The sequence below is a fragment of the Peromyscus leucopus genome, chromosome 2 (genome assembly GCF_004664715.2).
Source record: "Peromyscus leucopus breed LL Stock chromosome 2, UCI_PerLeu_2.1, whole genome shotgun sequence".
Taxonomy (NCBI): Eukaryota; Metazoa; Chordata; class Mammalia; order Rodentia; family Cricetidae; genus Peromyscus; species Peromyscus leucopus.
In genome coordinates this window covers 4018-148196 of record NC_051064.1, presented here as the reverse complement: position 1 = coordinate 148196, position 144179 = coordinate 4018, and the positions used below count along the sequence as shown (strand labels likewise).

Here is a 144179-nt window from a genome sequence, read left to right as displayed (position 1 = left end):
GGGTCCTGACAGAATATATCCTCAGCTTCAGCCACTAAGAGCACCTCCTGTGCACATTCCCTAAGTTTCCATATAAAAGAAGGGCCTTGCCCACCTCCCTTCTCTTTCTCTTTCTCTGTTCCCATCCCCAGGGACCAGTCTCTCCCCTGTAGTGATACTCTTTAAATTGTTCCACACAATAGAAACAGAAGGAACATTGCCAAACTCCTTCTATGAGACTACAATTACCCTGATTCCTAAACCAAACAAGGATGCAACAAAGAAAGAGAACTACAGACCGATCTCGCTCATGAACACTGATGCAAAAATAATAAAATACTGGCAAACAGACTCCAAGAACACATCAGAACAATTATCCACCATGATCAAGTAGGCTTCATCCCAGGGATGCAAGGGTGGTTCAACATATGAAAGTCTGTCAATGTAATACACCATATAAACAAACTCAAAGAAAAAAAAACACATGATCATCTCACTAGTTGCAGAAAAGGCATTTGACAAAATCCAACACCCCTTCATGATAAAGGTCTTGGAGCAAGCAGGAATACAGGGAACATACCTAAACATAATAAAGGTAATTTACAGCAAGCCAACAGCCATCATCAAATTAAATGGAGAGAAACTCAAAGAGATTCCACTAAAATCAGGAACGAGGCAAGGCTGTCCGCTCTCCCTATACTTATTCAGTATAGTACTTGAAGTTCTAGCCAAAGCAATAAGACAACATTAGGAGATTAAGGGGATACAAATTGGAAAGGAAGAAGTCAAGCTTTCCCTATTTGCAGATGACATGATAGTTTACTTGAGTTACCCCAAAGATTCAACCAAGAAACTGATACAGCTTATAAACACCTTCAGCAACATAGCAGGATACAAGATCAACTCAAAAAAATCAGTAGCCCTCCTATATACAATTGACAAACAGGCTGAGAAGGGAATCAGAGATACATCACCCTTTACAATAGCCACAAATGATAAAAATTACCTTGGGGTAACACTAAGCAAGCAAGTGAAGGACCTATATGACAAGAACTTGAAGTCCCTAAAAAAAGAAATTGAAGAAGATGTCAGAAAATGGAAAGATCTCCCATGCTCATGAATAGGCAGGATTAACATAGTAAAACTGGCAATCTTTCCAAAAGCAATCTACAGATTCAATACAATCCCCATCAAAATACCAACACAATTCTTCACAGACCTGGAAAGAATAATACTCAACTTCATATGGAAAAACAAAAATCCCAGGATAACCAAAAGAATCCTGTACAATAAATCAACCTCTGGAGGCATCACAGTCCCTAACTTCAAACTCTACTATAGAACTACAGTAATAAAAACAGCTTGGTACTGGCATAAAAACCAACATGTGAACCAATGGAATCAAACTGAAGATTCTGACATTAATCTGCACATCTATGAACAAATAATTTTTGACAGAGAAGCCAAAACTGTACAATGGAAAAAAGAAAGCATCTTCAACAAATGGTGCTGGCATAACTGGATATCAACATGTAGAAAACTGCAAATAGATCGTTATCTGTCACCGTGCACAGAACTTAAGTCCAAATGGGTCAAAGACCTCAACATAAACCCAGTTACTCTGAACCTGCTAGACAAGAAAGTAAGAAGTAGTCTTGAATGCATTGGCATAGGAGATCACTTCATAAATATAACACCAGAAGCACAGACACTGAGAGAAACAATCAATCAATGGGACCTCTTGAAACTGAGAAGCTTTTGTAGAGCAAAGGATACTGTCAACAAGGCAAAGTGACAGCCTACAGAATGGGTAAAGGTCTTCACCAACCCCACATCTGACAGAGGACTGATATCCAGAATATATAAAGAACTCAAGAAATTAGACATCAAAATGCCCAACAGTCCAATTAAGAAACGGGCTATAGAACTAAACAGAGAATTCTCAACAGAGGAAGCTCAAATGGCTGAAAGACATTTAAGGAATTGCTCAACATCCCTAATCATCAGGGAAATGCAAATCAAAATGACTCTGAGATACTACCTTACACCCATCAGAATGGCTAAGATCAAAAACACTGAAGACAGCTTATGCTGGAGAGGATGCGGAGCTAGGGGAACTCTCCTTCACTGCTGGTGGGAATGCAAGCTTGTACAACCACTTTGGAAATCAATATGGCGCTTTCTTAGAAAATTGGGAATCAATCTCCCCCAAAACCCAGCTATACCACTCTTAGGCATATACCCAAGAAATGCTCAATCATAACACAAGGGCACTTGCTCAACTATGTTCATATCAGCATTGTTTGTAATAGCCAGAACCTGGAAACAACCTAGATGCCCTTCAACTGAAGAATGGATAGATAAAATGCGGTACATATACACAATGGAATACTACTCAGCAGAGAAAAACAATGACATCATGAGGTTTGCAGGCAAATGGATGGGTCTAGAAAAATTAATCCTGAGTGAGGTAACCCCAACTCAGAAAGACAAACATGGTATGTACTCACTCATAGGAAGATACTAGATGTAAAACAAAGATGACTAGACTGTTACTCACAACTCCAGGGAGGCTACCTAGAAAACAGGACCCCAAGAAAGACACAGGGATCACCCAATGACAGAGAAATGGATGAGATCTACATGAACAATCTGGATGTGAGTGGGGGAAATGAAGGCCAAGGGTCAAGGGAAAGAGAGCTTAGGGGAGCAGGAGATCCCAGCTGGTTCAAGAACAGAGAGGGAGAACAAGGAATAAGAGACCATGACAAATGAAGACCACATGAGAATAGGAAGAAGCAAAGTGCTAGAGAGGTCCACAGAAATCCACAAAGATACCTCCACAATAGACTACTGGCAATGGTCCAGAGAAAGCCTGAACTGACCTATTCTGGTGATAGGGTGGCAAAACACCCTAATTATCATGATAGAAACCTCATCTAACAACTGAGGGAACCAGATGCAGAGATCCATAGCCAGGCCCCAAGTGGAGCTCCAGGAGTCCATTTGGCGAGAAAGAGGAAGGTTTGTATGAGCGAGAATTGTTGAGACCAAGGTTGGAAAAAGCACAGGGACAAATAGCCAAACGAATGGAAACACATGAACTATGAACCAATAGCTGAGGAGCCCCCAACTGGATCAGGCCCTCTGGATAAGTGAGACAGTTGATTAGCTTGATCTGTTTGAGAGGCATCCAGGCAGTGGGACCGGGACCCGTCCTCAGTGCATGAGCTGCCTGTTTGGAACCTGGGGCTTATACAGGGACACTTGGCTCAGCCTGGGATGAGAGGATTGGACCTGCCTGGACTGAATCTACCAGGTTGAAACGAGACTCAATCCCCAGGGGAGTCTTTGCCCTGGAGGAGATGGGAATGGGGGGTGGGCTGGAGGGAAGTGGGGGGGAGAACAAGGGAATCCATGGCTGATATGTAAAATTAAATTATAAAATAAAATTAAAAACTAAATAATAATTCCTTAAATCATCTAACAATCAGTCTATATTCCCACTTTTAATTGTCAGTATTATAAGTCACATTTATTTTTACATTATGAAACACAACAGAAAATGCCAGACTGTGGGAAAAACTACCAGACAACAAGTTTGCACCAGAATAAAACTCTAAAAATTAAAGGACAAAAAGAAATGGTGAATTAAATATGTGTTCTAAGAGACTATATTTGAACTTAGATCCTGAATACTAAAAATGATTTAAAATTATTTTTTGTGTGCCAAGAATGGATAGTAAAATTGCTTTGCCCTGAGGCCACTTGGAAGAGTTCTCTGTGTAGAGATATCTCTAGAATGGTTAGTAATAATGTCTTCTCTGTTGTTTTGTTTGGTTTGATAATTATATAAAGTATTTATGCAAGTCAAAAGCCAATGTTATAAACCATGTTCAAAAAGACTAGTTTTTCCTGTTCTGATTTTCTTTACCCTATTTTTTCCTTTAATATTTTGACTTAGGTTTTTCTGTTATAACCCACTTATTTAAGTCTGACAGAATAACTTCATCTAGCTGAATCTAGTTGTGATGTGTTAAGATTTATTTTTAGCTTAAAATTGTTTTCATATAATATGTATTTTATCATGTTTTTCCTCTTTCCACCTCCTCCCAGATCTTCCTCACCTCCCTACCTACCCAACTTTGCACATTCTCTCTCTCTCCTTCTTTATCTCCCCCTTCCTCTCTTTCTCTCTCAAAGAAGAAAAAGAAAATAATAATAAACAAAAAAGGCAAACAAAAAAACAAAACAAAAAGCCTACAGCAAACAAACAAAAAATGGAGCCAATTTTGTCATTGGCCAGCTACTCCTGGGCATGGGGAGTGTGACTGATTTGTGATCAACTGGGCATGCACAGTGTGGTCGAAATAATCAGCAACACTAGATTGGGAAAAACTGATTTTTTCTCTTCCAGCATGTATTGATTGCAAACAGCTTCTTGGTGAGGGATGAAGCTTTGTGTCCATTTCCCCTCTCAATAATGTGATATTGTCCAGTTTTAATCTGTGTAGGTCTTGTGAATGCTATCACAGTTATTGTAAGTTTGCATGAGCATCAGTCCTGTTGTGTCTGGAATAAGATTTCCTTGGAGTCTTCCACCACCTCAGGCTCTAACAGTCTTTCCATCTCCCCATCCACATAGATCCCTGAGCCTTGAGGAGTGGGGTTTGATGATGACATCTCATTTAGCATTGAGTGATTCAAATTCTCTCCCTCTCTGCACACTGTCCACTTCTGAGTCTCTTTGTTAGTTACCGTCTACTGCAAGAAGAAGCTTCTCTTGTGAGAGTTAACGTGATGCACTGAGCTGTGGTATAGCAACTGGCCATTAGGAGTGATTGTATTCCTATGCTTCTTTAGCAGAATAATAGTAGTAGGTTTTCCCCTAGGGAAAGAAAAATTGTGCTTTCTTTTTTTATGAAGTGGATTATAAGGGGGTTGGGGCCAAAGCCTGGCTAAGCAGGGAGGAAAACGATACCTCCCTTTCAATATGATGAGATAAAGGGTTCAAGTCAAACTAAGATCTTGGGAGAAACTGTTTTGGCAAAATGGTGCAAAGACTGTAGTGTAGATTTGCATGTGTTCAAATAACTTGTTTGTGTTTTTTAAAAATCAAGACAAAGAAGTAAAAGGCTAACTGTGTTTTGTTCACATACATAATTGTGTCTGTGCTGAAGCTGTGTCCCTAGCCAGATGCTCTATTTTCAGTTTGCCTACTCTTTGCCTCCCAAAGCACGTAGACTAAGACATGGTGAGATGCTGGAAGGTCACAGATTAAAAAAACAAGGTTGAGTATTAGTAGTTTAAAAACAATGTACTAATAATAAAAACAAAACTTTCTGTATATCACGAGTCCTGAGTTATCCCAAAGGACAGTGTTTAATAACAATAAAGTCATAGTGTCTAGTCTGGGAAAAGCAAGCAGCTTTCGCCAGCTAGTTGCCAAACAGAATTTCAGTTGTCACAGCTCACAGCCAGGGTGACTGACAGAGGAGGAACCAAGCACTGAGCTGTAATGTCCCAGAGGTGAGCTAAGAAACATCATTTCCCACTCACTGGATTTAACACAGCGACCTCGACAAATTGACGCACTGGAGGCTGGGGTTGAGCAGGGCAGCTGGCTCTGGGTAACATCTGTCCAATGTGGTCACCATCACTTTCACTTATCCCCAGTCATGATTCTTACTGCTTCAGGTCACAGAATTTTCTTTCTTGTAAACAAGAGAAACTATGACTTTCTGAAATGTGTGACAAATTTTCATTCTTTGTTCCATGTGCTAGTGTGGGAGCCAGTGCTAAGTTTTCCTGGTTGCTTCTTTTGATTTTGCAGCTAATTTACTTGATTTCAGTTCAGGAACATAGAAATGTGGTAATCTCCACAAGAAAAAAACAAATGAACTTAAAGAAGAAATGTTTTATTATAACTGCTGCTGAATAATCTAAGCTATAAGTTGTTTCAGATATGTTCAATCACTTACCCTGGGGAGTAAACATGTGTGTTCATCTGACATTCATACCGCTGCCTTTCCTTTACATGGACACTAGTACAAATCAGCTCGGCCACAATGTATCTCTCACTATCTGCAGTTTGAGTTACTTGTCATCAACACAATCCAGAAACATTAAATGGAAAATTCTAATATTAATGTGTAAGTTTTGAAACGTGTGCTGTTCAGGCAGCCTGATGAAATCTGGGGCCATCACATTCCACCTGAGATGCAAGTCACCCCTCATATCCAGGTTGTATATGTTACCTACCCATTACCTACTTGGAAGCCTTTTGACTTTTAGTTCACCTGTTTTGATATCACTGTATATGTGTTTACATGACTCATCTGGCAGCAGCCTAAACCTACTACACTATGACTATATAATTCTCATTACCTGGGTATTGTTACAATCTAGAGTTCCATATAAAAAGCTATTTTGAGCAAGGGAGAACAAATGTATGTATGTTCTATTTTAATGCTTGCTGTTGTTAATCTCTTGTGTGCCTAATTGATAAATGAAGCTTTTGTGTAGACATACTTGTTCAGAAGAAAATATAGAACTTAAAGGGTTGGCACTATCTACAGTTTCAGCCATCTGCTGAGCATCTTAGAGTCTGACCCTAGGGACAAAGAGGGATTCTTTAATTCTCTTATCAGGAAATGTTTCTCTCACTTACTTAAGGCCTATATAATCTTTGCTTCTCCTTGATTGAGACTTCTTGCACTTCCCAATCTAAGAGGTGTGTCACCAGCCATATCTGGGAACCCCAAGACACTCTCACTCCACATATCTCCTACATGGAGCAGGATATACAGAATGCAAGAAAGGTAAAAAGTCCGAATCAAAATGTAGATGAAGAGAAACAGGTTAAAATAAGTAATAAGAGCTAGTGGGACAAGCATAAGATAAGGCCAAGCATTCATAACTAATAATAAGCCTCCGTGTCATGATTTGGGAGCTGGTTGGTGGCCCAAAAGGAAGCCAGCTACATCCCACTCCTGCTAAGAGTCCCACAAGAACACCAAGCTACACAACCATAGCATATATGCTGCAAAGAAACTAGAACAGACCCATGCGGGCTCTGTGATTGCCACTTCAGTCTCTGTGAGCCCCTATGAGCCCTGCTTAGTTGACGCTGTTGGCCATGTTCTCCTGGCGACCTCAATGCCTCTGGCTCCTACAATCCTTCCACCCTCTGTTCTTCTGAGTTCCCCCAGCTCAGGCAAATGTCTGGCTCTGGGTCTCTGCATCTGCTCCCATTGGTTGCTGAATGAGGCTTCTCTGAAGATGATTTGTCTACATTATGAATCATTTCAGTGACTTTTCTTTCTTTTTCTCACCTCCTCCTCCTCCTCTTCCTCCTCCTCCTCCTTTCTTCTCCTCCTTCCTCTTTTTGCCAGTTATGTTTGGTTCTATCCTTGGTCTCTGAACTATTCAGTATCCAGTTCCTGGCCATCTAGGCAGTGTTGGGCCTGGACTCCCTTTCAGGCCATGGGCCTCAAGTTAGAGCAGTCATTGATTGGCCACTCCCACAAGTTCTGTGCTACAATTACCCCCAGCATATCTTGCAGACAGAACACATTGTAGGTCAAAGGTTTTGTGGCGGGGTTGGTATCCCAGTATCAACACTGGAAGCCTTGCCTGCATGTAGAAGATGGCTAGTTGAGGCTCCAGATCCCACATTTCCAGGAGTCCTGACTAGAGTCAACCTCATAGATTCCAGGAAGTTTCCACTGCACTAGGTTTCCACATTGCCCCCAAATGATCCCCAATTCCAGTTGTTATACTCTCTCTCACCATCCCTTCCCAACCCATCTGATCCCTCCTGTTTCCATCCCCACCTGCCCTAGTCCATCCTCAAAATCTATTCTATTTCTCCTTCCCAGAGAGACCATGTGTCCTCCCTTGAGCCTTAGCCTCTCCTTGTTACTTCGCCTCTCTGGGTCTATGAATTGTAGCATGATTATCCTTTACTTAACAATTAGTATCCACTTATAAGTGAGTACGTACCATGTTTGTCTTTTGGGGCTACCTCACTCGGGATTTTTCTGTTGTTGTTGATGTGATGATGATGATGATGATGATGATGATGATCTTATATTACATCCTGACCACAGTTTCCCCTCCCTCTACTCTTCCCAGTGCCGTCTTCCCCATCTCCCCTCTCTCAGGTCCACTTCTCCTCCATTTCTCTTCAGAAAAGGACAAGCTTTCTCTTCACTTACCTGGATTTTTTTTATTTCCAGAATCCCCTCAGTTTGTGCTCTTTTTATTGTCTCTAGTTCCATTTTCAGATCTTGAATGGTTTGTTCATTTCCTTCAACTGTTTGTATTTTCTTGGCTTTCTTTAAAGGATTTATTCATTTCCTCCAATTTTTTTTTGTCTTTTCCTTGCTTTCATTAAGGGATTTATTCACTTCCTCTTTAAGAACCTCTATCATCTTCATAAAGTTGGTTTTAGGGTCATTTTCTTGTGCCTCAGCTGTGTTGAAATATTTAGAGCTTGCTGAATTAGGATAACTGGGCCCTGGTGGTGGTAACATACTGCCCTGACTATTGTCAATTGTGTTCTTAAGCTAGCATCTAAGCATCTGGCTTTGGAGTGCCAATCTCTGAGTTTGTCTTTGTTTTGTTCTTTGGTTTCTGTTTCCTCTCTGGTCTTCTGGTCTGTGTGGCCTGTGGTTGAGCAGGAGGTCTCCACCTGAGTTTGGGGCTAGACTTCTGGTGGCCAATGTGGCCTCTTGTTGAGCAAAAGGACTCTGTCCAAAAAGGGGGCTAGGACATGTCAATGAGGAGGGAAGGGGCATTGGGGATGGTGTCCGGGGAAGGGTAATTCCAAGAGCATGGAGGAGGCCTGTAGGTGTGACCTCTGGTCCAGCAGGAAGTCTCTGCTGGAATTGGAGGCTGGGCCATAGCAATGGGAGTGTGGGTGGGGAGAGAAGGGATGGCAGTGGATTGGGACTGCCACATGTTTTGAAGGCCAGATGGTTATGGAGTGGGGTCATGGAAGCTTTAAGAGATGGTACCTGAGGATGGAGTGTTGGCTCAGTATAAAAGCACTTGTTACTCTTGCAAAGAACTCAGGTTTTGTTCCCACCTTCCATATGAGAACCTACACCATCTACAACTAGCATTCTAGGTAACCTGAAGCCCTCTCCTGGACTTTGGGAACACTAGGCATTCACCTAGTACACATATATAACATGTGGGAAAAGCTCTCATACATGAGAAAGAAAAATGGTACAATGCTAATTTTGTGTCAACTTTATGTCAACTAGTTTTATGTCAACAAGAAAGTTATGTCATTGAGGGTGTATCCTTGAAGAGGGTACTAGAGTGCTGCTGGCCCTTTCTGTCTCTCTCTTTGCTTCCCAGCAACCATGACATGAGACACTGTGCACTCCCACTGTGGTTTGCTGCCTTGCCACAGGCCCAAAAGCAATGAGCCAACAACTTGGACTAAAACTTCCAAATCTGTCAGCTGAAATAAACTGTTCCTTGTTTTAAATTGACTACTTCTTACATTTTTGTTGCCATGATAGAAATATATAGGTTACTACTATATATATATATATATATATATAATACACACACACACACACACACACACACACACGCTTCTCTCCCTTTTTATAGGAAATACCATGGGCCTCAAAAAATGAGATTTAAGCCTGGGAGATTTTAGTTGCTCAGAAGTAAGAAAAGATTATAAAATCTGAAGAATTGGGCATGTCTGAATGGGAGTATTATCAGTTTGAGGAAACTCTTTGATTTGGATAAGTTGAGGAAAGGATATCGTTCAAATCCATGAGAGAAATACATTTTAGGCTCACAATCAGGTCTGGTTTTAAGAAAGAAGGAAATAATGGACATATTTTCTGGTTTCCTAGGCTACTTTGCTATCATTAAAGAAGGAGGAGGAGGAAGAGGAGGAAGAAGACACAGAGAGGGGAGGATGCAGTAATGCTGGAAGTCAAACCCAGAACTGCTCTTGTGAGGTATCCACCAGAGAAGACCACTCAGATACGGGTTAATAGGAAGTCTTTTCTTAGCAAGCCAGTGACTACTTACTGGGTGTTCAAAACCTCAGTGCAGCCTTGAGCCTTTCTTAGGGTGAGCTTTTAAGCGCGCGCATACACACACACACACACACACACACACACACACACACACACACACACACACCATCCTTGGTTGGCATACCTCAGTAAACAAAAGCAGCCAGAAGCAGAACTACAGAAGCCAAATAGCAAGGCTACTACATTTAGGAACTTTCCAAGAACTATGGACTTCGATGGATTAGGGTTTTGTTCTCATTTTGGCAAGGGTTACTTCCTGTGTGCGAAGTTCCAAGGCCTGCATGGCACTTTCATCATGGAGTCAGTAGTGCTAAGGTCTGGGGCCCCACTAAGGTCAGGGTGCCTGTTACACTGCCAAGGTGTTGTTTTGGCAACGGCTCTCGAAACTATTATTTCTCTCTGAATTTCTATCTGAGAAATGTGATTTCTTGCTGATTAATGGAGTATACATATTTTATTTGGTACTTTCTATTAATAATAGCCTAAAATTCCACAAGAGTAACTAACTATTTGTTGTGACTCATCTAGAATTCATAACATTTTTCCCAGTGTGCTAACAATAATGATCATATCAGCAGACAAAATTACACCACAGTGGTTGTAAGAATAAGCACATACTGCTTGTGAGCTTGATCAACAGCCACAATCCTAAACTAATTTCTCTTGTGAGTTAATTGCACAGCACTACCAAACACATTATATGAAAGTTCTACTTTAGCTTTGGAAGATAAATCAAATCTTGGTACGCTAACATCTGGGACTACACTGAACAATTGTTGGACAAAGGACACAATTTCCACTAGGCATAGTGGTATGCTACTGCAGTCCCATCTCTTGGGAAGTATAGGTAGGAGGATCAGGAGATCAAGGTCTTCCTCAGCTATTATAGTAACATGGTTGCTAACCTATAAACTGTGGCACTCAATATCCTATCTGGGGGGAAAGGACTCATTTTACTATGGGAATTCATGGTAAAAGTCAAGGCTCCAGGATCAACTGATGTTGAATTATTCTGTAAACTTTGTCACATCCTTAAACATCATCAGTTAGGATAGAGGCAACATACAATGTCACTCACCAAACACTGATTGCAGAATTTTCTATTAAGTGGCCTTAAAATTGTAGCCAGTACCTTGAATGTCTTTTCATGTCTGCTGCTGTAAAGCAGTCTTCTGTGGCTTCTTGTATGAAGTGACGAGCTGTTCATTCAGGCAAATCTTGTGTTTCTGGGTTTTCTGGGTATCACAGCACAGTATGTGAATGCCAGCCTTGTGAGAAGGACATGTGTGTTTATAGGGCCCACTCCAAAGTAAAGTCTCAAGCACAGAAAATAAACAGTGTTCTGAGTCACTGTTTATTTATCATTGCTAACCTAGAATTCATTAAATGGCACTGACTGTCCTAAACTTTAATTTAGCCACAAATATTCTTCACATAGTGCCATGTTGCTGAAAAGACATGTGTACCACACATTTTTGCCTTGTCTGCCTTTCAGCATCTTAGAATTATAACTTAGCAGTGATTAAAAACAGCATTTGAACCAAGATAAATCAGGTGAGTGTCTGGGATGATTCAGAGCATAAGGCTCTGGCAAGTGGTTAGCTTTGTTTATGCCAAGGGCTTTATGTCCCTACATTAATATGGTTTTAAAAGCCGATGCAAGCTACTGACATTTATTGATTCCAATATATTTTTGGCTCCTTGGAAAAGCTCATGTGGAAATTTTCACAATGTGTATCGCCTCTTCAGACATCTCTTCTTCGCCAGAACATACCAATTTCTATCCCAACATCTCCCCTTAATGCTCTTGATGTCATATTAATGATGGGCCTCCAGTGCTAGAGTACTGAAATTCTACTCCTTTGGACAGACTTCACCCTCAGGACATTCAGTCATGTTTAGGTTCCTAAATTTGTTCATTGCTGAATGTTAGGATTTGCTATAATATTTCAATTCTGCTATTTCAACATGTTTAGCATCTTTGAATATAATGTGATGTCTAGTCACTGAAAAAGAATATTTATAAACGCAAAAAAAATTGAGTTCATACGCCACAATAGTAAATTTAGGGTAAATTAGATCGTAAAAACAAGTAGAGGATACTATCCTAGCATCTTGGGTAGGCCAGGGTCAGCCAAGGCAATGATAAACTTGAGTTTGGTTCAATTCAACAATCAGGATATATCCTCCAAATCCCAAGAAAACTCTCAATGGCTGAAGGAAGATGCTGGGATAGAAGGGACAGATCTGATATAGATGTAAAGGTCCTCAAGAAAAGGGAAAGCTCTCTCTAGAGATCATATGGCAATATCAGTGTGGTAGCTATTCTTGGTGTCAACTTGACAACATCTGGAATTAGCTAAAACCCAAGTGGCTGGGTACACCTGTAAGGAATTTTTTCTTAATTAACTCTTTAAAATGGGAGACCCATTTTTAATCCAGATCTTTTGAGATAAAAAGAAGTATCTTTAATTTTGGCCACACCTTCTGGTAACAGCCTATATGAAAGAAGGAACTTCAGCTGGCAGTGGTGGCAGCCTTTAATCCCAGCACTTGGGAGGTAGAGCCAGGCAGATCTCTGTGAGTTCGAGGCCAGCCTGGGCTACCAAGGGAGTTCCAGGACAGGCGCAAAGCTACACAGAGAAACCTTGTCTCGGAAAAAAAAAAGAACTTCAATCTCTCTCTCTCTCTCTCTCTCTCTCTCTCTCTCTCTCTCTCTCTCTCTCTCTCCCTCTCTCCCTCTCTCCCTCCCTCTCTGCCTCCCTCCCTCTCTGCCTTCTTGCCCTCACCCTGGATGGCAAGTCAATTCCTTCACCGACATGAGAGCCTGCTTCTTCAGGAATCCAATGTATACTGAAGACCAACTAAGACACCCAGCCTCATGAACTGAAAACCCACTGGATTCTTGGACTTTCCATTGGTAGGCAACCATTGTTAGATTATCCAGAACACAACTTGAAAGACACTCTAATAAATCCCAGATAGATAGATAGATAGATAGATAGATAGATAGATAGATAGATAGATAGATAAATAGAAAGAAAGAAAGATAGATAGATAGATAGATAGATAGATAGATAGATAGATAGATAGATAGATAGATAGTCAAGACAGACAGGTAGATATTCAGTCTATCATTTCTGTTTCTATAGGGAATCCTGACTATAACAATAAAGGAAGCATGCTCTACACTGTGAAACTTGAAAATGTTCTGAACATCCCATCATATACTTTTACTGAAATTTCTAGTGAAAAACAGTAGATGCGCTTAATTAGGAAAAGCTCAAGTGGAAGAACATACAATTTATAATATTTGACCCATTTGTTTAGAAGGATAGTTCAACCTTCTGGATTCATTTGCATTAATAGTTATAGATGAATTTCTAAACAGCCTTATTAAATAAGAAACACAGAGCCAAATATAGGGGGTGGAAGTCCTAAGAGATCAGGGAAATAGTGGGAGACACTAGCTAGCCTTAACTCACTATGCCACTGTAGCTTCCCAAGAGAGATATTTCCTGTCTACCAAGGCTTTTATTGTTTTGCTGTTGTGCCCTCTCTTTGGCTCTTAGCCCAGCTACCTTACTTCCTTTTTACTGCCTGTTTGTACAGACCTACAGATCTCTATGGTTGGTACTGGGATTAAAGGCATGTGTCACCCTGCTTGGCTGTTCCCTAGTATGTCTTTGAACACACAGAGACCCTGCCTGCCATGTGACTGGATTAAGAGCATGTGCTACCACTGCCTGACTTCTATGTTTACTTAAAAATGGCTGTCTATGTCCTCTGATCTCCAGGCAAACTTTATTTATTAACATATAAATAAAATATCACCACAACTAGTCATCTCCAGTGTGGAATGACTAGCCCAAGAAAGACATACAACAGCAACAGATACAGCACTGCTGTGTGCTTATATGGGCTACAGAAATGGTCTGTTTAGATTTCATTTTATTTTCTAGTTTTTTCTAATTTGCTTTTTGAAATAGCTGATACCAAAGATTGATACATTTCTTGTTAATATCACAAAGCATGGTATGTTAGATGGTTAGAATATTTTAAAAATCTGTAGAGTGCTTTGATCATTTAAACTTCCATGTGATCACCTGTCTCTCCTATGAAGTATTACATGGGTCCATTATATTAATGATATTATGCCAATTGGAATACTTAAGCAGGAGGTAGCAACCACCCTGGACTTGTTGGTAAAGCATATATATTAGAGGATGGGAAATAAATCTAGACAAAAATGTAAGGACCTTCTTTCTACCTTGGTGAAAAGTTTAGGCACCCAATGACATGAGGCATGAAGATATTTTCCTTCTAAAGTAACAGATAAGTTGTCATACCTGGCCCCTACAACCATCAAGAAAAGAGACTAATGCTTAGTGGCTTTATTTGGATTTTGGATGCAGCATATTTTTCAGTTGGGTAAATTTTCATCTCCAGATCAATCATACTAAAGCATTTTTAACCCTACTTCAGCTATGGTAGCTAATTTTTTTCATAAACTTGATGTGATCTGGAATCAGCTAAGATACCCAGCTTAACATGGATGTGATGGTATTTCCTAGAAAGGTTAACCTAGGGGAAAAACCATTCTTCAAAGGTCTGAAGGAAAAGTAGGGTTGCTTTTGCCTGCCTGCTGCCTGCCTTTGAACTTTACTAGTAAGGGCATGTGGTTGATATCCTTTGTGACATCAAAATTCAGCTTCTTTGGATTTCCAATATAGACTGAAAATCAATGACTCTCCAGGAATGTACTAGGCCTTCAGCACCATGTTGGGGCTGTTGAGGTATCCCACCTCATGAACTGAGAATCTACTGGGTTCTCGGTCTCTCCAATATTCAGACAGCCATTATTGAACTTCCCAGCCTAAATCAGGCAGACCAATGCAATAAATCTCCTTTGTAATAGGTATTCATTATATCAGGTCTTTTCCTCTAGAGGAACCTGAAAAATGTATGTCAATCAATCAAGTAAACTGTTGGCACCTTTTTTAGATGGAAGTCTTACATCATCCCATATACCAAATGACTGGGAGAGTTCCTCCTTTGGAGTGGGACCTGGAACAGAAGATCTAGGCTCCTGTGCTCTACTACTTGGACCATATGCTCCAGTAAACCTTAATGGTACTTTAGGTGTCAATCACAGGTACATATACTGTTTTGAGCCTTTGGCAAGTCCCCATAAGTCGATTACATAAGAGGCCTTTAGGATTTTGGAACAAGGCCCTGCCATTATATGCAGATAACAACTCTTGGTCAGCTATTGGGCTTTAGTGGGAACTGGATGCTTGACAATAGACCATCAAGTTGTCATCTGACCTGATCTACCCAAAAAGAGCTGGGTGTCATTTGACCCAACCAGCCATAAACTTGGATTTCACAGCAGCAATCCATCATCGAATGAAAGCAGCACATACGTAATTGGACCCAGGCTGGTCCTGAAGACTCAAGTAATAAGTTACATGAAGAAGTCACCAATATTTGGCACTATATAGCCAGAATTCTCTTGGTGCTGTGTGGAGGCCCACAAAGATTTCCTAGTAAGATCTGAGCTTCCTTTACCCCACAGGGCTGCATAAGGGAATGGCTTGACCATGTGCATGGTTACTAGGTGATAGGAAAAGTTTGCACTCAGCTGTGCTGGGGAGGGTGTCTTTGCTCCACCCCTTGGCATTCCTATAAATAGCCCTTTATAAGAGATAAAAGGGGCCAGTGGATAAGGATCTGGGCCCTCCCGAGGCTATCCTGTGTTTCTGTTTATCTCCCCTCTATCTTCTACCTCTGTATTTCTACTCAATCTCTTATCCCTCTCTCAAGAGTTTCCTGTCATAAAAAAGTGGGAGCTGGTCCCCCACATATGGCACCAGGAACGGGGACAGGGAGTTGGCAAAAGGAGTATTAAGTGGCATAACAGGTGTGAGGGGGCTTGCCTGATAATGAATTATAAGAGTGACCATATTTTATTCTCAGGAATGAAAGTTAGGTGATGGAATGCCAAAGCTGAGAAGTGAGGCTGCAGCATATATTTCCCTCTATTTAGGTTTCTTTCTTTTCTCTCTCTTAATTTCTATCTATAAAAATAAGGGAAAAAAATTAGGTTAAGAAGGGAAAATATAAGGTAGAATGAAAGAATATAGTATAAGAAAAAAACTTAGGATGAGATAAGCAACAAGACAGAGAAACTATGTACTTGATTTTCCAACTATGGGGATATTAATGCAAACTCCTGTGGAAGAATCAGAGAAAAGTCTATCAAAGATAAGGAAAACAGGCAGAAAAAGATTCCTGTGGGAGCTTTTGGCCTGTGGACAGCTTAGATTTAAGTCCTGAGCAGCAGAGGAAAGAAATTTCCCTGAGGTAGATGTGGTTGAAATAAAACTTTTCACCCCACTGATGCTGCCACTGTATGAAACATCATACCATCAGAATTAGTTTCCATTTGACCATGAAGCCAAAGTTTAGAGAACAGAAGTCTTGGGAAAACTTAGTAATCTCTCTCTCTGAAAAACTAAAAGCTTTTCAGACCTTTCTTTCTCAGATTTTTTTTCTCTTTCCATAAGGGCAAAAACTAAATTTACCTGGAAGAAACTTCTATCAGAATGGGAGAATCACTGGTAACTGCCCTAGCATAGAAAAAAAAAAAAAATCCCCCGAAACATTGCTAATCCTTACTGTTAGCATCATGTCTCCACTTCAAACTAGCAATCAGGAAGCAATTAGCGAAGGGCCAGGGAACAAGCACCTCTGAGTTTTGAGTGCGTTCTGGGGATACTAAGATCCCTGCAGTTGCCAGGCAGCTTCCTCCAGCGCGGAGCTGAGGCAGAGGTGACACAGCACCCGGGAAAAACTGCTACTATAAAAAATTTGGCTGTACAAACAAGGCTGGTGGGACAGTGACAGTTGCCTGACTATAAACTCCAAACCTTAGAAATTATTTGCATACTTCCTGTCTTCTTATTAGTTCGGTTAAGAAATCTCTTCTAGATGTTTGCTAACAGAGTTTGCTTTTGAATATAAGTTAGTTCTGCTAAGAAAATCTCTTGTTGATATGTGTTAAAGTTTGTAAAATAGTCCTATAGAGTTTCCTTTTGAATCTAAGGTTGACAAGTGTAAAAAGTGTAAATATGTATAGTGATATTCATGGTTTGTAAAAAAGTGCAAAAAAAAAAATATATATATATATATGTATGTATGTATAGTGATACTCATGCTAGTTGTAAATATGTATGATAATGTTTGTACCAGATAAACACTTTTTTATAATAACCCAAATTATAATTTTACAGTCTCAGTTGCCCCTGGAAAACTTAACTGATTGTGTCATAATTGGGGGAGCTTTTCTGTCTTCTTCCTAAAACTGTCCACTCTTCTTCTGTTTCTGTTTAGAAAGGGGTAGGCCTCCCACAAAGGGATAAGCCTCCAACAATGGAGTTAGTTTGTAAAATTTGTAATTTTATAATTAGCATGGGTTTCTGTTTACTTGAGTGGATACTTTGAAGTGTTTTGAAATGACTGTTTTCTCCTTTAAATCAAAGTAGTCTCTCGAAATTTTATTGAACATCTGTTAGGAGAGAGTTTTGATCTAAGAAAAGGGCTTGGTGCAGCTAAGACTGCTGTAGTCACCTTAGACACATTCCAAAAAGATTTTCCATCTTTATTATCCTCTACTCCTTTACTGGGAGGTGTGGCAACTATGGAGATCACTGTGGATTATTTGCAAACTCAGTAGGGACCTAAGTCAGATCTGAGTTAAGCTTCTGTACCTCCTCCTGCCAGAGGCTGGTAGTCAAAGAAGGGCAACTTGCTTCTTGATAGCTTCCATCCTAAGCCAGAGTATGCTTGATGGAAAGTATATCTCCATGATGGGTAAGGAAGATAATCAAGAAGGATGACCTAAGACAGGCACAGTCCATCTGAGGGGACTTTTTATATCAAGAAGGGGGAGTTGTGGAGGCCTACAAAGGTTTCCTAGTGAGATTTCCTAAAGAGCTTGCTTTACCCCATAGGGCTACATTAGAGGATTGCTCGACCATGTGCATGGTTACTAGGTGATAAGAAAAGTTTGTACTCAGCTGTACTAGGAGGAGGTCTTTGCTCCACCCCTTGGCATTCCTATAAATAGCCCTTTATAAGAGACAGAAGGGACCAGTGGATAAGGATCCAGGCCTTCCCGAGGCTATCCTGTGTTTCTGTTTCTCTCCCCTCTATTCTTCTATCTCTATATTTCTACCTCAATCTCTTATCCCTCTCCCCCCAAGAGTTCCCTGTCATAAAAATGTTGGAGATGGTCTCCTACAGTGTTGTCATGTCCTTTGATTAATGTCAGTATGAGGTTACAACAACCCAATCCAGGCAGAATAATAAATGACCTAGACCTTTCAGAAATGAAGATATGGGTCATCCCTCTATGTAAATAACCAAGACTTGGTGAGATGCTTGATGATGGTAGAGGGAACAAAGAATGGATAATAAAGGAAGGCAGTTATAAATACCAGCTAAGGCCATAGGACCAGTTACAAAAACAAGGATTGTAATTAATATGAGTGTTTCTGTGCTGTTTTGTTAAGAATGTTTTGTAAAGCCAGTGATGGTGGCACACACCTTTAACCCCGGCACTTGGGAGGCAGAGGCAGGTGGGTCTCTATAAATTCCAGGGCAGCCTGGTTTACAGAGCTCGTTCCAGAACAGCACAGAGAAACATCATCTCAAATAACCAAAAGAAAAATAGAAATTGTGTGTGTGTGTGTGTGTGTGTGTGTGTGTGTGTGTGTGTAAAGCAGATATTTGATTTCTTTCCTCTACTTCTTTAACATGTACTATAGCAACAATTGAGATACAATAAGTGTTAAGTGTTACACATCTATATTATCATTTTTAAGTTATGGGATATTGAAAGATTAAGTCTTTCTCAAGGAACTTTGCCATCTCTTCTGGATGAATACAGTGTTTTTAGTTGTACACGAGGCACTCATATCATATTAAACACAATTGCGACCTTGTTATTGTTCTCATTTCAAAATGAAGCATGGCATAAGAAAATGTGATTAGGGTCAAGATGACAAAGGATGGATTTGTGATGATTAACCTTGATTGTAACTGGCTTGGACCTAGAAGCAACTAAGAGGCATGCCTCTGAGCAAATCTCTGTGGGCATTTCCAGGAAGACTCTATTCAAGAGTGGATCTTAGCTTCCAGCAGCAGCTCATATACAAAGAAGTCCAAGTTACAAACACTGCTCCTTACCTGCCTGCCTTTGAGTTTCTTCAATTTCTAATGCAGAAGTATCAGAGTAAAAGCACTGCCCTAATATCCCCTTCAAGTTCTGTCATTCTAGGTCTGTTTGAAATTAGTAACGTTTAACTAAGTATCAACCACATCCTTTACTTTTACCCCATAGGGTGCAACTCTAAGACACTGGTAAGTACATTAAATTCTTCCTGGTGCACTTGAAGCTCCTTTCAATGCTGCACCATTCACTTGTGATTTAACAGAGATACACATCTATAGAACACTATTTCTTTGTACGCTATTCTGTGTGCTTTCAAGATGTAAAGTACTGGGTGGGAACTTTAGAGTGTGTGTGTGTGTGTGTGTATCTGAACAGGGAAAATGTGGAGGACAGAGAGCAGCCTTCAGATGTTCGTCAGGAGCCATCCACCTCATTTTTTGGAGCATCATCTCTCACTTAGCCTAGAGATTAGGCTAGTCTGGTTGCCAGGGAGCCCCAGGAGCCCACCTGTCTCTGCTTCCGTTATGCTGGAATTATGAGTGGGCACCAGCAGACCAGGAGGTATTTTTTAATATGGATTGTAGAGACCAACTCAGGTCCTTGTATATGCAAGGCAAGCACTTTACCAACTGAGCCATCTTTCCAGCTTGTGAAGTTAGGACCTTATACATTACATGTGCACAATTCTAGTGACTATAAAATATTTGAGAATTTGAGGTGCAAATTAGGGTGGCTTTACAGTGGCACACAGACATGACATTTTATTGGCAACACACCATCTTTTTCCAAGATTGCTTAGTAGTTTTTAATGAAGTTATATTGAATTTTTGTAGTGAAACTTAAGACCAAATGAAGCTTTCTTGATGTGGGGTGTATTTCTAGAGGCTTGAGGTTTCTCTATAACCTCCAAATCCATGTGTGGTTCATAGAAAATGTTGGTATGATTCAATCAGCTTTAGAAAACCTAGATAGAATTTCAAGCAATTAGGAACAAGAGAATAAACGTGCTTTGTTTACTTTAGACCAACTCTGTGGGTTTTGAATTTAGAACTGAACAATTGGGGTTTAAGTTCCATTCACAGGAAAAACATGACTTCCTGATGGAAAGAGAAAAAAAAACTTGAAGAAAACAATTTTACTTTGGAAAAATACAAAAATGGTTTATACATGGGCCCTGGAACCCAAATTCACTGGCCAAGAAGTCATCTGAGAGGAATTTGGAGAAACTGTGAACATGGTGTGTTACGGCTGGTTGTTACTCTCTATTGAAGAGAACTGCCAGAATATGGAGGAGTGTCAAAGCGGTCTCTGGGGGAAGAAAATGTTAACCTCAATCATATATTGTTGGGCTGAATTCAAGTCTTATTTTTTAAAACAAACACATGAGGTCTTACAAAAGTAAGCAATTGGTTATCAATGCATTGTCTAAACTCAGCTGAGTGCCTTCCAAGTAAGGAGTTCCTGTGAAGCAGGTAACAGAATCATTGTTTCTTCACTTCAGAAGCAGGAAATCTGCAATGTGCTGTTAAGGGCTGAACGCAAGAGCACACTCAGCAGTCTGGGACCCAGAGTCTATTTTTCACTCGGACATCTACAACTACCTCGAGGTGAGCTGATTCACATAGCTGAAGAGCACTCCAATGATTATATTTTTGAGCATATATTTTTTCTTTCTGGCATTTCATAAGTTTTGATTGGAATATTTCATGGAAGAAGTAAATCTCTAAGAAGTACAAGTTTAAAAAAAAAACAAACTGTTAACCGGCAAATTTAAGGGGGAAAACCTTGCACTCATACAAAGAGTGTGGAAAAGAGGTGGAGCATGAGTGCAAGAGGATGTAGCTGAAAGAGTGGTTGAACTTCAGACTGGGGAAGGATGAAGAGGAATTCAGAAATGAGATTGCTATCGTGCTCATGTAAAGACTTGAGTGTCCTCCCCCTCCTAGAGAATCATATTTTAAGCTTAGGATAGAAATACGTAAAACTTCAAAAACAGCTTACCAAATCTCAAACTTTTAAAATAAGTTCTACTACTTAAAATACAGCCAGATTCCTCTCTCACAAGAGACAGAGTGAAACCCACGATGTTTTGGATTAACAAGGGCTGCAGTTCCAGGGGATGCATTTGGAACCAACCCAGCTGCATTCTACAGCCAATGCATTTGGTTTTCAAATACAACTGGGCTGAGTTAAAGGTTGAGGTGGAAGCCATAAGAATCCTGAAAACAGGTGAAATTTAGCGAAGCCAGATAATTTGAGCTGATCTTTAAGATGTCCCAACCCTGTTTGGAGGGGCAGCCAAGGCCCTGAAAGGTTGTTCTCCATTTGGGATTCCTTAAGTACATTTCTGTGCAAACACCCCGGGAAACAAAATGTCATGTTTCCTGGAACTTTAGTTGACTTGAATGTTACCTTCAGAAAAGTCCCAGACTTGACCCACATCTATAAAAAGTGTTGGAAAATGTTTACAAACCTTTTCAAACTGATTGATTTGTAAGTAAATTGAGGAAGAAGTTTGCTGTGTTTTGGTTTTAGTTTAAAATGTCACTTCAGGTCCATGAATTCTCTGTTGCTAATTCAACAAACAAGGGTGAAAAGCTCATAGCACCTGTAAAGAAGATTGCAAATAGAAAGTAACTGAAATAAAAAGTGGACAGAATTGTTCAAAAGTTCTCCTCTCGAATAACGGAAACTCGTGAAAAGAGGATGGAATTCGAAAAAAGAAACTTGTGAAGTTCCCTAGACTGTAGAGGACAATGGGAGTTCTGGCCTGCCATCTACTTTTCACTCATTATTTTCCTGAGAGAATTTTTAGTTTCAATCATTTACTTACTGTAGTCATCTCAACCCAGCACAGAAACAGAGAATTCAGAAATACTGTAGCATCTGCCAGGGGGAACAAAAGGACAACAGACTTAGGGATTAATTTAATACATTTCACTCAGTACATTTTGTCTTTAAGTAAATAATAAGCTCTAATGAAAATTACAAATTTACTGAAGAATTGTGACAGTATTTTGTATTTTCTTTTTATGCCCAAAATATCCAAGTGTGTTGCCAAGAAAATAGGCTCCATCTTTCTCAAAAAAAAAAAAAGTGTGTGGCAGGGGGCCTGGGCTGGTCTTGAACTTAAAATGTGCCTGCTTCAGCCTCCAGAATGCTGGGATTATAGATGTATGTCACCATGCTCACAACTTTCTCTCCCAACCACATTCTTCCTCTCCCCCACCCCTGCTGTGGGAGAACCCTTCTATATGCTATGATAATAAAGGCTGATTTAGCCTATAGTCAGGCAGAGTAAGGCTGGGCAGGAAAGCCCAATGGAGATACAGGTAGATGGAGGGCAGAGTTGAGGAAGATGCATGCCAGCCACCCAAGGAGCAGGATGACAAAGACTGGTAAGCCATGGGTCACATGGTGATACATAGATTAATAGAAATGGGTTAATTTAAATGTAAGAGCTAGTTAGTAATAAGCCTGAGCATTTGGCCAAGCATTTATAATATAAGCCTCTGTGTGGTAATTTGGGAATCAACTGCCAGATATAATCAGGCAGATGGAACTGAAAGCTCCATCTCCATTTACATCCCTCCTTAAAAGTGTTGGAGGTTTAAGGCTAAGCATGCTAATCAAGCACTCTACCAGTGAGCTATCTCCCCAGCCTCTGTCCTTTTTTATGACTACATTCAAAGATGTGAGTCCTTGTGAAAGATATTCCTAAGACTGAAGCTCCTTAACTGGCAAAACTATGTCTGAAAAGAACAAAAGAAAAAATGTTATACTACATAAAAAGTGTAACTAACCTCAGGCCCATGGAAAATGGCAAAGCCTACTACCCTACCCCTCCACTCCCATGGTGAGCCTCAGAGGAATGGCAAAGCCTTCCTTTGGTTCCTATGTACATGTAGATAGTATATACAGAAATGTCCACTATAGCTTTCTCCTCCTGGATATTTACAACCTGAAGACTACTCCCCCTACAGAGCCTGCTCCTATAGAAATCCGCTAACCCTTCCTCCTTGATCAGCTGTATGCAATAGATATTGAGCCTCTGGGGTGCTAGTGTTTCTCCATCAGAGAGCCCAGTCCACCTGACTTCAGCTTCTTTCTGGGTCTGTGTGTCCATGTATTTGTCTTTCCTTCATTCCCTTACCACCCCAGTCACCACCCTGAAGCCAAGCAAAGACCAGGCAATACACCGTAAGTTCTCTTGTTCTATATATTTTCTAATTGTAGGCTTTGCCACTGTCCTATGGGCCTGAGGCCTTCGAGTCCTTGACACGGCTGTGCCCATTGCAAAAACAGCAGCAAGTTCCAGTTGTGCAATATTCTTGACAATAATCATTATTACTGGTATCAAAATTTAACCCTTTGTATGATAATGGATCTTGACTTAGAGTATCATATTAATAGTTACTATATTGGTATAATTTTGATATATGTGATTTCCAGTTGAATCCAATTATCTCATTTGTTTGATGAATTGAGGCCAAGCATCTTTCCATGTTTTTGCAAAATGTGTTGTTTTTTTTATTTTTGGTGGTTTTCTTTTGTTTGTTTGTTTGTTTTGTTTTTCAAGACAGGGTTTCTCTGCGTTGTTTTGGTGCCTGTCCTGGATCTCGCTCTGTAGATCAGGCTGGCCTTGAACTCAGAGATCCGTCTGGCTCTACCTCCCCGAGTGCTGGGATTAAAGGTGTGTCATTAAAGACTGTCATTCAGCATGTCTTAAGTTTTGAACCCATTTTTATTATTATGTATATTATGACTACAATTATGACTAGATTTATATGTTATAAATATTTTTTCCCATCCTGTGGAGCTTTTCTTTTTCTTAGTACTATCTAGTAGTTTCTGTTAGTCCCAAAATACAAAAAAAAAAAAAAAGTGTTCATGAGGGAATATTTAGGTTCTGATTCTTTTTCTCTTATTCACCTCTTAGACTTTGACAACAGGGTTACACTGGTCTTAGAAAATAATTTTGGAGGCATTCCATTTCATTTTCTGAAAAGTGTGTCTAGAGCTTTGATTACTTACTTCCTATATGGATAAATCATCAATGTATCAATGGCCTTGAGTCTTCTTTGAAGAAAAAACATATTACTACAAATTAAATTTCTTAATGGATGCAACTGAAAAATTGTTGTTAAATAAGTCACACATCAAAACTTAAATTTAAAATTGGGGCTGTGGACTTTATATATGCAATTGTAGGTCACAAAACTAGAAAACTGATCCTGAGAGGGGAAGAAATCATAAGGAATGTGGGAAACAGAGAGTGTAGCAGGGGCTGGAGGGTAGTCAAGTCAGTAGAGTGCCTAGCTGCTGAGCAGAAGGGCCTCAGTTTGATCCATGTGCTGGTCTAATGGAGATGTCCCCTATATTCTCAGGTATCTAAGTACTTGGTCCCCAGTTGGTGACACTGTAGGGTAAGTTTAGGAGGTGGCATTGTTGGAGAAAGTATGTCAACAATGATGGACGTTGAGGCCACTTTTACAATGCTGGAGGAAGTATGTCAAGAATAAACTTTGAGGTCATTTTTACAATGATGGGGAGGAAGCATGTCAAAGATGGACTTTGAGGCCATTTTTACAGTCAGCTTTCAGTCATCTTAATAAAAAATGCTTTACAAACTAAAATAACAAATGCAGAATGTCTGCAAATGTCATATGCTTATTAACATAGCAAGTGTTTAATGATTACATGAATTACTTTATTGACTATCAAATTCTTATATTCAAAATGTAATTTAATCTCATATTTAAAAAATCTATACAAATACACAATGCCCACCGCCCCCCCAAAATGACCTGATTGGTATTGAAGCATAATGTGGTTTTTCCCTTAGCATGGAAACCCAACAGTTTACCTTATATTTCACTTACAATTTCACATTTTCACCCATACTTCTGACTTCTTACACTGAAGTTTTTTTTAAGATTTATTTATGTATTTATTTATTTATTTATTTATTATGTATAAGTATGCCTGTGTGTTAGAAGAGGGCACCAGATCTCACTATTGATGGTTGTGAGCCACCATGTGGTTGCTGGGAATTGAACTCAGGACCTCTGGATAAGCAGCCAGTGCTCTTAACCACTGAGCTATCTCTCCAGCCCTACACTGAAGTTTAACACCACAATAATGCTGTAATTGAGGAGCCGTTGCTTTAGTGATGAGTAAAAGCTAAAGACAAAACATATATAAGCTCCCCCATGACCAGGCACCTGGGAATGAGATAACCCCTCTACTTACACAGGAGTCTATCACTGGCCATCACATGTGTATTTGGTCTCAAGGTCCACATGGCTCTGCCATCTCCTTTCAGGGAGTCTGTTCTATTTCACTCCCTTTACATTCTCAGCTGTTCTTCAGTCCTCCGTCCTCAGAATCCAGGCTTCAGCTCACATCAGTGACAAAGGAGACAGCTTTCCTGGGTGTGATGCCTATCTAACTCTCCAGTGAGTCCTTCCTTTTCAACTTGTTTCATTCTTATAATGTAACAAATAATTAAAACAAACTATTATCCTTGTACTCTATTCAATTTACTCAATTGTTTTAGAATCCACTGCCTTACCTACTAAAACTACTGTTTGGAAGCATTTGGGAAGCAAGATATTCTGACATTAGTGCAGATAAAATAAATGGCCAACATTTGATATAAATAATATGCAACTTAAGTCTAAACACTATTTCTATTGCATTAATTAGCCTTTTTTTTCTTTTTTTTTTTTTTTTTTTTTACTGTGGTGTCTTTTTCTTCCCTGAGATGAGTTACACATTCACTTGGCTTTCCATGGGTATTGACTTTTGCTTTGTTTGGGAACTCAAGGAAGATAAGGACAATGAGACTTCAGCCTAATTTGCTTGAGTCAGGGTAACAATAAAATAGCACTCAATCTCTACTTGATATTTAAAACGATAGCTAGGCTTGCTGAGGTTAGAAATGCAGGTGGCAAATTTGTACATTCACAATCCATACCAAATTAAAGGAAGAGAAGAAGTAGCTGTGTCAAAACATAAATTATCCTGAGAGCAATACACGAAACCTACTAAACACTCCATGTTCACATGGATGCGATCTAAGGGCCCAGCTGCAAAAGACCTACTTTAATAGCCAAGATCAATGTTACTCTTTAGGCTTCCACTCAGTTTAGCCATAATCTGTGTATTTAAATAAACTCAGTGACATAGAAGTGTACGTCTTGAAAACTGCACTGCCTATTTTCCTCTAATTACCTCTAACAGTTTTTGTTTTCTTCCTTTTTCAGTGCTGGGATCGAATCCAAGCCTTCCTTATGTTGACAAGTGCTCCACTCCTGAGCGACATCCCCACTCCAGATGCTTTCATTTTTTAAGTGAAAATATGTAATTTTAAATGATTTTTAATTAGTTCTTTGTGTCCCAGAAAAATTTATTTTCAAATTACTTTATTGACCTTACAGACAGAATAATATCTTGATTTTCCCATGACAGTCAACAATACCATCTACAACTTTGACATCAATAGCAATAATTACTAAAACTCGAGCAAGCAGTTCACAAGTTTTGAGAACCAAAAGGCATATAATGACAGTAACAATAAAATAGTACACATGTGTGTGAAGACGGAAATAGATAACATAACATTTTAGTGCCTCAGGCACTTTCTAAGTGTGGTATTTATACCATTTTTTTTTTTTACATGAGAAGCACATTCGTCAGTTACCAATGATCCTGAAGAAGACGCATGAACGTTCTCTCCGGCTAACAGTGGCTGTGCACCGCCTTAGTTTGACATCATACAGTGCTGTCATCACTCAGAAGGCATAAGAAATCAATACTACATTTGCCTCAAGCTCTTTCACAGATGGATAATCTTGATGAAGATGCCCTCACTCCAGAAACTAAGGTCATTAGTGTTTATCTTCACTTGAAACCTTACAGACATGCTGAACCTAATGGAACACAATCTTAGACTACTGGGTGAACAGCGACATCTAGTGGTCAGGGTGCTATCGCTAGACAAATGTTTTTAAAGCAATTAGAAGCTAGGATGCTTCACCCTGAACATTGATACACATCTGCCTCCAGATAAACTGCATAAGAAAATTAAAGATGTTTCCCAGTGATTTCCTGATCCCGTAATAACATATCCTGAAAGAAAAGTCAGTCTTTAATAATCCTTTCACTGGTAAAAATACCCTTTGTAGTTTTGTTTTGTTTTTGTTATTGTTTTTTACAAAATTCCCGTTGTTACATTTTTTTTGTGCCTCAGTTTTTATTTCTAGCAGAGTGATATAAAAAATTCTGAATTACGGCTGGGTGGTGGTGGTGCACACCTTTAATCCCAGTACTGGGGAAGCAGAGCCAGGTGGATCTCTATGAGTTCAAGGCCAGCCTGGTCTACAGAGTGAGTTCCATCCAGGACAGGCACCAAAACTACACAGAGAAACCCTGTCTTGAAAAAAAAAATTCTGAATTACTAGTCAATTAATTCTATGGCTCTTTTATAAATACAATGACATCAATGACATAGCAAATTCAGACACTCTCTATGACACACGAAGGGCAAATTAAAGCAGCATAAAGAGCTGCAAGTATATTCATTATCATTGATTTGAGTTCACACTGGAGTGTTATTAGTGCTTTTTATAAACAGGGCACACACAGTTCATCAGGGTTTTCTATTTTCTAGTACATCTTGATTATGAAATGGAATTATAGAATAAAAATGGAATTATATAATGGTTTTTAGCATCAGAAAGTCATTGTTTGCTAGTCATGACATTTTTCTATTAATGAAAAAGTCAGTACACTCTTTGGCCATGTGCATAGCCTACCTGGGCCATCCAAACAGGCTTTTATCACTTACTGCGATCGAGTTCACATCTCTAGACAAGCCTCCCATCAGACTCCCAAAGCTTCTCCTAAGGCCTTAACAGTCAGCTCCACACAAATTGCCTCCTTCTTTCAATAGGAGGTTTTTCCTGAGCACAAATCATGCATCATAGTACCATGGCTGTTCCTAGGTCATGCTAGAACTCTCCCTCCCATCCATGGACTGAGATGATCCCCAAATACTTGAACATATATGGATGAATATGGATGGACATCACTAGCTATATATTTTATCTCTCCCACATTAACTGTCAACAGCTAATCTAGACTTTCCTCTTTCTCTTTAAGGCTTTGTTGATAATCACAAAAAAAAAAAAAAAAAAAAAAACCCACAAAGCCTGGCCAAACATTTGTGAATCTCAAATAAAAATGGGCATATTTGGCTCTCATCAAAGTATCCACTACCAGTGATAAGCCATGATATTTACCTGAGACATTCTTCTACATATTACTTATATGCATAAAAAGAACTGTAGAGGCCAAGGCTCCCAGGACTGAACATAGGAGTCTACAGGACCATATCTCATAAGGATCACCTTACTATCCCTTTTTCATATACATGATAGACATAAATGTTTCAACAGGCATCCCATGGTCAAGTGCAAAATTACTTAATCTTATTAACTCAACCTGTGTGCCTCATAATTGAGGTCAAATGGGGTGTTTTGTATGTGATATGTAGGGTTCCCCCCGTATACTATCCCCAATAACTTCCCAGCCCTCTCCTCCTAAGAGTTCTCAATTAAGGAGTGGGCATGAGCACAAGACATTGTATGTGAAGTTTCCCAAGGAGACAGGCGGCCATGAGCAGCATTGGAGGCCACTGGAAGTTACAGTCTACTACCCTGTCCTAGCTGTACTTCGTTCTCTCACTTTCTTCCTTCCCTTTCCCATTCTCTCCCTAATCTACGCCTGAAGCTGCTAGCAGAAGGTGAAGAAGCAGTACTACATCCTGTTGGAGTCTGAACCCTGTCTTGTGTAATAAAGGTGACGTCTGACTTCCAAGAGAAGAGCTTGTAACTGTTCAACTCGCAGAACAGTAGGCAATCTCCGGTGAAGTGCTACGAACAGTCACTGGTTATTATTACTGTCTGTTCTTAACTATAACCACGCAAAAAATAACTGAGAACATGAACTGACAGTCCCCATTAAAGGTCGGCTCCCCACCTGTCGGCATTTACATATCTTGACCTTTCACTTGCTTGCTTTAGGGATAGATGAGTCATCTTATCTATTTAAAAAAAAAAAAAGGAAAAAAGAAAAAAGGAAAGAGAAAGAGAGAGAGAGAGAAAGGAAGAAAGGAAGGAAGGAAGGAAGGAAGGAAGGAAGGAAGGAAGGAAGGAAGGAAGGAAGAAAGGATGTCATTAGCTCCTTTCCCCACATGACTCCCCAAAGAGTAATGTAAACTATGCTTTCTACTAGTTGCCCAGGATAAGTCCTCACTGGGTCTGGAAGAGTGGATGAGGGTCTAGTGGAATGGTTGGATGAGCTGCTACCACAGAGCCCAACAAACCTAGAAATAATTTGGTCTGGGTCTAAGCGCTAATATCATACTGCCAAGTCTCCTTCTGAAAAGCATAAATGCAAAATATCCCATTCCTGCAAGCAAACCAACCACAAGGGTGGTGCCAAGAACTTTTGGGGCCCTTTTCTTGGCCACCCGGAATGCTGTTGGCAGCACAGCAGAGATTAATATATTGTTGACATGTCCTAAAACCTTGTTAAATGTTTTTCTTTTCAAGACACGCTCATAATAGGTTTCCAAGTTGGGTCTCTTTCCATTTCCCCAGTTCCTCCGTGCAAACCCCAGGAACTTCAGTCGATGCAACGTGACAGCCAGCGAGACATCTGCCAGGGTGAAGGATTCTCCACAGAGCCAAGGCTGGTGGCCCTCTTCTAATCAGAGAAAGAGAACTGAGAATTAGGGACAAATACTACACAGACAGACCTCAGCTCCCATTTGCAGTTTTAGCCCTAAGGAAAAGATGATCATGTGTTGTCTTGGGTACCAGTAATGCAAATTTATCCCAAACTAAAAGAGACTTGGTTGACATCTGTCAGCCACAAAAGTTCTTCAGTAAACTTGGAACTACTCGAGCTCAAGGACTTTCTATCATTTTGTAGAGGGCTCAGAAGGTTAAGTGCCTACAATCCAGAGGAACTGACAGGCTCGTACTTACTTCTGGTTTAGGAAATCAACCAGAGTGCTTTAGAAAGATTCATACAGTTATGTTTGGAACATCACTCAGAGGCCACTACTTCTGTCTACGTATACCTTCCATACCAATAACTGCATGTGTAGGATCAAAAGCACTTAAGAAAGAACACTACATTTTTACCGAGCAAGTACTGACTTGGTTTCTTGTTATAATCCCTTATACAACACAGTATAAAAGCTATGTGCATGCTTTTCACATTATATTGTGTATTAAAAGTAATCAAGAATAACTTCAAGTATATAGGAGGACATGCAAATACCAAATCATTTTACATTAAGGACCTGACCATCCATGGACTATGGTATCCTCAGTGACTCCTGAAACTAACCAACCCCTGTGGAGACAGAATAGTTACATTTCCTTAAAGTGGAAGGGGGTCATTCTTTGTTTTTATGTATTTCTCTGTCTGTAGAGTTTTTTTGAGACAAGGGCTTACTCTCTAGCCCTTGAAGGCCTTGAACTGATGCCAATGCCTTTGCCTCAGCCTTATAAGTACTGGGATGACAGGTGAAGAGCCATCAAACCACAGCTGTGTCCCTGTTGTGAAAGAAGTTTCTGGTTAACAGCATCTTCAACTGTCTTCAGTAAAGATGCACGAATGGCCTCATGTATGAATATGGAAAGTGGCTGACTGTTGCAGGTCACAGATGCAATCTACAGGTGTTTGGAAGCCTAGTAGATCCTCACTTGCTCACTCCTACTTAACTCTAAATTCAAACTATCTCCCTAAGTGAAGAAAAACCTGGCGTGGGCATTCAAGCAATTACTTAGGTTATTCAACCAGACTACTATATTTGCTGATTTGTGGAACTGGGTCAGTAGGCACCTTCCAATCATCATTTAAAAGGTGCAGAACCCTTTTCAGAGTCATATTTCTCATAGATACAAACTGGATTACAATTAGACGCTAGAGTTCTGCATGAAATAATGTATTTAACATGCCTGTGAAAAACAAAAACCACAGAAACAGATTACAGAACATGTTTAGTGAGATCTAAGAATGTTCCTACAAATGCCCCTAGTGTTTCAGTAAAAAGAAAGCCAATGAAAACCTACCTGGAGTTTCTTCATTTCTTCTTTGTAACTCAGTTTCCACCTGATCCAAGACCTTCTCCAACTCATCAAGAATTTTCTTCAAGTATTTGACATTGTCATGATCAAGCAGCTTTGACTAATTAACAACCCAAAAAAGAAGCTATTTATGCCTGCTAACAATAGCAACAAAATTATATAGCACAAAGGAAATTTATATGCACATATGTACACACTTTTAAAATTAAAATCTGTTTATTTTAGACAATGGTGAGATATGGAATACCTTTGTAAAGTCAGAGAAAAATGAGGAACTACTCCAGCTGTGAGATCACCTCAGCAGCAGACCCAGTACTTACTGGCAACTCCTAAGAGTCCCCAGTGAACCAGTAAGAACAAACAACGTGAGAACCATGAAGATTCTCCTCTAGCACTCAACTCAAGAATAGAAGCTGAGAAGTCTCAGGTGACTAATGAAAGAAGCAAGAAAAAAGCAGAAGGTCTCACTGGAGGAAGGTAGCTCTGCCTGTAAAACGCTTGTCTTGAAAGCATGATGACCAGAGTTTGAGTTTCAGATTCTGTTTTTAAAAAGCTAGGAGTGATGGTGCGCATCTGTAACCCCATCTTGAGGAAGCAGAGACAGGCAGACCCCTGGACCTCACTGACCAGCCTGCCTAGCCAAACCAGTGAGTCTCAAGTCAACAGGAGAACTTGTCTCAAAAATAAGGGGAAGAAGGTCCTAATGCTCCCCTCTGGCCTCAATGTGCAGAAACACATGCACACACCAAAAGGAGAAAGAAGGAATATAAGAAGTCTAAATGTGATTTTGGAAGGTAAGAAAAGTAACTATGGAAGCATGTACTCTGAGCCCATTTAGCTTAGAGAGGATAAGGAAGGTAGGAAGTTGAGGGAGAGTTGGAAGTGCCATTTGCTACGTGTGATAAGGGAAAAGCTTCCATGTGTTGCCTAGGCATGGGCAAAGAACCAATAGAAAATGAGAGGCTATTACTGATGATCCTTATGATGGGTACAGCAAGTCAGCTAATACATGGAGGCCTTAAAATGGCTTACTACCTGCTATGAGATATTCCTGTATTATATTAACTGAAACTTACATTTGTCACCTCCATGGCAACCAGCATGCTCAATATCTGCTTATCAGATAATTATCACTGGGTCCAACTATCAAATATATAATAAAGAAAGTTCTTTTTTTCATTATCTTTCTTTTTTTTTTTTTTTTTTTTTGGTTAGGAAGTTTGTTTTTGTTTGGGAGTATCTGAGACAGTATTAAACTTTGTAGCCCAGGCTTCCCTGGAAGCACATGATCCTCTAGGCTCACATGCTGCTATAATAGATTCAGAAGTCTTTCTAAAGTCAGAGCACAGGCCATAGGTATCACATGCACCAATGATCTACAACAGTAAAGGGTAGTCTAGAAACAGCATTCTTCTTTTCCAGAAAGAATACAGTGATGTGAAGTAGAGCCAGCCTGGTCACTTACCTTAAGCCGCTTCTGTTTGGCAATGTATGCCTCTTGTAAGTCAGGGTTTTCTTCAGCAAGTTTCTTCAGTTCCGACTCTGTGTTACCAATCTGACCTGAAAATAAAAATATTTTTGAAATGGAAAAATATTTCCCCCTCATGTCACAGACATAGGGAGATGTGGGGACACACCTTGATGAGACTATGAGCTTTGTGACTGGTAGCCTGCTGCTATCTTGGACATACTTTGTCTGCCTCAGTTTCCCCATTAAAATGAAGCTAGAACACACCTATCACAGTCCGAGGACTTCCTGAGCATCTTCTGTGTGCAGCTACAGCAAAGCTTGACACCTTTGAGTTCTGTGCCACTGAACTGCCTTACCTTTCCGTGGCTCTTCCACTTTCTCTGATGAAAGGAAAGGAAACCTGGTTTTGAAAATAATGTTAACTATAGGTGATAAAGCTGTAGTCAGAGGCTGTGTTTCAAATCACATTCTAAATACTTAGGAAGCAAAGAGAGAATAGTACACGGAAAGAGAGGAGGAGGAGAGGGCAGGGGAGAGAGAAGGGGAGAGAAGAGGAGAGGGAATAGGGAAGGGGAGAAGAGAGGGAAGAAGACAAAGGAAAGAAGAGATGGGTGAAGAAAAAGGTATCAAAAAGGAAGGAGAAGAAGAAATGAGACAACAAGGTGAGACTTCAGTAAGAGAAAACCATGGCTTCTGGGTTTAGAAGACTCAGGACTGAGTGTCTCCAAACACTCCCAAGTATGACCAGTGCCACTCTGTCCTCCCTAAACAGAGCCAACCATCCTGCAGAACACACTCTCTTCTGCTCACATCTCACATGTGGACCCTACAGATCCTCCTGGCTGGAAGTAGGAAGAATTTCTCAATCTCAGAAAAATCTCCAGTCACCCAGCAGAGGTGATGGCTAGACATCCTCTAGTCCAGCTTCCCCCATCATGAAACAACAATTAAGGACCGGGAATGTGAACCCAGTTGCCCATGTACCCAAGAAGGTACCAGCTATTCTGACTTCCAGTCAGTCAATCTGTTTGAGAACATGTGGAGAACATTCTCTACCTTTCCATCAGTCACTTTTCTAAGTTTTATCCAAGTCTGGCCTCAAAAGCAAATGCTAACACATTAGGCCTACTAGATACTATGTATCTAGTGAGATGGGGGAGGAACAGACTGGCCTGACAAGTTATTAAATTGATGCAGACCCATGCACAGTCATGAAACAAACTCGACAATCCTATTTCCCAATCCTCTCTCAGTGACCAGAAGATATGTCAAGTCTCAAAATGATAAGAAACTTCAGGTACAATCAATCCCCAGATTATAAGAGTTTTACATACTGCGAATCCTTGTGGTTGCATAAGCAGGGATCATGGAATCCACAGTGAGTTCAGGATGTAAAATGCAGCCATGTGTGTAAGCATCCATTGGCAAGGAGTCAAGAAGCTCTCGGTAATGCTGCACTCGTGGGTAATACATGCTTCCTTTATCAGGCATTAACCTGGGTGTTCTTTCTAAAATACACATAGAAAATATAAATACACACATTGGAGGAAAGGCTACAAATAAGACACTACATCCAAAAGCAAAACCTGTAATGACTCATCATTAACATCTCACTGTAGTTGCACATTCATAAAATGAAGTTTTTCCAGCCCAGATAGCCAACATTTGAAACAGCCTGATGCACCAGATCAGATTCCAAACCACGGCCTGCTAGCATGCTCTCATTTCTCCACCTTGTAAATCCCTGCTCGGCCCTCAAGTCCCTCACTTCCTCATGAAGCATGCCCTGCTGTCCTGACACCCGACTGGCTCAGCTGCGCCTTCCTCTGCATGCCACAAAACACAGAATGCACTCTGCTATAGCCCCTACCACTTTGTACATAGTTGTATCTTCTCACTTCATGAATATTCATGTTCCTTTGGGACAAGGCAGAGTATAGGTGAATTCCTTTTTATTACAAGAAGATAATCAAGGACCACTCGTTTCTATGCGTCAACTAACACCAAGAGTGGTTAGTGATACTAAGTGACTATGAAATAACTATATAAAGTAGGAAAGGCTTTTGCTTAAAAACCCCATTTTCACTTTCCTTAAATTGTTAGTGATCTACTCCTGGCAAACTCGTTCTGCCTAAATCTTCACTTGCTGGTGAAAATCTAGACTGTAAACCTCTTATGATCTGGGAGCATATATCATTCTCTGACAAACCCCTCAAGCCCAATAAATACTTGACACATACTCAGTACACGGTTAATTATACTAAGTTGTCACACCCCCAAATTCCTAGAACATTTGCATTGGGGAAGTTCTGTGGTACTTAATACAGATACTAGGATATGGCTATTGGAATGTTAGCCCAGGACCCCACAGCCATTAAAGGCAGAACAAGAACAATGTCACCTGATTACTAAAACAATGCTCTGCTTATTATATTGTCATATATTTTAAGAATTTATATTTCAAAGAGTATCCACAAAGATAAAAGTGAAGAATGAGACCCAAATGTCAGGGCTAAGTTCCTTCAGAATCATTTCCTAATCTGCCTCTCAAATGATTCTGAAAAATGCCAACTAACTCATTCACACTAGTGCAAGGAAAGCCTGGATATTCCTCATTCACTCGTTTCTTGGCTCAGGTTAGAGAGGGCAATTTCTGACTCTAAGAAAAAAGCATGGATAATTCCTCACACCAGTAGGCAAATGTCTGATGTCCAGCTCGACAGCACAGTGTTAAAGGCTGCCTTAGAATAATGACAAAGCATGAACCACGTTCCCCAACACAGACTCAGACAACCACACACCTCACTACAGATCCCACATGAAAACAACACAGGGATGCAGCCTATACCACACCCGCCTCTCGACACCACATGCCTTAATTAGCTCCTTACACAGACTTTTCAGGATCTCAGTAATACTACCAGTTCTCCAGCAAATCCACTTCCATGAGGACAATAAGCCAGAAGCTTTGAAATGGTGAGGCACTCACACCCCTGCATGTGCTACTGCCCTAGTCTCAAAATAATAATGTCCTTAAATGCATAAAATATAAGACAAAATAATTCTAATTTATAAAACATTAACATGTATACCTCTTTAACAGATGATTAATATCCAGCATCAGTTACGATGACTGTCCTAATTTAAAAGTATCAAGATATCTATAATAACTTAATATGCTAGGGACGTATCTGTGATTTCCTATTGGTAACAAAGTTAATGCATTCCTGACTGTTTTGGTTTATCTGTATTGGTAATAAAAAATGACAAAGTCCGCCGGGCAGTGGTGGCGCACGCCTTTAATCCCAGCACTTGGGAGGCAGAGGCAGGCGGATCTCTGTGAGTTCGAGGCCAGCCTGGGCTACCAAGTGAGTTCCAGGAAAGGCACAAAGCTACATAGAGAAAGCCTATCTTGAAAAACCAAAAAAAAAAATGAAAAAAAAAAATGAAAAATGACAAAGTCCTGTTAGAAGTAAGCAAAATTTAAGACACTTTTTACACTTATCTAAGATTTCAATTCTCCTTCTGCTCATGGATCCAGAAACTTAGTTCTTAACGTGTGAATTGAGGATCTACAGGCTTCCCAAGGACACTTTAGGGGATTCACAAGTTCCTGACTTTTTACAGCAATGGCATGGTGCTGAAGGCTTTTGACTCTTGTTACCTCTCCAGCTGCAAAAGAGCTTTCTAGAGGCCTCATAAAACACACTGGCTCTGTCACACTGACAGCTAGTGGGATGGTGATAGTCCTGACAAGTGAGTGATCTAGGACTTTAAACTTTTCTGCTTCATTTCTAAATAGTAAATATTGACCCACATAAACCAAAGCTCTCAAGTGTCCTCAATAATTTTTAAGACAAAGGGATCCAAAAACCCGAAGAAGCACTGCCTTAGCAGTCCAGGAGCCTCAGGTTAATAACCATAAACAGTACATTTTTGAATGCTTCCCAAATGACAAGTTTATGGCTCCTGGCTCCTATGTCGGGCTGCTTTCTAGTGCCAGGCCCTGCTGCTTTCTCCAAAGAACATAGCACTTCCTTCCCAGAAAGGTGAACAAGAGGAAGAACAGTAACATTGAAGTGTTTTCTGGGTATGATCCATCTGGATAAGCCTGACTTCTTCAAAGGAGAACAAATGCTTAAAGCCATGAGTATGTTTTCCTTCTATTCAGTGCCCCACTGGTATCCACTATCTGATGAAGCTCTTTGTCAGACACAGTATAAGATGCCCGCTACACCCATGTCCTCTTCCCAGCTCCCCTTCCCTAAGTACTTCACAGGTGCCCTGGCCAGTGTCACATAGGCCACCTCATTTCACACCAAAGCAAACAGCATTCACTGCCTCTGGAAACTTTTTCAAAAGACAATCAAGCCCAGCGAGTAGCACATGCCTGCATTCCCAGTGCATAGAAGGCTAATCCAGAACGATGGTGAGTTCTAGGCCAGGGTGGGCTATGTAGTGAGTACTCAGACAAGTACAAGGCAATTATTTTTCTCTTGAATCTACACATCCTCCATCTCAATCTCATCTTATTTTATTTTCTAACTCTTCCATAGAGTGTCATGATAAAGATAATTTTAAAAATGCTTTTTCTTGGAATTCTACCTCAGGCAGGAGTGTGAGTAACACAAAGCACATGGGTCAGGAAAGGCAGTCAGCGGAGTTTTTAAAAGCAGGTGATGAAAGGAGGTGCAGGCATTGGAGGGAAAGTTGCAATAATGCAGCCAGGTCTAGTGACTTGAAGCATAATAAGTAGGAGCTGGAGGTATGGTTCTGTAAGAATATACACCAGTCATGTACCAGGCCCTGGATTAAATTCCAAGTACCTAAAGCATTCAAACATATAAAATACATAAGCAAAATAAATAAGTCTATAAAATGTTTTAAATAGAATAAAATGATGACTTCAAATTGATATTCTTTTAATGTTATGATTAAATTTCAATATATAGTGGCAAAATTGTGTTTCTGAATTTATATTTCCTAATCATATTTCTATATTATTTTAATATTATACCAGGATAATTTATTTCCAAACCAAATCCTACTATTTTTAAAGATTTATTTATTATGTATACAGCATGTATGACTGCAGGCCGGAAGAGGGCACCAGATATCATTACAGATGGTTGTGAGCCACCATGTGAGTGCTGGGAATTGAACTCAGGACCTCTGGAAGAGCAGCCAGTGCTCTTAACCTCTGAGCCATCTCTCCAGCCCCCAAATCCTACTTTTTAACAATATTTTCAATGATAGACATAAGACACCAGACATGATTTTCAAGGAGTCATTATATATCAAATCATAAAAACACCATATAACATCCAGGATTCTGGGTTACCACTGAGATATTTAGCAATAAGTATCATATATTCTAGTATTTTATACTTATTTAATGATCATTTTGGTTTTTTGTTTGTTTGCTTTTTACCTAGTTAAAACCAAATTAAATTTTACTGGAAGACTTAGGGTATTACAAGAAGTAGTTTAATTTAAACATCCTCATTAGTGTGCTTATTCACCTTGTCCTATTCCTATTCCTGTATTTGCTCACTGTCATATCTCACCTACCTTAATAAATGTGTTCCTCTCATATAATTTTCTTCATTATATGCCAGATTGAAAAATGCATCATGGACACAAAACAATCTACAAAACTAAATACAACACCATATGCACATATAAGGGCAGGTTCTTGTCAAACTAATAGATAGAAAATGTCTTTGAAGACTAACGAGCTTCTAATGATTTGAGGTCTTTGAACTATCTCTGCATATCCCAAGAGTGTGCACCTAATTAAACCCTGCTAAATGGTCCTGAGGGAATGGATCTAGACAGCACTCTTAGCCAGCCCTAGGATGAGCAGCTATAAATGAGAAAGTCTGAATTTGTCCTTAACCAAAGTCTTGCCCTTGGGAATATCACTCATATCTCCATGAACCTGCTTTCAAAAGGAATAATAGTAATAATAATCAAATCTAGCTATTATCCAACTTAGATAATCACTAGTTTAGATTAAGACTTTTAAAAAGTGTCTTGACTCAAATTTCTTCTGTACAACTGCCAATTATTTAGCAGATATCCCAAAAGCACAAGATGCAAATATATGAGTATCAATATACAAAATGATTGAGCAAAATGCTATTTTTAGCATAATTCACAGTGACTGGCTAATAAAGGATAGCAACTAACAGCAAGGTCACCAGTTCACAAATTTGGCCTTTAGTTAAATAACTATACCTAAAGAGCTCTTATTATAAGCATGGAAAATGATGCACCTCATAAAACCTAGTTATTATCATCCTGCCATTCCTCTAAATTCCATTTGTAGAGAGACAAAATAGCAAATATTAAGACCAGCTTAAGATGCAGAGCACTACAGTTTTTGCAGTCTAGAGAGAACTAATACTTTTAAAAACGACCTGAGACCGCTGTAGCCTGGCAACTTACTATCAGGTCTCTTACCCATTCTAATTGCTACTAATTTTTAAAACCAAAATTTACATTACATTAATCTTATCAAACTTTATCTTAGTTTTCTGGTTTATTCTTATTCCACAAGAGACATTTCATAAGATAGCTATCATTTTAATGATCTTAGCTTTTCCATCATTCATAAATATGATACCATTTCTTTAATGTCTTTATTCATTTGTATATTAAACTCAAGTCAAGAAAGAGGCTTAAAAGAACATCACTGGGGGCTGACAGTATAGCTTAGTGATAGAGTACTTGTCTAGCATGCATGAAGCTATAGGTTGATCCTTAGAACTTCAATCAATCAATCAATAAAATACCACTAGAAAGCCCCATCCAGGCTAACATATATTTCAATAATTTTTCATTGTGGAGGCCCACAAAGGTTTCCTAGTAAGATCTGAGTTTGCTTTACCCAGCAGGGCTGCATTAAAGGATGACTTGACCACGTGTGTGGTTACCAGGTGATTGGAAGGGTCTGCACTTGGCTGTGCTAAGGGAAGGTCTTTTGCTCCACCCCTTGGCATTCCTACAAAAGGCCCTTTAGAAGAGACAGAGGGGCCGGTAGATATTGATCCAGGCCCTCCCGAGGCTATCCTGTGTTTCTATATTTTTCTCTCCCCTCTATCTTTCTATCTAAATATTTCTCACTCCTCCCTCCTCTAGAGTACCCTGGGGAAAAAGTGGGAGGAGACCTCCCACAGAGAAATGGGTAGGCCTCCTATCCATTCAAAATTATTTATCAAATATCCCACAGATGGCGCCAGGAACAGGGACCAGGGACTTGGAGAAAAGGAGTTGGGGGTCCCATAGGAAGCAGTTGGGCATGTCTGGTTTTGTAGTATAATGAAGATGGGGGTATTCTATTTTCAGGAGTATAGATAAAGTAAGGCTGCTGAAGGAAATGCCAAAGTGAAAAGTTAGGTTGCAGCGAGTATCTCCCTCGTTTCTTTCTTTTTTCTCTCCCTCTTAATTTCTATCTATAAAAACTAGGGGGAAAATGTAAGGTAGGAATGTAGTGTAAAAAGAAACTTAAGATGTGGTAGAATATAGGAATATAATGTAGAAAAAACTTAGGGTAAGATAGTAAAGCAAGAAGACAGAGGAGCTGTGTTCTTGGGACTATGAACACAAACTTCTGGGAAGAATTGGAGTCATGAAAAAATATTATGAAAGAAAACGGGCAGAAAAGATTCCTGTGAAAGCTTTAGGCCTGTGGATAGCTTAGCTTTAAGCCCTGAGTGGAGGGGGGGGGATTTCCCTGAGGCAGACAAGAGAGGAATTGAAAGACTTAAAAAACTTAGTGATCTTTCTTCTCAAAAACTGGAAGCTTTTCTGGTCTTTCCTTCTCAGAACTCTTTTCTTCCTATAAGGGCAAAATTAGATTCACCTAGAAACTATATCTATCAGAGTGGGAAAAATCATCTGCAATTGCCCTAGAAAAAGAAAAACAAAAAAACCTCTTGAAACATGGCAAATTCTCTCTGCTAGTCCTTTCTCCCCTTCAAGCTAGTATTGAAAAACCAGCAGCCAGAGCCCCTGCAGCCTGAGCCTATGTCCAAGAGAGTGCAGGCATAAAGCCAAGCAGGAGCAGCTTCTCCCTAGGGGGTTGCCTGCAGCAGCAGAGGAATACAGGACCCAAAGAGGGGCTGCTGGCACGGAGGAAGCAGTGGAGGCTTTGGGGTCCTCCCTACAATGAAAAAAGCAGGGTCTGAGTTCCTAGCAGTAGCTGCAATACGGGAAAAGCTGAGGCAAAATTTGGCCATATAGAACCAGGACACAAGTCCCTACCCGCAGAACAGAAAAGCAGGGAGCAGAGAAACTGAGCCACAGCCCAGGTATTAGAAACTATCTTGGGGAAGGGGACAAGTGGGGACAAATAGAAGATCTATCAGGGGAAAAAAAATCTCTCTGAAAAAGCTCTTAAAATCTGATTATGGAGGTACATTTGTCAAACAGTAATGCAGGTGTCCTAATATGAGCTTAGGAAAGATGAAAAACCTCCCATGGCAAAGCAGCTGCCCGCAACTGGCCACAGGTGAGTTTTCTCCCATACTGGAAAGGCAGCGTGGGAATGTATGTAACAGCATGCCGCTACAGAGAAAGGCAGCTTGGGAAATGCAGTTCATAAAAGCGAGGCAGCATAGGCAAGTAGGCCCAGAGAAAAGGCAGATAGACTGGGACAAAAACTTTCAAATGTTCCCCATAATAGAACAACAAAAAGACCAAGAGAAATACTGCCAGTACTGCACTGCCCAAAAACTCTGCTTTTTCAGCTAAAAAATACTGCTTTTTCCCAAGTGCTGCTAGAAAGCTTAGCTTTACTTCCCCCAAAAAAAACAGGTGATGCCTGTCAGGAGGCAATTAAGATGCTAATGCTTCTCAAGTCAAGGGGGAAGCTATCTGTACACTGGGAAATTGCTTTAGGTGTGAAAAAAAAAACTTATGGGCAAATAAGAAACTTGGGTTGTGTTTGAGATGCAAGAAACATTGGCGTCTTTAAAAGAGCTCATGGCAATCTTAAGATGCAGCTTTAAAAAAATTAAGAAGGAGGGGTTGGGGATTTAGCTCAGTGGCAGAGCGCTTGCCTAGCAAGTGCAAGGCCCTGAGTTCGGTCCTCAGCTCCAGAGTTCGGTCCTCAGCTCCAGAAAAGAAAGAAAGAAAGAAAGAGAGAGAGAGAGAGAGAGAGAGAGAGAGAGAGAGAGAGAGAGAGAGAGAGAGAGAGAGAAAGAAAAAGAGAGAGAGAAAGAAAGAGAGAGAGAGAGAGAAAGAAAGAGAGAGAGAGAGAGAAAGAAAGAAAGGAAGGAAGGAAGGAAGGAAGGAAGAAAGAAAGAAAGAAAGAAAGAAAGAAAGAAAGAAAGAAAGAAAGAAAGAAAGAAAGAAAGAAAGAAAGAAAGAAAGAAAGAAAGAAAGAAAGAAAGAAAGAAAGAAAGAAAAAGAAAAAGAAATAAATAAGAATGGGGAAATTGTACCCTCAGAAGCTTGATGGCAGCCTGAGTTTGGTGAGGTGTATAGAACAAAGAAATGTCAGCTCTAATAATACCATATCTGCTGACGTTTCTCCAGAAAAGCTAGGATGAAATGGAACCTGGAGTCACACCGCTTCTGTTTCAATGCAGGCCCCTTTATGAAAAATGGTTCCTAATAGTAGTGCAGAAAGTTTTTTCTAAGAACTTTAACATAGCTCAGTATGGTAATTACTCATGATTTGCATACTCTATCTTGTTGGAAGAATAATATAAACAGTACTTTTAGCCGGGCGGTGGTGGCGCACGCCTTTAATCCCAGCACTCGGGAGGCAGAGCCAGGGGGATCTCTGTGAGTTCGAGGCCAGCCTGGGCTACCAAGTGAGTCCCAGGAAAGGCGCAAAGCTACACAGAGAAACCCTGTCTCGAAAAACCAAAAAAAAAAACAAAAAAAAAAAATATATAAATAGTACTTTTAAGAAATCTCTTTTAGATATGTGCAAAAGTTTATAAAATAGCTCTGTAGAGTTTCCTTTTGAACATAAGTTTGTAAAAAGTGTAAATATGTATAATGATATTCATGCTACTTGTAAATATATAAAGTGTAAATGTTGAGTGTAAGTTTGTAAAAAGTGTAAATATGTACTAGAAATATGTACTAGAAATTATTATTCCATCAATATCTGTCTAGTCGGGACAAATTAGGTAACATTAATTTTTAAAGGATAAATCAAGTCAATCACATTAGAAGCATCTTGCAGATGTGTTTTACTTACCAATCTCTAGTCATATCTATGTCTTTACTCCATAAAAACATTATATAATTGCAAATGTTCTTCTTGAATCAAAATACACTACATTTCAAACCATGGTTTATACATACAAGACACATTTTAAAAGGTATTTATAATATTCTCCAACAATGTAAAACTTAAATTAGTTCCTTCTACTGACAGACATAAAAACTTAAAATTTTAAGTTTTTTTTTAACTGTAGCAATGTTATCACTTGCAGAGATAAACAGAACTAGTCAACTCTTATTTCACTCTTTCCTCTTTCCAAGCAAAGTAGTTCTCCAACTTGGAAGGATGAAAAAGGAAAAGAAAGAAATAAGTTGGAAATCCATTCTAAAACTTTGCCAGATAGAGTAATTTGCAGCACTGCTTTGCACATAACACAGTAATTTATAGCATTCGTCTAAAGTTTTAATGCACACATAAATCACTTGGGCCTCTTGTCAAACAAGATCCTAACTCACTCGCTTTGCTATGAGGCCTGAAACTCTGCATTGTAAATAATCTAGCAGATGATGTCAATGCTGCTGGTGAAGAAATAGACTTTGACAAGGTTGGTACTCCATCTGTCCTGTTCCTTGACAAATAGCATGGCTCTTTTCTTATTCCCCTGAGTTCTTAGTGATATACTGTCTGGATTATAATTGCAGCAATGCTTATGTTTGCTGTTTGTTTAAATTTCTATATCCTGAGGTAAATTCTATCTTGACCTGCAAACTGGTCTGGCTGTCATCATATCTGCCCCAAACTATTGAAGTCCTAATCGTTTTAAATCTTCCCCTGTTGGGTAACTACTCCCCTGGGAGAGAAGAAAATGAAGAGTTAGTTGGATTTGTTTTATCTTACCATGACAAAATTGCATCACCTAGTCCAATGGTTACAAACAATATTCAACAAGTGAATAGCAGCATCAGGCCAGTGTGGAGGGCAATTAATGGCTCCCTCACTAAAGAAGCTCAACCAGGACAGTTGATTGGCTTGATCAATTTGGGAGGCATCTAGGCAGTGGGACCAAGTCCTGTGCTCATTGCATGAATTGGCTGTTTGAAACCAGGAACTTATGCAGGGACACTTGGCTTAGTCTGGGAGGAAGGGACTGGACCTCCCTGGACTGAGTCTACCAAGTTGATCACAGTCCTCGGGGGAGGACTTGTCCTGGAGGAGGTGGGAATGGAGGGTGGGCTGGGGGTATGGGGAGGGCGTGGGAGGGGGGAGAATAGGGGAACCCATGGCTGATATGTAGAACTGAATGGTATTGTAAAATAAAAAATATATATCACAAAAAAAAAAGAAAAAAAAAAAAAAAAAGAAGCTCAACCAGAATTAAAGCCCATGCTTTTCACATTTCCATTCTATCATTCAACCAGTGCTTTATCTAGTTCAACAAAGTTATCAAAAGAAAGAGTTACTTCCACAGGGCAAATCTGAGATCAACCTGAGCTTAAATTCTACTTCAAAAACAAACCAACAAAACCCCTTTCCTCCCATTTGGCTGTGGTTTATATAACTTAGCAAATTATTTTTATATTATAAAAGTAGAATCTAAGGAAAATTTTAAGAAACCAACTATAATTAACATTTACTATAAAGCATTGCTTCATATGAGGTAAAGAAGAGAATAAGCAAATGTGAAGGAAGAACTGGAATAATGATACAAGTTGTATTAGTTGAAGCAAGGTTTATATATTATTTCTCATGTGTTATATAATATACGTGACACACACACACATATAGATAGATAGATAGATAGATAGATAGATAGATAGATAGATAATGTTATATAATACATGTAACATGGTGTTATATATAGTACATGAAAAATAAGCTATCTTTTTAAAGTTTTGGTCATTTAAAATAGAATTCTTACACAATTATTTTTGCTTTGTTCCTATTATTCTAATCATTTCTCTCAAGAATAACAAATTATTAATAGTCTTATCCATTTCCAAAAAGCTCAAGATTGAGAAAATGTTTCTTAAATCAATTAGTCTCCATTTTCAGCACAGTCCCCAGCATCTAGACATACATGGGTAGCCAGTAATGAAAGGAAAGTAGCTCTTTACGCCATTTGGTTTAGGTCAAGGCCACCTTCAGTTAAAACTTCTGGAGAGTTCTGAATAATTAACTTAAATTAATAATAATAAATAATAAATTAACTTAAAATAATTAAATTAAAAATTATGGCACTTCTCCACCTAGATAAGATTATGAGTTCCTAATCTATTTCCTCCATTAGGTCTAATATCCATTTTCCTTCTAGGTACCTCAGACATTTTGTGGCCCATTAATTTATTTCCACAGCTTCCTTAATTTGGAGTTATAAGCTGACCTTAATGGCTGGGTTAGCATCAGGATAGTAGCAAGCAGCTGGATGGCCCGTAGATTGCTGTTTGGAAGAGAACTAAAGAAAATGCACAGCCTACGCTCTGCTCTCAGTTCTGCTAGTGGTCAGCCATGTCTGCTCTGTCAGCCTAGTCTGGTCACTAAGCTACAGCTGGCCTGAGAGGGCTGTCATTAGAAACAAGCAGGACAATCTGTACGTGGCAAAGGAAACAGGAAATGGTACATCTGAAGACCAAAGACCTTGCCATAAAATGGTTACATTACCTTAGACAAACCCTCTATTTCTCTTTCCTCCGATGCAAAATGGGAATGACTAGTTTCTACACTTCTTTCAGATTCCACACCTGCTTCTAAGGACCTCTCTGGACAACTGGCTAAAATTGAAATATAAAATGCCTGACATATAAGCAACCATAAATGATCATTATTAAAAACATGACACATATTTAAACCCTATAATTCCTTAGAAAGGATTAAAAACTATGCAGAAGTAACTAGAACCAAGAACCCATAGTAACAATCTATTCCCTCTTCTCTAATACTTAATCCTCTTTTCCTCTTGTTTCTAAGATGAAATTTATTTTCAATATATATACTAAGGATCAACATCATGAATTTTACTTTAAGGTTAATAAATTACCACCACTGGAACCACATACCTGCAGTTTTCTGCAAGTGAATTTGAAAGTTTTGACATTAACATTTGCACTGGCCTATTTGAAATTTGTGATAGGTGTATATTTGTGCACTTCTGGAAATGGAAAAGGTTTTTAAATCACTAAACCACCACCATAAAATAGACAGGAGAGGGAGAAAGAGAGGAGGAGGGGGAGAGGTTGGGGGCGGGGCTTATGTTGAAAATAAAGCCAAGAAATCACAAATAGCCTTAACATTACCATCCAGGAAAGTCTGTTCAAGATAATCAATGATCTGAGTGGCCTCACAAATTATGTTTTCCCCGTGGATAAGGACAGGCACTTCTCCAGTTGAGTTCAAACGCATAAACCAAGGCTCATTGTGTTCACTCAGGGGCAGACTTACATCATGTTCCTCGCACTTCAATGCCTTTTCAGCAATTACCAAGCGCACCTGGAAGAGTTCACAGGGGTTACTACTGTTTTCAGTTAAAAGCCTTCTCTGGATTCAGCTAAGCCACCTTGGTTGGCTTCCTGAGCTAGCAGCACTTGAAATGTTCATTTAATGATGTCTGTTGCTAGAAGGAATAAATGAGAAACATCCTGGCAGCTTACTTCTGTAAATTATAGAAGAAAAAGTGAGGAGGGAAAGTTATTCTGTCTTCATTACAATCATTCTCTCTCCTTCATCACGGTGGCCTTTGTGCCCTAAACCAAACTATGTATCCTCCCCAGGCAAAAACCCTGAAACCGACGGCCGGAGATGTGGCTGAGCATTTAAGAAAATGTATGGCTCTTGCAGATGACCCAAGCTTGATTCCCAGCACCCACATTGAGTGGTTGACAAGGGCCTGTAACTCCAGCTCTAGCTGAACCCCTACAGGGCCACCTTCAATACAAATATATGTTTGGACCTTTGCCAGAGAATGCAGGCATGGGAAAATAAAAGCAATTTCATTCCCTTTAGGTGGGGTAGTGTCTTCACATAGTTTTGTCTTTTTTCCCTCTTCTGGTGCTAGAGATTGCCAAACCCAGGGCCTTGAGCTTGCTAGGCAAGGATTCTGTCTCTGGGCTAAATACCTAACTTCTGTCTTTAAAGGAACAAAAAACGAAGAACTATCAAGGTGACCCAAGACTGCAATCCCAACAGTAGGGGAGCCAAGGTGGAAAGGTTGCCACAGATTCGAGGACAGCTTGGTCTACACAGCAAGTTCTAGGTTGGCCAGGGTTGCGCTTCGAGATCCTGTCTCAAAAACTATGACTCTATGACTCTGTATGTGTGTATAATATGTGTGTGTGTGTGTGTGTGTGTGTGTGTGTGTGTGTGTGTGTGTGTGTGTGTTTATTTATTTATTTTTTTTTAATTTTTTCCCCCAGGATTAGGGGGTTGCTGGAAGGCACTCTCCTCCTGCCTGGCTCTCCAGGGCCCAGAGCTCAAGAGGGCAAAACCTCTAGGCCAAATGCTGAGTGGGTTGCTTCTCAGCGGAGTGATGGATGGTGCCTGCGCCACTGCCTTCCCCAGTCATCCTGCTCCTGCCGGTCCTCACTCGGTGCACCCCAGCCTTGCAGGCCCCCGCTTGGAGGCCCGCGGGCCGCCACAGCCAGGGAGCTGTCCCGGTGCTGAACCCGAGCGCCGGCCCTCGGCTCCTGGCCATTACCTTTTGAGAGCTGAAGGAGTGCGTCCAGTGGTACAGAATGAGCCTGGCCTCCGCGTCCGGCCCGCCTTCCGCCCTCAGGGGCGCGCCCACGCGCGCCTCGTCCTGCCTCCGAGCCATTTCGGGGTGCGGGGGTCCGGCAGCCTCGTCTCGCCGGTGGGCCCTGGCGCCAGGGAAGCTCTCCAAGGCGTCCTTTGGTTTCCCAAGGCCCCCTGCGGCGGGAAGGACGCGCTCCGCAGACGAACTGGCTTCTGGGAAATGTAGTTTCAGGCCAAGGAAGCTGGTCTGGAGAGGCCCTTGAGAAGTTACCTGCGTGATGTAATGGGATGATTTTTAGGTAGGGAAAATTTCTAAACTATGACTGTCTAGTTTGGATTGCAAGGAAAAATGATGATAGCAAATTACTTGTGGGCTTTGCACGTTGCTTGGGAAAAAAACGCGAGTTTCGCAAGACTTCAAGGGCTTTTACTTTGGTGCAAACGTTCTAGTGGGCAAAGCCATTGGATTAAGTATCAATGAATTTTCATTAGAAGATATTACTATGGAGTCACAAGGTATGTATCTTATGAATAAATCAACAACGGCACTGTAAAATGGCCTTTTGGTTAAATATGGACATTTATAAAAGAAATACCTGGGATTGTGTCCTGCTTTTTCCATTTCTGAGAGATCATTTTATTTCATTTGTAAGGTTTCTGTGAAAATTGAGTACATATATAAGATAGTACAATCAACATTGATACTATTCACAAGCCCATTTACCTTAAAATAGTCCCTTTATAAATCAGGACAACTTCACTCTATATTCTAATTCTACTTATAACTGCATAGCTCTTAAAATCTGTAATCACAGCAAATTCACAAAGTGTCTCTTTCAGAAAATTTATACAAATAGTGCTGTGAAACAAGTTCCTTTATAGTTCACTACCAAATATTACCTGAGCACTATGTTCTGGGCATTTTGCTGTATCCTGTACACGTAAGATATAGATAGATAGATAGATAGATAGATAGATAGATAGATAGATAGATAGATAGATGATAGATAGATATAGATATGCTACATGTATGATATATATATATATAAAACAAAGATTCGCCATGTAAGATCTAGTGCCTAGCACATGATATAGACATCTGGAGGCAGGTGTAACAACATGAATAGTCACAAGAATAAGGATAGTTTAAGGGCCAATGCACAGAAAAAGGAAGCATGGCACGCAGCAGCTCGGGTAAGAAGGCCCCTGAAAGGGACAAAAAGATTATGGAATTTTTCCTCCCGTTCAGAGTACTTCATTTATTGTTCTTCATATTTCTTTTATGATTTGAATGGGCTTTTAATATATTTTGATGTCTTTGAATAACAGAACTGAGCTCCTTGACAATTTTTAATCGGGTCATTTGGGTGGAAGGATGCTCAGAGCTTCAATCACAGAGCCATACACCCCATCAGTTCGTTCTTAGAGTAAAAGGGAAACCAAACACCTCCTGATAGTGCCACTCCCTTTGGGGGCATTTTCTTCCAAACCACCACACCCATGCTAACTGGTATGGAAATACAATTAGAAAAAAATACTTAAAGCACCTGGGACATTGCCCAGGATTCTTGCTCCTGGGAAAGGATGCTGACTTATATGGTGAGGAAAAGGACCATGCCTGAGGCTATCTCCTGAAATTGGAGTTATAAAAATGGTTGTGAGCTGTGGTGGTATTGTGTTCCCCAAAATATTGTGTACCTTAATAAACTTATCTGGGGTCAGAGAACAGACAAGCCACTAGTTAGGCAGTGATAGCACACGCCTTTAATCCTGGCATTCCAGAGATGGAAATCCCTCTGGATCTCTGTGAGTTCAAGGCCACATTAGAAACAGCCAAGCATGGTGACACGCCTTTAATCCCAGAAAGCCAGCCTTTAATCCCAGGGAGTGGTGGTAGAAAGCAAAAAGATATATAAGGCATGAGGACCAGAAACTAGATTTGGCTGGTTAAGCATTTGGCTGGTTAAGCATTCAGGCTTTTGAGCAGCAGTTCAGCTGAGAGCCATTGGGATGAGGACACAGAAGCTTGCAGTCTGAGGAGACAAGACCAGCTGAGGATCCGGCGAGGTGAGATAGCTGTGGCTTGTTGTGTCTCTCTGATCTACCAGCATGGACCCCAATAACTCGCCTCGGGTTTGATTTTATTAATAAGAACTTTTAAGATTCCTGCTACAGTGAGCCACCATGTGGGTGCTAGAAATTGAACCCACATTCTGGAAGAGCAGCTAGTGCTCTTAACTGATAAGCCAGCTCTCCAGGCCCAAACCACCATAGTTTAACTTACCTCCCTCAAAAAAAGACTACAATTATATTTAACGCATTGTCTTTAAGGCAGGCTCATTTGGTGTTTCTAGATACTATTGTGTTATCTGCCTCACTAACATATCAGGCATGTAACATATAGGTGGTCTCTCTCTGTCTCTCTCTCTCTCTCTCTCTCTCTCTCTCTCTCTCTCTCTCTCTCTCTCTCTCTCTCTCCATCCCTCCATCTCTCCTTCTATCCTCCTATCCTTCCCCTCCCTTCAATGTTTTAGTTTATGCAGCCTTGGCTGACCTGGAATTCACTATGTAGACCAGGCTGGCCTTGAACTCATAGGAATCCAATTGCCTCATTTGGGATCAAAGTCATGCACCATCACATCCAGCTCCTTATTATTTCTTTAAACCTTTTATGTCTTAAATATCCTATAATAAATGTTGTTTTTACCTCTTAAAAAGTAAACAGTACAAAATATCATTAAATGATAAGGAAAAATGGTGAGGTTTGTTCTGTTTTTTATCATAACAGGCATTAGAAAAACTACTGTTTCTAAATTCTATGATCTAAAATTCCTTTTATTTTCCAGAACAATAAAGGCCAGTTCAGAGTAATAAAACCTCTTTTCCATCCATGTATTTATTCAGAGTTTTATTAACTGTATCATTCATGCCTGTGTACATCATTGTAATAATGTACATCATAATAATGTAATCATTACTGTGGCTGCTGGAGGAAAGAGGCCAGATCCAGGTAAATCAACAGAACGGATCAAATGGAAAAGAAAATAGCATGGCTGGCAGACAAAGTAGAGGAACTGGACCAGCCAGTCAAACAAAGTGTTAAATTATAAAACAAAGAAGTGGTGGTGGTGTGCAGGTATGCTGAGGCAGGAGGATCTCTGTGAGTCCAGCCTGGTCTACAGAGCAACTTCCAGGTCAGCCAGAGTTGTATGGTGAGACCCTGTCTCAAAAAATCAGAACAACAATAAGAAAAACAAACAAATTACAGGCAATATGAAATTCTCAAATAATAAAAACAGAAAAAATATTTTTAAAAGTGAATTAAGAATCATAGTCCTAGCTGGGCAGTGGTGGCGCATGCCTTTAATCCCAGCACTTGGGAGGCAGAGGCAGGCGGATCTCTGTGAGTTTGAGGTCAGCCTGGTCTACAAAGCGAGATCCAGGGCAGGCACCAAAACTACACAGAAAAGCCCTGTCTGGGGGGGAAGGGGGGATCATAGTCCTGTAATCTGGTAATCTCTTTTGAATTATGTCTGTAATTCCTAGTCACTTAAGTAATCCTTAGTGCATGAAGTCCAGATGAATTTGATACTATAATAAAGCACAACATACAATGTCTCTGAGCTTTAGTCATCTTACCTATAAATTATAATAAAAATTTACCAGATAGTCTGGTGCACAAATATATAGAGCTTGGAAATGTTCTTTAACAAAACAGTTATGATTTATACACTTTCCTATGTTTGATGACTTGATAAAGTTTAAATTTTTTAGATAGTAGTTCTATCATTGAAATATATATTTCAGTGAGTGTGTGTGTGTGTGTGTGTGTGTGTGTGTGTGTGTGTGTTACTGAGTGTAGAATCCTATTGCTAATGGGATGTATTTTGGCAGGTTTTAGGTAATACTTGTATTTTTAAATGAATGTCAGAAATTTGGAAATCTGACAAATTCAAATAATTCTGTTTTCAAAGTACTATTATGAATGACCACAAGAGGTCTCTAGCTTTTAAGGAAACAACATTCCTTGCTATTTTTCTTTCTGGATAAGTTAGAAAACAGATACATGATATTTTCCAGAGAATATATTTAATTAATTAAACAATATTAAAGGCAGATTTTCCAAATTTAAAAAAGAAAAAAACATGTGTACATGTAGGAAAATAGGATTCTTTCCACTTTCTCTTGAGGGTAGCACCATTAATAAATACTAGGCACCCAGGACCTGGGTTGCCATGTCAGGAACCTAGACTGTGGGAATTGTGAAGGATGTGTAAGTGAAGTACACATAGAAAAAAGGAGGGCATCATTCATTCGCATTGAGACAGGCACAAACAAGTACCACATGACCAAGACCAAGTCATGATCTGACCAAAGGCACACACACTGTGAACAAGGTACACAAAGATTAGTGCCATGGCAGAGCTGCTCTACACCAAAGGGACTCTGTGACCAGTATGCAGAAGTTAGGCAAGTGGAGAGGAAGGATGTCTGTGTATACCCCTGGGAAAAGGAAGGGTGCTTATTTATAAACTTTTTTTAAGAATATTTATCTTGAATGTGAACACAACTAGACAGTCTACAAAACCCTACTATCTCTACTAAAATATAAAGAAGTTAGTTTCATATTCACATTATTAATCATATCTGGAAAACAGAAAATTAATTAGATCATGACAAATATTAACAGTAACAGGGCCTCTTGAATTAATAAACCGTTAGTAGGGAGTAAATAGTATTTGCTCTTGGAGGAAATAGTTTAGAGAGGCCCCCCACTAACAAATCTTACATAACTCACACGGGCTAAATTACTGGCAGGGGTTAAATCCAAGCAGGCAACCCAGGTCTGGGTGTTCAGTTGATATTAATAATACTGCTTCCATCAAGAGAAAGTGGAGACAACTCCAATTTTCTATGTACATAAGAGATTACTAATTTTTTGAAAATCCGTTTTTGAAGCTCCTTAAGTACTGAGTAAGATGATAGACAGCTTATTAAATGCATTGATTTCATGAAGAACTTCAATGGTTCCGTGTAGGCTGACTTCCATATTTGGTTTTTCAGAGTAGTTCTCAAAGAGCAGTCCCTCTGATGAGCTGTTCGTCACTATCTGGGACTGTGTTACACGTGTATTCATTTTAATGAGCCTTTATCTCTGGGGACAAGACCCAGCAATGTGTGCTTTAGCAAGCCTCCAGATTTCTCCAATAAACATCAAATTTGACAACTACCTACTTAATATATCTTTGACTGGCAATTCTCAGCTTCCTGCCTCATCAGCAGAACTTGTACAGCAGAATAGCACGTGAAAGTCAAACGACTGACTTCATCCCAGTCAGAAGAGAATAGTCAAGAGTTTGGAACAATTTCAAAACAGACAGGAAAAAGCCTCATGGTACACAACCACCAGTTAAAGTTCTCGGGCTCTAGGTGCCAGACTGCCAGCTTTCCCCAGAAAGGTACAGAGTTGCCAATGAAGCAAAAGCCACAGTAACTGAAGAATAAGATTGGTAAATTCTGCTTTGGAATTGAGAAACTGTCCTCTTTCAAGAGTCCAGATCAAACAATTATATTTACCACCAAGTACAGCTTACTAATTCAAGAAGCTCTGGTTCTGAGATTACTTCTTTTCTAACAACCTAATTTCCCAGTCTCCCAAAGAATAACCATTCATGTTAATAATTCACTAACTTTTCCTTTTTTAAGTAGAAAATTCACTCTTTCATTTCTGGTGGGAAGGACTGGGTATCACTTGCAGTGGTTGTCATCTGTCAACTTGACACAAACCTGGACATATTTGAGAAGAAAGAATCTTAACTGAGAAAATGCCTCCATCAGACTGGCCTGTAGGCAAGTGGAGGGGGGTACTGTCTTAACTCGTGATTGATGAGGGAAGACCCAGTTCACTGTAGGTAGTGCCACAACCACAGGTGGTCCTGGATTGTATGAGAAGCAAGCTCAGTGAGCAAGCCATGGGGAGCAAGTCAGTAAGCAGCATCCCTCCATGGCCTATGATCAGCTCCTGGTTCCTGCCCTGACTTCTCTCATAATGGACTGTGATTTGTGATCAGGCATGTAAGCTGAAATTAAACCCTTTCCTCCCCAATTTGCTTTTAATCGTGGTGTTTCACAGCAATAAAAACTCTAATGAAGACATCTCTCACCTACTTTTCTCCATTTCTACAATATGTGATGCACATACTCAGAATAAACACATGAATATGAACCGTAGGCAAATAAAACAAGGAAATATTTGCACTACTTGGCTGTTAATGATTTTGTTATATTTACCAAATAACAAGAAGTGCTTCAAGGGTTTTGTGTGGGTATCTTATGTAACACTTGCAAAAATCCCTTGAGATGGAGAGAAAAATTCTCATTTTATCGGTAAGACTACTGAGGCACAGATAAGTTGGGTAAACTTTGCAACCTCACAATATTAGTCCTTGTGGTAAAGCTGGGAATTAAATTCAGTAGTCTGGTCTAGAAATTTCACTCTTACCACTAAGAGGTCCGGCCAGTGTCACCAGGCATAATTTCCTAGTCTCATATACAAATATTACTGATACCTTACATCACTAATTAACTTCAACTTTCTTGTTCAACACATCTTCATTGATAGAAAAGGCTGAAAGGGGCAGGATAGAGAGAAAGTGCTCCTAAAAGTAAATGGATGCCGAGTATAAAGTTGTACCATCACTCAAAATCTGGTCTCCTCCCAAACCTTTACGGAGGGACTTTACACAGAACACACAGTGTTCCCTGAATAATCCCAACACTTTTCGACTTCCGGCTAAGGAGTCGTTACTGAGGAAGTTAACACAGCTAGTAATTGGTATAGCTGGAACGGAAAGACAAGACTTGCAGTTCCACATTCCACATGTATTTTCCAGCGCCTACAGCTTTATTGTCACATACCACTCCCCTTGGCAGTGTAGAGGACAACTTTAACGCCCTGTCTGCATTTACATATTGGCACTAACAGTCTGACTTCCGTTCATTTAATTGTCTTTACAATGATGTATTTGGGTGTGTTGAGTCGGTACTGTCAGTATTGAATGAGTGCACTGGCCTAGTACATACTTCACTGTAAACGCTCCACTCTACGTCAATATTAGTCAGGATACGGAAGACAAAACATTAGGTTCTACAGTCATAACTTAATTCAGACTCTGATGCCACCACTCAGCTTTGTGATCATGAACTTAGCTTTCTTGCCCACACACCACACAAAGTAATTTATAATGCCTTTATTGTGATACTTAGAGAATTCTGGCTTTTTAAGCAAAATATTTAGTGCATAAAATTATAATAAGCAATAATGACATGATAGTAAGAAGAACATTTTAAATATCCTGTGTACGTATTTTTTTAGTGGTAAAAACTATCATGCCCTTTGGCTATACTTTGCAACTTTCTATTTACAAATTCTAGACTGGGCATTGTAGCTAGAGTTTTCCAGCCTTGCCCACAGTCAGGACAAATCTGTCACCTGCCAGTCCCACAGCCGCTCAGACCCAACCAAGTAAAAACAGAGACTTATATTGCTTACAAACTGTATGGCCGTGGCAGGCTTCTTGCTAACTGTTCTTATATCTTAAATTAATCCATTTCCATAAATCTGTACCTTGCCACGTGGCTTACCGGCATCTTCACATGCAGCTTGTCATGGTGGCGGCTGGAAGTGACTCCTTCTGCCTTCCAGTTCTTTCTTTTCTCCTCTCTTAGTCCCGCCTATACTTCGTGCCTAGCCACTGGCCAATCAGTGTTTTATTTATTGACCAATCAGAGCAACAGATTTGACATACAGACCATCCCACAGCAGGGCATGGTGGCACACACTTTTAATCCCAGTAGTCATAAAAGCAGAGGCAGAAGAATCACTACAACTTCAAGGCCAAACACAGCAAGACTGTCTAAAAAAAAAAAAAAAAGACATTACTGTCATAATAAATTTCTGCCATTTATAACTTTAAAAAGTACAGTTGAAATAATCATAATCACTATATAGTATTAAGGTTTCTAACAAAACAGATAACAAATGATAAAAATCCCTAAATGCTATTCATAGTTCCTTGTGAGTTCCTTCATACTTGGTTTAGTAGATTATTAAGCAAACACCTCTGGTGGCTGTGTTAATATTCTGCAGTGTCATTTATATCCTGAAGATAAGAGACATCAGGGTCATGGAGAAAGGAGTCTCTTTCTACCGAGTTCTATTGTAATAAAGCAAGTAAGTTCATCCATCCACCTTTCCTTTGTTGGTGTATTGAGAGTAAAGAGGTCTATTCATAGGTGATGGCAAAATGACACTCTCTGGAATATGTCAGACACAATCTTGGGACAGGTGTATTCCATAGACACTATTTAATGGCTATGTTTTAAACTGTAGCTTTTAATTAGTTGTTTCCTAAAGTGCTTTCCCACTAATTTAAAATGTGCTTATTCATAGTTTAACTATTCTTTCATCATAACTACACAATGCCTGGAAAGTGCCTCTGTCTTACTATTTCCCAGTGAGTGATTCAGGAGTCTTCCCAGGCACTTTATCATTTCCTTTTTTATGTTGAAAGAAATCTTTTCAGAGATTTAAGATCATTTGTACATGTCTCTGTAATTCAAATTTAGAGGATTCAATAATACACTGGAGGTTATTTTGCAAATGTCCATGGTGTTTGTTCTTTTCATTGCTAAATAGAAGTGGAGAGCTTAATTTGTGTCTGCACCATCTCTAGGCACACGAGAAAGGGGCACACAATTCAAAGACATAGCTTTACGGAAAGTGCTAATGTTGCAAGCATTGCTTGATTTTCCTTTGTGAATATAAAAATAGGACTAGATAAGATTGTGGGCAGAGCAGATTCTGGGCATCAAATGGTCATCTCTGTTCCCTTGGCATGAACTTGAACACACTGGCATGATTTTTTTTTTCTTAGCCACCTACTGTCACCAGGGATGTTGACAGAATAAACACAGGAGCTGGCGCTATAAAAACCTACTCCACCTATCTTCTGGGTCTTAAAAAGATCCTGCAGAAGCTAAGTTAACCATGACGACAGAATGCAGTGCTGACTTTGTGCTCAGCCTATATCCAAAGCACTTTGTCCTTAATTTTTTAAAATATAGCATTTTTCAAATAAACACAATATTGTGACCTATAGAGAAGAGATGAACATAAATTCTCAGCACATAACTGAGGCACATGACAGCCTGGGGTTCAGCCTGTGCCTATTAAAGCTACATAAGAAAAACAGGTGACATGTGGTCAAGATGAGCCTGCTTCCAGCGCTCCCCTGTGGGGTGAGGTTGGAGAGATCAATGAACCGCAAAGATCACACAGAGAAGGAGCTTGGCTTGATCATTTCAGAGCAGAGATGTTTAACAGAAAAAAAGAAGAGGTTAGATTCAGGTGACGCTTTGGTTTTGGAAGCACATGGTGAGAACCGGCTGCCAGGCTTAGCCTAAAAACTGCAGCCTAGACTCCTGTTGTGTGCAGGTGATGAAAATGTGAGAGCCTGGTCTTGACAATTCCAAGTGGCAAAAGAAGGTGAAGTTGGCAAAAGCACAAGCACCAACGGCCATGCCATATGTGGAAGTGGAACGGCTATAAGAATGGGTGCATGATGGTGAAGCACGTAGGACCCAGAAATGGCTGGTGTCCGCTGGCCTAGTGCTGAAAAGGAAAGATGGGGGACTTTCAAAGGAGACATCCTCCTTCCTGACCTCACAGGGCAAAGGTGCTGATTCTGTTCAATCAAGTGGCTGAAATCCGACGGGCTTTCTTTAAATAACTGATGACCAACAAGAGCCTTCTTCCCTACCGTCCTCATTACGGATGTACCCTGATGGCTGCGGCAGCTGCAGATAACATCAAGTTCTCAGACCGACGTGCGAGGAAGTTCTGGACTCAGCTCTCGGCAGCCCAGAGCCAGCTGTCCCCAAAGTCAATTCAGAGTGTCCCCCTGGGGTTGAAGGGGTGTTGGTGTTCCCGTTAGCTCCTTGGTGGGCTCTGTGCTCTGAGCCCTCTTTCTCTCTGTGCTGAGTCACAGCTCAGAAACCAAGCGTCAAAGGAGCCATCCACGTTTGTGCAAGGTTCTGACAAACCCCGAGCCACCCACTGCAGCCAAGCAGGCCTACTGGGTGTGTAAATGTGATCCGGCCTGCCTTTCCAGCCTCAGCAGAAGAACTGCATGACCATATTTATTGCTGTTGCTATTCTAAGGGCTGGATGACGTTTTTCTCCCCTTGTGGCTGAGCACTGCCCGTTCATCTTTCACCACTCCCTCCAAGTCTACAGGGCTAAACCCAGAGATACAAATAGATTCCATCAGGAGGGAAGTTAAAATGAGATGTGCCTAAGCATTACCAAACGAATGTGCATTGTGTCACCCAAGCTTTCAATGCCGCCACCCTGTTTTTTTAAAATGTGCGCTGTTGGCATCCCCCTATTACCCTAGACATGGATTTTCAGAAAGCAATAGAAACACAGCTGACAGGAAAAACAACTCGATCGGTCATCACACCTTAGGAATTAGGCAAATGTTGACTTTCGCACTGCCGGGTGCTGGGAATGTTCGCACGCCGCCAGAAGGCTACGAGATTTTCCATTCACCTATGTGTAACCTCAATCTCTCCACTCTTCCCATGATGTGAAGGGGACCCACCAACAAGCCATAGACACTCTGATTAAGGGCACAAGGATACAGGGTACAGGTGATAGCTCCAGGAAAGTAACGATATACAGGTTTTCTAAAAGAAGAACTTAAGACATAAATAACCAGTTACAACATGCACTCGGTGATACACAAGAAGGTGATTCTGATTTAACCACTAGCCCTCCTCACTACCTGCTGGGGAAAAAAAAAAATCTCATCATCACTCTTAAGCCTCTGTGCTTGGACTCACCTGGTAGATCATCACAGCAGAGTTAAATGCTTCTACATATTTTACTTTTCCACAAATCCTACTCGAACTGGACACAGAACAGTGGGTTTGAATCCCTGCTAGGCCACAGTCCAGATGTAGTCATATTGCCCTTTCATGTCTCTACAAGGTTGAAGCGGTAACAGCAACTACCTTGTAGGTTCCTTGGGGAAACTACATGAGAAAAAATGTGTATAAACAATTGGAAAATTAAGGGCAGAAAAAGAATACTTGTTTGCCTTTTTAGAACATGGAAGTTCCAATTCATCCTTAACTGTCTGTCAACTCAGGATGACAATACAAGGGTTGGTGTGACAGCTCAGCGGTACTGCATTTGTCTAGACCCTAGGTTCAATCCCTACACACACACCACACCATACACACACATACATACCTCACACATACACACCACACACCATACACACACACACACACACACATACATACCTCACACATACACACCACACACACACACACACATACATACCTCACACATACACACCACACACCACACACACACACACACACCACACACACACCACACACACACACACACACACCATACACACACACATACATACCTCACACATACACCACACACACACACACACACACACACACACACACACACACACACACACCACATACACACACATACCACATACACACACAAGAGGGAATGAGGGAATATATATACTGGTACTCCAGATCTGGTATTTCTGGCTGCCAGAGTATTATTCAAAGTGTACTACCAGCAACAGCTTGACTAACTCTCACCTAAGAAGTCCATAGAATTATTTAAACAGAAGCACTAGCAATAGTGCCGGCTCTTAAAGTGATACACATGTAACTAAAGATGCCATGTATAAGCTTGTTTGCCATGATTTGTGATTGCTTTATCCTCTTTTCAAATGTGTATTTCTGTTTCATCACATCTCATATGTGTAGAAATTTAATTATTTTGTGTCTAGAAGCCAAACTTCTAACTCCAGAGGCCAATTTCTGCTAAGATGAAAAGGTTCAGCGTTGCCCACGTAGCTCAGCACCTCCACTATAATACAAATCACCGTTGGCTGGTAAATATTCAGTCACATCTCCACCTCCAAGTTATGAAAGAAGACGTCTAACTTTCTGGTGGTGTGGCATTTTTCTGGTCTCAAGGGTGTGGACCAGCTTTGGGAATAATCCTCTGGTCATCACTGGCTCTTTTTTTTTTTTTTTTTTCCCCTCGAAAGATTTATTTATTATGTATACAATGTTCTGCTTCTGCTTGCACATATCCCTTTAGACCAGAAGAGGGCACCAGATCTCATTCTAGATGGTTGTGAGCCAACATGTGGTTGCTGGGAATTGAACTCAGGACCTCTGGAAGATCAGCCAATGCTCTTAACCTCTGAGCTATCTCTCCAGCCCTATCACTGGCTCTTTTCTAGTGCCTTATCCAACTGAATCTGTGGGATCTGACCTGTGGCCTTGTGGCTGAAATATTTCTACCCTGGGTCACCCACGGCTGCTTCCTGACACAGTCAGGTACGGTCAGCATGTGGCTGTTCAATCTGCCCCATCAAAGCTGACTTAATCTTGGCTCTGTGGCTCTGAAACACAGGGATGTCTTTCCTCCAGCCTTCCCTCACACACCAGCACCACCACAGGCTACCAACTTGTCGTTCTTTTCCATGTTAGGTCAGGAGACCTTATCATCAGGCTTCGCCATATTTCAACTCTAGGACTCGTGACCCAAGGAGGCTCCCTGCAGTCAATGCTCCCCCAGACACAGAGTGAGCTTTGCTTACAGGTTTATGGGCAAGTGTTCTGCTCAACACCTCCTACAATCAAGTAAAGGAAGCTGTGGTGAGGAGACACAGGGTGGACCAGCACTCAAGGCCCAAAGCTGATTCTATAGGAAATTTCATAATTAAAACAAAAACAAAAACCAGTGCCCAATGGAGAAGGGGGCTTAGGTAGTATTTTAGGTCCACTAGAGGGGTACCTCAGAGTCTATGACCTCTTTGCCCTGGGCTGGTGCTGATTATTTTATGAGGTTGATGTCACCCTTCCAGATGTTCAGGAGGGAAATGACACTCCTGTCCTCAAGCCCTTACTACATCCAGGGGTAAATCTGGACATATGTATCCATATTCAATCTGTCCTCATCTGTGCTGATGGCATGTCCTCTCTCACATTTCACAGTGAACACTTGCATTCCAACTTCCCAAATGATTGCCTTTAGGGACCCATATTTTTTTGTTTTGTTGTTGTTTTAACAAAGCCTAAATCTGATGAATATTAGCCTTCATCTCTTGCGTATCACTTCTTCCAAGTATAAAAATCTATTTTCAAATGCACTCTTTTGTACATGGTCTTGTTCTCCCTCTTAAACAATGACCACTGTTGAAGGACTGGAATAGTTGTGTTAATTTAGAACACTGAAAGTCACCTTTGTTTGACATTTCAAATGCGCTAACCTTAACCTGATCAGCGTACAGGTATAGACTATACCCTTCCCCAGGCTCCATTGTGGGATTTTTTTTTATTATTATTATTTTTGTCACAAATACTCATTTCTTTTACTGGCTGCTTTCTGCAACTGTATAAAGTGTTGAGAACTCTGAGTTTTCCAAATCTTCTTTAAGAATTGTTCTGTATGTGCCTAAGGTTACAGCCTGGATTTCCCTGAAATCCTAACACTCTATAAAAATCTGTGAAGGGCACTGGAGGCCAGTGGTCAACACCCTTTCCAGCCATTTGGCCAGGGAGGCAAGCCCTCTCCATCCCCTTCTACTCTAGTCTGCCCTGGGTACCAGAGGCAAGAACAACAGGAACTTGTGACCTCACCCAGTCTGTCCTTACACTTAATCTCTCCTCACCCTCCCAAACTCTGAGTTCTAATGTCCTTTTTAGAGTTTTAGAAGAAACAAATCTTCTTGTCACCATAGCGCTAAGTGACAAGAAATAGTTTCCTTTTTTACTTGTAGGGAGTCTGGAAATAATCCACTCTTTATTTAGGATTGTTTTCCACAAAGGAGTCTAGTCTCCCATGGGAATTCATCCAAGGACCTTAAGGGGCCAGGTAAATCTCTCTAGATTATTCCTCCCTGGGACGGGCTGTTACTTGGTTTGAGGGACTGACTATGTATTTATTCTCAAACAGGCCTTAGCACTGAGTCTGTATTACTTCTAACTAGTGAGAGGCAGACCTAACATGAATGGCTACATCTCCACCATAAGCAAACAGTGATCTGGAACACTGTGAAAACAAAGGCTTCCTGAAAGACCATGTGCTGGAGTCCCCAGGCATCCAGAAGGACTCAAGTGCTGGTCTTGGAAGCTGTGCCTCCGTGGGTAGTGCCCTAACATTTGAAAATTCAAAACATCATCTGTCACATTGAATTTGGCTTCTTACTTTTAATATCAATGTTTCAAGTTAGTCTGGCTTTATATTGACAATCAACTAAAAGCACACAGAGGTAAACCTTACTTTATTTATGTGTTGAGGTGCACGTACACAGTGACTGTATTTTGAAACAAAATTAATAACTTTAAACCACTATAAGAAAGTAATCTAGATGTATCGTTTTCTTCCAAAGCTACTCCTGTTCTAGAGGAACGGGCCTCAGCTTGCTTCAGGGTATGTGTTAGACTCGGTAAGAAGATGGGATCCAACACCTTTCTCAGATTCTCTAACACTAGCCTTCTTCCTCTTTAGTTTTCTGTGCCCCACTTCCAGCTATGGGGGAGGTGACTAATCAGGTTTCTTACTGAGATCTTACAATAAAACCCCAAACAGGCCCTCATCTCTGCCTTCCACCCTAAGCATCATCCCTCACCAAGACTGTCTCTCCCCTGCTCAATGAGCCAGAACACACGTTCTTTCTCCCTCCCTTCAATGTGCAGAGGTCTTTGGCACAGCAGATTTGGTTCTGCTCCAGCTGGTCTAGCTACTGGCTATTGTCTACTCATCCTCCAAAGCTTTACTTAAGTGTCCTGCTCTTAGAGAAGCTGTTTGAGCATTAGGTAGGGAAAGAAGAAATGAAGTATATAAATGGTTGAATAATGAATGGCAGATGAATGTATGGTAGATAGTGGATGTATAAATGTATGTATGGATGGATGGATGGATGGTGGGTGGATGGATAGATGGATGGATGGAAGGATGGTGGGCAGATAGAGGGATGGATGGATGGTAGGTGGATAGATGATGGATAGATGGATGGATGGATGGATGGATGGATGGATGGATGGATGGATGGATGGAAAGGCCTTTCCCAATCCTGCAATTTAACAAAAATACTCCTTGATTTCTTTTCTTTAATGATACTACTTTATTTTATGTACCATAGCAGTTTACAGTGATATGCTGAATTTAGTGGTGATTGTCTCAGTGGACTGTAAGTTTTGTGGGGACAGACCTTCTACCCACAACAGGGCATAGCACTTAGAAGATACTTGCTATATACAGCAGTGTCAAGCAAATTAACAAAGGAAAACCTCAAGATTTTAAAACCTCTTTTAACATTTTAAAAATGTTCATTAATATGGAACAATCTAAAAAAAATTTCAAATGGTGGGGTGAGATGTCTCAGCAGGTAAAGGTACTTTCCACCAAGCCTAGAGATCCGAGTTCAATTCTCCAGAACTCACAAGCTGGAGAGAATGACTCCCACAAGTTATCTTCTGACCACTACATGATGGCCTGTACACACACATAGAGATGGAAGGAGGGAGAACAAAGTAAATAAACGGTGTGGAGGCAGCTAAAATTTGAGGAAAGGTAACATATAGCCATTAAGATGAGAGAAAATTAGACTAATGCAATAATTTTCAGGCTGGAGAGGTGGCTCAGTTGGTAAAGCCCTGGGTTCAATGGCCACCACTACATAAAATTAGACATGGTGGCACATACATGCAATCTTAGCATTCAGGAAGAACAGAAGTTCTGATCATCCTTGGCTACCTAGCAAGTTCAGGCCAGTCTTGGCTACATGAGACTCTGTCTCCAAAAATAAAATAAAGTAAAAATAAAATAAAACCACTTGTAGACAGCTCACTTAGATACAAAGCATCAACAAAACATGCCCATAATCAAAAGGAAAATTACTTCAAAAACTAAAACCTTTTTAAAAGCAGCAGTTACCATTCAGACAGAACAGCTCTTGTGTATATGATTAGTCAACAAACTAATTTCTCATAATAGTAGCAGACTTGTTTCCTTTACCAGATCATTTTTTTTTTTTTTTTGTTTTGTTTTGTTTTTCGAGACAGGGTTTCTCTGCGTAGTTTTGCGCCTTTCCTGGAGCTCACTTGGTAGCCCAGGCTGGCCTCGAACTCACAGAGATCCGCCTGCCTCTGCCTCCCGAGTGCTGGGATTAAAGGTGTGCGCCACCACCGCCCGGCTAGATCATTTTTAAAAATACCTTTAAAAGTGTGCACAAGAAGTGGTACCAGGGTTCTTCAGATGCTTATTCTTCTGTGTTCACAACTGAGCTTCTCTTGTGCCCAAACTATCTCAAACGTGTAGCAGTGGTGGAGGGAAACCAGCTCTTCCAACTGCTGGTCGGCAGTCAGGGACAGGGCTGGCAAATGTGCCTAGCAAACAAAGTACCTAGTGAGGGCGTGGCCATGAGAATCTGCCAGCCAGGCCAAGGCTACCCCTGTCAAATGGCTTGGAGTTCCAGGAGCTGGACATGGAGACATTGTTCTATGGTCACCCAAGGGCAGAGCCTCTCTGGGCTTAGCCAAGGTCCTGGTCCGGTTTTCCCTCGAAGTGGGTAAGAGAGACAGACATCTCAAGATTATCAGTCCCAAGGGACAACACACTTGATGTCAGACTCTAGATTCTGGGCCAGAGATGAAGACCTTACAAGTCCATCCACCGAGCTACTGTTTTTAGGGTTTTATTAATAGCTGGCTTTTAAGTTTCCCTGATCAATGTTTTATTCTGTTTTTAAATGTTCGGCATCCATTGTATATTTATTACTAAGAGACATGTTCTAGCTCTTTTGAATTTTGCTTTCAAAATGAAAAGAAGGAAGATACTGTTTAAAATTCACTAAGTACTTGCAGAGATAATTCATGTTAAAATGAGGAAATTGAATTAGGATTCATACGAGACTATTGGATTGCATCTGACTGGTGTATAAAATCATGATAAGACAATAAATACAGCAATGTTTCCTTGAAGTATACTCAAGAATATTTATTTATTTAAAACAAGTTCATGAGCCCAATACAAAACCACAGACCCAGAATTCATCAAAGGACAAATCTAAGCATGTGCACACTTAACAAGTGCCCCAGGTCACTGCTAGGAAAGAAGTAATGATTCATCAGAAAAACTCATTAGGAACACACAGGAGACTCTCAGAATGAGGTTTGAGCTGCCATCTAGACATGATGGTTCATACTTATTTCTAGAAAAAGCAAAACCCATTTGAACCCAGAAATACAGTTGGACTGACATTCGAGTCAGCATAGAGTTAAAGGATTCTAAGTGTCACTTCTGTCACAGGCAGGTCCACAGTCTAAAAATGGTGACTCACAACCCACTTCTGCCTTGTGGATGGCCTGGGAAGTCTTCTTCCACTTGGGACAGTTAGTTTGGGGAGGTCCTGATATTCACCATGCCTACACATGGCTTTACCCATGTTACAGCATCATCTACAGACTGGCAGTTCTATGTAATCTTGTACACAGGATTGATCTTTAAATTGATAAAATAATAAAATGCTGACCTGCTAAAGATCACATTTCAACTTAATTAGTAATAAGCGCTATAATTCCAGGTTCAAAATAAAAGCAGATCAATTTGCTCTTCGGAGAAGCTCCCGTTCCCATCGCCCTGACTCTTCTTTGAATGTTTCCACACACATACAAATACAGTAGAACACTGCACACTATATGCATTGTCTCCCACCTTCCTTTTTCCACTTAGTACAACTGGGGGATTTTCTCCATGCCAGTACTCAGAAAACTTCCCTATTGTTTTTTTCAATAACCATAATATTTCATTTTAATTTGGTTTTATAAAATTCTGGATTAGATTTTTCACTGTTATTTTGACCAAGATGTTCCATAAATGTGTGCAGGCGTGTGCATGTGCGTGCGTGAGTGTGTGCGTGTGTGTATGTGTTCCAAATCACATGGTATCTCTATCCAGTCCTCCAAAAGCAGACAGCAGGGCAGAATTGGACATACAGGAGATTTACCAGAAGGAACATAGGGCAGGCACAAAGGCCACAGGAAGCAAAAGTAGGTAAGGAAGGCCTTGCTTCCTGATGCATGTAAAGAAAGAACTGTGTAGAGGAGTCTCAGGCCATAGCAGCCCTTATAAAGTTTCAGCTAGACCAATGGGACACAGAAACTACCACTCATAAGAAGGCCTATGTTGAAATGGAATGGCCTAACTTCTTTATAACCCCACTGTGCTCAGTGATGAGCTGGCTACAGCTTTGTGTTTTTGGTATAAATACTGTTAGGGTCGAGTAGCAAGAGTGAGAAGCTATTCCCTCTCCTCCCCACTGTTGACTCTCGAAGATCTAAGTGGCGTCTGTCCACGACAAAAAGCTTCTCTTACATCACAAAGATCTTCTCTGCACATTCAGAGCAGCTCTCATGGAGGCTTTGAAAGGGGGACTTAATGGGACAGCAACAGACCCTGACTCCCCATTGCTCTCAAAGTTCAAATGGTTTTCATCTTCTCCCTCCTTAGCTACTACATCACTAGGTTCTGGTGGTTTATCTGGTGGTTTCTGGAGTCAGACCCCTTTGGAAGCTTTACCTTTCTCAGACTAGGTTAGCTACATGTATGCACCCATATTTACAAAGGGTTAGGGGGATGCTCAAAGCACCCTTACATACCACCTCCGTTCTCACACATTCTTCTCTGTCTTCCTTGTATAAAAGCCCTCTCCTGCTCACAAGGTTTGACCATCCCAGAACAGTGACTGCTCTTTCATATGCTGACCTGAGGTCACAAGGCAATGGGGGGTTTCCAGGCAGCAACCAGTGTCTGAAGCTCAACAGTATTCTTCCTTTATCCTGTGCCAAGAATGCTTCCCTTTTGGGGGAGCCCAAAGTTCTAGAACTACCAAAGTTCAGTGATAGACTGCTTACTTATCATGTGTGAGGACCTGGAAAAAGAATAATCCTGAGCAACTCACTGAATTTGATAGTAAGTGGAATGCTGTTGTTCCACCTCTTAGTTCCTCGGTGTACATGTTGTTGTCATTAGCAATGACCCCAAAAAGTAGTTTGATTTAGTGCACATACAGCACAGCATCCAAAAGGACATGACATCTCTGCAGGTTATTACCATCAACCTGAACTTTAGTTGTGAGTTCAGAAAACCATTTCATCCTCGGCTCTTCATAGATAATATAGGTATGTGATACTATAGTATGTGATAAGGCCAGTGAAACCCACAACCAGGGACCATTCTAGAACCTCCGTCACCATGCAGAGGCCCTAGTTGAACACACATGAAATGTCATGCCTGTGGATTAGCCATTCCATAAGCCTCCTGTCTAGTTTTGTAGAGTGTTGCGTAGGAAAATCAAACCTGTGCCTAGAATAATTGTCTATCCCAGTCATGATGAACCATTCCTGCTTCCAGGCTGGAAGCAACCAGGTAAGTCAACTTGCCACTGTAGTGGGTAGCCATTCCAGCTTTGACCTGGAAGTTCCAACCCCCATTGAGGCTTCGGCAACGGTCACGCCTACAAGGCAGGGCTGAGAGAGGACACTGAAGACCCGAGATCCACGGATGCACTGGCTCTCTTGGCTCCTGGATCCTGGACGCTGGAGGTAGACTGAGCAGAGTTCTCCAGAGAACACCACCGGACTGCGCCATACCTTTTCCAGACCCTGTAAACTATCCCTTCACTTGTAAGTTACCCCACAAAATAAACCTCCCTTTTAACTACGTGGAGTGGCCTTAATAATTTCACCAATATGCCACCAAGTAGGTGACTTGTTCTCAGGGAGAGCCTCTGTTGCTGGCAAGCTGGATCGAGAGAGGCAGCAGTAACCAAGTTGAACTTCATGGGCTCCTTGTTCCAGATCTGCTGTGGCTGATAAAGGCGGCTAACATTAACTGTCCCAGCCCCAGAATCTACTTGGGATTTCAATGGCTCTTGAATGGAGAGCATCAACATTAGGGAAAAACAATAGCCATAAACAGATCTCTTCAGAGTGTTCACAACCACATAGCCATCATCCATCCACATATCGCTGCCTTATGCTTTCATGACTCCACCTTCCAGTTCTTCTCCTTCAAGGTCCCTAACCAGATGGCCAGGCTGCTGGCCACTTGCCAGAAATATACATATATTTGGACATCGGGCCATTTTTCCACTCACACAAAACATATAGTGATCTCACATCCACTGCCATCTCAGCTGTCCACTGGATCCTTTTCTCTGTCTAGATTTTCACACTACAGCACACCTCCATTCGTTGGCAGCTTCTCACATACACCACACCCATCTGTCCATCAACCAAATGCAGCCTTCCTTCTTGCTTTAGCTCACAGTACGGAATCCAGTACAGGAGAAGCTGAAGAAAGAGCTCTAGAACAACCCCAGAGGGGACAAGAAGGTCTGGGCCATCGGTTCTGCCAGCTTCTTTTGCCCTTTGGTCCTCTCAGCTTGATATTGGATTTACTAAATGAAATTTAAAACAGATTGCTTGGAGTCCACAGAACTTTTCTGTAACAGCTTCAACAAGATCCTAATTGTAAGAATGGCATTAAGTCCTCTATCTGGTCAAATGTTCCTTCAAATAACTTACCAAGAACTGTTTCTCAAAAGATATGCAATTCTCTGCTGCAGAAGATCTGGTCGTGCTTTAGATCCCACCCCACCCCACCCCCATCTACACTGTGACACACTGGGACTTGCCACATGTATGTCAACGTATGTTTAACATCACCAATACATCCAACACCTCTGAATTTGAGTGAGCATGTGGCCTAAGAGGCAGAGCAGTTTGAATCACAGACTGGGCCTCAGGTTGCCCCAGATAAAATCCTGTCCTTCCTGAGTCCTCTCAAGGCTGGACAGTTCCTTCCATGTCACTTATCACTAAAGCTGGAGCAGCATCTAAGTGTGGATCCAAAGCCCAAGAAGCTTGCCCGGTGCTCGGCGTCCTTCATGTGTTAAGGGACCAAAGATGCACCAAGTTCCCTTTTTTATTGGAGAGATGCTGTGGGTGGAGCACCACCTTGATGTAAGCACTTCAGCAGATCGAGAATCATGGCAGTCAGAGGTTGTCTGCTAGTGTTCTCCTCACCCACCGTAGGCTCTCTCGAAGGGACATCTGAGCAATGAGCCACCGAGGCGACACAGACCGTTCTGAACTCTGTGTGAGCTTTAAAAATGCAGTTGAAAACAAAAATAAGCATTTGCCAAATGAAAGTGGCAAGTGAAACCCAAGAGGTAACAAAAATGCTAGAGCGTGATGGAGACAAGGAAAAGGAATACAGGATTTCTACCTGCCTGAAGAGCCCCGTGTGGGCTCCGGGGTGCACATGCTGAGGAGACAGGTGAAGCCACAACACCTGATGAACAAAAACAGCCCCTTGTCATTCAGCTGCAGCAAAGCTTTCTCTATGCTCACCCCTTGTTTCAGATCTCATCCCAAAGCTCTCAGAGCCATTCATTCCTCATTTATAATTTACATTTCTTTTACTGCCTTAATAATTGATTTTTTTTCTTTCCTTCAGCTCTGAGTCATTTAGCAGACTTACGACTGAGTTGTACCTTCCACAATACTGCATGCCTCCCTTCTTTAGTCAGCTGCTTTATGAAAAGGTTATCACATCAGTTTTCACTAATTTTAGTCGTAACGCCAACACTCCCAAATACACTGCTCTATTCCTTTACCATACCCAGTTGTGGTATTTCAAGTCATTGTGTTCCCTTTCTGAAGCGTTTTCAGAACCAGCTCTGATTCTGTGTGCTGTGTGTGTGAGAGATGAAGGCAAAGCACCCCCTTCCCCAGCAGGTCTCTTTCCTCACAATCTCAGACGTAGATTCCTCTCATTCCTTACTTGGTAGGGTGTCTCTGTTTCAGAAGTTCATTCCACTAGTGTCTGGAAGGATGAACTTTGCAATATCCAAAAGCTAAACAATGCGCCATGATTCCCCAAAATAAGTTCAACCACAGCAGTCCACAAGATCACTCTGTTCTCTGAAATCTTAGGGTATGTGGCTCTTCTTGGCTACTTGCAGCTGTTTCCTGTGTGCTTTATTATTTTTCTTTTTATCTCCTGTATCTTTGGAGATATTTTCCAAAGATCTTAAGATCCAAGTCTGAGCCATACATGTCTCCAAATCTAAGGCAGCTAGCACAGATACGCGCGCTTGCATGTGTGTGTGTGTGTGTGTGTGTGTGTGTGTGTGTGTGTGTGTGTGCAAATGCACACACATTTTATGATTTAATTCAGGTCTTCATATGACTTGTTTACTTGCTTGTTTGAGGCAAAGTAGCCCTGTGCTGTCCTGGCTATCATATGTACAATTTACGATGTAAATTTCTGCTCTTGCCATTTCCATAAGACTCAACTGTTGTTTTTATGGAGCAACCAGACTTTCTAAATTACACAGCCCCTCCAGCAGGACTGCCTGGCTATACCAGCCAGCAAGTATCCAGGCTGTCCTCAAGCTTACAGGAATCCTCTTGCCTCTGCTTCGGGAGTACACAATCACACCCAGCTGCTTCTGGTCTTCAAAATAGACCTTAGATCTTCAAGCTTACTACCCTCGCTCATTATGTTTCTCGCTCAATCGTTACCTTTTTCAATACTAGACTGTCCCTGAAACCCACCGTGAGCTTTGCTGTTGGACACAGATGCTGCTAGGTAGGTCTCCATGTAGTTTTCCCCATTTAGGAAGAACAGGCAGAGGGCCACGGGGACAAGTCATGGGAAGAAACCAAAGCACTGCCCTTGAGATTTACACGTGGCTCAGCTGGTGTTTTTACGTAGGAATTAAGACTGTTTCTAAATTAGACTTAGCCTCTAGGGCAGGACTGCTAGATACTAGCCAACAAGGACCCAGCAACTGCGCTAAAATTCTGGAACCATGATGTTAAAGGTTGGAACACAGCAACTAGCCAAAAACCAGGGAGGTTAGAAAAGGATGGGAGTGAAACAGGGAATGAGTTGGCTGAAGGGGTGGGAGAGGAAAGGGTCGAGGCACAAGGAGGGTGGGATCTACAGAAGCCGAGGAGATGAGTTCTTACAGCCATGTTTGTAGCTGTCACTAGAGGACTAAAGACACGGCATCTCATCTATGAAACGACTGCTAGCTAGTTACACTTCAATAGACTAACGAGGTCACAACTGAAATCAAGTGATACAAGAATCACAGATGGGCAGATAAACACTGAACTGTGACACACTCCAAGAAAGTCGGAAGTTTTGAGAAAAGACACAGAGGACTTGAAGAGGAAAAATCCAAGATATGGAGGGGACCAGAGAAACGTCTTCTGGCTAAGAGGAAGAAGCTAGAGCAAATGGAGAGGAGAAAGGACATCGGCCGATGTCTTGGAGAAGGAAAAGAATCACTTTTCTGTGTCTAGGCGGTGTATGGGGAGTCAGTTAGGCCCCCAAAGGGGGATAATGAGATCCTGCCCCTTCTTTCTTTGCTTCTCAGCTTCCCATGATATCGCAGGTTTCCCTCTCCTATCATGTACTTCCTCACCACAGGCACACAGGCAAGAGGGGCCAAGCAAGCACAGACCAAAACTAACAGAAAGCTAACACAGGTGCTAAGACCTAGAGACGAGTCACCCTTTTCCTTTGTAAAGGAAAAGGCAGGTCCTCTGTTTAACTGGAGAAGGCTGTGGCTGACAGGGGCTGGAGGTCAGTGACAAACATCTGGAGCTGGCCAGGAATGTATCTGCCACCAGGCACAGGGTTTCTGCATAAGGCTCACAGTCACAATATACGGTGGCAATAATTAAGTTTTGTGACTGTGTCTACAAGGGGCTTCCAAGAACAAGGGATAAAAAATGGAGCTCAGGATTAAGAATGGACGGACAGACGTACCAGGAGCCACTGTGAAAAGGTAACTGAGTGCCAGGGACAGTGAGGCAGAAAGGATTACAAAGGCTTCTAGGCAGACAGGACTGAAGGAGGGGGGACTTGGATAAGAGTCCCTGGTTTCTTAAGGAATAGTGGGAAAGATAAAGGAATGTTGTCTCGGAGGGAAACTGTCATGTTCCCGTTACCAGAACTGGCCTACATCTAGGTCAACGTTGGGTCTAAGGCTGTGTCTGAAGATGTGCACTCTTAAGATGAAGGTCACAATGCTGTCAAATGTGAAAGCCACCCAGAGGCCAGGGCGCTGTTGTGTGGGATGATGACGAGGGATAGCACACAGGTGATGAGGAGCGGAACTGCCGGCCGTCTTCTGAGAGCACGGAGCAGTGACTACAGATGCTGACAGGAGTGGACCTCTGAAGTCAAAAGGAAGCACTACTCAAGGGAGAAAAAAAAAATACTGTCAGGTTTTTTTTTGCCCCTATTACTCAACTGCCTGCTAATCTCCTGCTGTATGTTTTTGGTTTTGTTTGCAATGCAGGAGATTGAACCCAGAGGCTCCTGTATGCTAGGCAAGCAGCCTGCCCATGAGCTACCTCAGCTGTGGTGTATCTGCATGATTTGAGGATCATCCTCTCCTACAGGAGCACATCCTTCCACAACCAGCTCCTCTAATTCACTCATCTTTAATTTGTCCTTCAAATTCCAGATAGTAGCACCATAAATCATTTAGCCAAACAAAAAATAAAAATCATCTCTACCATCCACCCTTACTTCACATCCAAGCTGTTTCCTCCTCCCACTGAGGGCTCTCGATGTGCTCTCCAATAAAAACCAGTAATAAAAGACAACCTGAAGCCACAGTGCTGGCACAAGCCTGTAATCCACAAACTTGGGGTGGGGGTAGGGGGTGTAGAGCAGGAGAATCGAATGTTCCAGGCCAAAACAGCAATACCTTCTTTCAAAAAAATAATAAAAAGGGGCTGGGGATATATTCAGTGGTAGAGTGCTTGCCTAGCATACCTCAAGCCCTGGGTTCAATCCCACTATAGAAAAAAATAAGATCCGAAAAGCCTTAGCACAAGATCTGGTATGCAGTAATTACCCTAAAAAAATCTAAAGATCATTAACTTTGGAATTCTTCTGATTTCATGCTGTTTGGAAGCTTATATTTCCTAATTCTTTTTATTTATTAAGCACAATTTAAATTTTTAGGAACACTTATTACAAATAAATCATTTGGATTGCTTGACTTATAAATCAAGCTAACATTCACTTAGAATTACATAAGTCATTTTAATTCTATATACTTCTTTATACACTTTAATTCACATTCCTTAAACAATAAACACCCATACTTTAACCCTTTTGTCATCTGTAAACTTTTTATTAAAATTCTCAATAATTCTAATGAAATCAAATCACTAAGTAAAAAGTAACTGCATTATTGAAGTCTAAACAAAACATCCTTACCAACATTAGGAACTGGACATGCACCAAAGCAGCTTACGGTTTGTTATATGTAATTTTTAGAAGAGAAACTTGTACCGGCTGGGCTTTGTGCACCAAGGAAAAGTGGCCGCTAAGAGTGGTAGCTGCTGGCCCTGGGCTTCACGGACCTCCCCCATCCCACCTGTCACACCAACATTCGCATTCTCTTCTTACTAATCCGCTCTTAAAGCTAAATTCAACTCCCCCTTATCCAGGGCAAAGGTTCAGAGAGAGGGAACATAAGGACATTAGGAACCCTGACTCTGAAACTGCAGCAGCAGTATCCCCTGCGAGGAAACGCTTGCTCTGTACCCCCTCCCCTCCCTCCATGTCCTCCCAGGGCCATCCAACCCCCCAACACTTTCTCTACACAACTGTGTGAGGCGGACACACTTCTCTGTGGTGCAAGCAGGAAAATGGAAACATGGCTTATGCACTTAGTTGGTGGAAAACCTGTTTGGAAGACAGTAAAAGTTCGATACTAACTTTCTTCCACGAGAATCAGTGGCAGTTAGGTTAGGAGTAAGTTTCATTGAAATTTAACAGCTCATATCTAGTCCAAGGGTCTCCTTTTTACTTAAGGTTCTTTGTAAGGAAGGTGAGCTACAAGAACAGATTAAGAAGTAAACAGCAGTGTCTGTGTGGATTTACCATTATTTTTCCCTGCACCAGGAATGACTACATAGTTACAGCAGAAGCCAGAAAATTGTGATGTCCAGGACACTCCATGAGTCTTCATTTTTGAGAATTGGGGGAAAAAATACTTCAAGAAAAAAAAAATAAATAAAAAGCTCGCAAAGAACACATGGATCCTAACACATAGAGGCAGGTCCTAAACCAAAACCCAACAAAACCCAAAACATAAATGCTTACTCGGGGAAGAAAGCCCACTGAAAGACCAAGAAAAGAAGGATCAGTTCGAGCAACCCTACCTCCTTTCCTACCAAACTGAACCTCAGGACAGGTGGGGCTCGGTCGCTCTATGTGAGGCCCTATTCTGGTTTCTCACACTAGAGAAGGGGAGTTGTAGCCCAGATGCAAAGCCCTGGGTCCTCATTTTCCCAGTGGCCTAAATCAATCCCCAGGCCAGGACAAGATGCTGAGCAAGATGCCTAATTATTTCAGGCCACCAGGGTAAGCTCTATTCCTGGCATCTGCAGGCGGCACCATGGAGGAGGGGTTCTAATTCTCTTTGGTGATTTGGCTCCGGTGTAAACAGAGATTTTTTTTTTTTTCTGTTGGTCTTTCAGACAGATGGGCAGGAGAGGCCAGCCCCGATGCTGAGAGAGATAATTCTCTTCAGGAAGGGCTCATTTTTTCCCTTGCCTTCCTTTTGACACCTTCCCTTGCATTTTGATCTGATCATCAGCTACCTAGTGAGAGTCCTATGTGTTCACCTGGTCAGGCAGCGGCCTCTCAGCCTGAGAACAGCAGAAATGTTCAGCAGAGCTATTTCTCTGAGAGGCCATCTGAGACACACACACACACACACACACACACACACACACACACACACACACACCCTGCTTGTGACCAGAGAAGACATCCCTCACTGACACTGTAAAGGTGAGGGGGGACCAGTGCGACTCCAAGGAGAGGCTTTACTAAGGGAGTCAATTGTCCCGTTGCTAATTCTTGAATTCTTCACCGGGTACTACCATCACTATATACCAGGTCATTACCTAACACAGTGAAGGGCAGTCCTGGTACTTGCATTCAGACAATGTTGAAAGGGGTTGAAAGGTCTAGAGGTTTCTGAAGTGAGTTCAACAAGGCAGGGGTGCCGCAGGGGAGTGGACCAGTTGTCACCTGCCCCAGGTTCAGTGGGTCACAGCTTCCTGTACCTTTAGAGGGGTGTTTTACTTACCATATTCCTCTTTGAAAACGTCTGTTTACTTTCTTAAACCGTGGGCTCCAGTGGAGAGGTCCCATGGATACATTTCAGGCACTCCAACAATACACACAGACTGAGCCTGTTTGGGTACACAGCTCCAGGCTGAAGAATTTCTGAAGTTGAGAACAGCTGAGGGAACAACGGGCTGGAATGTAAAAGGCAATGAAATGCCCTATGCTCCTGCAAAGCCAGATATAAAATCCATCATCGTTACAAATAAAAACTAACCAACTCACACCATGCTTTTTTCAAACTGCATTGCTCACTCTCAGAATCTTCATTAAAGAAATGCAAACACATGTGCCCTGGGATGGGTAGGTGTAAAAGAACATTCTGCACAATTATATCTAGGCTGCCACAGATTTATCACATGCAGACATATATTTGGAGCATATTAATTCATGCTGACAGCTGCGCATGGCAAATCCAACAGTGCCCAAGTTGGAATGCTGGAGAGAAGAAAAAAAAAAATGCAACTACAAACCCCATGCAGACACACACACATACGAGTTTTCCCCTCATCATACACGTGGCCTCACTTACAGAGATTTCACGCAATTGAAAAGCCCCAAACACGGGAGGTTCCCGCAGCCCACAGCTTGCCCCCCAACACCGGCAGCCGCGCGCTTTCATCCGCACAGGCTGGACGGTCGCAGGTCCCAGAGTACACTCGCCCTCCCACCCCTGTCCCACCCCTGTCCCACCCCGCCGACACACGTGCGTCCAGAGCTCGCGCGCCCGCCAGCCGGCGGGGAAGCGCGGCTCCGGTGGGGCTGGGGGCAGGGCCCGGCGGGCGGGCGCGTCGTGGGGCCGGGCCTCGGCGCCCAGGGAGGGGACGAGGGGCGGGCGCGGGGCGGCGCCCGGCTCACGTGGGCGGGCGGGAGCAGCTGAAGGTCCGCTCGGGAGCCTGGGCTGTCCTCTCGCGCGCGGCGCTGGCCGGGGCGGCGGCGGCGGAGGAGGAGGAGGCGGCGAGAGGCGGCGGTGGCGGCGGCGAAAGAGGAGGGGAGGACGGGGGCGGCGTCGGACTGGAGCCGATCGGCGGTGCGAGCTGCCCGGGGCGCAGTCGTGAGCTCGCCCGCCGGGCCCCCACCCCTAAGCTACACCCTGCCGTGCCCAGCTCTGCCCGCGTCCGTGCCCCCGCGGGGAGCGCGCCGGGGCTGCCCCCCGAATGACGGGCGGAAGGTTCGACTTCGACGATGGCGGCACCTACTGCGGCGGCTGGGAGGAGGGCAAGGCGCACGGGCATGGCATCTGCACGGGGCCCAAGGGCCAGGGCGAGTACTCTGGCTCCTGGTCGCACGGCTTCGAGGTGGTCGGAGGCTACACCTGGCCCAGCGGCAACACCTACCAGGGCTACTGGGCGCAGGGCAAGCGGCACGGGCTGGGGGTGGAGACGAAGGGCAAGTGGATGTACCGGGGGGAGTGGTCACATGGTTTCAAGGGGCGCTACGGGGTCCGGCAGAGCCTGTGCACCCCCGCCCGCTACGAGGGTACCTGGAGTAACGGGCTGCAGGACGGGTACGGCGTGGAGACCTACGGGGACGGAGGTGAGCGACGTCGCGGGCGGCTCCGCGGGCTGGCGCGGTGGACTCTCCCGGGCTGCGGGGACGTGGGGAGGACGCGAGGCGCATGTGTCCGGAAACCCGCCAAAACACCTGGGGAGGTTCCCACCCCTCCCACCCCCATCCCCCGGGAAGAGTGCGTGGGTACCCGACTGGGGCTCGAGGGTCTGCTCCGACCCGGTTCCCCGGGCGAGCGGGGTGTCCGCACCCGGAGAGTTAGGCGTGCTTGTACCTGGCGGGGGCCAGCGCCGCGCTGCCACCGGGAGGGTTGGGCAGGAGAGAGGACGCTGTCACTTGAGCCCGTCACATTACGTTCCTGATCCCTCCCTCTCCGGGCCGGGTTTGAAATCGCCACTCCGGTGGAGTTAGACGGACGCCTTGGGCTGCGCGGCTGCCGGTCGGTGCTGACCGCCCCGCGGTTTGGTTTCACGTGGAGTCTCGTATTTCGCTTCTGGTCCTCTTGTTAGCCTAAAGATAGAAGCCAGAACCCCTTAAGTAGGATATTGGGGAGTTGGACCTTATTGAGGGTGTATTTTGAAGCGTCCTAGTTATGGGCACCGGAGAGACCACCCGGAGCAGGTGAAATTCCTAATTTTCTCCTTAAGTTTCACTTGGCTCCTTAAAGTACTTTGAATCAGCAGAACTGTAATCTTTGCTGTCCTGGAGATCTTTGGGCAAATCGCTGGGAAAATACTTTAGGAAAAAGCGATGGAGTTGCCATTAAAAAAGAAAAAAGTTAAAAAGAATGTAGAGAATGCTATATCCCTGCTATACACTGAAGGGCGTGGCCTAGACGTACCTGGATGCGATTTAACAGCGTTTGCCATATAATCTGTATACATTATAGGACAGGATTCATTTTTCTCCCCAGGAAGAGCATACATTAGTGAAACAGGTGTCGAAACTTGATTAATTTCTTTGAAAACAAAGCCGAGGGAGACGAATGGCTTATGCTTTGGCAAAGTACATTTTCTGATAATAAACGTAATCATATTTAATTGAAAAGGATTGCAGGAGGCTATGTCACCTTTGGAATTAAGCCGCTTCGGAGTTGGAGGATATTAAAGGGATCCAATTAAAAGTTTCTCCAGCCCACTGCAATCCCGTTATGTGATTGCTTACATAAAAGCTTATACAATTTGTACACTTCACTTGCTCAGAACACTTGGGCCGTGTTTCAAATGCAAAACAGCAGAATGGTAGGATTTGTTTTTTAAAAAAAGACATCATTTTACCCTACAATATAAATAAAGGCTATGGTTCTCGTGGATTAAAGGGGGGGGGGACCTTAATACTTTTCTATAGGCCGAGCCCTGAGTGCCATGGTAGTTAACAGGGAGCCTTAAATGTTCAGAACCAGCAGAAAATACCTCAGTTGACAGCCTTATGAATGTTTGTCTGTAACTGGATTTTATTTTAAGCCCTAGCTCTGATATAACACAATACTGTGCTCAACAATGGAAAATGTGTTGTTTTTTAATGTGAACCTGTATAGCCCTCATTTTAAAGATTATTAATTACAATGTAGGCTTCTTTTTAAAAGTTAAAACTCATTAGATGAAACCTGGTGATTTAGAGTATTCGTAATGCCTAGTAATCAAAAAGTACAGAGCCCAGTAAAAGCGGTCTGTGTGCCTGTGTTGTTTATAGAAGGCCAAATACACCTCCAATGACTATTAATAATCTGCCTTCTGTTTAGACCAACTTTGAAAGTTTAAAAAGACAAAATTTGGCATCATGATAACACTGGGTTTCTTTTTCTACCAAACCGAAACAACAAAAACTGGTGTGCTGTAATCAGAAAAAAAAATTAAACATGCAGATCACTTTTAAATGCCGACTGTGTCCTAGTCAATTACCTGGTTTTTCTTGTGTCACTACATTTTATTAGAAAGTCCATAATTTTAATAATTGGCCTAAACGGGGCTATATTGCTACAATTTAATTCATACAGAGGTTTCAGCCCAACTGGGAGTATCAGCTTCTATATTTCCAGGAGTTAACTTAATTCTGCCTCCATCCCCATGTATTTCTCGTGACAGAGAAGGAAGTCGTAATTCCATGTGAGAAGTATCACTTTATTTCACTAGAGACTTCTGTGTAAAGTGTTGCTGAAATAAAAACTTCCTAAATATTAGGAACTAAATGCATCATATTCATGAAATCCAAGTCTAGATTCTCAGATTCTTTTGTAAAAATTCTGATATGCTATACTTTTTCTAACCTGCTATAGAACTATGGGAGATATCTAAAAAGACTATATTTATGCATTTGAGGTCACTTGTAGCCCCGTCTAGCTTCATGCTGAGGATGACCTTGAACTATAAGCATTCTTCCTCTACCTCTCCAGGACCAGGTGGGGATGGAATCCAGGCTTCAGTCATGCCCAACAAACACACTACCAACAGAACTACATCTTCAACCTCACCCATGTGTTTTTATTTTCCTTTTTTAAATATAATTATTGTTGCATATAGCCTTTCAAAGCATATACTGGAGTTTGGCACACAGCAGCCCAAGTTTGACTAAAATTCATTCCAATCTGGATGCCATTTATTACAATATTGTGCAGTTAAGATGGACAGATCTTTCAAAATCAGCTCCCAAGTGAACGCAACTTAAAACAAAACCTGAAAAAATATCATTTGTTTTCATGTTAAATATGCACTGGAATTTAGGGATGGAGATTAGTAAATCACAGCTCCTTTTGAACAAAAGAACTTAGAGACCACCTGCTTCATAAGGAAATAGGTTCTGCTTTCCAGGTTCATTGACTACACCAAACCTCTTTAAAAACTTCAGATCAGCTACTTAGAATCTGAACAAACTGGTTTCTAGTGGTGCGGTGGATGTCCTGGAGGAATTCTCTCCCATACTGTGATATTATAGCTACACAGAAGGGAAGGTGACTGATACCTTTGTTCCCGGCCCCTGCCCTATTTGATAGTTCCAAAGCTATTTAAACTTTCTCATTATTGCTGTTCTTTAAACAGCCTGAATTTGGAAGCAGACCCTTGGAAAGTCTAAATACTGGTTTATGTTGGAGCTGTCATTTGGAGGGAAGTGGCCATTAGTTTTCCATCGGTGTTGAGGATCTACAAAGATGGAATGATTGTGTTTTAAAAACATAAATACTTACACCACATAGCATCTTTACAAATCATTTTAGCAGACTTATTCTGTAGAAAAGTTAGAATGATATAGAATATTGGCATTTTAACAGAGGAAATGTTAAATACGGTAGTTTGTTTTAGTGTGTGTATAAAGCTGTATAACTTTCATTCTACTATTTAGATTTTATCTAGGAAAAGTCAAAGTTGAAAGTTTCTAATAATTCATTGTCTTTTCCTGTGGGGGCAGCAGTGTTTGGAGATAGCTCTTATTCAGTAGGAAGCTCTTTATCATGGGGGGGTGGGCACCAACCTTTTTTAGACAGGGTCCAGCTGTGTAGCCCAGACTGACCTGGAACACATGAACCTCCTGCCTCAGCCTTCCAAGCACTGGCACTGCCAGCGTGTGTTCCCATACCCCGCTTCTGAAGTGGTTGTATATAACAGTCTTACCCTGTTTTGAGAGCTGTGCCCCAACTCCCTCAGAAGTTCATAGGCATGAAGTTCAGACTTCACGTCTACTTAAACTATGACAGTCTTAGTACCAGACCCCTGAGTATCTCATTGTTGCCCTGCTGTTGAAGGTTTATATGATGTAAATATGTCAGCATGAGAAGAAAGAAAAGATGGTCTTGAAATCGGTCCTAACCTTTGACTGGGGAACAGTTCCTATTTACACAGTGATACAAAACCACCAGCTCGGACAAGCGTGGTAACATGCCCTGCGCTTGTAATCCCTGCATTTAGGAGGCCAAGGCAGGAGAATTGAGAGTTCTAGGCCAACTTCAACTACATACTAAGACACATCGTAAGAAATAACAGTACCCCAAATGAAATTATCACTTGTTGCATTAAAAAAAATAAATGTATCCCAATCACTGGAAAACTGCAAGGTTATGTAAAATACAAAGTATAATCAGAAACAGAACAAGATCAACACAGACTATAATCATGATTTATTTTCTGTGACATTGGGAATTATGAATAACACCAAAGTAATTACATTTAAAATTTCTTCCAGATAGCTGTTCTGGGGTCATACTAAGGATGCAAAATTTGCCTTTAATTAAAGGAAATGGCCTTGACTTTGAAAATTCTAAGCTCCTTAATTTACCCTTCATTTCCTCCAAAGAGTATTTAAAAACCCCTACCAGGTTATTTTTTAAACTTATCTTTGGTTATTAAATAGAAAAACTCATTGAAAATATTTTTACAGCTTATTCCTTTTTGTATTTATATTCCTATTATGCTATATGTATTTATATTCTTATTACACTTTTTAAAATATAATACTCATTGAAAAAGTGGTCTGGATCAATAAAATTTTAATGGACACTGTCAAGTATTCCTCAAAGATTCTTTAAAAGTTTCTTTCATCCCATCAGTGCTTTCAAGCTCTGTAAACATAGTCTCCAGACAGCCAGAGACCACATGACACATTAGCCATGAATGAGTTTGAAACATTTGCCTTCCTTTGAGAATCAGTTCTTGCCCTCAGGTATTTGCAGTATGTGGTGAGACTGTCAATGCTTCGGCAGAGACTAGGGAGATCCATACAGAGAATGGCCAGGAGAAAACAGATTTAGCAAGTAATATGCTACTGTGCACATACATCCCACCCCACCCTCACATACTCCTATCAATACTCAGGACTCAACAGCTTGCCCTTCCCTGAGCGTAGGATGTTTCACATAGTAGAAAAGCCAAGACAGCTTGTTAGACAACCCATGTCCCAAGTATTGTGATCACTGTTACTAATGTTAAATCTTTGTGCTTTAGAATGGGCATAGATCTCAAAGCCATTTTTTAACTAGATTAGTAAAACTGCATTTGAAACCATGACTAGAATACATATTTTTTCTGCTGTGACACTGTCTCACTAAGGTCTTTGATACTTTCAGGAGGGAAAAGGTGATTCCCAATGATCACTTTTTTTGTATTAAGGGCAATATGGTTCATGGCCCAGAGTGTGTAGCTCACTGATGGAGCATTAGCCTAGTATGTATAAGGTCTTAGGTTCAATTTCCGGAGAAATGCGCACACCAGTGGTTTCTTTGCATGCCTACCACTCATAAAATTTTTAAATGAAAAACAGAAGTCTGGCTATCAGAAAAGTTTATACATCAAAGCCATTAAGAGTCAAAGTTACCGGGTAGACATTCACAGGCGGATGAAAAGTGTTTCCAGGGTTGCCCCAAGAAGTGTGTTGAATTTGACCCTGGCTCTTCCTGCCCAGGGTACATTCTCTCGGTGGCCAGATGCCCTCCTCCAAAACTCATATACTCTGCCGATCTGCTCTCTCGAAGGTACCTACCAGGGCCAGTGGGCTGGAGGCATGCGGCACGGCTACGGCGTGCGCCAGAGCGTGCCATATGGCATGGCCACGGTGATCCGCTCCCCGCTCCGCACCTCGCTGGCCTCACTGCGCAGTGAGCAGAGCAATGGTAGCATTCTGCACGATGCTGCTGCCGCTGCTGCAGACAACCCAGCTGGCACCAGAGGCGGCTTCGTGCTCAACTTCCACGCGGACACGGAGCTGGGCAAGAAGAAGGGCGGCCTCTTTCGACGGGGCTCCCTCCTTGGCAGCATGAAACTCCGCAAGTCCGAATCCAAGTCTTCCATCTCCAGCAAGCGCAGCTCGGTCCGCAGCGATGCAGCCATGAGCAGAATCAGTTCCAGTGATGCCAACTCCACCATCAGCTTCGGTGACGTCGACTGTGATTTTTGCCCTGTGGAAGATCATGTGGATGCCACCACCACGGAAACCTACATGGGCGAGTGGAAGAATGATAAGCGCAATGGCTTCGGTGTCAGCGAGCGCTCCAATGGCATGAAGTATGAAGGCGAGTGGGCCAATAACAAGAGGCATGGGTACGGCTGCACCGTGTTTCCCGATGGCTCCAAGGAAGAGGGAAAGTACAAAAATAATATCCTAGTCCGTGGAATAAGGAAGCAGCTTATACCAATAAGAAATACAAAAACTAGGGAGAAGGTGGATAGAGCGATTGAAGGCGCGCAAAGGGCTGCCGCCATGGCCAGAACCAAAGTGGAAATAGCAAACTCAAGGTATGTAAATACAGGGTGGGTGGTTTGGCTTAAGGCAGTGATGGAGGTTCTTCAGAACACTGCAGTTTTCTCTCTGTCTGCTGATGGTATCGCCAAATAGGTTCCCAGTACACTTGGGGGGGGGGGGAGACTAAAAATGATTGACTCCAACAAAATGGAAGTGAGAAACCATTTTCAAAACCTTTAGAAGGCACATGGGACAAGCTTTTTCTTCTAAATTATGCCTCTAGTATTTAACAACCTGATGGAATTCATTCAGACATCCTTCTAAGTCCAGAAAGTTAATATTTTTAAAAGTGCTTCTGAAATACTGTCACTACTTTGTGTGTTAAAAAGAAAATATCCCTTTGTGTAGAAACCTACAATATAAATTATAAACCTTTATTACAATATTAAGTTGAACATATTTACAACTTCCCAATACGTTATAGTATTCTAGCTTATGGAGTCAAAATTCTGTCCATTGAGGCTTTCTAGGTGAAATCAGCTTTGAGAAAGACACAGAGGTCTAGGCGAAGCAAAGGCAGTGATAGGATGAAATCTAGCGTGCATTGTTCAAAAAGCTAGAGATCCTCCACAGGAACAGACCAGGGTGCCAAGGCTGGGAAGGATCGCCCAGTCTGTGCAGGAGAGATTAGATCACTGGGGTATTAAAAGGAAGGGGTGGAGAGAACTTGAGGTGGACAGATGGGATTCTTACCATGCCAGGATTGGAAGAAAAGTGGAGCATTCGAGAGGAGGGCTGGCATAAGCAGGAGAAAATGGGTCCGTGAGAGATTGACAAAGGGATGCGTATGGGCACGGGGGAGTTCTGAGGTTTTACTCTAGAAACTAAGCTCCGTGGTCCAGCACGAGGGATGGAGACACCTGTTAGGGATAGAGTTTTATTAAGGATAGGCACCGTCTGTTAGACAGGGCTGGTTTTGCTTGGAGGTTTTAGTTTTAGAGGTTAAGGACTGACCATAGTTATGTGTGACTTCGGGCATAAATTTGGCATAGAATACTTAAACCCTGTGTCTGCTTCAGTAATACTCACCTGCCCGAGTAAACCTTCCTCCGAAACCACAAAATACTAGCACGCCTTCGGGTTTTTATTCTTAGTACTGAATCAGTGAGTAGCCCCACCCCTTTAGGTTGGTCCATAGGAAATTTACAGTACTTGAACATTTTTTTAAAGATTTATTATTTATGTGTAGGTGCCTGCGTGAGGTCATATTTCCACAGGCTGGGTCCCCTCAAGGTCAGAAGAGGATGTCTGGTTCCCTGGAGCTGGAGTGATAGGGTGGGTGCTAGGAACCAAACCCTGGTCCTCCCCAAGAGTAGCCAGTGCTCTCAACCACTGAGCCATTTCTCCAGCCCCAGTATTTGAACTTTCAATACACAAAAGGTGGTAACTTCATAACTGTCCGATTTAATGCTTCAAGAATTCTAGCTTCATTTTGTTTTGTTGAGTGCTCCTGTTTTAGTACTGTTGTATGTGAAGCAGGAATTGAAAAGTGAAAAGGGTCACTTTTTTGTATCTTAGCCTTCCGTTTTCCTCAACCCAAACTTCCATGCAGGATTTCTCCTGCCCTCTTTCCCAAGCAGCCTCTGGTATAACAGTTTTCTTTGCTAAGCGCTAGATCTGCATGCATTTCAGGGTACTTGGCTCATGTAGTCTCACTGGTTTTCCTGGCCCTCAGCTCCCTTTGAGAGCTGACACTGCATCCTTTGCTTGCTAGGCCCCAGTCTCTAATTTTAAATGCACTCCTGTAATCTTCCATTCCATGCTCTTCTTACAAGTTAGTGACACACTACAGGCAAGTTCAGAATTAGTGGGGAAATAAACCCGTGCAGGACACTCTTACAAGTGACATATTCTAATTATTTGTTTAAATGAGAGGAAACCACCTCACTGAAGGGCATACTTGTGGCTCGGAGACAATCTCTGGTTATACTAGCATCATCAAACGTTTTCCCAAATCAGAGCCATATTCTTTGGACAGAGTAGCATGTGGTTTGGGGACATTGTGTCATATGTGAATATACTGTGTCACAGTCAATCATAGTTAATAGTCCAGACATCTTCAGACCTTAGGCTTTCAGCAGCTGAGATTTCATTAAGCAACTGAAAAATACTCAATGCATTATGCTAAGTGAAATAAACTAATGACAGGACAGATACTATTCGGTCCTTCTTAAATGGGTCATCTAAAATGGCCAAACTAAAAAGCAGAGAGCAAAATGGCAGCTGCCGGGGAATAGGTGGCCTGAGTAGCCACTGCCTATGGGTTTGCAATCAAGAAAGTATGAAATGTGTAAGTCTGAGAGATCCGTGCAGCACCGTGCCTGTAGTTCACAGTATTGGACTGTGCGTTTCATTTGTTTTCAAGAGGGCTGGAGTTGTGTGAGGTGGTTTTGTTTTCCCACAACATGAAGGTAGTATTCAGATGACAAAACAGACAAAAAAATTAAAACTAAAAACACTCAACTAAACTGCCATGCCTTCTTTCCCGGTGCCCCTGACACAATAGATATTTTAATATAGTTTTGACTTGAGTTTTGCAGAAAGGAGCTGATGGACTGACATTGCCCATGAAACAGTTGAGTTTAGAGTTTGTGCTGTGAGTAGATATTAAACATCACAGGGTGAATATACAATGTGTAGATAGATGGCTTACCAGCAGATTAGTCCTTTAAAAAGTCAAAATTAAAGCCTGGGAGAACACTCAGTGGGTAAAGGAATTGACCACTAAGCCAGATGACCTGAGTATGATCCCTCAGACCTACACAGGGAAAGGAAAGAACCGACTTTTGCAGGCTGTCTTCTGATCAGACACATGCCTACATGTGCACACATAGGTAAATGAAATAAAACTATAAGGGATTCTGATAATTTGTTGACCCAGAGAACTTTTCCTTGGGTTTCTGCTCTGATTCAAAAAGTATTATAAAAATGTCTTTTTTTTTTTCTTCCCTTCTTGTCTTGACTGGCGTAAAATTCATCATCAGTGACTAACATGGGTCTCAGCTTTGTTGCTTAAGAAACCTTAGGAGAGCAGCTGTGGTTATTTCAAGAAGGAAGCATGCCTAGCCATCCCTAAGTTTCCATGCCAATGGCTGGCCTCAGCCTCCCTGCTATGTAGATGGCATACTCTCTGGGAGACTTTCAAACCAGGTAGAATATGCCAACACCTAAACCCAGGCCCCCTGTCTTTCCTTGACCCGTGTTTACCCTTTGATGGGACCTGACCAGCTGGGCTCACTTTTAGACTCACTGAAGTATTTAGAGCATTATACCTAAGAATGGATCCCTTATAACATTGTGCTTGCTTAATAGAAATCAGTTTTGGTAAAGAAGACTAAAGGGCACAGCTCCAGAACTTGAATAGCTGTGAGATATGATCTGATACACTCCCTTCATATTCAGAGGTAGAAATGAGGCTCTATCCAAGATTTCCTATTGACCATGTGATTGACCTGCCACCCACACTCAGTGACCATTATCTTACCTCTTTCTCCAGCAGTTCCTTCAGTCACCTTTGTCCTTTAAATACTGTTTCTCATTCAGTTACCATTTACTCCATTGTGGCTTCAATAATTCCTTAGGTAAGATGTTCAAGGAGACTCCTACTACTTGGCAAAAAATATTGTAAGGAAGAGAAAGCATTTGGTTGAAAGAGCAAGTGAGAAGTGATCCTTACATTTGGCTCCCCATGGCCAGCTCTTGGGTCCTCATTCAGATGTCAGTATATGTCCACAAGGAAGGTACATAGGACCCCATTTTGTCCACTCCATTCCACCCTCCTCAGTATAGATTAAGTTAATCTAGTTGCCATTTCATGGCAGGCGTATGCTGACTCTCTCTTCCCAGCTGGATTGGGAGGAGCTGACCCTCCTGGTGGCTCTGTTCCCTTTTGTGTCCCCAGCATGAGCTTCGATTGGGTGATAGTCAATGGATAGTGAATTAAATTCTCATCACTCGAGGTTTGAATACTGCCAGGGCTTCAGATGGTTTTGCACTGCATTTATGAACCATAGTTTGAAGGAAGAAAATGTAGTGCTAATAATTTGTTGTGGCATAATTTGATAGTCAAGGAAGTATAGAAAATGCAGAAGTGAGTATCACAGGTACCCCTCTTCCTCATGAAACCAACAGTGCTAGGGGTACAACTAGGGGACAGAACTGTAAGTTGACAAGGTGTCTCCATTCTCAGTGGGAATTGAACGTGTCCAATAATAAACAGTAATTCCTGTACAGATTAGGAACCTCCAGGAATTCATTCCATAATTATTATAATAACATTGATTCATTCTGTGCATTTGACAGCAGTGAAGTATGAGTGAGCCAGAGCAAGAGAGCCTATTGTCTCCTAAGACTCAAAGGTTCCTGAATATTCAGCTATCTTTATTTTATTTTTTCTGAAAGTTTCTCTTGTTCTGCCTCTTTCTCAGGGCCGTTTTCTTAAACTGAATCAATAACTGAACCTAACATAGGAAGTTGGCTAGGATAGATAGATCAGTCCTTTAAAAAAATACTTCATTTAATTCACACTTCATTTGTGGGTAATTAAAATCCAAAGTCCCCTGTGAGTCAATGCATGCTATGGATCCAAAACAAACTGATTACTACTGATTTTATCTGGGGGAGGAGATTGAGATGAGAGGATTCCTCATTCTATGCTGAGCTGTGGAAAGTCAAGTCATTGAAATTCTCAAATTCTATTAGAAGAAGAATATTCTTTCTCTTGAGAGTCAAAATGAAAAGTTTGTATTCTGCTTATTGGCTTTTTCTGCTGTTTTAGTGGCTTTTGTTTACTTAGTGTTTTTGAGACAGCCTTGCTTCTGTCTTGCCCACACAGGACTTAAACTAGTAATCCTCCTGTCTCAGCCTGCAGAATCTTGGCATGACAGGCTACACAGTCTCATGTCGTATTTTTAAGTAATTTTAAAAGCAATTTCATGTTACTTTTTATATGAGTTTTTGTTGTTGCTGTTATTCTACCACTCGGGGGATCTAGTCAGTTCTTAGGTATGAGCACAGTAGATTTTTGGGATTTTGTTTTGTGTTTTGTTTTTACTTTTATTTATTCTTTGTGAATTTCACATCATGCATTCCAATCCTGCTTATCTCCCTGTCCCCTCTGCCCTCTGCCCTTGTAACCTCCCCCCAAAACAAAACAAAGAAACAAAAAAGAAAGAAAGAAAAGAATCTTGTGGAAGCTGTAGTATGACCTGTTGAAACACAGTTTACCCTTTAGTTCATACATCTTTACTTGCAAGTGTTCATTGCTGTGAGTCTTTGGTCTGGCTCAAGGCCTCTAGTCTCTGCCACACTACCCATAATGGGCTCTCCCTGGGGCTCCTCCCAGGTATCTGTCATTGTCATGTGTCATTGGGATCCTGCTGTTTGGGATCTGTACATTTGTCCCCTTCACACGCTCCGACAGCTCATAAATGGGGTGGATGTTGGGGCGGTCCAACTCGTAGCCCTGGTTCAGCACAGTAGTTTTTGCGTGAAGATGAACTCTTTTTTGGCGCCTGTCCTGGATCTCGCTCTGTAGACTAGGCTGGCCTGGAACTCACAGAGATCCGCCTGGCTCTGCCTCCTGAGTGCTGGGATTAAAGGCGTGTGCCCACCACTGCCTGTGATGAAGTCTTTCTAATGCCTTAGAGACTAATTTACCGAGGAGCCTACTCAACAGATAACACACAGACATGTCCCACTGAGCAGAGCATGGATTATTATCCTTGCCTGGCTGCTGGTGTTCTTTACATCATCATACTGTGTGCTCTCCACCAAGCTGGACCCTCTGTGTGCAGTTATGAGTGCCACCCTGCTCCATGAAGCTGAGGATGTGGCTCAGTGTAGAGTACTTGTATAACATGCATGACGTTATGGGTTTGATCCTTAGCGTCACACACGTAGAAGGACCCCATTTCTGGCCTCTCATCTGTGTGGAGTCAGTGCAGGATCCATAGGCAATTATAATTTTAAGAGGCAAGGAAAATAAGCAATTTAAAAAGATATATTTCTCCTCTCCAGAGAAGGCCCCTTCCTGTGGGAGCAAACAGGGAGCCTGCCCAAACTTCTTTCCACTTAGTTGTCTATGAAGTATTTAATGACAGACTTGACTTCTCCATATCAGGGCCCTGAAGCTGTCCCTGGGATCCTCTGTGGGCATGCAGAGAGAACAGCTGGAGCTAGAAAGATGACCTCCCAGGGACAGTTCTGTCCTGCCCCCAAGCCAGGAGTGAGGCTTGGCTGCTAGAGAACTGGGAGGCCTAACTCAGGGACACAGAGAAACTACTGTGGCAGTCTGTCCCTCAGCCCTGATGTTCCATCACTCACCTACTATTTAACAGGCCATCGCACACAACTCAGGAACACATTGTTAGGAGAGCCTTCTCATACCTTCATTAGGCTGGCTGGCTTCCAAGGACCCTTCTTTCAAAACCTCTTTCTCAACCTCCCAAATCTGGGCTCATTAGGAAACTCAGACCATGAGGTGGGCATGTGTTTTGATGAAGCAGATGTAACCAAATACAAATTTAGTGAAAATTAATGTTAGGTTGCAGTCAGTGATGCACTGTTAGCCAGACTTTCAGAGTATCACAAACATTGTTTTTAAAGCCCAAGTCATACAGGCGTGGCTCTCAATCTGACTAAAGAAGGAAGGCAAGGAGAAGATGTTTTCTGTGGTATGGATGGGATTTGAGGCAACATTTAATCCTGCAGAGATTTGTGTGGTGAGAACTGGCTTTGAAAACAGGAGGGGAAATAAGCTGAAAGTCTGCATTCATTAGCTAGGTTTGAGGTCAAATGTTGACTGACTTTCAACTGTAGTAGTTAAAGTTCACTTTGTACAAATTTCAGCAAATTCCGTCTCACTTAGTGTGAAATAGAACACGTTCCTGATACTCTAAATATGAAGAAATGAAGCAACAATATCTTTTAAGTATAGCTGTATTTATAATGAAAGCCATAGGACTATTATGTTCCCTGGGAAGCCCCTCAGAATTGGGATGGCATTCACAACCCTGTCCTATATATACTCCGACCTCAGCTCTGAGGCAGAGATGCTCTGTCTTTGGGCAAGTGGCAGGATCCCATGTGCAAGTGAGTACAGCTGTGGACCCCTCCCGGCGGCAGCTGCCAGCAGCCCAAGCTCCCCCGCACAACTTTCCATTATGGATTAAGCTGACTCTGCCAATCTCCCTTTACTCAAGACACCAAACTGGACGCTTGCAAGACTAGTGCCTTGCAAATCTTTGAGATGCTTTTCTTATTATAGATGAAATATGAACATTGTGTTTAGGAACAGGATCCAGCAAATGCCAAAGGTATTTATGTAAGTCATTCAGCTTTAGTACAACAGCCTCCTGAGAATAAAATCAAATCAGCTTTTCAGAATTTTGACCTTCTGTTTTAGTTGGTGTTTCATATTTGTTGTATAATATGCTAAGTTCAAACTAAGCTGCTTTCTGAGAAATTTAATTAATATGTAAGGAGTCAAGATTGGCTTCCAAGTGTTGTACTCTTTTGAAGACAATCTCCTTAGGAGTTCCGTGGGGGCCAGGAGAAACGTATTAAAGGCAACTGAAATATATATTATGTATATATAAATATACATATTATATATCCAGTCACTTTCTAGCACTTTTTAAACAATACCAGAGAATAATAAACAATTTTCATTTGATTTCTGCTAATTTTTGCTGACTAAAGGTTAAAATTTTTACAAATTTAATTGTATCAAATGATCAAATTTGGTTTCAGTTGTTGGAAGTCTTTTTTATATATTTTTCTGCATTAGTATGAAATATTTCTTAATTTGGTTTTGTAATTTCAAGATTTCATACTTTAGTTTTCATGTATTAGGGGCTTATGTGATATATGTGAGGAGTTTTGTTGTCAGAATACATGGAAGAGATAGACCACTGAAGCCAGCAGTTCGGGGCTCAGGTGAGAATGAAAGCATGCCACGCAATGGGAGCTAGTCAAAGACTGACCAAAGCCAACTTGGGGAAGAAAGGGTTTATTTCATCTTACAACTCCCAGGTCCCTAGTCCTCTACTTGAGTGAAGTCAGGGCAGGAGCCTAGAGGCAGGAACTGAAGCAGAAGACCATGGAGGAGTATTGACTGTCTCCATCCCCAAGGCTTGCTCAGCCTGGTTTTTATACAACCTAGGACCACCTACCCAGTGGCCAGGGCCCTCCTATATCAATCATGAATCAAGAAAATGCCCACAAACATGCACATGGGCCAGTTTGAAGCTCTTCAGTTGAGGTTCCCTTTTCTCAGGTTACCCTAGTTTTGCTGTTGACAAAACTTAACCAGCCCAAAACACATATTAGCCAGTCCATTTTCTGACACTTGATTCTTAGTGAAATATGAATTTTAATCGTTCTTTGAATCCATCAGTTTTCAAGTAAATGTACTATTAATTCTGAGATTTTTTCCTAAGAGACTTTAGTTGGGGCAAATTTAAAATATATTACCTATGGAATAATTGATGTATTGCTGTAAGCTTAGGTACCATGTGGGAGGCACTTTGTTCTCTTATAAGACTAGAAGCAGGCCTCTACAGGTGGCATCTAGCCTGAGAGTCACAGGATGAGTGAGTATTTCCCAGATGGTGAGGTCATGGAGTAGGACACATGACATAACAATGCACTAATTGGGGGTGTGGTAAAAAGCTGAATGTGATAGGAGCTATGTGGGGAATGAGCTGAGACTTATTCTACAGCTAGGGGAGTACTCTTAATAGATGTTCAGCAGAAGACTTACACGATCGTCTTTAGAAAGCTTACTCTGGGGCAGGGGCAGTAGAACCAGGAGCGGATAACGTGGTTGCCTGCTAACTGCTACCCAAGACAAGGGCCCACCATTGGGCTACTCGGGGCAGTGGGGGATGGCAAGAAAAGCCCATTGCAGACCCACCAGGATCATCTTAAGTGATTGAGCAAGTGTGGGAAGAGTGAGCAGAGCTCTGGAGTTCCTGGTTAGGCTGGCTAGGTAGGGCACTGCTTACTCAGAATATTGGATTTCATCTTTTTCATTCATTCTTAAACAAAAACAAAAACAAAAAAAAAAAAAAAAAAAACAAGGCCTTTCCACCTGCCTCTATCACGTAAGTTGGCTAGGATTACAGTCATTCACCACCAGGCCTAGCTCAATTTGGAATTTGACTTCTCAGATTTCTAATCAATAATGGGGAAGAACCCACAAAAATTTACACAGTAATTCCACAGCTCAGATCCCAATTTTAAGTAACAAAGATATTTATAGGGCATGCAGAAAAGAGGAATTCTGTGCATGTGTTACTAGACACAGCTCTTTCTAAAAGGGACAAGTAGAACAATCTCACATTAGGTGACTAGAAATCTGTAGCCTTGTGACAAGCAATTCAGGTATTTGGATTTGTGAAATTATGCTTTCTAAGATTTGCGCCCAGACCTACCCAGTGAGCAAGATCTATGCTGTTGGACTATTTTTTTTTTCTTGGCAGCATCCTAGAACAAAATATCACTCTTGGAAATTATTATGCTACAGAAATGACATTGAGCAAACATTTATATAGTGCAAGCTCTGTCCAAATATGGCACTAAGCCCTCAAACTACAAAGATGAATAAGAAATAAAAGTCTGTCCATAAAAGCAAATACCCAGCCCAATGCAGAGTACTGCTGTGTATGTGGCAGGTGCCACAGAGCAGTAGGGTAGAGGAAGGCCCTCCAAGGAGGTGACGGACACAGCTTTAGCAAGCTTGTCACAGACGCTTGGCCATGGACTCTACACAGGCAGCTTTCTCTAGCCACAGTATCTTCACATCAGACCATCTTTCATCTCTTATATGTTTGCAGTTATATTCTATAGGGGTATAGCTAAGTGAAGAAACTGAATTAAAAACCTCACCCACACATACCTTCTCTCTCTTCATTCTTGTGGTTTTGGGGTGTGGTGGTGGTGGTGGTGGTGGTGGTGGTGTTGAGATAGGGTTTCACCATATAGCTATGGCTGTCCTAGAACTCACTATGTAAACCAGGTTGGCCTCACTCTCACAGAGATCCCCCTGCCTCTGCTTCCCGAGTGTTGCATTAAAAGTGTGTGCCTCTATGTCCAGCACTAAAAATGTCTCTTAAAATAAGTGAACTTGATCATTATAATCTTGATAATAGAATTTCATGTCATGTTTGGAAGAGAGTCCATTGGCTGCTGCCGGCACTCTGGTTCTCTGGCTCCCAGACTTTTCATACACACACCCCTCCAAGAGCTCCCCTGGGCCTTATGAAATTCTCAAAAAAAAAATATTTTTTAAAGTTTACTGAGTTAAATTATTTTTGAAATCTATTAGACAGAATTTTGAGAGATAGTGGGATCCTCTTAGCAATATTTGGATTCAGAGATTTCCAAGTCAGCTGTTTGATTTGTAAACTAATTTTGGGAACTGTTTCCAGATGAAGCAGTATGAACAACTCTAAACATATCCCCTAAGCTCATGATGCACTAATGCATATCTTCATCTTTGGTCTGAGGATAACAGCCTGGTTGATACCATTTGGCCATAGGAATAGCCAACGGGTCTTGAGCGGTTACCTGGTACCTGGACTGTGGCATGACCTTGACATTTGTCATCTCATCTAATCCTCATGGCAGCTATGTCTGTTGGACATGGAGAATTAGAAGGTCGCAAAACACATGTGTGATAGATCTAGGCTGAGGCCCCAAAAATGTAACACCAGAAGCTAGGTATTTCTCTTCTGCGTTTTGAAAATTGGGGGAGATATTTTTCTCTTAAAACCATGTCCACTCCTTGGGTTTATAAAGGCTGCTGGCCTGGCCAGGAGCAATAGTATTGCATTACAAAACAGAGATCTCACCTCAAAGAGAAGAAGAGATCGTTTATTCTGAGCCAAATATGAGTGGCCATAGCCCACGAACTCAGATTCAGATTGTCCTGCATGGCATGTTCCACTGTGGAAGTGGTTCCATGAACTACTAATTACAAGGGGCTGAGTCACAAAGCATTTACCAAATACATCAGTGGAAACTACAGATAAGAAGGTGGTGGCAAAACTGCCCCAGGTTTCAGATGCTGTCTGGTGGCATTCGTGGCTTCTGGGTTGGTGGAAACTAGTGGCCTGCTAAGAGTACTTTTCAAAGAGTTTACTGAACAGTTGTAAAGATGTTATGACAGACACAGAGGTGAGCAATGAATGGCTAATAAGGGAACTATGATAGCCTAAGATAATTTGATTCTGGATCTATACTGTTCCTAGAGTCTATAACCAGGAGATTCTAGTAATCACCCAGTCTGCATTGTAGACTCTTCAGCATGGATAGGACTTTTTCCCCCCTTTCCTTGGAACTTAGTTCTTGATATTTACTCATAGGTTGCTGTTGTAGAATATTATTTTAAGGTGTGCTACTTTTGTTTATGTTGCATTTGCTTAACTCTGTGAAGCCGGGCTAATGTGCCTGTGTAAAAACACCCGATGGTCTAATAAAGAACTGAATGGCCAATAGCAAGGCAGGAGAAAGGAAAGGCGGGGCTGGAAGGCAGAAAGAATATATAGAAGGAGAAATCTGGGAGGAGAGGAGAGAGCTAGAAGCCGGAGGAGGAGGGAGAGGACTCCGGGGCCAGCCATCCAGCTACACAGCAAGCCACGGAGTAAGAGTAAGATTTACAGAAGTAAGAGAATGGGAAAAGCCTAGAGGCAAAAGGTAAACGGGTTAATTTAAGGAAAGCTGGCAAGAAACAAGACAAGAAATCCCTCTGGATCTTTGTGATTTCAAGGCCACACTGGAAATACCCAGGTATGGTGACTCACGCCTTTAATCCCAGGAAGTAATGACAGAAAGCAGAAAGGTATATAAGTTGTGAGGACCAGGAACTAGGTTGGTTAAGCTTTAGGCTTTTGAGCAACAGTTCAGCTGAGATCCATTTGGAAGAGGACTCAGAGGTTTCCAGTCTGAGGAAACAGGATCAGCTGAGGAACTGTGATGTGAGGTGGCTGTGGCTTGTTCTGCTTCTCTGATCTTCTGGCATTCACCCCAATACCTGGCTTCAGGTTTGTTTTTATTAATAAGACCATTTAAGATTCATGCTACAGGTTTCCCTCTTCTCCTGGGTACACAATGAGCACTTCTTGAGATGGGGCATGGATAGAAATTTGCACTTTTTAAACTGCCTAGGGTATTTCAAGGCATCCTGAAGTTTGGGAAGTAGAGGTTGGGTTATGTTGAGAGATGTTATTTGGAAGGTTTGTGGACTATGGGAAGTCTTTGAAGGGCTTTAAGCAGAGCCTATGAGAAGGGTGGTCTTACTGACACAGGAAAGATGGAGAGATTCAAGTAGAGCCTTATCTGTGGAGGAGATTTGGGATATTTTTTCTTTTAAAAAATAGTATTTTGTGTTTATGTTTATATTTTTGGTGTTTTAGAGTACATTTTTTTTTGTTTTCACACACATCATTGTACCTTGAATATATCTCTTAATCACTAGCCCCCGATCTTTCTTCCCCCATAATACTATCCTATGCCGTGTGTGTGTGTGTGTGTGTGTGTGTGTGTGTCTGTGTGTGTGTGTGTGTGTGTGTGTGTGTGTGTGTGTGTGTGTGTGGAGAGAGAGAGAGAGAGAGAGAGAGAGAGAGAGGGAGAGGGAGAGAGATTGAGATTGAGACTGGGATTGGTTTTTGTCTTCAATCCTCATAACCCTCTCTTTTTGCTTTCTATTCCTTTGGAACTCTTCCTTCCCTATCATGTCCCCCTCCCACACACACACTTTTACTTCATGATATATGTATGTATTTGTGGAGATTTTGATAAACATTCTGGTCAAGGGGATGGATGGTAAAGATGCAGGATAAGATTAGCAAGACTTGGTAAGCCAGAAGTACTGAGCGAGAAACAGAAGTAACTCTTAAGATGTGTGTCCAATATTCTAATGCCTCTTTTGGGTTAGCAGAAAGATTTCTAGGGTATGTGTGGCTTATTTCAAGCAGCTCATCTTCCTGATTCTTTTTCCTATCAACATGAACAAGATTGCTAGAGAAAACTTAACTCTCTGCTGAAAAGTGGATCCCCTTCCTTTGTCTGATTTTGAACCAGACTTGACATTTCTTAGGGAGATTACTCAATAAGCAGAATAAAACAATATGGCATTCTGCTTTCTAACTCCAGACTTGTCTTCAGTCAAAGTTGGTGGGGTGAAAGTTGTTTAAACTTTTTTTTTTGAGAGAGAGATTATTGTGATTTTTATTCAGCTTGAAATCTTGACCAAAATAAAAGCAGTGAGAAAGAAGCAAGACAAATATTGCAAAATGACTGCATCATTAATATGGCTTTTACACTGATTGGGTATAGGAAAAAATTACATTAGATGTAAGACAGTAACAAAATGTGCAAACCAAGCATGTCACCCCTGACGCAGTCCTTAGTACAAAGCTACTCTGGTTAGATGTGATGTTTGATACTGCTGCATACAGGTCTCATTGCTTGGAAGAATAAGCTCTAAATAGCTCCATTCACTAAAGAAAAAAGAAATCCCTGTCACTGGCCAACAATGGCCAGAAGCAGCTTTCTGTAATCTCCATTCATGTCAGTTGGCATCCATTATGCTTAGGGTCTTCTGATACATCTGGGTGAACATCTGTTTATCTGAACCTGGTCACCCTGGCTTCAAGTATCTGCAGTTGAGACCAGGTAGAGTCCTCTGTACCAGCACCTTTCATGGACCAGTCGAGTCGCTCAGCAAAGAAGGCAGGGTGGTTTAGGGCGTGCAGCAAGATGGTCTTCAAACCACTTTCAACATATCCACAAAACTCTCGGCTCATACTCCTTAGGGAATCACGATTAGCCATCCTGGAATAGGCCTCTGTGGTAGCTTTTAGTTGAGGGAAGCTTCTTGTGCCAAGGACCATGTTGAAGCAGCACTCATCTGTGCGTAGCCTCCCCTCACCAGCCTGATAAAGGTGCTGAGTGTCTTCCTGAACCACTGTGTCTGCCTGGCTTGCACTGTGCTTCTCATCACGGTTTCCCGGGCACATGCACATGAAGAGACATTCAAAATGTTCTGAGGCTCCTGATCTAGTGTCCTTCCCCAGGTCTTATCCAAATTCTAATTGGTAGACTCTAACAAGGTCTCCGGTTTACAAAATCTCTGTGAGTACCTGTTCCTGAGTTCCTGCCCCCTGCATTGCTGTCTGAACTTCAGACACCATGATATGTAGAAGACATGAACAGGGCAAGGATTGATTCTTTCATATTTCCACTCAACTATGACGAGATCTTTAATTAAATCCTTGTCCTACATGGTCTTACAAGCTGACCCTGCTCATTGGAACACTTGGATACAACATCCACAATTGCTTGCTCGTCGGTCCTGAGCCCCTTCGTTGCTTTGAGGAGAGTTTCTGCATCTCTCATTGTATCAAAGTTAGAGGCTGGTTGGATTGTCCCTTGGGTCCCCTGAATCATCATAGCAGGCTGGCTAGAGTAAGGAGCTTGCCCTCCAGGGTCCTGAGACGGTATCTGTTCCCCCAGGAAAGCCACCTGGTATTGATTTCGGGGCTGATCCACCACTGTAAGACTGCAGGTGGCTCTGGATAGCCAGAAAAGCCTGCTGTACCAGGTGGGGCCCCAACGCCTTGGCCTCCAAGATAGACTGGAGCATTCCCTGGCTTTGGGGCTCCAGGATGGACCCAAGGGACTGGGTAACCTCCAGGTATAGGGTAGCCTCCAGCTCCTGGGTAGCCACCACTAGCTGGTGGGTAAGCACCTCCTCCCATTGGTAGAAAGCCATTAGGGAATGGATACTGAGGGAAAGATGACTCCTGACCTGAAGGAGTACATGGAGGGAAAGGTGGGTAGCCGGTGGAGGGATAGCCTGGGTAAGACATTCTGAACCAGGGAACAGCATCCCACATTTGTATAAACTCTTGGGATCAGGACTATAATTAGAGGTATCAAAACTAAAACCTGTTTTTGAAGTACAGAAGCATGAGTCCAAAACTAGTCATTTGTTCAAGTCAGAAATTATTATTAAGTACTTGCACATCCCCCGTTGTGTTAGACCTCAAGGAAAGCGGGGATGCCAGCATAACTCCCCACCACAAGCTTGGAGTTAGCACAGCTCAGCCGAAAGCAGTTCATCCAGCACAGGCTGATCACTGTTCTACCTCATTCTACAAAAGTCCCAAGACAGTTTGCATAAATGTCAAATCGATGGTTCTCACGGGAATTAAAAGTGAGTAGACTGATTTGTCTTTAAGGCCATTCCAGTGGCTCCTTTTACTCGGCTACATAGCCCAGTTATTTCACATTATAATATGAACTTGACAATAAAGCTTTTTTTCCTTGGAGTGCTAGGGATGAAATCTAGAGCCCAAGCATGCTAGACAAGTGCTCTACGACTGACTATATCCTTAGCCAGTCAACTCTTCAGGAGAGTACAGTAACTTTCAACCTGTTATTGACGTTACTAAAATCAGATTATCAAGTAAGGGAATAATCACTAATATTTAATTCTACAAGTAAACACAAAAGTAAACATCATACCTGGGAATTGGTGTAAGTGGGGTTTTTTGTGTGTGTTTGTGGTTTTGTTGGTTGGTTAGTTGTTTCAGCATCTTCAATGCTGTGTATGATTTTGGGTTTTCAAGTTCAGGTAGTAAGCTTTAATGTTGAAGAGTTTTGTTTAAATTGTAGCTTCTATGTTTGTCATACTTGTTGACATTTCAGTGCACATCGTAAACATGTTTCAAGGGAAACGGGATAAACCACCCAAGGGAAGATGAAGACAGACGCCCTCCTACACCACGGTGGGTAGACACTAACCCCAAAGAAATGACCAGTAAAGCGCTGGGAAGACTGGGAAATTTGGCACAATAACCTTATCTGGGGCCAAGTGATTGGTCATGATGTCATAAAGAATTTGGTCAGGACAGAGTGAATGGTACATGCCTTGTAATCCCAGTATTCAGAAGGCAGAAGGAGGATCCTAAGTTCAAGGCCAGCCTGGGCTATGTTATTAAGACCCAGACTCAGAGAAAAAAAGAAGTTGATCAGGGAGCAACATTTTAGAGGGAAGTTGAGGCATGAATTACCAGAACTGATGGAGGTTCTGCCAGGGAGGGAAGCAGTAGTGGACCTGATGGTTCATGGAGAGAAGGGGCACACTCAAAAGCCATGAGCTCTCCTGTGTGCCTTAGCTATGGAATAGCTCTGCATCTTAGCTTCACAAGTTCGTGCTTTCTTAGTGCTGTGTTAACACTTCTGAGTGGCTCTCGCTGCCAATAGCATCTGGAAACAAGGATTTTCTCCTAAATGCACACCTTCCTCCTGCCCTTATCCTACCTACCACCAGGAAACATGATCCAGTAAGTTCCCACATATTTGGAGACTAGCAGAACTACTTTGAAAACTTCTGAAAAATCTGTGCTGTTGGTGTGTAGTAAAGACTGTTTTGATTTGAAATAGAGAATTAGGCTAGAAATACTAGATACAGCCTTACTATAATATTTAGACTTTGTCCTCATTTGAAAAGGCTGAGTCACAATGTACAAACAAAAATGCACTTCCGGGGAGCTGGCAAGATGGCCCATAAGTTAAAGATGCTTGCTACCAAAGCCTGATGACATGAGTTCAGTCCCCAGAGCCCAGTGGTATAAAAGGAAAGAGCCAATTCCCACAAATTATTCTCTGACCTCCACATGTGTGCCCACATACACACAGGTCAATGTTTGAAAAACAAAAACTTCAGAATAAGGCACCAAACCCTTCTTGATTCTGCATCCTCATGAGCACATACAATCCAGTCCTCTGTTTGGCTTTGCTGTGGTGTAGAGCACACCCTCAGTGATGAGGGAGGCGGTTGGTTGTGTCCAGGGTGTCTGCTAGGTGTAAAGGTCATAAGGGCACCCATCAGGCCCCTTACGGCACACAGGCTTTCAAGAAGCTGGTGACATTAGCCAAGCAGTGTCTCAGGAGAATGCAGTTAGCTGCTGTGCACACACTGGGCTGAATCAGACAGGAATCAGTTCGAGCAAAAAGAAGTAGATCCTGAAACCCAAAGAGAGAAAGTCAGATAGAGCCAGTTGTAGACAATACTAAGGGTGTAAATAGAGTGCCCAGGAGTACGTGGCACTGTATGTGATGCTGGGACAGTAGGATGCAAACTCATCTTATAGTGCCTGGGCATTCACAATGGATAGGATGCAGACTCACCTTAGAATGCCTGGGCATTCACAATGGATAGGATGCAAACTCATCTTAGGAGGCCTGGGCATTCACAATGGATAGGATGCAAACTCATCTTAGGAGGCCTGGGCATTCACAATGGATAGGATGCAAACTCACCTTAGAATGCCTGGGCATTCACAATGGATAGGATGCAGACTCACCTTATAGTGCCTGGGCATTCACAATGGAGCATGACTGGGCAATCATGTGACAATGAAACTTTGAGGCCTGAACATTGAAGAGTTTCCTAAAGAAATGAAAACATCAAAATCAAAGAATCATGTTGACATAATAAACATTTGTTTGGAAAGTCTGTAGAGGGTTCTGCCTCAGAAGGGAAATTTCAGAGGCAGATAGAATGAAACAGGAAATTAATGTATACTAAAGCAAGTGTCAAAAAATTTCTAGTGGTAAATGTAATTTATTTACATAATTCCACCTAAAAGTTAATCAAATCTGCATTTCCTTTTCCTGTAAAGCATAAGTACAGTGGCCTTCTAAGCTTGAATCTTCATGTTGCCTGGTCTTTTGACCAAGAATCTATAGAAAGGAATAAAATTAACAACTGTGGTTTCCATGCAATAGGCCTTTCTTCAGAGAGTAGTTCCATGCTTACATACAGGAACTGTCTTACAGTTAAATGAAGAAGGAAATATTGATTAGCTAATGCAGACCCCTAACCCTACAGCCTAGGATTGAACCTCTGAAGAATGTCCTGACGTATGGTAACTGCATAGAGTAGGTGGGATGGACAATGAGTTAGGAGTTCTGCACAGAACACTTGGGTTCAGCTTGGGAGCCAAACCAAGGGGAGCCTAGCATCTTTCTAGAGTCCATATTGGCATCCCTTCTCTAGCCCGGTGAGAACTATCTTTCTTTGACCTCCCTCCCTAGCCAAAGATAGAGAAGCCTGCAGGCTCTGAGAGCCAGCCTGGCAGATACCTTCCCACAGCTCCTTGGTACTAGCAAGTCCCTGCTTGAGCAGCCTGACTGCTTCATGGAAGCAGGCAAGTGCTAGGAGAGGGCAGAGGCCTCCTTCAGGCATCCTAAATGGTTTTGTCAGGAGGACGGAGGACACTAATTGTAAAATGGTCTCTAGTCCAACAACAGTATTTTGAAAAGTTCACAAAACATGAACAAATAAGTCAGAATATTACTGTTTTTAATCAGACTCCCCAGATACGAGTTACTCTTGCAAAATCATGGATTGCATCAAGTCACATCTTGTACATTTCATTTATATGAGAACATTGAATCATCTGAAAAAGTAGAAATTTGTTTTTAATCCACGGGGGTTAAGAAGGGGTTTCTCAAATATATTTAATTTGGCTTAATCATTCTACAATTTGCACAGATAAGAAAATGCTTTACCTATAAATATACACAGTTTTCATTTGGAAATTATAGTTGAATAAAGTTCTAAGGGTGAGGGGGTATTTTTTTGTTGAGAATAAGTGAAACTTTGTGCTTGAGAATTGCTGTACCTGCAGGTTATATTCCAAACAGATAAGAACTGCAGAAATTTAAAGTGGGCTCTATAGAACTGGAATTTCTCTGGACGTTTCATATACTTTTTCTTTTCCTTCCGTCCATTGTTTTCAGATTCTGTTCATGTAAGTTCTGGGTAGTTTTTAGAAGTCTGGGTTAATACGGCGGTAATGTACCATTAAACCAGATAGAGATTCTGAAAGTTCCCTCCTAGTGCGCAGTGAGGACTGCCTACAGAATAACATATTTGCTTCTACAGTGCTGGAAAAGAAAGTGATAATCATGATAGACCATTGCTTCTTCGGGGGTCTACTTTGTGTTTATTAGTATGTACTATAAGCCAGCAAGAAGTCTTCTTTGTATCTTACATGGACCCTAACACAAACGGCAGGACATTTGGGGCCCTTTAAATACTTGGCTTTGATTGATTTAACTTCTTCAAGTGACTGGTCTTTAGAGGTATAGAATATTCAGCATGACGCTGAGATCTAATGAGCTTCTGACAGTTCACAGGGCATCAGTCCAGCACTACATGTGTTACAGGTATTTTTTAAATCTCCTTATTGGGGTTACTGCAGAAAAGGTGATCAGTTTGGTGGTAGAAACTATTCATCCATGGGTCCTTTAGTGGTCAGTGACACTGATTTCCCTGGACACTCAGCACATGTGACCCTTGAGTAACATGAGATGGGCAGGTGGGAGAGCTCTGACGCCAGAACTGTACCCACTCCCTTCACAGGTCTCAGGAACAGGAGCCCAGAGGCTCACTTGCAGGCAAACTACGTAAGAGCATCCTGATCTTCCCTGGAGTACTGGTCTTGTCTGGGGACAAGGGTGCCAGGGTGACTATACTTGACTGAGTTAACATGGGACCTATTCGGTCATAGTTTGTAGCTATGTGTCTTAGTTAGGGTTTCTATTGCTGTGAATCAAAATGATCAAGAAGCACCATGATCATGGCAACTCTTACAAGGAGAACATTTCATTTGAGGGGGGCTCACTTACAGGTTCAGTCCCTTATCATCATGGTGGGGAGCATGGCAGTTAGGAGATGGCAGCATGCAGGCAGACATGGTGCTGGAGAGGTAGCTGAGAGTTCTACATCTTGCAGCAACAGGAAGCAGATTGATAGTCACACTGAGGAAACCTTGAGCAAAAGAGACCTCAAAGCCTGCCCCCACATTGACATACTTCCTACAACAAGGCCACACCTATCCAACAAAGCCACACCTCCCAATAATGCCACTCTCTATGAGCTTTGGGGGCCAATTACATTCAAACTAACTACCACACCATGTAAGAAATAGAGCAAGCTGACCCATAGCTTGGGGGAGGTCAGGAGAATTCTATGATATTAAGTATATGTAAATGTCCTTACAGTGAGCAGAAGGAATCATTGCTCACCAAAGTACTAAGCAAACCGTTGTTGAGTGTGTCTAGGCTAAGTGTCATGGAAAGAAGGCCTTGATCCCCGGAGACTTCATGTTCTGAGTCAAGAGCTTGAGGAAAAAAGCTAGCAGGTGGTCTGTGATGATGAGAGCTGAGTTGGAACAAAAGTTGATATACCTAGGAGCCTAGCACATGGTCCCTAGCGAGAAGAGCCTGCGAGACTTTCAGGAGACAGTCTCAGGTATGGTCTTGAGGAAACAAGCTTTGCCAAAAGCAGAAAGGAGCAGAAGAGACTTCCAAGCAAAGGCACCCATGTTGGCAGAGTCTGAAAGATAAAGAGATTGTTTTTCCTGAAAAAGTAAAGGTGCCATTTGTTGTCACTCACCTCTCTGTAGAGTGCCCAGTTAGGAACACACACACACACCACAGACTGCAGTCTGGCAGTGAGCGCAAATCCTGGTCCTGCTAATGCCGTGAGGCTGAGCCTGGGGCATGGCTTAACCTTTGCATATTTCCCAGTGCATCATCTTCAGATTGGGAGGAGAGAGAGAGCTGCTTAGTGGAGCATTGTATAGGTCAAAAGAGCTAATAACTTAAAGCAGAAAGTGGATGCTAAATGTTTGCACTGGAGTGAATTTTAGAATCACTTCAGCCAACATTTCCCAAGTGCCTCTTCATGGAAAAGAAGAGCAGAGCAAGTGCCTCGGTAAGACTCCAAAAGAAAACTGTGAGGTCAGGTGGCAGCGACGGAGATGGAAACACATAGCAATGCAGCATGAAACGGAGCAACGTGGATGTCAGGCCAGTGTAGGACCATCCCCAGAGGGCTTCCTTCCACGGAAGAGGGATTCTGGGAGAAGGGAGTTGAGGGCAGAATTTTTGCTTGGTCTTCATTTTGGCTTCATTATGTGGGATTCAGGGAAGGTCCATCCAGACCTGCTCTTAGTCATCTTTCCATCCCTATGGCCAACTTAATCTTGGCTCCTGTCCAACCACCTGGATATGTTCACATGGCTCCTTTGGATCTGAGGCTGGGAGGAGAACAGGGTAAGTGTGCTGCTGTCTGTCTGTTTGCCTAGCAGCCAAAGACAGGAGCATAGCATGCAGGAGCCGATAGCAAAAGCTAGAGAACTTGATCTTCAGAGAGGTCCGTAGGCCCTGGGCTTGGGGGCGCATTCTTGGTATTTCCCTGCTAGCTTACCATGCTGTCTCTGCTTAGTTGCTGTGGGATTCAGTGGCTCTACCAACTTCCGGTCTGAGATGGGGCTCAGCATCCCCAGCAGTTCCTGGTCCCTTGGGTTTCAAGGAATAGTGGCACCTCCTCCAGGGACTTCAGAGCGAGTGTCTGCTAGTCACCAAGATCCTCAGGCCGTGGGGTCCAAACTGTCCTTGTTCTTTCAGAAATGCCTCTGGCACCATTCCACAGTCTCAACACTAATTAAGTCCTTGTTGTTTTTTGTCACTCTGGTCTCGGAAGAGATAGTCAACTCTAGGTTATTTATGGATGCTGAAATACAGGAGGATGTAAACTTGGGCCTCGTCACCAAGACATTGAGAAAGGCAGAAAAGGTGAAGTATCTTCAATGTGGCAACCTACATTCTGTTCAGAGAGACTTAGGGGGTTATTTTAATGTCTTCCTGTAATATGTAGCAGTGGGAAAGAGAAGACTCGGAAGCCAGAACAACTTCAGTTACTGGCACTGTCACCTATGAGCAGAGTGAGCTCAAGTAGTTGACTTCGCCAAGCTTTTTTTCCTTCCTCTGTACCATAGAGTACTAATTGGTAGAACCTCATGGAGCTAGGGAACAGTTCACTAGGTTGATGTGTGTGAGGTAGTTCGAATGTGGTTATTCTGTGTGAGCTCTTACTCCAGTCATGGACATATCAAGATATTCTGGGTCAAATTTGCCCCAATGCTGAACATGTCTTGGCATCTGATGATGCCTCTGAGATTTTACACAAGGCTTCTATAGTGTTTGGGTAAGACGTGTGTGTGTATTCAATGCCGGGGGCTAACAGGACTTTCTTAGCACTCATAGGTCTCTAGAAGGAAAACTGAGGATATTCCCACCCAAATCCTGTCTGGGGTAAATTATTTTCTCCTAATTCATTGCATGCAAGTATAAACAAAAGCCCTAGCCTGCTGTATGTGTGGCCACACCTCTGTTTGAAAGTTCCTAAAGGCTGCTCCAGGGTGTGTGCAAACTGTGGTTATATAGACATCTTCTTGTGATGCAGGTTTCTTTTTTAAAACTTGGGCCAGCCTGATTTGCCGCTGCAAGCCTTCTGCTATGGGTATTTAAACAGCTTTGAACGGAGCACACCTGTGTCTTTGTCCTAGCTCTTACCTGGCTCAGCAAGACTCGATTAGACCTTGCCCACTTACACATCTGCCTGTCTGTGTTCCTGCCTCATATATTGTTACTCATCCTGCTCAAGAAATAGACGAACTTTAAAATGTGAAGAAATTCTCCTTATACTACTTTTCTATTTTTTAAACGAACACAAATTATCTGTCTTCAGATTATTAAAACATCTTTTTTTCCCAAATGTATGAGCTTAGGCTTTGTAACCAGTAACTAAAACTATTTGACATGTCATTGGATAAGCTTGCAATCCACAAAATGACAGCAGAAATTTTCACTTAAAAATCAGGAGGTAGAGGTCAGTAGTAGAGTCCCTTCATTGTGTATTACAACAGTTCAGAGAAGCCCAAGACCCTGCACTGTTACTCAGTTTTTCTGGTGCTTCCATGAGTGAACACTGCTGGGTGTTCATGGGCTCCAGGTGAGCTCCATCATGCCGGTTGTGGGATGTTGTGCATCTCTGTGATGCTAGGGGAGGGGTACAGGACAGGGTAGAAGGTTGTGGCTTTCAGAATGTTTGAAGTGCTAAAGTTTAAATGAGCAAAGGGATGTGTCAGGGGTGGGAGATGGTGAGATCATGGAGGTCTCCTGGGGAAAGAACACAAGTGTCAGGTCTTGAGCCAGAGGAAGATTTGGACAAACACATGGAGGAGAACCTATTCCAAATAGAAAGGACACACAGCAGGTGTGGGGCATAAGGTAGTCCAAAGAGATCCTGGGGACTGTCTTGGAGCATCCTTACTTCTGTGGTACCACGGGAGGCTGAGATTACCATGCATTCATTTAGACCTTGGCTGCTGCTGGAGCGACATTTAGGTTAAACCACCAAAGTTGCTTCTTTTCAATCTTGAAAAAAATAAAATCAGATCAAATGATTCGTTCCATTTTCTCTGACAGAAAGATTCTGCAGGAAGAAATTCTCCTTTCCTTTTAGGGCAGGTCCATTATCAAACGGTCCGAAGCTTTACTGTAGATGCATGTTTCTTTGGCCTCATTTGCTGGAATCTGTCCATTTCCACTCTACATATGGTATGGGCTAGTCCATGTTTGCCCAGTAGTGAACTCTCATGGAAAGCTTTTTGTTTCATGCACAAAAGTAAATCGAACTAGGATGATGTCTCATTGGATAAATGGTCTTAGCATCCAACCATGAGGACCTGAGTTCAGATCCCTGGCACACAGATAAAAATTAAAATGTGGCAGGGCCCTTCTGTGACCCCCACTGTAACCACAGCATTGGTGGGAGCAGGTAGAGGCAGATGCATCCCTGGGGCTTGCTGATTGGCCAATCTAGCTGAAAGAGTGAACAGCAAGTTCAATAAACAGCAAGTTCAATGAGAGACTTTGTCTCATAACATAAGGAAGAACAGGAGAGTGATGGAAGAAGAGACCCAAAGTTGGCCTCCGGTCTCCATGTACTACTGGTGTGTACATGAACACACACACAGGCTCAAGCATGTGCACAAACTCACAGATAATAAAATTGTCAGTCTTTGGTGACCTACCCCATACTTACTTGGTATTCTCCAGTGATAGTGCACAGTTTCACCTGTCCTGACATTGTCCAAGTGAGAAACTTCCTTTCAGCTTCACCTTACACAAATGGCCTTGGCTGTTCACGTGATCCTCTTTTCCTTGGTCTCCTCCCACTCTACCTCCCTTGCCTCTATTTTCCATACTTTGTCTGATTTCCATCCACTGTTCTCTGTGCTCCAAATGTCCAGTTCTACTGTGACTATTTTTTATTATAAAGTCATTGCATCAATGGGCTCATGTAATAGGTGTTCAGTACCAACTTACAGATATTGTTTAAGAAATGGGCGTAAGTGGTGGTGCACCTGAAATTCTGCAGAGCCAGGGAGGTGGGACGTGGAACTAAGCAGTGCTCTGTCTGCTCCAGCACCCACATCTTCCTTCTCTAATATTTGGAATGGACTTTTGGTTTCCCAGTACTGAGTGTTGTTCTTTGAGTAAATCCTGCCAGTTCTTTTCATACTTGGACATCTCCCCAGCAGCACAGCCAATGAGTGGATTTCTCTGGTTTTCTCACCTGTAAAGTAAAAACAATGATTTAAAGTTGTTTCTACAAATTTTCTGGCTAAAAAACAAACAAACATAGCAGCTAAACCAACTACATCCATATATTGCAAGGTATATTGAAGTGTTATGTTTCTTTTGTTTTTACAAAGTCAGGGTTTTGGTTTTTTGGAGGGTTTTTTTTGTTTGTTTGTTTGTTTGTTTTTTGGTTTTTCGAGACAGGGTTTCTTTGTGTAGCTTTGCGCCTTTCCTGGAACTCGCTTTGGAGACCAGGCTGGCCTCGAACTCACAGAGATCCACCTGGCTCTGCCTCCCGAGTGCTGGGATTAAAGGCGTGCACCACCAACGCCAGGCTCAAAGTCAGGGTTTTAATGTGCAACTCTTGGGTGGAATTCATCTCTATGAGAAAATATAGCTTGTTTTTTGTTTATGTGGGGTGGTTTTGAATACAAAGGTTTTTTTGTTTGTTTTGTTGTTGTTGTTGTTGGACAAAAACCAAAACAGTGAACTAAAACGAAACATATAGTCAGGAAAATTTTACTGTGCCACATAGAATTTCATCCCGCTTCAAACGTCTCTGGTTCTTGCCTTAAACAAACACACTTGCTCAGAAATTTGTGAGCTTGAATATGTAGACTGAAGCATACATTGCACAAATATTAAATTTACACATGCATGCTGTTATAATTAGATTCTTAACTGTTAAGTTGCATATGCATACTAATGCAGCTTGGTGAGCTTTCTGAAATCATTTTGGGGGTGTGTTCAGGGATTCTAAGACAGGAAAGGTTCTAGGTTGTTTGTGAACAGCCTAGCTCAAGATTTTTGAAAGATTTGACTCTTAGTTTAAGTTCCTCTGGACTCTTGATAGCAATTATAGGATTATGGATTTTCTTCACTATTCCAGGGAACAAATTCAGTTTTTAAGTCATAGTAACTTAACTAGGCTTGTTCACGTGCTCAGGTGCTCCAGAATGTAATTGGATTTTCTTCACTGAAAGCACAGCTATTAGCACTTAGGCTTGTGGGCTCAAAGCAGCTCCCTCTCCACCTGGATTCATCTTCTATGTGTGCATTTGTAATAACAGGTGGCAGTTGAGTCTTCAAAAGGCTGGCTTGATTATTTTTTCCATTTTATTCTATTTTGAAGCTTTTGTGGGCAGTGGTTATGTTTTTATAAGCTTGATTCATTTTAGCAACTATCACTATTTGGGAGGGCTTATTATAGAAATCCAGATACACATGTAACATAATAAACTGGCAATGTAAGAAAAAAACTGTAACAAGTGAAAATCTTAAAGGCAAGCTATTCATCCCTGCTTCCAAAAAGATGGAACGAATGAATGAGCATGCATCTAATGGGCCACCATAAAGAGTTACAGCCAGAGTTGAAGTGACCTCAGGGAAGTTAGGGACCCAAAAGCCTCACTAAAGAAATGGACTGTGGGTGGTGCCTTACTTAACGGGAGGGAGGGTGGCTGACAGACTCTGGCTTAAAGGAAATCAAGAGACACTGGAGTCTGGTTGATTTGGAATGGCTGGCCAGAGCTGTCTCTAGCTGTGGAAGCTCAGCCTGGCCTATAGAAACTTCTAGCACAGTACATGATAAGTAGGTGAGGCTCTGGCCATATGTGTGGAAGTGGTGGCACTTGGAGCTTAACTTTTCCTTGTTTTTTGAAGATGAGTAATGTTCTTGATTCACAGTCTCATAGTTATCAGATGGCATAGATCAAGGGTGAATGTCCTCTGGGCTGCTGACTCCAGCTGACTGAGTGCTCTCCCCAAAACAGCAAATGTTGTTAGTAATCTTGTATCTTTTTTTCCTGGTATTCATACCTAACGTATGTATTTTTATCCCCCTTTAGACAAATAACAGCATACTTTAAGTCCACAATTACGATCCAGAACTTTTGGGGAGGTGCCAACCAGTCATCCTAGGCTGAGGCAGGAATATAGGGATTCCTCAGCCTACCTGGACTTGTATCCAAATTAAATACCTAGTACAATGTATATTTGTATGAACATTTTACACAATAATAAAAATGAAAAAGGAGGTCAGTTTAAAAGGAAAGAGCTGGGGATATAGCTCAGTGGTAGAGTGCTTGCTTACCTGGCAGTCACGGGGTCCTAGATTAAATCCCCATTACTGGGCCATAAATGAGCAAATCTTCTGAGTAACACTGTGTTTTAGGTACTGCACTTCCTGGCTTTTCAAAATACATTGTGGAGCATATAACATGAATTCCTGCTGTTGGGGGCTGGTGGTAATTATTGCCAGGAAATCACACATTCATTTATTCTCCATGGAAATTTAGAGTCACACTAAGTGGAATAAAAAAGAACCACAAACACCTTCATGCCAGTTGCATTCGGGTGTTGCTGTGAAATTTTGGCACTAAATGCCTATGGCAATTTGGTTTCTATAGTTTAGAACTACAGCTGAAGGATGGTAGTTCAGAGTAAACACCGTCTGCATTCTGGTTTTGTTGTTGTTTAACAGTCTATAATGCAGTTTGTCTAATATCAATACGTAAACAGTTTCACAAGTCTAGAAACAATTGAACCTGACTCACCAGGGGCTAGGGACACATGTCCGGCATGCACAAACCCTAGGTTCCATCCCCAGAACTGGTACCAAAAAAGAAACTGTTTAATATGTTAACTTGTTGGGGGAAGCCTTAAGAACTAGAGCTTAAATGGAATTACTGCTCATCGTGAGGATTCCAGTGCCAAGCAGCATACCCAGGTTGGTGGGAAAGCTGCCGCCAGAGAGGCGGTCGGCTGCTTGGACCGTGGAGACGCTCTTTCTAATTGGTGTGTCAGCAGATGGCTGGAAGGAGCAGGACTTGTCATAGCATGCGCAGTTGTCACCCTGCTCCTCCGGTGTTGGGCACAGCAGTCTGACTAAATAAGGCAATGCCCCAGTGAGCCTTATCAGCATTTGACCGGAATCCGGGGGAGCAGCTGATACACCGTGCCTGTCCACTGTCTCCGCGCTTCCTTCACGTCTCAACAGAGGTTTGTCACATCCCAACTGACTGCCTCCAACACTTCGGGTTGTTGCATCTGCATTTTATATAAAGTTGAATAAGAACGACACCTAAGTCCCTAGAGGGGATAAAGGAAAGAGTTCAGTTTAGTGTTCCAAAAATGTGTTCTGCATGTAAGCATACTTATTTTTAGTGATGTGTCAGTGGAGAGTTTGTTTAGGAGTTCATTCACCAGCCCTGGCTCATGAAGTCCTCCCTACCCCCACCACCATGCTCCCCAGCTGCCTTGAGGTTAAGGGAAGGAAATTTGCCATCACTGCCACCCACTGGAGTCACTGGGCATGGGGGGAAGAGGACATGGAACGAAGACAAAGAAAACACAAATGGTCACTCCCAGCCAGTCACTCATGCACTGCTCTTCATTTCCTCCACCTCTCTGCTGCACATCTGTATTTATGAAAAGAAAGTAGAGCAGTTTGTATAGGGTGAAACCCAAGGCTTTGGTTCTATTGTCAACCAGAACTATCTTCATGGCAATATGGGAGCTACAACCTGAACTTCCAGCCAGGCCTCAGGAGGGAGAAGAAGAGCTGTATGTTCCTGGGGATGCTGGGAAAGAAGTTTCTGGAAGTAAGGTTTCTATTGGACCACTCCTAAGTACAGATAGAGCTAACAATGAAAATGAATGTGGGGGTCCACGCTCAGGGCCAGCTTTGTAGCTTGTGTTCATCCTCCATTGTCCGTGTACATACATTGCGCCCCTCTCTGGCTTCCTCCCGCTTTCTCTTTTCTTAACCTTCCCTGTGGGAGGGTAAAGATTCACAGCCCTCAGTTCCTAACCTCTGTGTGCAGCCATCAATTTAGAGCCTATTCCTTTCCTCTCTGTAAGTGCTCCAAGCAGTAGTCGGTGTCTGTTATGGTTCCTTGGTATGTGTGAGCCGAAAATGATAGTGGCAGTCTCTATATTGTTTAATTTATAAAAATGCACAATGCCATGCTATCCAGTTCACTTTGATTGTAATGTAAAAATTATTTCAATAACTTTTTGTATGTGTGTGCCTGTACACATACATGTGTGTTCTCTACAATGTGTTTTAAGATTTATCCATCGTCCCATGTGTACTCCTGATCCTTCGATCTTGCCTGTCACATACTAAAATTGATATACAGCATGTTCATTTAACATGTTTACTTTCAGTGGACCCACAAGTTCCCAAATACTCCTCTAGCCCAAGAAGTACATAGTAACCACTGCATATATCTTTTAAAAATGAAGATGCTATTCATTAAAATGCCTTTTGTAAACTGTTTACAGCAAATATATACATTGCAAATTTCTTAATCTAAAAATTTTTTCCCCCAGTGGACTACTGGCACTCACAAATGTTCTTAAGGTTTCTGTCCCCAGGATACAAAGAGATATTTCAACATTCTAAGAGAGTATAAAATGTATTCTATGGTTGGACAGATGGTTCCTGAGTGTTCTGTTTTAGAATCAAATATTCACACTTCTTCCCTAATCATAGTTTGGGAAAACTTGGTGGAAGATTTCTAGGCTGATAGACAAGTAAGGAGAGATCTGAGGCGCACTCTGTGATTCAAGGTAGTAGGACAAAGAAGAATGTATGCTTTGAAATAAAAGTATTGATCCCACCTTGGGCAAGTGATTTAAACCTCCCTTGGCCTTGGTGTCTTCACCAGTAACATTAAGATACTTCTAAGAGCCCTCATGATAGGAAATGAGATGGATCTTGAGTAGTACCGGTCACTTCATGAGCCTTCAAAGGCAGCAACCGTAGAGTATTAGAGAAGTCCCCTAACCTTGGTTCAGTTGGATAGCCTCCCAAGCCTAGTTCTGAAGTCAGCTTGGTTGGCTCAGTGCTGCCTCTCCTAATAGTCCTGATGGTTAGTGCTAGTGGCTGGAAGGAGGAGGCTGGGAGTGGGTGGTACCAGTGGTGATCTGAAAAGGGCAGGGTGTGGGAAGGGGAAATCCAAGATTTATCCTATGACCTAAGAGCACAGAAGTGTGGATGAGAGGGGCTAAGTGTGGAATGAGCTGGGGCAGGGTTGGGATAGCTCCCACTACCGCAGAGGGCAGATGTGAACAAATCTGAACACGATGCTTTGATCCAGGGCTCAGTGCTTGATTCTCAGCAGTGACAACAGAACATTCTGAGCAAGCTTCAGTTAGAAAGTTGTCAGTAGACACTTCCAGAGTCTGTGGGCTTCACTTCATTGCGTTGGATGCTAAGGGCGGGTCTGTTTGACCGGAATAATCAGGCAAACACATCTGCCCACTTAGTATTTTCAGCTCTCTTAACCAAATTGGCCAACTGGGTGGTCAGTGGGGTTTTTGCTCCTACTATATTAAGGCAAGCCTTACATGCCCAAGTAGCTACTGGAGACATTCTTATCCAGGGAGGGTCTGGCAAGCAGAGTTTTAAAATGCTAGTCAATTTTCATCTAAGACTCTTAGAATTGATTCAAATCCTCTTTATCTGAGTAATCAGCATAATGGAAGCTCATTTTATTGGAATTGTAAGACCTAAAGACAAAAGCTCAAGATGTTTAAGACTTAAATACAAAAGCCTCTGTAAGCAAATGGGATTTGTCCCAGAACATTCTAATTCCCTCTAGCTGATAGGCTAATGTGGTGAGAAAAGGATGGGCCTTGTGTGAAGCATGTGAATTCAGTCCTGGTTCTTCTGTACACCACTGCCTACCGGAGCATGTTTCCACACACACGAAATGGAAAAATAACAGAGGTACCATTGTGAGTGTTTACCGCAATAATTTGTTCATAAGGTGTTAACAGAGACTTCAGAATTGATGCCTAAGATAGTGTAGTATTCTTATGTCCCTATCCTATTAGAATATTGTGACTTTGTGCATGTTATATTATTATATAAATATTAAATTTTTGATCTTCATGTGCTGTGGTCCCCAGACAGTTTTTCATTGTTAAGCCTAACCATGTTTTCCGAGGTTGGTGCCCTTATCCATGTTGCACTCACAGGAGACAAAATGTATCTCTGCCCCTCCCACTCCATTTCCCATCATCCTTTTTTTCCCCTGTAGACTGAGCCTTTCCTTCTTCCCATCTGCATATGTGCTATCAGTGACAAGAAAGGTGAATACATTATTAATAGAGTTGAAATACAAAAACAAATATTTGGAAAGCACTTGTGTGCTGAAGAGTAGCCCAGGTCTTGGTAGTCATATGCCTGGCTGTCCTTGGTGTGTGAGCTTGCGTAGGGAGAGCAGATCTCCCCAAGTTTTCACACCTGTGGCTGAGGAAGTGGTACCTTTTGCCCAGCCCACTGGGGATCTTTGTACTTTGTATCCCGTGTGGCTCTGTTGTAATGCTCCCACCATGCTGTCTATGGATGCTGAAGCTGCAATGCCTGTATGGAAGGACAGACCATCTATGTGGCATGAGGACACTACTGATGTACGCCAGGGAGACTGTAAACTTAGCTGTTCTAGGCCTCAGCTTCCTGGACTACATAATGAACTGGAACTAAAAATTTCTGAGCTCTTCCTTGGTCTCCAGATTTTATAGACTATGTTTATTAATAATACTGGTTTAATCAGGAGGTTGCAAGATAAAGACTTGGGCTACTATCAAAGACATACTTATTCAAATAATGGGCTGTGGTTTTTCTAATATAGTGTTCATATACAAAAACATCTGTTGTGAAGCTTTTGCTCTAGTTATAAAATTTATATAACTTCATTTTTATTTACCACATTATTTGGTTATTTGTTTGGGGGGCCCTTGTTGGCTTTTTATTCAGATAATAGGGACGTTTCAATTAGAATGTATATTTGCCTTTCACTACCTAAAATGCCTCTTACATTATTTACCAAAGTAAAATAACTCATCTCTTTAGTAGGAAGATAATCCCTTAAAGGGAGGTGTCTAGTTTGTGTTCATATAATAAATCATTTTCCCTAAAAATAAAGGAATTTCCAGTGCTTTTTCAATGTTCTGATGGTTTGGTTTTGGTGTGCATAAGTGTGCGTGCATATGTTTTAGAAATAGGGTCTAAAGTAGCTCAGGCTGGGCTTTAACTCCCTGGATAGCCAAAATCAACCTTGAACTTTTGGTCTCCTTCTTCCTCTTGCGGAGTCCACGATAATTCAAAAACATAAGCCACCTACCCCGTTTCTTCTGTTGGGTGACCCTTGTCCCATATTCTCTGCGGTTACGAGAACGGTTGGTTAAAAATTAAGACGAGACCCCATCTGTGTCAAGGGCTGTGTTAAGATAGCCACAGACGTGTGTAAACAAGCTTTTACAAACCCCCATTAAGCTTGTACAAACACCTTGTTATCACAAATTATACTACTAGGTGTAAAATGTTATCACAAGTTGTAAATTCCCCGAAGGTACCGTCACCCAAGACAACCTCAAATTGTAAAAATTCTTTCTTGTATCATCCCTGACGCCCCCTACTTGTGGTTAAAAAGGGGCTACTCCCTCTGTTTGGGGTCTCCCGTGGCCCTAACTAGTTAGAAGTCCTGGTATCCCACGGTGATGAAATAAAGTTGCCTCTGCTCGTCTAACTTGGGTGGCTTCATCCTCAATATTTGTGTGGCACTCCTTCCAAGTGCTATGGAGTAGTTTTCAAAGTGCCTTCCTGGAGCTTCCAGGTATATCGACAGTTGCCAGGAGGAAGCAGGGTGAAAGTGGAGGGGTAGAGAGGTATTCGTGAGCCACACTAGTGTCTGCTTTTACACTGAGGGCAGCTTCTATGTTAAATTCACAAGAAGGAAATTAGAATTGTTCTGATTCTTGACACTACATTTTTCAGTTGCAGAATAACACATCACAGGTGAAAGGTCTCCCATAGTAAATAGAAGGTATGAGTGACAGGAAGAACCCTCCTCTAAACCTCTCAAAGCCCCGAGCAGAGTTTCCCCTAGACTCTGACCAGGGCTGCCCGGAAGTCTTTGGTAAAATCTGCTTTACCATCTGCTCTTTACCTTTGGTTTATTCTCATACCTTAAGCTAAAGTCAGATAAAACCTAACAAGTTTCCAACGAAACTGAACCTACATTGAAATACTGAACACGGTTGACCTAGGCACAGAGAGAACAGTAGTCCAAGTCTTCGTTGCTCAAGGAAACGTAGACCCTGTGATGTTTGTATCCCAAAATATCTTTTAGGTAGCCAACTACTGAGTCACGAATCTGCAGTTCCCATCTAATATTGGTGTATCTTGAGGAGAAAGATGGTCTTGTGGGTTATATAACTTCTAACTGGTAGTGCCGTGTATATGCACAGGCACACATACTTTATTATATCCCCACAGACAATAGATTGGCAATACCAATTTCATACCTCTAAGACATAAATAACCTGCTCAGTGTTACCCAGCTCGCAAAGGGCGAGGGAGGATCCACATCCAGATTTCCTATTCAGTACCCCAACTTCATCACTTCCCTGTTGACCCTGTCAACTGTCATCCTTTGGAAAGGTGAATGGGTCATTTGTGTCATGATATATTACCTTAGCTTGTTCACCGTTTTCTGATTCCAACACTGATTAGCTGTGGCTAGGCAAGTAATAGTGAATATATCCATCCTGGGTTTGTTTGTTTTTTTAATACATTCTTGAACGATGCAGTAAGTAATTTGTTACTTATCTAGAAACTTTATTTTTATATTGGTTGATCAAGAGGTGCATCCTCTGTATGAGATATTGGGACTTATTCTCTACCTAGCTTTGTCTGTGTGGTCTGCTAGGGCTTTACACATAACATCTGTGATCCTTGTAAAAATTTGAAAGTCAGATTCTACTGCTGTTTACATCGCCAGATGAAGAATCTGAGACCCACTGAAGCTGAGGAATTAACCTTGGTTAAAGGCTAGTTAAATGGTGAGAACTAAACTCCCATCAGACAGAACTATAGGAATGGATCAGGCAAACTGTAAGAAGCTTGGCTCTGGATGTGTTCCAGTATAAGAGGTATTTTTAGCCTGTTTTTGAAGTCTGTGCATCCTAAATAATGTGTCTGCATCTACATAGCAAGCCCAGAAAGGCTGTGGAATTCCCACTGTGGGAATCTAGCCCAAGGATTATCTTTATGCTGTGGTTGTAACAATATGCTGTGGCTTTAAGTAGCTTAGGTTTTCAGTGCCGTATTTAACAAGTGCAGAGACACCTGAGGCTATGCCCAGGGCAGTCTGTGGGAGGGGACGGGAGGAGCCTCCAGATGGCCTGAGCACTTCAGGGACCAGGATGGCATGCAAGTGTGGCCTCAGGGTGGCCTGGCAGGCACAAGGCTGCATATACCACCCCAAGAGCATGGAGTATCTGCTGCAGACTCTTTGGCAAATGTCATCTGCTGACTCCAGTGGGAGAAAAGAAAGCCAAGCTGACAGCATCTCGTGAGGCCAAAGGGAGGGGCTTCAGCCACTGAGCTCCTCACCCCAACATAACGCCCTGTGAAGAAAAAATAGTCACTCATTTCTCGACACTGTCTATCTCTTGCAATTTTCACTTAAACTGAAAATTGCTTATCGCTGAAAGGTCATTATGTGAAAGAATCAACTCATACAGTAATAATCACGGCTATACTAGTTTAAGAAAAAAACTTAAATATTGTACCTAGAAGAGAATGTTCATCTCACAACTCAGATGATACAGAAACTCGAGTATCAACAGATAGAGTGGAAAGAAAGATGGACAGCCTGACCAAGATAGTGGGTGTGGGTATGAAGTGAAAATGGTTTCTTCACACCCACGCCTATCACCCATCAACTGAGGGAACAAGTAGATGGCAAGAGATACTGCATGTAAAATACAAGTGTTATTTAAAAAAAAAAAAGTTAACCGACATCATCATCACCAACACGTGTATGTGCGTTAGTGCATACAAGGATGGACATAAAGACAGTTGAACTAAGAAGTTATTAGAATCAATTGAGAGATGTCTACGCACATATATAAATATCTTCTAATGGTAATCATTCCAGGTTTTTTGTTCTAGACTAGAATTAGTCTCCATCTGTTTCATACTTGATTATGTCCCTTTTTTTTTTAAAGTCCCCGAGACCTTTTCTTAGAAAAGATTGAGGGAGTCTCTTACATCTTGCTTTCTGAAGAAAGCCTGATGCCTGTTGATGCTTTGAAGCATTCGAGGTCCCGTTAGGGCTGTTACACTCCTGTCCTCTGTTGTGACGTGGCCACGGTTATCTCCCGTTAGCACCTCCATGGCTAGTTCTGGGTCCAGACTTTAAATGTGTGACTTGATCTAGATACCAAATGCTACTTGCAGTTCCCTGGAAGAGTCCCACATGTTTTTCATTGTCATACTGCCTTAAATAATAAGCCTGGGGCTGGGTGTGTGGGTACGTGGCTCAGAAGTAGGCAGCTGCCTGGCGAGCACTGCGAGTCTGGGTTTTCTCACCAGCTCTCACCAGCGAGGAGAGCAAAGGCCCGCATAGTACCTTAGAGAAAGAAGAGCAAAATGAAAAGTGCTCATGCTCTTACTAGAAATGCACTCAGGAAGAAAATACAGCATCTTATCTGTTCACATTTGGAATTAGCTGTCTAAAAGCTCAGAGCACAGAGGATAGTATTGAGTTGTGTCTTGCTGATATTCAAATCTTAATTATATTTGGGGCACTTGCGTGCCTTCCAGTAAAAACAGATACCTCTGTTTTGATCCGTTCTCTTCGTCTCTGTTTTGCCACTGCAGAGATAAATATGAAAGTCTGTATCCCTGACTACGGGTAACCAAATAGTCTGCTAATGTCTCTTCCTTTGTTAAGGACAGTTAAAAGTGGTTTCAAGTTAATTGATGAGACTATGTGGATGAACACTGTTTTAACATACAACATTTCTAAAGTGGTTTTCCTGCTTATTCCAGGAGACTAATGTTCACTACCTGTTTGGGTAGTAGAGTGGTGTGTGTGTGTGTGTGTGTGTGTGTGTGTGTGTGTGTGTGTGTGTGTGTGTGTGTGTGTGTAGGCCATACTGAAGATTGTACCCAGGCATTGTCCATGCCAGACAAGAGCTCTGCCACCAAGCTCTATCCCAGTTTGATTGTAAAGTTTATTCGGCAAGGCTAACCAGGTAGGAACTTGATTTACAGTAGGGAAATTCTCATAGCCCAAGCAGTCCAAATAATTAGTGCCAAAGTAAATAGACATAAACCCTGGTCTCAGCTTAAGTGCCTCTAGACCTGTCAGGGAATCTGATGATATGCCTCACCTGGATTTCCACCTGCTGCCAAGCAAATGGATGTATCAGTGCCAGCATCCTTTATTTGAGGTCTGACAAAAACTCGAGATCTGTGAAATACTTCTGAAATATTAACTTGCCTTCTGATTCCCCGGGATGGAGTCTTGAGTCTGAATTTAGGCTAGCATGGAATGAAACTGAAGGTCTGCTCCACACAAAGGTGTTCTATTTTACATGTTCTTTCATTTTTCATTATTTGAGGACATTCCCAAAGTGTTTTCCCTCTGTAAAGCCACTGTGTGACTCCAGATGAGACCTCCCAGCTCCTGTCTAGCATGGAAGTCTGACCTCTAGTCTGACCAAATGTGAAGGGACAGGCGCAGAGGACCAGGCTAGAAACCATGCTCCTTATTATGGCCACTTCTCAAGGCTCGGGTACTTGAGAAAGCTGCCTTTGCATATGTGTGCTGTGTCCTTGAAGGTACTCCCAATGGACACATCGTATTTCATGAAATCCGTGTCTGGAACAGGGTCCTTGGAAAAGAATTCTGCTGACGTTCCAGCCACTCAGCCTGGAGCCAGTGGGTCTTTGCTTTCCCGTTCATTATTACCCGTGTTTCTCTGTTTACTCTTGGAAGCATCTGGTGACTGCTCTGTGGGTACCTGCTCGTCTTTCCAGGAGACTCTCACGGCCCCCATTTGAGGGGCAAATGCCTGGGGAGCCAGGAGTGGGAGTGGAGGTGGTTTGTAGGATAGTGGGGTATAAGATACAGAATCTCACAGTTTGATTTGCAGCCAAAGCACAATTGGATTATGTCAAAAAGGGAAAAGGTGCCACGTGCATTAGCTGTTTCTTCACGGTGCAGGCCAATTTAAATATAGCCTACTACCACAACTTGTCCAGAGTTAAAATAGCTCAGAACAAGTGGCAAGTGGCATGGAACGAGGCTCTTTGCCAGGAGATGGCGAAGGGATGGGAAAACAGGCTTTGAGCTAGATCGTAGGGCTCGAAGGCGGCAGGCTGGGATCCTGCTTATGGCTTCCATTTCTGGTCAGCGTGGATTCCCAGAGCATGTCAGAACTTTGCTTACATGCTTCAACACCCACAAGGCTGCTTTCAAAGCTGAGCAAAATGGGGCTATATTATTTTAAAAGTAAGATCTCATGACTGGATTCCAGTTTAATGATTTCACATCAGCAGTCAGGGGCACATCAGCAGTCGCTGCCATTAGGTTTCCAGGCAGGGAAGGCATTTTTTAACCGTGAATTGGATTACATAGTAGCCCTGTAATGAAGACTTATTTCACTAAAGAGCCTGCTGTTGCAACTAATGAAATCATAATTTAAAAGTTAGAGCAGCCCTGACTTAACTAGTTACCAGAACAGTGCAAGTAGTCATCTCGGAATCAGATATGTTGGTTAAACCCTTAAACCCTTTATCCCTAAAATGTTTGTGTTTGGTTGGTAGATTTTTAGTTATTCTTAATTTCAATTCTGTCCTACTCTGTTGGCACTCAGCAAAAACAAAAAAAAATTATGAGAGGAGAATGTGTACAGCTCAGTATTTCCCGAATGAAGACAGACAGCCTTCAAATGCCCATAGCAGTGGCTTCCAGCTGTTGGTGTCTAGTAATAACAAAGAATTTATCATCTTACATCATTTAATTGATAGTTACTTAATATACTTAAACCTGACAGTTATGATTACAAAGCAGATTTTTTTAATAATTTCTTTTGGGTATTTTTTTTTGAGATTATAATTACATCATTCTCCCTTCCCTCCCTACAAACTCTCCTATATATCCTTCTTCAAATTCATGACCTCTTTTTTCATTAATTATTGTTATATACATATATGCATATATATTCCTAAATACATGAATATCACCGTCTCAGTGTATAGAATATTACTCGTAGATAGGTTTTCAGGGCTGACCATTTTGTATAGGATAACCAGTTGGTGTGTTCTTCTCTGGGGAAGACTGTTTCTCCTGCTCTTGGTGTTCTGTGGTGGCCTGTAGTTCTTAGTCTAGGGTTGAAGCCTTTACTCTGTCCACTTTGGAATGTCTGTTGTTGTCTTTGTTCGGCTCATGTTTAAGCAGTCATGTTGGCGAGGCTGTGGGTTTCCTTTCTGACACTATTAGGAGGACCCAGTCTCAGCAAACTTCCTGATCCTCTGGCTCTTCGGATCTTTCCACCCCTCTTCTGCAGGGCTTCCTGAGACCCGGCTGCAGGAGCTGTGGTGTATGTGTTACAGGTATGTCAGTCGGACTGCACTTCCCAACTGTGTTTGGACTAGTTGTCGTTCGGTTTTTTTGTTGTTGTTGTTGTTTTGTTTTATTTTTTTATATAGTGGTCTCCATCTATTGCAGAAGAAGTTTCCTTGTTTAGGGGCAAGGACTACGCTTATCTGGAGTTTAAGGACACATATTTAGAATGTAGTTAGAGACTGTTCTTATTTAGTAAAGGGAAGGTTGTGAATTTTCCTCCGAAATCCATGACTTCACTAGCCCTGGGTAGTTGGCTTGTTTCCAGTACCAGGCATGGTTTCCCTCCAGTTGAAGAGTTCATAGGTCCAATTAGAGAACTGTTGGGTAAGGCCAAGGTATTGCCTGCCACTACTACACTACACCCTTAGGGTTATCGTGTCGTGTTGGTTATTCTTGTGGTTCGTAGGCATCATGGCTGAATAGAGCTGTTGGTTTCTTGCTCCTTTTGAAGTTTGCATGCACTCTCTGGCACCCTGAAAGCTAATCCTTGGGGAGGAGGCTTTCAGGTCAGTTATAACTCAGGAGCCTCTGGGCCATGTGTTTGAAATGCATGGTGTCTTCAGGATAGGGACTCATGTTCCACCTCTTGGGAGTGACCAAGTGCCATAGCAGGAGCCTGTAATGTTTGGGGGTCCCTTGGACAACCCTGAACAACAACTCAGAAGAGGGCTTCTCATGTCTGATATTGGGGACTTCTTATGGGGTCTTTAGCTCTTGGAGGGAGCATCGTCAGCCTAGATGAGAACATTTCATTTAAACTATATGTGTATATTTATACACAGACTTAACTTATATTGTAGTTTTTTTTAAGTAAATAGTTAATAGCATGGCTCCCTGTGAGGACATCCTTGCTGTTATATTGCCCTCCGTCTTCTGTTCTTGTCTCCCTCCCCTTCCATAATTAGCGCCCCCGCTCCTTTCCTCCCATTTCTCTGATCAGATCATTTGTTCCCTGCTACTCCTTTATCGACTGCTCCCCTACTCCCCCACCCTGGCATTGGTCCTTCTTTACGTTCCTGGTTTCTGCAGTTCCTCCAGGATATGTACTCACGTCGGGAGATTTGGAGCCAGGAGTCTCTGATGAGAGAGAACGTGTGGGTCTGGATTACCTCGCTCAGTAAGATCTTTTCTAGTTCCATCCGTTTATCTGCATGGTTCATGATCTCATTTTTCTTCATAGCTGAATAGCATTCCATAACCTATTTGAATTTTCACCATCCATCCATTGGTTGGAGGACATCGAGGTTGTTTCCCTTTCCTAGCTATTGCAAGCAGAGCAGCCGAGAGCATGGCCGAGCAAGTGTCTGTGGAGGAGGATGGAGTGGTCTAGCTGGGTCCTATGGTAGATTTAGGTTTGGCTTTTTGCTTTGCACAGACGCCAGTGAGCAATCCCGTCAGCAATGAGTGAGAGTCCCCTTTCCTCCAGTGCCTGAGCAGCATTTGTTGCCAGTTGTTTTGCGGATCTTTGCCACTCTTACTGGGGTGAGACGAAATCTCCTGGTTGTTTTGATTTGCATTCCCTAATTGCTAGGGAAAATGAACTTTTTTTTTTTTTTACATATTTCTCAGCCTTTTTTTTTTTTTTTTCTTTTAAAAACTCTCTGTTCAGGTCCCGGGCTCACGTTTTGAATGGTTCATTTGGTCTCTTGACTCTTACAACACAGTTTTTTTTTTTAAAGTAATAGTCCTTATAATTTTTGCCTTTGACCCTCTTCTGACTCCACGGGTACCAAGCATGCATGGGCTGCACTTACATACATACAAACAAAATATTTGCACACAAAATAAGTAAATCTAAGCCGGGCAGTGGTGGCGCACGCCTTTAATCCTAGCACTTGGGAGGCAGAGCCAGGCGGATCTCTGTGAGTTCGAGGCCAGCCTGGGCTGCCAAGTGAGTTCCAGGAAAGGCGCAAAGCTACACAGAGAAACCCTGTCTCGAAAAAAAAAAAAAAAAAACAAAAAAAAAAATAAGTAAATCTAATATTTTTTATTTTTTATTTTTTTTATTTTTATTTTTATTTTATTTTATTTTATTTTATTTTTTTTATTTTTTATTTTTTTTTTTTTGGTTTTTCGAGACAGGGTTTCTCTGTGTAGCTTTGCGCCTTTCCTGGAACTCACTTGGTAGCCCAGGCTGGCCTCTTTTTTAAAAGCTTATAAATAATTAAATTTCAGGGACAGAGAGATGACTTAGCAGGAAAGGGTACTTGGTACCAATCCTGACAAGCTGAGTTCAGTCCCTAGGACCCACATTTTGAAAGGAGAAAACAAATGCCCTCAGTTGTCCTCTGCCCTCCATTCACATGTTACATTAGCACAGCCCCCCACGACCACACCCTGACACACACATAAATAAATAAAAATTAAATTTCAGAGTTTGGAAAACAAAGCTTTTTTTTTTAAGAAATATACTAATTCCCTGGAAAAGATCCTTTAGTGAATAACTTGCTTGCAAGAAGAGTTTATGATGTTACAATCTGTCCCTCATGGTGACTGTAGTGTCCAGGAACCCAGGCCATGGCCAAGGCACCTGTCTCAGACCAAGATCCAACCTTTGTCATCTAGTCCTGCAGTACAGGGCATCTCTTTGACAGCTGTTAGCTGTGGCATCTAAGAAAATCAGTGCATAGAGATGTCCTGTCTGCAATCAACTCTTGCCCGCAATTGTCATCTGTCAGAGAAAGTCGAGGGACTAACACTTTCCTGTCACTCCTAGAACTTCAGAAGGGGCAGAGCACAAGGCCAGTGTGTGCAATGCAGGAAACTCTTCTTGCCCATCAATTCACGTCTTGTGACCTCAGTCACCTATAGGCAATCTCAGTTCAAAAGCATTACATGGAAAACTCCAGAAATCAACATTCCAAGAGCCACTAAAGTTTTATTATGGTGCTTTCTTATGATTGTTCCATTTTATTATTATTAATTTGTTACTGTGCCTTATTTACAGGTCAAACTAGATCACTGATTTGTACATTAGAAAAACATCACACATAGGATTGGGTCCTACTGAGGTTCTAGACATACAGTGAAATCTGAGCAGAGCAGAAAGGGAGTGTGATTTGAAATTAGGCTGAATTACCTGTGTACCTCAAGTAGAAAATAGTGTCAAAGCATTGGTAGGTGTTTGCAGATTGTTCATTGTGTCAGGATTTTGTTTGAGGCTGAAAATACCAGTAGCAGATGATAACATGAGTATGTAAAAAGCATGAGGTGAGGCTGGCTAGAATGACTATTTGAGGAAACACCAACTCAGAAGCACCTGTGGCCCAGAGGCCTGTCAGCAGCAGGACTATAACAGTGGGCACCCCAGGTGGCAGTAAGAACTGGGACGTACTGGCCAGCTCACAGCCTCCTGTTTCTACGCATGTCTTCTGCTCCTCGGTTCATACGACACTTCTTCACTCTCCTTGTTCTGCAGAAAACCTGCTATTCCCAGAGCTCCTGCGCCTCTGTGGAAAAAGTACTGCCCACCTGAGCTGTGGGATTCACACCTCCCACTCCAGGCGTGGATTCCCCTCCAGTCTCCAGACCTCTTCCAGACTTCATTGGCATTTGATTATTACTCCCCTTTACCTGCTGTCCCATTTCTTTGCAGGGTAACTGGTCAACCCCAGAGGATTTCACATGAAATGTGTTCATACTAGAATAAAGCATATATGAAGTCCTGTCTTCTATCATAAACATTGCAGTGTCTGGGGTCCAGATTATGAGTGGATTGTACAGGTTTCTACCAGAATCTTTAAAAAGCTGTCATGGGTGCACTTTAAGTACAAGGGTATTCTTTGTGTTTATGCTTCAGATAAGACAGAATCAATTGGTAAGGCTAGGGCACATTCTTTTGTCATCCAAGTCTGCTGTTATTTCAGAAACATAGACTACTGCCAGTGGTTGAGGCTGACGATAATTTAGTACAATGAGAAATTCTAACATGGAAGTAAAATTAGATGGTCTATAGCAAATAAGAGACCTGGCCTGAGAAAAGCTGTCAGATGCCCCATGAAGCAGCAGGCTGGCACTGGACCTTGATGCCAGGTAACTAACTCTCCCTACCTCTTCAGGGTTCAGTCTGTCTTTTGCCATCATTGCAGGATAACAAACAGGTTCTGAATCCTTGCCTCAGTGAAAATGACATTGTCTGTTCCCCTTTGTTCTTGAGGATAGCATTGTCCTGTGCCTGGAATTCTTCATGAGCACTATACCGTCTTTTAAGAGGCAGCATGTATTTTTCTTTTGATGTCCATGAATTCATCTTCAAAACTACCTCTGCCCCCACATTACAACCAAATGTCATTTTTACTTAAAAGACTGAAGAGCAAACCAGTCATCATTATTCATGTATTCATTTCCACCCTTCTTTTCTCATTATCTTGGGACAAACTTAGTTTTACCTGTTGATTGTTAGGATAAAGATTGTCCTCAGGGTAATGATATCACAGATGATGAAAGCAAGTAGACACAGAAACAACAGAAAGTTGTTGATTTCCATGAGAAAAATCAGGAAACTTTTTAAGGATCTGGGAGAAATTAGACAATCTTCCCATGGTTCCTTTAAAAGTTAGAGACATTAATTACTAATTTGGTGATCTGGGGACGGCAACTGTAAGTTGGCTGAATCGGTAGTATTTTTAACGCCACCTAAAAATGTTCCTGCTGAAGAATAACCTTGCTGAAAACCAGGCCCTTCCTGTCATCTTCAGTACGATGGTTTTAAGCTGTATTATTTTACTTGAAAATCAGCCAGAGTTGCTCTAAAAATACGTGTAGAAGAAGAAACCTCACAATTTGCCATAAATCTATCAAAGATTGATAAGGTGTAGGGGTAGTAACATATTGGAAAAGAAAGGATGAATGTAAGATGTTATGGAAATGAAATCTTAAAGCAGAAAGAAAAAACACATAACTGATGGGAAGGTAAAATCTAAAGTTTGTTGGAATATTACAGAAATGGGCTTCACAGAATCCTCACTAGTCTTTGTTCTAGAGGTAAAGAGACCTGGGTTTAACCCATTCCCTAGACTGGATATCTGGGTGAATTTTTCATTACATTTCTTTATTTTGGAGGAGGGTGCATCGCTCCTTCAACCACATGAGTCCCAGGGATTGGACCCAGGTCAGCAGTCCTGTGGTAACCAACTGAGCAATCTCACTGGCCCCAGCTGGGTGAATGAGTGTGTGTTTTAGCCCCCTCAGTCTCCGATTCCAACAGAAGGAAAAATAATTACCTGGTCTTTGGGGTGGAGCCACAGGATTCTCTGATGCCCTTCCAATTTCCAAGTGTGTTTCTCAGTATGTGTAGTAAAACAAGTTTTGAGCATTGTTTCAAAATCAGAGTTAATATATCTGAATAATACCTCTATGTTGTTTTATTATTTTCCATAACGCCTATTGTATCAAAAGACTAGAGTTTTAAAGCAAATATTGTCAGGGACTTCTTGGTTAAACTGCTGAATGATCCCTTTTCAGGGACCAGGTGTGAAATAGAAGTAACAGAACCACAGTGCCTACCAGGAAATGTAAAGTGAAAAATCCCGTTCATGAGAGAATAACCATACCCCTCATGTTTGGGATTTCTCACAAAGCAACCCTTCCTTAAACTCTGCAACTGCAAAATGCTTGCCTTGAAAACACTGAGAGCTAAAATGCCTAAGAAAGGTTTTATGTAACTAATTCCAGTAGCTCATGTTCATGCTCAGAGTGCCGTGTGCTGAGTAGAACAGATCCCTTTACTGTTCCTATCTCAGTGGAGCCAAGTAAGCTTGGAAACTGGCCCTTGTATTTTCTTCACTAAGAGAATGTCTGAACTGTCTCAACTGAAACATGTCTAAACTGAGCTCAAGATGCTCTCAATCATTTGTATCATTTTTAAATTAGTAAAGGGGGGTTGCTTACCTTTACCTCCCAAGTGACAGGTATTTTTGTTATTTTAAAGTGCTGGGAGGGGCGAGTGTGTGTGTGTGTGTGTGTGTGTGTGTGTGTGTGTGTGTGTGTACACCTTTACCTCCCAAGTGACAGGTATTTTTGTTATTTTAAAGTGCTGGGAGGGGCGAGTGTGTGTGTGTGTGTGTGTGTGTGTGTGTGTGTGTGTGTGTGTGTGTGAGAGAGAGAGAGAGAGAGAGAGAGAGAGAGAGAGAGAGAGAGAGAATGTAAGAATGCATGCAAGCAAGTGCTCACTTGTACCCTTGAACGTCAGAGGCCTTGGGTCCTTCTAGAGCTGGAGTTACAGGAAGTTGTGAGCTACTTGATGTGGGTTCTGGGAATCGAACTCAGGGCTTCTGGAAGAGGAGCAAATGCTCTTAACTGTTGAGCCATCTCTCCAGACCCCAGATATATTTCCTGATTGGTCTTCACCTTATAAATTAAGGCAGGGTCTTTCACTTGAACCCAGAGCTCACTGATCTGGCTAGTCTGCCTAGCTAGACTATACCCCCAGGTTCAACCCCCTCTTGAAGCTAGGGTTGCAGGTGTGCCATCGACTGCTCCCCACATTTACAGGAGTGCTGGGAATATCACCTCTGGTTCTCGTGCTTATACTTTACCCACCGAGTCACTTCCCAGCCCAGTAATATTTTAATGTATAAATATTTATAAGATGGCCTCATTTCAGCACTACAGAGTGTGCATGTAGAAGCATTAACAGGAATAAGCAGGGACTAGGTCAGCTGTGAACTGCTCACTTGGTCAGTTTGTCGTTGACTGAATATCTCAGATACCAGCCTATATTCCTGACCTATATAGTCTTCAGTTGCTCCCATTCTTTAACATGGACCCACAGTGGACCATCAGCAAAGGGTGAGAAACAGAACACTGACATAGAAATACAGTGTGGACATTTTTAATCCCCAACTGTTACCTGTATTCTGAAGGTTGCCAGGCTTTTACCATAGATATCCAGATGTTCATATAAAGTGCCAAAGAGAAATCAATTTTGATGATTCTGTATAGTTTGATTTTTATAGAATATGCACTCATTTTAAAAATAATTTACTTCACTTGTTTCTAAAGGCCTTCTGTCTAACAATTTGAACTTACAACATAAAGCCTTCAAAAGAAAGCCACATTCAGAATAAGACTGTTTCTACAAAATCTACCATAGGAAAGGACAGAAGCTGTATTATAATCAACTGAAGCCACCCTGACCTCTCTGCATTTATATGACTTTGACATTCATCAAGTTGTCTTCTGTAGCCCTTGCTGCCTCTGGTTTAGAGGCTGCTGCGGTTGGCTGTGGATGGATTCTCCTGCAGGACTCCAGGATGAGTTCCACCCCGTTCCCTAGTCTCTGCTTCAAAGACCACATTTGCCTTCTCTGCTTCTGATTCCAAATCCTCACCTTTTTAAGTGTCCCCAATTTCCCATGTTGTCCCTTAATTTCTGCAGAATGGAATAATGGGCACTTACATTCTAAGTACACTGGATTCATTCTGAGAGTTCAGATAGCTCAGTTCCACAGCAACTATGAGATAATATTCCCCACCTGTAAAAACAGGTGAGGAAATGGAGGCACAGCTAACATGAGATAAACTGGGCTGAGAGACGACATCTAGTTCCAAAGCCCATGATACAAGCTCTCTTTAAACCTTAAAGCCCGTTAAAAAACTTGTTTCCTGCATTCTTCTACCTCTTCCATGACATGACTCCACCTGTCAACTTTTCAGAGTTTCTTCATTTTCTCATATTCATTAAACATCTTTCTGCCCACCTTCCAATGGCTCTCATTTTGTAAAATGTGAGTAAATCATCTTTCCCCTTGACCCAGCTAATTCCACTGGTTACTGTCCAAATTTCTTCCTTCCTTTCTGGGTCAGAAGTCTCTAGTATGTGGCCCACACCTGCTTCCTCTACTTCCTTTGCCCAGTTCCTCAGCAGTAGTCCCCTTCCATCTGTCCTCAGCAGTGGCCTCCTTATTCAGACTGCCCTCTCGAAAGGGTCTTATCAAGCCCAGCTGCCTTTGCTTGGCCCTCCCTCTTCCCAGGACATGCCAGGATTAACAGGCCATTCCTCCCTGTGAGTCTATCCACACTTTTTCCAGAGCATGCACATTTACCACTCAGCCTGAGAAATATACAGCTGCCCCAGAGAAAACCTAGATTTGCCTCTGGCCCAGTTAATTCCTGAAAGATATATAGGGTTTGCCAAGGACCTTGAGGGGGCTTCCTTGGAAATTCACCATCTAATTATATGCATCCACCTGTCAGTGATACTATTCTTTACTCCACCAGGTCCCTAGGTGCCTTTGGATTCAGTCTCAGCTTTTTGATTCACTTTTTATTGGGTTCATCCACCTTTCATTGAACCCCTCATAGTCTTCGTACTTCTCTTTTAACTTAGACCTTGAGTTTGCGTCATGACCCTATATTTGTAACTATAAATGCCTATGTCATGTAAACATCTGCTTGTCTAAAACAGCTTTTCATCACCTTCAACCATTAGTAGGGCCTGCACAGTGTCTCTCTGTAGTGAAGTCATTCATCTGGACACCTAGTTGCAAATCTCAGGGTTATTGTTGGTACTTCTGACCTCACCCATCTGTTTGTTTATTCCACTAATACGTTTGAAGGCAACCTCTATGTCAGGCTTTCTGTTCAAAGCTAGCTAAATGGACGTGTTTCAAAGCTCTGACATACCTTTCCTACCTACGCTGTCCACTCAAGATTTCTCCTGATCAGAGTTGTTTCCCTCTTGGAATTTTAATTGTGGCTGGAATAAGCACAGTGACATCCCAAATAAGAGCAAAACCTTCTTGGGCTTTCCTCTTCAGCTTCCTGGACATAGAGATTCTCTGTAGATACTTACCCAACCACTGACTTTCCCCTTAATTATGAAGCGTTTATAACGTAAACCCTATTAAGTATAGTGTCCATTAGTACTTAAGTCATCTTGTTGTACAACCAATTCCCACATGTTTTTCCATCTTGAAAATTTAAAACACTGCCCTGATGCTCCTTTCCTCATTATCTCCCCCTCCCTTCCCCCCCCCCCCAGCCATCTTCCATTTTCTCTCTATGGATTTGTCTACTCTATGTACCTCATATAAAACTTGTCTCTTTGTGACTTATTCCATTTAGTTTAAGATCCTCAGGCTTTATCCATACAGTAGCACAGATCCACATTTCTTTCCTAAAGGCTGATAATACGCTTGTATTATTTACTACTTTTTTTTATTCATCTCTTGATACATGGGTGGCTCCTATTAAAAGGATGCTCTGATCATGGATCTAACAACAACAACAAATTGTTGAGACACTGCCCTTAATGGGGCGTGACAGTAGAATTGGAGTATCATATAAAATAAACACATGCTAAGAGCATGGCATTTTCCCCATATTTAATTATTCTCAGGATCTTTATGTGTTTGCTGGCCATTGTACATTTTTGTTGTTGTGGTTGGAGAAATGTCTCTTTAAGTCCTTTATCAGTTTTTAAATTTTCTTTTGTTGAATTGAGGGACATTTTATATAGTCTATAGACCAGCACCAGGTTTTGATTTGCTGTAGTTTCTTTCATCTAATGAATTGTGGGTAGTTACATTTTAAAGAGGTGGTTTTGTTGTTGTTGTTGTTTTGTTGTTTTTTGATTTTTCGAGACAGGGTTTCTCTGTGTAGCTTTGTGCTTTTTACTTGGTAGCCCAGGCTGGCCTCGAACTCACAGAGATCTGCCTGGCTCTGCCTCCCGAGTGCTGGGATTAAAGGCGTGCACCACCACCACCGCCCGGCTTAAAGAGGTGTTTTAATCTTGCTTTATGACAGTGTTTTTTGAACTTGAGTGGTCCTCACTAAAAGGATTTTTCTTCAAAAACACTCCTTGTATTAATACATAATCCTGTATGTATTAAGAATAAAACATCCTAATTTCTTGTATTGGATTTCTAGTAATAAATCTTAGGTAAATGTCACCAAGAAAAAAAAAATTTAAGTGAACCAGACATGGTAAAGCTATAATTCTAGCACTTGTGAAGCTGAGGCAGGAGGATTGGTAGAGCCCAGCCTAGGTCATATAAGCAAGACTCTGCATGAATGAATGAATGAATGAGTGAGTGAGTGAATGAATGAATGAATGAATGAATAACTTAGTGGTGAGGCACTTGCCTAGCACGTGCAAGGCCCTGGTTCAGTCTCTAGCAACAGAAACAAAGGAGAAAGATTCGACATAGTCCAGAGAAGAATCAGAAAGGTGCTTTTGATCTGGCTCTCAAAACCATAGAGTCTTCTATGGTGCTGACGAGATGGCTCAGCAGTTAAAGATGCCTGCTGCCAAGCCCTATGACCTGAGTTTCCTCTCTGGTGTGAGCATGGCAGGAGAAGAGAAACAGTGAGCTGTCCTCTGCCTTTGCAAGGAGTGGACAAAAAAAATAATATAGCTTTTCAACTCATTGAATTTTTAAGAAAATTAGAGGAGAAAGTTTTTAAAGTACTTAATAATGAGGGCTTATTTTTCTAAGCTTTGAAGTGTTCTAGATAGAGATTTTAAAAAAAAAAAATCCTATAAATGAAGACTGAACTCTGAGCCCCCCAAATTATCATATCTGTCCCCAGGGCATTAGCACACTGTGGGTCCAAAGTTGAGAAACCTGAGTAAGAACAGCAGCTTATTGATCGAGGAATTGACTGTCTTGATTAAATATCCTGCCAGTTTACAGAAAGCATCTACAGAGCATGGTGACAAGTCATGTACATAGCAGCATCCCTGGCCTGGAGAGTCTGGTTAGAACCCTGAAACTACAGAAGGTACCTGTGTGTGTAGACTGAGGATCATTGTGCTCTGAGTTTCCTGGTAGCTTTAACAAAAAGAGAGACAACAGGTTATGTTGTTGGGGTTGTATGATACTAGGAAGCAAACCAGTTTATTATCAGAAACCAGATTGTTCCTGCTACTACACAATAAGAGTATTGTATCCCCTGACTCTTTATAAAACTGGCAGTGATAACATCATGGACAGCATTTTGTCAAAGGTGTGTAAACATTTTTCAGATGAATCTTAGCTCCTTTTTCCTCTTGACCAGAAGCCAAGGGAATGGTACTAATTACTGCAGTGTGTAAGCATTTTCTTTGATAAGAAATGTGGTTTAACTTGTGATCTCATTGGCAAGGATCACTTGAGGCTCAGAGGAGATTTGGCCTAATCATTGACTCTAAATGCTTTCAAAGCCGGATTTCTAACACGTGTGCAAAGATTTGAGCTCTGGGGGTGTCCAACACCAACCTTCACTGGCTGTATCATGCCCCTTCATGTCCATGTTGTATCTGAATAGCTCGATAGCATGCCCCTTCATGTCCATGTTGTATCTGAATAGCTTGCTATCACTTTTAGACCAAAGGAAGATGTGATTAATGAGTCACTGTTAATATTACATGTTTAAAATAAGAGTCCTGAAGTTACCAGAGCTAGGTCTTGTTTTGTTTTATTTGTTTGTTTTTAAGGCAGTTTATGAAGAACATTCTAGAACGGATAGGTGGAAGATGCCTAGGATGTGGTCTTCTGACCCAGGTCACTGAGGGTGGAATGGTAGCGGAGTCTTGTCTCTTCTAGGTGGAGATCCTCATCAGCAGTGTCAGTTAGCATGTGGAGAAGAGATCGAAAGTAGCTCTTCTGAGTAAGGGTGTGCTGAGCCTTGCTGGGCCAGTCTCACTGGAGAGCCAAATCAAGACTGAAGCATGGCCTTCTTACTCGCTGCTAGTGCCTGAGAATCAAGCCTCCGCTGTTAACCGAGTCTGCAGCATCAGTTGCCTTTTGTCCCCATCCAGAGCGTTCCTTGCTCCACAGACTGACTTCTTCTTTAAAAGGCCTGCAACTGTCTGCATGAGATAATTGCTTTTCTCAAATCTAGGTCTCACATAAATGAATAATGTCACAGTCCAAAAGAAAGGCCAACAGGTCATTTTTTTTTTTTTTGCATTTTATTACCCATAATGCCATAACCCAAAAAAATAATTTCTTGTTATTGCCAGACATTTTCCAGAGAACCAGAAGAGAATAGAATTTGCTGGGGTGTTGGTGGTGGAGAACTGGAGGGTTCTGGACCTACCAAATCAGCACCCCAAGGGAGGCAAGCACTTTTGGCATCTGGCAGAGCACTGTGGTCCTGAACCAAGACTTTGGTCTCGACCAGCCAATTGCTCCAGTTTTTTAATTACCTGAATAATAATTTTCTTTAACTATTTGGATGTCCTAGCAAATCTTCCCAAGGACAGACCCCTGAACCTGTTATATGGTGGCCTCTGCCACCAAGTTTTAAGAGTCTGCTCATAAACTAACTGTGATATCATACGTAATAAAAGTAAAAGGATACCCAAAGCAGCGTATTTTCAAAGAGCTTTATTGTTGGGAAGGAAATGGGTAAGATGTAGAAGCAGCAAACTCAGTAAGTGTCAGATTTGGTTTTACCTTTCACAGAGTCCTGCTGCCTTCTGGATCCAAATGTTCATCAGCTCTGTCCATGAAAGCCTGAGGTGGGGTAGACGTCCAAAGGGCCATGTGCATTCCGTAGAGGGGTGTACCCTGAACCCGTCTAGGGTACAGTTAAATGTATTTTTTATAAAAGCTTTGTTAAATTTAAGGAACCTCACATGAATAAAAAATTTTAAAACATTCAAGAAAATTGAGAAATGATGATTTTCTTCCGAATAAAGTGACTTAAGAACTAGTAAAATATTTCAGTCATTAAAGGGGGAAAAGAACTTCAAGTTGTTGATGAGAAAAAATAATTTGTGATTAGTTTAACTATAGTAATGTTAGCATCCAGATGGTCTGGCTACTTGAGGCTGTGGCCAAGAGAGGAGCCAAGACAGCTTCAGATCTCTGCATCTGAGAATTGTAGCTTAACCCTTTCACCCTAAAGTTAAATTACAGTATACAGCAAAAGTAAAGTCCTAAAAGGTCAATGGCTGCTGCCTCACTAATTGGCATGACTTCTCAGTTACTTATAATTACATCATTCGAGAAAATATGTGATAATGATGTGTGGAGAATGAAACTGTGAGGAGCCAAAGACTTGAATATAAAAAAGGTCTTAAATGAAAGAGGTGGTGTAGAGAAAGAGAGAGAGAAAGTTAGTTAGTTAGCTAGTTAGTTAACTAACTAGCTAATTAGTTTCCATACAACCAGCTGCATCGGGAACCTATGCTATGTGGCCTCCACTGATATCCTCAGACTATGTGTTCTTAGTCCCAACCCCAAGAACAGTGTCAGGTCTGACCAGCCATTTGTAGGTTTGGAACTGGCCATGGGATTTAAAAAATGAGTTCACACATAAGCCCAGGCAACCTCCAAAGTCTAGCCATGCCAGTGACCTTGACCCCATGAAGCATGTGGTAACATAATGCAGAGAAAATTCCTTTCTCCATTTCTCGGGATCAGATCCACCAGAAGTTCTCAAGCATTCAGGGGTGGGTGTGGTCTTGCTCATCTGGTCAACTCTAAGTAGTCCTGGTAGCTGGGTTAGATGTCTGGACCTTCAGAAAAGAGCAAGTAAGAAAGTAAGTTACATACAAGGGTGGTGAATGAGCCTTTACTGACTCTGCGCTTCCATAATCTGTTCACAGGAAGGGGATGCTGTACTGTCTACTCTCCAGTTAGCTGGATTATAGTATGGGATAGAGATAGTATTTCCATTTTGTTTGGCTTGACAGAAATGTGTTGCAGTTGTATCAGAATACATTGTTTAGTTTTGTAGATTTATTGAAGAGCTAGGAAATCACATTACAAGGCAGCATGACTGTAGTCTTACAACTTCATTAATTATGGTACCTAGACATAATTAGGCTCTAGCTAAGAATAGCAGATAAAGTGGAAAATCATTCTGGGGAGGAAAGAAAGGAGCTGAGAGGCTGAAAGAATGTGAACAGAGGGTGCCCACTGATTCTTGGGCATAGAATTAGAGTCAACCTGCCTCCTCAAATTGCCAAGGATGATGATGTCTTACAAGGTCACTACAGCCAGGCACTTAGGAATATGTTCTTTTAAACTCTTGTTTTATTTTCACTTCAAATTTCTAATGCTCCATAGACAAAAGCAATCAGGAATATCCCACATGGTGAAGAAAAAACTATTTGGATACATGGAAGATTATCCATTCATTTTTAATACATTTTTGGCTTTGGAAGTTATAATTATATCATTTTCCTCTATCTTTGTTGTTACAAATATGTATGTGTGGAGAGAGAAAAAGGGAGGGTAGATAGATAGACAGACAGACTGATAGATACACATATATATAGTTTCCCTAAGTATATAAATACAACCTGCTCAGTCAGTAGAATGTTATACTTGTAACTGATTTTTTTTTTTTCGAAGCAGTCTTTAAGTTGACCAGACTGCAGTGTTCTCATACACATCTTCTCCCCACCTCGGGCCCACACGCAGCTTCCTTCTCTGGCATCTTGAGTAAATTTGATGGAACTGCTGAAGGAATATTGATTCATTTGCGCTAAAATCCATTGTTCACCTCAGCACTCAACCCTGATTATGTAAAATCCATTGTTCATATAGACCCACCCCGATGATGTGTATTCTACGAATTTTGACGCATGTGTTCCATCCACTACAGTGTGACATGGAGTTGTTTCTCTCCCTTAGACATGTGCTCTGTTCTCCCTGTTCCCCTCCTTACTGAACCTTGGCAGCCACGTTGCCTTTACCATTTCTGTAGTTCTGTGGTTCACTAATTTTTTATTGAAAATAGATTTTTTTTCCTTACCACATATCCTTTAGTTCACTTGTTACTAAGGGGCAGCGCAGCTATTCCTAAAGAATCATCATTTATATAAGGTAGGTTCTCCGTAAATACTCTGGGCCAGGTACAGCAAAGAATAGAAGGGAAAAGATCCTAGTCTTTGCAAAGCTTACAAGTCTCTAGACCCACCTAGGTTCTACATGGGAGTGAGGTGAACCCACAAGAGTCCAGGAGAAAGATGAGAATGGGGTGTCTTGCTAGCTAGTACCCCGGCCTCAGGTCAGATCCTGCCTTTCCATTTTAATTCTAGTGATCAAGCCTGGGGAACAGTTTCCTGGTCATCTCCAGCTGCCTCTTGTAATGCCATTTCCTGGATCACCCTCTCCTGTTGTCTGAGATTAGTGTGTGCATTGCTTTCAGACTTTCATACTAGTTATCCATAGTCCTGCCTGGTGCTAATGAACTATGACAGGATGTCTACAAAGGCATAAGAGTAGATAGATATCCATGTCATTTATACACTAACTGAACAAGTCTTTTGCATTCAGGAAATGGATACACACACACACACACACACACACACACACACACCAATTGTCTCTCTGTGATCCCCAGATTCTCTTTGGCCTGGCCTTAAGGAGCCTAATTTTTTTTCCTTCGGGTGTGTGTGTGTGTGTGTGTGTGTGTGTGTGTGTGTGTGTGTTCTTGTGTGTGTGCGCACATGTCTGTGCATACAGGTAAACGTGTGTTCAAGTGTACTTGTACACATGGAGACAAGAGGACGGTCTTCTGTTGTTCCTCAGGCACTGTCCACCTCATTTTTTAAATTGAAAAGATTTTTTTCAGGCAGTGTATTCTGATCATGGTTTTTCCTCCCCAATCCTCCCAGATCCTCCTCACCTCCCTACCCATTCAACTCCATACCTTTTTATTCTCTCTCTCTCTTTAAAAAAAACAGGCAAAGAAAATGCACTGGTAACACACACACACACACACACACACACACACACACACACCTCACTTTTGAGATAGGGTCTCTCACTGACCTGGGACTTGGCAGGGAGGCGAGGCTAGCTGCCAGGTGAATCCCAGGGATCTGCTTGTTTCCATATCCCGAGCATTAGGATCACAACTGTGGGCCACTGTATCTGGCTTTTCTTTCCTTTTTTAATGTGCATCTTGGGGGATTGAACTCAGGTCTTCATGTTAGCAGGGCAGGCACATTAGCAACTGAGCTGTCAGCCCAGGAAGCCCAATACTTGTTCCCCCCTCTAAAGGTGAGGTCTTTACTGTGTGAGGATAGACCAGGGAGGGGTTAGAAGACCACAAGACCTGTTCCATCCTCACCTGCTCTGCTCCACTGGGTCCTTTTTGCTTCATATAAAATCCCTGTGGGAAAAAAACAAGTAAACGCAGGCCAGTGAGATGGTTCAGCAGGTAAGAGCACTTGCTGGTAAACATCATGATCTGAGGACAGTCTTCAGAACCCACGATTTGGAGAGAGAACCAGTTCCCACAAGTTATCCTCTGACCTCTTCACGCTCTTAGTGGTACCCACAAATACACACACAGATAACTTTCTGAAAATTTTCAAGAAAAAGCAATTTTAAATTAATCCGGTAAGTAGACAGCTCACTAGCCCTCCTTAGCATACCGGTAAGAACCTGTGGTGTGCGTCTCTTCCCAGTAACACATCTAATAGCATCATGCTGATGGCCTGAAATTGGCCACAGCAAGGGTGTCCACATATGGGGTCAGCAAGCACTGATGGTAGCAACCCTGCTCATTTCTTCCACTGGGCAGCCTTTCCTTAGTCGGATTCTTACCTGATTCTCCCGATAGGGTTTGGTCAGTGAACACTAAGCTAATTCGTATGGTCAAATCCTACTCTCCATGGTTGGCTGCCTTTTGGAGTTGGGGGAGTATGATACAAAATCACCGGAGGAGTTGGTCCAGTGAGTTCTAACAGCCAGACACAACGTCCAATGCTAGAGACCTTGCTCACAATTTCCTTCCCCCACCCCCAAAGAAGGACTGCAGTGATTCACAGATAGATTCATCCGGTTGTGGCTGTCACTGAGGTCTCAGAGCATTGTGACATTAAAAGTTGCTATTGCAGGTGTTGGGCCAGGATCACAGTTAACGTTTTTCTCCCTAGATCAAGGTTGGCTTGTCCATGGGTAATTAATACAGTGCTTTCTTACTCACCAGCCTCTTTATGCCCATGTAGGACCGCACATGCCAGAGCAAAGGCTGACGCTGCTGACCAGGCTGCACTGGCTGCCCGCCAGGAGTGTGATATCGCGAGAGCCGTGGCCAGAGAGCTGTCGCCTGATTTCTACCAACCAGGTAAATCGTGTTTCCTTCCTTTGCTGGGAAAAGTCGAAGATGAGCTTTTCATTTCCTTTGCCTTGTTTGTTGTTTGTGTTTATTTTATTTTGAGAACATCATACATGAGCAAGACATCACCTTCACTCCAGTCCCCCCACACACACTCCTCCTGTTTCTCCCTCCCAGATTCATGACCTCTTGGATTATTATTATTGTACATGTGTAAATGTGTCTTACACAGATGCACACATGGGTATATGTAACTAATGGGTCTGTTTGGCTTTGCTTGTTTGTCCAGGGCTTACCACTTGGGCTTAGACAACCCACAGGGGAGCTCATCATGGAGGAAACTGGTTCTCCCCACTCTCAGCAGCCAGTGACCTCCTCTAATTCTTCATCTAGGTGTGGGACCACATGGAATGTCCCCTGTCCCTGTTAGCATGTCAACTGGTGGTGTCATCAGGATGGTCTTGTTCAGACAATCACACTGAGAGTTCATGGGTGCGCTCCCCTTTTTAGGATGTAGGAGCCACTGACAGCAGACGTCCTGGGCCTCTGGCTCTTACAACCTTTCCACGGTCTCTCTTTTGAGATTTTGTTGTTGTTTGTTCGTTTGCATCAGCTGTAGTTGGGCACCCCGGTCACTGACTAGTTGTGGATCTCTGTAACAGTCTCCACCTGTTGCAAACAGAAGCTTCTTTGATGAGGAATGAGAGCCACATTTATCTTTGGGGGTACTGATAAGTATTCAGAATGCAGCTGGAAACTGAACTAGTTTCGTGCATTCTCTGCTAGAGTCCGTGGCCTCCCCACCTGTGTGTGGACCCAGTGTTACAGTATCAGACATGAATTCCATCCCGTGAAATGGACGTGAAGTCCACTTAGGGAGCTTTTCGTTACCCCCCAGATGAGAATGCCCCTGTTGCCCCTTCGTGGCTTTCTTCCCAGTTCAATCATTGTTCTGGTGCACGGGCTTTACAGCTAGGTCAGAATTCTCCACGCTGATTGACAGATCGGCTGTGCCAGTTTACAATCCCATCAGGAGTGAATGAGGGGTCCCCTTTCCCCACATCCCCTCCAGCATTTTTTATCAGTCATTGCACTTTTCTTTCTGGAAAGATTTTGTTGTTATTATTTTAAATTATGTGGAGATGGGGCATGATATATGGACATAACTGCAGGCGCCTGAGGCCGCCAGAGGGGTCAGAGCCCCCTTAAACTGGCATTACAGTCAGTTGTGAGCCACCCCACACCGGGGCTGGGGAACTCAGGGACCTCTAAAGCTGTATGCACATTCTTACCTGCTGAGCCATCTCTCCAGCACCACAAATATTTTTTGTTTTTCATTTAAAGAGAATTACATCACTTTCCTTCCTACCTCTCCCATTCCCCAACCCACATACACACACTCAAGTTGATAGCCTCTTCTTTTTTTTATTATTATTCTTTTTTTTTTAAAGATTTGTTTATTTATTATGTATACAGTGTTCTGTCTGCACACACCCCTGCAGGCCAGAAGAGGGCACCAGATCTCACTACAGATGGTTGTGAGCCACCATGTGGTTGCTGGGAATTGAACTCAGGACCTTTGGAATAACAAGCAGTGCTCTTAACCTCTGAGCCATCTCTCCAGCCCCGCCCCCCCCCTTTTTTTTAATTATATCTGTGATAGTCTCCACTGCCTGTAAAAAGACGCTTCTTTGATGAGGCAGAGTAGCTGCACTTATCCAGGCAAAGGCGGCTCGCACACAAAGAATTCAGTTGTTTTCTCGATCTTAGCCAATCTGACTGGGTAAGACAAAATCGCAAGTTCATTTGAACTTGTATTCCTCTAATTGCTAAGGATATTGAACATGTTTTGAGATTCTTTTAGTCATTTTTATTTCTTCCCTGGAGAACACTGTTCAGATCCATAGCCCGTGTTTTGACTGGGTTGTTTATTTTCTGGAGTTCTGGAGCCATTGAGTTCTTTATATATTCTGGATACGAATCTTCTCTTGGATATGTAGTTGGCAAAAATTCTCTCCCACTCTGTGGGCTTCTTTCCTTGGTGGTTTCCTTTGCTGTACAAAAGCTTTCTAGTTTCCTGAGGTCCCATTTGTCAATTGTTAGCCTTAACACCTGAGCAAATGCAGTCCTGTTCAGAAAGCCTTCCTCCACCTCTATCTGTGGACGATACCTGTTTTCATCTAGCGGTTTCAGTGTTTCAGGTTTCACACTGAGGCCTTTGATCTATTCAGAGCTGGTTTTTCTGCAGGTTAGTAATAGATGGGCCTAAAGGCATTCTTCTACATATGGACACCGGTTTCCCCTGCACCATTTTTGAAGATTCTGGGGATTTGGTTTTGGTTGTTTGTTGTTTTGTTTGTTCGATTTTTCGCCATTGTCAAGTATCAGATGACTGTGGTGTACTCACTTGGGTCTTCCCTTTTGTCCCATTGGCCGCCATGTCTGTTTCTGTGGCATTACCATGCTGCTTTTATTACCACAGTTCTGGAAAATACCTTGAAACGTGGAATGATAATCCTAGCATTGTCCCTTTTGTTCTGGATTGCTTTTCTATATAAATATTAGGATGATATTTCTCTATTTCTGTGAAGAATGTTGTAGAGATTTTGATTAGAAATCCATTGGATCTATAAAACGCTTTTGGTAGAAAGAACCTTTTCACAATATTAATTGTACCAATCTATGAGCATGACAAGTTTGTCCATTTTCTAGTATCTCTTTTTTGAGAGCTTTAAAGTTTTTTGTTGTAGAGGTCTTTACTATCTTGATTAGGTTTATTCTTTTTTTTTTTCTTATTGTGAATGAGAGTGTCTCCAAGATCATCTCTTCAGTATGTTTGTTGTTAGTATATAATTTTTTAAGTTGATTTTGTATTCTGCCACTTTACTGAAATTGTCAATCATATCTAAAGTCTTTGGAATGTCTATGTATAAGACATAATCTATAAGTAGGGTTAATTTGACTTCTTTTCCTGTTTGTATCCCTTTAGTTGGCTTCTCTTACCTTATTGCTTCTGCTAGTGTTTTAGGTACTGCATTGAAAAGGAGTGGAAAGAATGGACAACTGTCTTATTCCTCATTTTAGTGGGATTGCTGCAGATTTTTCTCCATTTGGGAGGACACTGGGTGTGGTTTGTCATTGATAGCATTTATTGAGGTATGGTCTCTTGAGTTCTACTCTCTGGCACTCACATCATGAAGGCATGTTCAGTTTAGTCAGGCTTTTTTGATTTTTTTGCATCTATTGAGATAATCATATGAAGTGAGAGTTTTTTTTTGTTTGTTTTGTTTTTCATTTTGTTTTGTTTTTGTCTTTATTGACTTATATGCTGAAGCATCTCTGGGATAAAGCCAACTTAGTCATGGAATATAATTTTTTTGATGTATGTCCATATTCTGTTTCCAGGTATCCTATTGAGTAATTTTGAGTCTGTTTATTAGGGATATTGGCCTGTAATTTTCTTGTTGTTGTGTCTTTACTTGGTTTGGGTATCAGAGCAATACTGTTTTTGTAGAAGGAGTTTGGGAATGCTCTTTCCGTTTCCAAGTTGATTTTGTTCTTTGAAAGTCTGGTAGAATCTGCTGTGAATCCATCTGGGCCTGGGCTTTTTTAGACCAAAGGCTTTTTATCTCTTTTGAGCTCCATCTTTGTAACAGGTCTGTTTAAATTGATGATCTCCTTTTGGTGTAACTTTGGTAGTTCAGGTGAATCTATAAATCTGTTTCTTTTAGGTTTGCAAACTTAATAGAATATAGGTCCATAAAATATTCTTGGTTTCTTTGGTGTCTGCTATAATATTTCCCTGTTCATCTCTGATTCTGTTAATTTAATGGGGGATTTAGTGGATTTTTTTTTTGTTTTTTGTTTTGTTTTATTGGGTTTTTTTGTTTTTGTTTTTGTTTTTTTTTTTGGCTAATTGGATTAAAGATCTGTCGATCTTGTTTCATCTTTTCAAAGGACCAGCTCTTGGATTTGATTTTTTTTGTATTGTTTTTCATTGATTCTTTTTCATTTCTGCTCTGATTTTTGTTATTTTTTTTCCTGTCTACTGGGTTTGAGTTATTTTTTTTCTTATTCTTCCTGACTCTTGAGTTACATTATTAAGTTATTTACTTGTTCTTTTCTTTTCTTGGGTTGGTGGAGGGAATGGGGGTGAGACAGGATCTCCCTACATAGCTCTGGCTGACCTGAAACTTTCTATGTAGACCAGGCTGACCTCAAACTCAGGAAGATCTACCTGTCTCCAGAGAGCTTGGGCTAAAGGCATGTGCCACTCCTCCCAGCTTGGGCATGTTCTGATATTTTAATGTGGGCACTTAGAGGTATAAATTTTCCTTTGCAGAACTGCGTTTAATGTGTCCTGGAGTTGGACTGTGGTTTCATTTTCATTTAATCTCCATGAGTCTGTGTACAGATTCTTTTGCTAAATTTTATTATATTACAGTTCAGAAAGATACATGGAATTTTCCTGAACGTTTTTTAAGATTTGTGTCCCAGGCTGGGTGATACATTTTAGAAACATTTGCATGGGCTGTTGAGTAGAGTGTTTTGATTCTTGGACAGAATATTCTGTAGATATGTTTGATGTATAGTGACATTCAATTCTGATGTTTTCTGTTTATTTAGCTAACCTGTCTGTTGATAAAAGTGGGGTTTTGAAACCACCTGTTACTCTACTGACTTAGAGTTAGTCTGTGTCTTTAGCTCCAGTGGTACGCTTTGTATGAAATTGGATGCATATATGTTCAGGGTTGTAATGCCTTCTTGGTTAATTGTTCCCTTGATTAGAAGAGACAAGGAAGGACACTACATTCTAGTTAGTTTTTATTTGAAGGCATTTGTCAGACATAAGGATAGTGACACCCGCTTGCTTCCCGGTTCCATGTGCTTGGGATGCCTTTTCCCAAGCTTTCACTTTGAGATGCTTCCTGTCTTCAAAACTGAGTTTCTTGTAGACAGTAGAAAGATGGATTTTGTCTCGTAATCCCAGCTGGCCTGTCTTTTGATTGGGTGGCTGAGGGCATTAATATTTAAAGTGTGTTGCTTGCGGTAATTTTGCTCATTTGCTGGTTTGGTTTGTGTTCTTAGCCCTGGCTTGTGTTTCTTTTGTGCTTCAGTAGTTACTAGTTCACGTGTTTTCTTTCTTTAGTCTCTTAGCTACGCTTATTCCTCTCTTCAATCGAAAACATTGCTTCCAGTATTCTCTGTACGGCTGGTTTGGTGGACATGGATTCCTTTAGTCTGTTTATATCATGATTTTTTTCTCTCTCAGCTCTGCCCGATAGCGCCACTCAGTAGAGTAGTCTAGGTTGGCATCTGTGTTCTTGTAGAACTTGGAGTCGTTGCTCTATGCTCAACGTCTCCATTGAGAAGCCAGCTATTGCTCTGAAGGATTTCCCTCCCTGTGTGACTCCTTCTTCTCTTGCAGCCTTCAGCGCTCATCCTTCCTTCTGTTTGTCTAGTGTTTCGACCACGGTATGCTGTGGGGAGTTTCTTTCCTGGTCCTGCCAGGTTGGTGTTCTGTGGGCTTTTTGAAAGGAATGGCATCATCTCAGGACCCCCAGACCAAGTTCTCAGCACCAAGATTTGTTTGCCCCTGAGGGATGAAGGGCAGGGAATAGGAGACAAAGACAAGAGATAGCAGAGGAGGAGAAGGGAATGAGGGAGAGGGGGCAGGGATGTTTGTCTCAGAGGGACAAAGGACTGTCTCTGAATACAGAGGAGGCAGATGTGGCCCATAGAGAAATAGCGGTTTGTAAAGGTAAAATGGGAAACCCCATGTTAGGATGAGGTGTTTAATTTTAATTAGACATGTTCATTGGGTGAGCCAAAGGGGCCTTCTGATTGCTAGACTTCTACACTTTGATAGCTGGACCTTGGTAGTCAGCCTCAGGAGGAGGAAGTGGCCAAATAAGGGAATAGACCTTGGTGGCTAGCTTCAGGAATGTAATCTAATGGTTTTTAGCAAGGCAGAGGGAATAGGGGAGAAGGGCACAGCCTGCCACAGCCATGCTTGCCATGCTCAAGCTGGCCAGAGTCTCTCCACTTCTTACATCTAACTGGGTTTGTCTTTCCTTGATTTGGGGACACTCTCGTCTGTGATTTTGTTGAAAAGCTGGTCTATGCCACTGACCTGAGATTCTTTTCTTTCATCTATGCCTATAATTAGAAACTTTGGCCTTTTCATGGTGTCCCACAGTCTCTGCACGTTTCTTTCATGTGATTTATTTTTATTTTTCATATTGCTTGCCTGTTTGTTCTAAATCTTCTTCTTTATCCTCCCGTCC

The 144179-nt window shown here is 41.9% G+C and overlaps 2 protein-coding genes and 1 pseudogene across 3 annotated transcripts; 1 reads left to right on the top strand and 2 right to left on the bottom strand.

Annotated features, from left to right (window-relative positions):
• Positions 1–27673: 27673 nt before the first annotated feature.
• Gdap1 (ganglioside induced differentiation associated protein 1) lies at positions 27674–48085 on the bottom strand. 2 transcript variants are annotated; one of them, XM_028874035.2, is made up of 6 exons: positions 47802–48085; positions 46405–46597; positions 34263–34436; positions 32923–33017; positions 31443–31557; positions 27674–30063 (listed from the first exon to the last, which is right to left on the bottom strand). In XM_028874035.2, the coding sequence occupies exons 1-6, from the start codon at positions 47916–47918 to the stop codon at positions 29681–29683; spliced, it is 1077 nt and encodes a 358-aa protein (XP_028729868.1). In that variant the 5' UTR covers positions 47919–48085; the 3' UTR covers positions 27674–29680. The 2 variants fall into 2 exon arrangements, with proteins under 2 accessions (XP_028729868.1, XP_028729869.1); XM_028874036.2 differs by having other exon boundaries at positions 46550–46597; positions 47802–47842.
• Positions 48086–76103: 28018 nt separating this feature from the next.
• LOC114696362 (junctophilin-1) lies at positions 76104–139301 on the top strand. Its single transcript, XM_028874034.2, has 3 exons — positions 76104–76733; positions 82165–82924; positions 137783–139301. The coding sequence occupies exons 1-3, from the start codon at positions 76355–76357 to the stop codon at positions 138075–138077; spliced, it is 1434 nt and encodes a 477-aa protein (XP_028729867.1). The 5' UTR covers positions 76104–76354; the 3' UTR covers positions 138078–139301.
• On the bottom strand, positions 96459–97807 carry LOC114696363 (annotated as a pseudogene).
• Positions 139302–144179: the final 4878 nt, after the last annotated feature.

What these genes read in the sequence shown, in the direction of transcription:
- Gdap1 (XM_028874035.2), bottom strand. Translation starts at nt 47,918, where the DNA reads ATGGCTCGGAGGCAGGACGAGGCGCGCGTGGGCGCGCCCCTGAGGGCG. An exon ending in TGAACAGACTTTCCTGGATG is followed by an intron (nt 34,437 to 46,404) that starts GTAATGTTAAGG and finishes TGTGTATTTTAG; the next exon opens with AAAGAACACCCAGGTTAATG. An exon ending in AAGAAATGAAGAAACTCCAG is followed by an intron (nt 30,064 to 31,442) that starts GTAGGTTTTCAT and finishes TTCTCTGATTAG; the next exon opens with AAGAGGGCCACCAGCCTTGG.
- LOC114696362 (XM_028874034.2), top strand. Translation starts at nt 76,355, where the DNA reads ATGACGGGCGGAAGGTTCGACTTCGACGATGGCGGCACCTACTGCGGC. An exon ending in GGAGACCTACGGGGACGGAG is followed by an intron (nt 76,734 to 82,164) that starts GTGAGCGACGTC and finishes GCTCTCTCGAAG; the next exon opens with GTACCTACCAGGGCCAGTGG. An exon ending in GTGGAAATAGCAAACTCAAG is followed by an intron (nt 82,925 to 137,782) that starts GTATGTAAATAC and finishes ATGCCCATGTAG; the next exon opens with GACCGCACATGCCAGAGCAA.